This window comes from Armigeres subalbatus, chromosome 3 (assembly GCF_024139115.2).
Source record: "Armigeres subalbatus isolate Guangzhou_Male chromosome 3, GZ_Asu_2, whole genome shotgun sequence".
NCBI classification, from domain to species: domain Eukaryota; kingdom Metazoa; phylum Arthropoda; class Insecta; order Diptera; family Culicidae; genus Armigeres; species Armigeres subalbatus.
Window position 1 is genome coordinate 371662414 of NC_085141.1, and position 144179 is coordinate 371806592.

Here is a 144179-nt window from a genome sequence, read left to right on the forward strand (position 1 = left end):
ATTTTTTGACATCATCCGGTCTTTACTCAAAAATGAGTAAACCATGGTTTACTCAATTTTTGACTTGTTCCACTTTTACTGAAAATGAGTGGTTTTCCACTCAATTTTGAGTGGTTTCAAACGGGCGTGTACGTCTGAGTTTGGAAGATGATATTAGCATTTCCATATCATTGTTTAAGGTGATTATAGAATGAAGCCAGAAATCGGCCATTTTGTAAACCACGTGCTTTTCCAATATTTTTATCAAGCGCACGAGATGAAAGAACCATAACGCGTATGGGGTTGAAATAATTTTAGATCGTTTGCTTAGTTATGCCAACGGAATCTGACCCAACGGAATGTCAAAAAAGGCTTCATAGTAAAATCAACTTCAGTAATGGCATTATGGTTTATTCAAACGTTATGTGTACCTAGTTTACACAAATCAAGTGGTAAAATGTTTTTAATTTTACCCTCGATTTGGCCAATATAATTAATATAGCCTTTATGCGGGTGGGAGAAAAATCGATTTGCGCGACTTCAATTTTTTGTTTTGACCTGCAAGGAAACCATATTTCCGCCACTGTGATCTTGCGTGAACGTACCTATCGCAGTTCTGCCAACCGCATAGAAAATCGCGCACTCCTCTCAGTCCCCAGCTCCCGGTTGCCTTTGTTTTGAGTGATCGCCACCCAAAGTAACTCGCAATAAAAACCAGCCATCAGCAAAAGTGCAGTGCGAAATTTCGAGAGCTCGTTTTTTCCGGACGCGAAATCGCTGCCCAAAGCGGCAAAACCATCAAAAAGTGTCGCGAAATAGTGCGTGAAGTGCGACGGATAGGTTTGCGCGAATTTTCCCCCCGTTTCCACCGCGATTTGAGTAAGAAAAGTGCGTTTGTTTGGTGGGCATTCTCCCTCAGCAGAAAGAGGCTCTCGCGCGGTGAAGGCTTTTTTTTGTGTTGGATCGTCTGCTGCGTGTGGAGCAACTCAGCTCGAAAACACGGAGGGAAATGCATGAGTGATTGACTGTTTATCTGTGCATGAGCGTGAACTTCTGATGCGAAGAACAAAGAAAAGAACGAGACGGACGATGGAATAAAGGGGAAGGGAGTGTAAGAAGAAGCGCCGAAGGGCTGTCAAATTAATTTTGTGTTCGTTTTGTGCAAGAAGTTGGGAAAAATCGACGACGGTCAGGAGAAAACGCAATTATAATTACGGTTCACAGCCGCCCTTTGTAAGGGTTTTCAAGTGCGAGTTTTTGTCGGTGAACGAATGAAGATTGAATAACAATCTCTCTGGGAAAATCAAGGAATCATTGATCCCAGTGGCCAGTTTGTAGTGAAATTATTGCTTGTAAAGGGGTTTGTTTTGAATTATTCCACGATTTGGAATATGTGTTTGTGGTTCCAGGAAGGATGTTAGTGCCTGGTTGCTGAATAAATAAGAATTCGGATCATTTTGGGCGGAAGAAACATCCCAAGTGGGCCACCTTTTGAACAAAGGTGAAAATACCAGATCCTATCGACATCCAAAGGAAATAGCTCCGCAGACATGATTCTCCCGATTTGACATCAAGCTGTGCACCTCGAAGGGCTGCTAATGTATTGGTAAGGCGTCCCATTTTCCAATGTTTAAACTGAGTCGGATTTGTTTACAGTTCTTACGCCCAAGAAAGCGATAAACATTATTTAGGAAATCGATTTTCAACCAAAACCTTGTTATTCTAGACAAGCTTATTTATTGTCCTTATTTCCGTCGAAAAACGGAGTAATTTTCCGTGGATATTTGAAATACTTGCTCTTAGAAATTCAGGTAATTTTCGATTCCAGTAGATTTCATTTTTTTTCAATTTCAGAAGAATTTCCCTTGATGTTGGGTTTAATCGTAACACACCATTTAAACTTTAAATTGTTTCATTTGTCATAATTGTTTACCACACTATTATTCACCATTTTGGGGACGAGCTAATAGTGAAGAAGATTGTTGCTTACCTTACCCAACGAATTCATAATCGGCGCAGTACGAGAATGAGGACAATGAGAACGAAGCATTTCCTAAAATATTTTAGGAAGAAATTTCGAATAGAGTTCCCGTAGAAATATTTATTGGAATTTCAAAAAAAAAATCTTAGGTTTCTCCAGAAATTCCTTCGGAATTCCTTCAGGAACTTCTTCGAAAATTTCTTCAGGAATTTCTTCGAAAATAGCTCCAGGTAATTATTCCTTCAGAAATTTCACCAGTAATTCCTTGTTTATATTCCACTAAAAATTCGTTAGACATTCCTCACAAAAATTCTCGGAGGGATTTATTTAAAACATGTTTCGGAAATGAATCCAGTAATTCCTTCGAACATTGTTCCAGGAATTTCTTTAAAAAAAATCCCTCAAAAATCTGTTCAAACCTTCCATATCGAATTCCTTGAGGTATTTCTTTAGGTGAACCTTGGGACCTCCGTAAATTCCTACCAAAATTCCTTCGGCAAATCGACTTTAAAAATACTTTTAAAAATTCTCCCAGGAATTCCTTCCAAAGTTCTACAACAAAACCTTAGGAAGTTCATAAGGAATTTGTGAACAAATTTCTGAAGAAATTTTCACAGGAACTCCTGAAGGAATTTCTGGCATTCTTAGATTTCTTGAGGCATTACTTCCAGATTTCCTACAAAAATTCTTCCAGGGTTACTTTTAATAAATCCTCCGGAAATTACTTCAAAAATTAATTCTAAAATTCCTTTTTAAACACCTCCGGATGTTTCTTCGAAAATTGATGCTTTTTTAACTACCTAAGAAAGTCCTTTAGAAATTAGCGCTTCCCCCTGATTTTTTTTTCGGAAGACCCTTAAAAAAGATGGCATACCCATTGAAACATTGCTCCGGAAATTCCTTTAGGTATCCTTCGAAAGTTCCACGAGAAATTTCTTGAAATTCCGTTCAGGAGCTCCTCCAAAAGTTCGTTTAGGAATTCCTTCATAAGTTGCTTCCGGATTTCTATTAAAAATTGCTTCAGGAATTCTCTAGCAGTTACTTCGGGAAGCCTTTCAAAATTTCCCCAGAGGCTCGTTCAGGATTTCCTTGAGAAGTTCCTTCAGGAATATCTCCAGAAATTCCTGCGGGAAGGTTTTTGGAATTTTTTTTTAGGGATTCCTTAGGGAGTTCCTTGAGGAATTCCTCCAGAAGTTCTTCCAGGAATTCCTTCGGAAGATCCTCCAGGAATACGGAAGTTCCTCCGGAAGTTCCTTCGGGAATTCCAAAAGAAACTTCCAAAAAACTTCCCGCAGGAATTTGATGAACTTACGGAGGAATTGCAGGAGCATGAGCTTTTTGGCTCATTACGAATTTTAACAGTTACCTGCTAGAACTAAATCAAGTTGCAGGTATAGGGATAGAAGATGGAAACGGTATGGAATGCCATTTCCAGTTCTAGCGATTGCTAAAACATGAGAAATATATGAAAAGAGAAAAAGTAGGAGGAATGGAACGGGCCTGGGATTGAACCCACGACCTCCTACGTATGAGGCAGAAGCGGTAGCCATATAACCACCAAGCCCATTGGAACTTCAGAGGAATTCCTGGAGAACTTCCGAAGGAATTCCTGTAGGAACTTCTGGAGGAAATCCTGGAAGAACTTCCCGATGAATTCCTGGAGGAACTTCCGGATGAATTCTTGGAGGAACTTCTTTAGGAATTTCTGGAGGAACTTTCAAAAGAATTCCTTGAGGAACATCCGGAGGATTTCCTGGAAAGTTTTGGAGGAGGAAATTTTCTGGATGACTTCCTGGAGGAACTTCTGGAGGAATTTCTGAAGGACTCCTTGGAGGAATTTTCGGAGCGGATTTTTTGGAGCGATTCTTCCGGAAGGATTCCTGAAAGAGCATCTGAAGAACTTCCTTAAGGATTCTCCGGAGGAATTTCTGATTGGTCTTCCGGAAGAATTCTTTACGGATCTTTAAGAGGAATTTCTGGAGGAACTTGCGGTGGAATTCCAGAAGGAACTTACGGAGCGATTCCTGGAAGAGCTTCAAAACGGGATTCCTGATCGAACATTTGGAGGAAATCTTAAAGGATCTTACGGAGGAATTTCTGATGGATCTTCCCGACAGATTCCTGAAGAATTCCTGAAGGAAATCCAAAACAATGCTTGGAGGAAATTCCGGAGGAATTTTTAAAGAAGCTTCAGAAAGGAATACCAGAGGGAGTGTCTGGAGGAATTCTTGCAGGAATTTCCAGATAAATTCCAGGAGCAACTTTCCAGAGAATCTGCTCAAAATATTCCTAGAAAAATTACCCTTTTGGTAATCATCACGAAAAAAAAATGTAGGAATTAAGAAAATTATTTTGAGCTTTTTAGTGGAATGTCTTCACTTGTCATAAGACGAGTTTGTTATTTATTATTATTTATTCAGACTAAGGCCGAAGTGGCCTGTGCGGTATATAATAGTCTTCTCCATTCGGCTCGGTCCATGGCTACACGTCGCCAACCACGCAGTCTACGGAGGATCCGCAAGTCATCTTCCACCTGATCGATCCACCTTGCCCGCTGCGCACCTCGCCTTCTTGTACCCGTCGGATCGTTGTCGAGAACCATTTTCACCGGGTTACTGTCCGACATTCTGGCTACGTGCCCGGCCCACCGCAGTCGTCCGATTTTCGCGGTGTGAACGATGGATGGTTCTCCCAACAGCTGATGCAACTCGTGGTTCATTCGCTTCCTCCACGTACCGTCCGCCATCTGCACCCCACCATAGATGGTACGCAGCACTTTCCTTTCGAAAACTCCAAGTGCGCGTTGGTCCTCCACGAGCATCGTCCAGGTCTCGTGTCCGTAGAGGACTACCGGTCTAATGAGCGTTTTGTAGATTGTCAGTTTGGTACGGCGGCGAACTCTATTCGATCGGAGCGTCTTGCGGAGTCCAAAGTACGTACGATTTCCAGCCGCTATGCGTCTCCGAATTTCTCTGCTGGTGTCATTTTCGGCAGTCACCAGTGAGCCCAAGTACACAAATTCTTCTACCACCTCGATTTCGTCACCACCGATGCAAACTCTTCTCTTGAACCTCTTCCTATCATGTACTTCGTCTTCGACGTGTTGATGACTAGTCCGATCCGCTTAGCTTCCCTCTTCAGTCTGATGTAGGCTTCCTCCATCTTCTCAAAGTTACGTGCCATAATATCTATGTCGTCGGCGAAACCAAATAGCTGGACGGACTTATTGAAAATTGTACCACTCGTGTTAATCCCTGCTCTTCGTATTACCCCTTCCAAAGCGATGTTGAATAGCAAACACGAAAGACCATCACCTTGCCGTAACCCTCTGCGGCAGCGGTTCTCAACCTTTTTCTTGAGAGGTACCCCTTCGAACTTTTGCATTAATTGAGGTACCCCCTATGATTTTTTGCTAGAAATGAAAATGATCGTAACTCTTAAGGTGGATAAAAAATGGACCTGAAAACTAACGGAATATATGGTTCTGCATAAACTTTTATGAAATTTTTATATTCTTTGAAACTTCCCAATTCAAATTCATACATCGAACATCTAACAGAACTTTTTTTGACTATTGAAGGCTTCCGAGCATATTGAAAGGAGGATTCTGAGCCTCTTGAAATCAGGATTCCTCGCCTCTTCCGAGTCTTTTGAAAGACGGTTTGCGAGCCACTTAAAAGGAGGCTTCCTAGCATCTTGAAGGACGCCTCTGAGCTGCTTGAAAGTATGGTTCCAAGCGTCTTGGAAATAGAATTCCAAGCCCCTTGATGAGAGGGTTCCGAGCCTCTTAAAAGAAGGCTTCTAAACCCCTTCTAGGGTAGTAGGCTTCAGACCTCTTGAAAGAAGGCCTTCGAGCCTCTTGAAAGGAGGCTTCCGAGCCTCTAGAAAGGAGGCTTCCGAGCTTCTAGAAAGGAGGCCTCCGAGCCTCTTGAAAGACCTTACGAGTCATTTTATAGAAGGCTTCCAAGCCACTTGAAAGGAGGATTCTGAATATCAAAACGAAGCTTCTGAGCCTCTTGAAAAAACGCATCCAAGCCACTTAAAAAAAGAATTCCGAATTTTCGAGCTCTTGAAACAAGGATTCCAAGCTTCTTGAAAAGAGTCCTCCGAGCCTATTGAATGGCGGCTTTTGAGCCCTCTGAAAGGCGGCTTCGGAGTATCTTGAATAAACACTTTTGAGCCTTCTGAGCCTCTTGAATGGCGGCTTTTTAGCCACTTAAAAGCACGCATTGGAGTATCTTGAATAGACGCTTAAAAGCCTCTTGAAGGAAAAAATCCGAGCCTCCTAAAAGGAGGATTTAAACCTTTTAAAAGGAGGATTTCGAGCAACTTGAAAGGAGGCTTCCGAGACATTTGAAAGAGGAGCCTTCCAAGCCTTTTAAAAGAATCTTCCGGGCCTTTTAAAAGAAGGCACCCAGCCCGTTGAAAGAAGGCTGTCGAGCCCCTTGAAAGGAGGCTTTCGAGCCTCTTGAAAGAAGGCTTTCGAGCTTTTTAAAGGAGCTCGAGTAACACATATTACACACGATTTTCTGTAACTCATATACGACCAAATCGAGTCACATGTTGCTGCAACCAAAACAGTAAGATTTGTGCTGCTAGGGAGTCTTCCGAGGTTTTAAAAGAAGGCTTTCAAGCCGTTTGAAATGAGGCTTCGGAATATCTTGAATGGACGCTTCTGAGACTTTCGAGAGTACGGTTCCAAACCTCTTGAAAGAAGAATTCCGAGCCTCTTTAAGGGAGGGCTTGCGAGCATCTTGAAAGGAGCCTTCCAAACCTTTTGAAAAAAACTTTCCGAAAAAAAAAAGAAAGTTTTAAGAAGAAAGCACTTCCGGGCATCTAGAAAAAAGACTTCAGAGTCTTTTAAAAGTCTTTTAAAAGGATTCTTTCGAGCATGTTGAAAAATGCCTTCGTCCCTTGAAAAGATCCTTCCGATGCTTTTAAAGGAAGCAGAAAAAAAGATAGTTTATAAAAAAAAACTTAAAAGAAGGCTTCCGGGCAACTTAAAAGAAAGTTTCCGAGCCTTCCGGGTCTCTAGAAAGGAGGCTTACGAAACTTTGTAAAAAGGCTTCCGAACCTCTTGAAAGGAGTCTTCCGAGCTGCTTGGAAGGATGCTTCCGACAAGCGTAGAAGGATTCTCTTGCAACGAAGCAACTGGGCTTTTCGGGAAACAGTTTTCATGTCTCTCAAATGGAGGGTTTCAAATCTGTAGACTCTAGATTTTAGTCAAGAAACATATTCTCAACATATAATTCAACATTCTGTTTTGATCTGGTAGATTGCATAGAAGATTTTTAAAATTTGTTCGTTCGAGGTTTTTCCCTTTTGATCTTTTGTCATGCAGCCCTTCATTTATTGTACTGGTTGTGGAGGACAGGATTCAATAGGCCATGATGTACTGATCGCCATGCATATTATGTACAGGATAAAGTTGTGAAATAAAAAAAACACAAAATTATCAAAACTTTATCAATAAGTTTTTATTAAAATTGTACTTCATTCGCCATTACGCATTTTTGTCCGAGGTACCCCCTGGGCCCAGCGAAGGTACCCCCAGGGGTACATGTACCCCAGGTTGAGAACCGCTGCTCTGCGGGTTTCGAAGGGACTCGAGAATGCCCCTGAAACTCGAACTACGCACATCACCCGATCCATCATCGCTTTGATCAACCGTGTCAGTTTATCCGGAAAACCGTGTTCGTGCATTAGCTGCCATAGCTGGTCCCGAACGATTGTATCATATGCGGCTTTGAAGTCGATGAATAGATGATGTGTGGGCACGTTGTATTCGCGGCATTTCTGCAGTACTTGGCGAATGGCGAACACCTGGTCCGTGGTGGAGCGTTCGCCCGTAAAACCCGCCTGGTACTGCCCCACGAACTCCCTTGCAGTTGGTGCTAGTCGACGGCATAAAATTTGGGAGAGTACCTTGTAGGCGGCGTTCAGCAATGTGATTGCGTGGTAGTTGCTACAATCTAGCGTATAGCCCTTTTTGTAGATGGGACACACGACACCTTCCATCCACTCCTTGAATGGAATGGAATCCAAGTGGAATTAAATGGGATTGTTCAAACTCGTCTTATGACAAGTATGTAGAAATGCCTGAAAGATTTCACTGGGCAATTCCTATGGAAGATATCGCAGGAATGCATACAAGAATTCCTGGAAGTATTACTTGCTGAATTCCCGAAGAAAATCCTGAAAGAACGCATTAATGGTTTTTAGGAAGAATTCTCGAAATTTTTTTTTTGGAAGAACTCCTCAAATAATCAAGGACCATTTATTTCCGTTCAAATCAAATACTTCTAAGGGGTTACTGGAAGAAATCTGTACGGAATTCATTGAAGATAAATTTCATAAGAAATACTAGATATTATCAATTTGGTATTCCTCACATATACTTTTGGGTAATTCTAATGGGATTTTCTATACGAGTTTTATGGAGAATTCCCAAACTAATTCCATCAACCGACCTAATTTAGGACACAATCTGTGGAAAATATCCTGAATGAATTTCTGTATAATTTTCCAGACAATTATCCAAAGTTATTTTTATACTTATTTAAGACAACAGCACCGGTTTAACTTCATTTAAAACTACATGTAAAGCTCCCGAATAAAACGGATTTCGATGTTTTGAATTAACGAACAGTTTCGATTTTATTTACCCTTCTGCTTGTTTATTTATTCCGCCCCGTTCCAACCTTATGGTTTTGACAGTTGAAGTACAGTTTTATTGGTGAACGTGGTGGGAAACTGTAAAAAAACAACACAGTGCGAACCCGACAGCTCGGGACCAATTTGTGATTTGGGCGTAACTTATTTTGTAAACAAACATTGTTTTATTGATTCCGTAGAATGCAATAATTTTCTCTACAATTAATTCCCCTACCTGAAGAAGGAAAGCCTATTGTGTCGGATCCGAGCCTTGGTTTTCTCAGGAGATGCTTACTTTAGTAGGAATTTGCCTTCCAATGTTTGTTTACAAAACAAGTTACGCCCAAATCGCAAATCAGTCCTGAGCTTTGGGGTTGGAACTAGTGCGAACCTAGTTCCAACCTGGGCGAATAAAAAAACGCTTTGACAGCACTTAAGTTAGAACTTTTCAAAAACGAATTGGAGACGATATACATAAATGTTGCATGGAAAACCACCTCTATCTTCACCACTTCAGCGTCATAAACGACACCATATACGTTCATGTATTGACTGGAAATATTCAATATGTTTACGAAAGCTGATGGTGAGCAGCTGGGGCTGTTTCCGATGCCATCGTAACGAATGATCTTATGTGATGTTCAAATGATGTTTCGCTTGAAAATCCGTATTCCATGTTGATTTGTTGACCTCTGGCTCTACGACAATATCTAAATTTGCCTAAAGCTAATTTTTACGATTAAAATCATATCCGTTGTTCAAATCATCTCTGATTCAGGCAGAAACTATTTTGATAATTTTTGAAATGCATTTAAGGGTAATTTGATAAATACCAGAACAGCTGGAAAGCCTTTCGTAATTGAATGGATTTACTGAAACGGATTGTGCTAAATTAGTTTTGATCCATTATTATTATTTTTATTTATTCAGACTAAGGCCGAAGTGGCCTGTGCGGTATGTAAGAGTCTTCTCCATTCGGCTCGGTCCATGGCAACACGTCGCCAGCCACGCAGTCTACGGAGGGTCCGCAAGTCATCTTCCACCTGATCGATCCACCTTGCCCGCTGCGCACCTCGCCTTCTTGTGCCCGTCGGATCGTTGTCGAGAACCATTTTCACCGGGTTATTGTCCGACATTCTGGCTACGTGCCCGGCCCACCGCAGTCGTCCGATTTTCGCGGTGTGAACGATGGATGGTTCTCCCAACAGCTGATGCAACTCGTGGTTCATTCGCCTCCTCCATGTACCGTCCGCCATCTGCACCCCACCATAGATGGTACGCAGCACTTTCCTCTCGAAAACTCCGAGTGCGCGTTGCGGTGCTACCAATGGCGGATCGAATATCTCTCCAGCCATCTTCAAGAGACGCTGCGCCTAGCTGCTCTTCCGTTGGGAGTGCCACTTCCAGCTGCTGCGCGTATTCTTGGGCTAGTCTACCGTCTTGTAGCCGCCCAATATTAAGCCGCGGCGTCCGACTTCGACGCGTGTTGTACACCGTCGAGAGTTTTGAGCGCAGGCAAACTGCAACGAGGTAGTGGTCGGATTCAATATTCGCACTGCGGTAAGTGCGGACGTTCGTGATGTCGGAGAAGAATTTACCGTCGATTAGAACGTGGTCGATTTGGTTTTCCGTTTCTTGGTTAGGTGATCTCCATGTGGCCTTGTGGATATTTTGCGGGGAAAGAAGGTGCTTCGGACTACCATTCCGCGGGAGGCTGCGAAGTTTATGCATCGTTGGCCGTTGTCATTCGATACGGTGTGCAGACTATCCGGTCCGATGACCGGTCTATACATTTCCTCCCTTCCTACCTGCGCGTTCATGTCACCGATGACGATTTTGACGTCCCGCAGTGGGCATCCATCGTATGTCTGCTCCAGCTGTGCGTAGAACGCTTCTTTCTCGTCGTCGGGTCTCCCTTCGTGTGGGCATTGCACGTTGATGATGCTATAGTTGAAGAAACGGCCTTTAATCCTCAGCTTGCACATCCTTGCGTTGATTGGCTGCCACCCAATCACGCGTTGGCGCATCTTTCCCAGCACTATGAAGCCGGTTCCCAGCTCGTTGGTGGTGCCACAGCTTTGGTAGAAGGTGGCCGCCCGATGCCCGCTTTTCCACACCTTCTGTCCTGTCCAGCAAATCTCCTGCAGCGCCACGACGTCGAAGTTGCGGGGATGTAATTCATCGTAGATCATCCTGTCGCAACCTGCGAAACCTAGCGACTTGCAGTTCCATGTTCCAAGCTTCCAATCGTGATCCTTTATTCGTCGCCTAGGTCTTTGCCGATTATATCGAGTCGCATTATCTCTTATATTGTTCGTAATTATTGGTTTTCCAGGCGGCTTATTGGGCCTGCGCAAACCTCCTGTCTCGCCGGAGGGCCGTCGTGTCAGGGCTGTTTAGCGTCCCACCTAACACCAGGACTTGGGCTTGTGCGCTTTGAGCGGCACACGGTCGCTTTGGCGGAGCCTACTTGCGGATACATGCAGCTTTTTATAGAGGTTTAACAGGGCCCACTGTCAAACCCCACCACATCCTAGGCAGGCGCCACAACTCGCAGATGGCCTGGGGAGGGATCGTCAAGCCCTTGGACAAAGTCCCTGCTGCCCCCAAATGAGCCTAGTTTTGTCCCTAGTCCCTAGTCCCTAGTTTTGATCCAAATGAGCTCAAATTGGAGGACACTCAGAACATGATACATAATTAGATGAGCGCTGTGAAGCAAAATCGATTTTTTGAACCATCCTAGTGCACATATTTTTCCTCAGTTTACTAAAAAACACACTCCATTGTTGGCACAAGTCGAATAGACATGCATCAATGCAATGTTCAATATTCTAGTTGGATCTCTCATGGCATCTTGTGAGCCAGTTTGTTGAATATTTTGGTTCACCTCTTCAAACCAGCTCAGAAATTTGCTTTCCGTTACACACGCAAATCTCTATAATAAAGAATTTCTCGGGACGATTCGGAGGTACGACTTTCATGAATATTCAAAATTAATTTTCCTCAAAACTAAAAGAATCTTTAAAGGAATTTTATTATTTCCCGAGAATTCGGATTTTTCGTGAAAATTCTCACTTGGAAATTCAATTGAATTTGGGTTTAAAGATTGAAGATTCAATCGCGAATGCAAATTAAATCCGTAATGTAACGTACTTACGACAGTGCCACAAAAAAATGGTATTTGAGGAGTATTTTCAGTATTGGTAAAGAAATGCATTGTTGTCATAAAAGGGGATTAATCAAATGGATTTCGATGCAAAAATTAAGCTGAATATCAAACAAACTTGTCCCCTTGGAACAGGCATTGCATTTGCAAAAGTTATTTTCTTCGATACAAACGAAATTTCATAACGCAATCAAGTTCCGAAAATAAACTTTGAAATCCACCTAAAAGCAATCTGTAATAACTTTTGTCAAGTCGTTTCGCTGGTTTTGCTTTTTGTTGTCTTTTTTTGGTGGCAGCTATGCGTTCATTCCGCTACGACGACGTCACGCAAACACTCACGCAACGTTTATTAATGGGTTTGTTATGCTTTTATGCTGCGTTTGTTCTGGCTGTTCGCAGCGGTGGGTATGTGTGTGTGTGCGGTTGTGGATGAATGAATTTTATTGACCTGTCATTCTCGGACTGTTTTTGCGTTGGTAAATGTGATCCTCCGAACTTGCTGATACCAATACAAATGGAACCGTTATGTTGATGTTTGCAGTTCATCGCCAAGGGGTGGGTGGATGACATTGTTTGGACGAGAAAAATTGCAATGCACCTGTTTCGAGCCATTTTGAATTAATTATAGGGGGAATAACGGCTTTGGAAGGTTTTGTTTTATTATTGTCATGGGGTAACCAATTATGCTCAAATTTGGCCTAATTTTTTTTTTTTGTAAAATTTCTCGCGTAACATATGATTACGGCTTATAAACCAAAGCCCTGATTTTTGATTTTCTGGCATGAACGATTGCTTTGTAAATTATTCTTCATGCTAGTTAAAACTCCGTACTTGATATCTCTTAAGAAACACATTGATTGCTATTTTGAGTGAACGTCTCATGAACCATTTGCACCGTTGTGGTTTTTAAGTCCTTTGTTGGCGCCCTTAACTACCATGCGGAATGTTTGCTTTGGTTTTTAGGCCGTTCACTTTATATTGTTTATTTAGAAAAACTAGCTTCAAGTTATTTTAAAATGTATATTCTTACTAGGTTTTCGATATGTCGCATAGCAGAACTGCTCTGGCTAACAAATCTAAACAAATCCGATGGTGTTAGTAGCTTTGAGCAAACGGCTTAAAAACCAGACGTGTTGCCGGTGATGCGAGTAAACGGCGCGATTTTTGTTTTAGCTGAAATTTTGTAGATTTCGAATGGGTTTTCAATTAATCTTGATCTGCTGTTATAATATAACCATTTACGTATAGTATTGACATGGTTTTGGCAATGAAATGAGTTTCTACTTCAATAAATGAATTAAATTAGTCATAGAAAATTTGAACCTAATTTTTCTCGGTTCAGCTTTGTTGGTTTTTCGGCCCTAATCATATGTTGCTCGAGATTTGTTTATTTGTGCATAAGATAAAAATTAATTTACAAAATTATTACTTAAGCGTGTTGAATTTCAAATTCTAGAGATCCTATATCTATAGCATTATTACATTGTGCAATAAAGAAGACATATTGAATAAACATTTTCAAAATTTTTAACTTTTTCCATTTCATTATCCCTAATAGCTTGGGTCGCAGGAGCTCTCTTATCGAAAGTCTTCGCCATCCATTGAGCAATGATGAAATTTTGCCTTGCAGCAAACTCCAAGCTGCTTGGACTCGTACACATTCGCTGAGTTTGTGTTCAAGTGTCTCAAGTGCACCGTTGCAGTGCAGGCAGTTTTCTCCGTCGGCCCTGTTTATTCGGAACATCAGTCTCCGATGATCCAGTTTCGCGTTCACCAGAAGGTAGAGGGTGCTACGCTGGGTTGAAGACAGACCTCGTATTGCAATATTTGTCCAAATTTGTTGCCAATTCTCCATTGGATGCTCACGCGATATTTTCGGTTCTTCTGTTTGCTCAACGTAAAATTTGTGAATATTATCGGCGGATGGATGTTCTTGGATCAGTGGAGGGAGTAAAGGATAGTTGGAAAGGATCAGCTTTAAACATGGACAGTCTGCGTTATCGGCGGATGGATGTTCTTGGATCAGTGGAGGGAGTAAAGGATAGTTGGAAAGGATCAGCTTTAAACATGGACAGTCTGCGGGTGGGTTGGGATTGACTTGGGAGAGGAGGGATTTGTAAAAAGGAAGGGAATCGATATCATTCATATGCCTGTTTAGGAGTAGAGCTTTGCATTTAAAAGCAGGCAAATGTAGTTGCATACCTCCAGATTTTAAATTTCGCGCGAGCTGATGCATTGGCACCCTTGCTGGAATTCCACGCCAGAGGAAAAAACCCATTGTAGCCGTCAGCTTTGCGATGTGTACAGCATTCGGTGAGAGAATCGAAGCGAGATACCAGATCTTCGAAGAGATGAAAGTGTTGAGCAATATTACCTTTTGATGCAAGGTGAGCGTGCGCTGTGAGTGTAGATGCACTAGCCGAGCAAATTTGCCCACTAGCTCATTCCAATTTAGCTTATTCATCAAGCGAACGGAGTTTGCAAAGGTCACTCCCAAGATGCGAACAGTGTTTTCACTCCGCAGCCATGGTACAGTGAGTGGCATATCATACACTGATGATATCGACGAGGATTTCGTCAAACTTAGCTTGGCGCCAGACACGCGTTCGAAGAGATGGCATGTTTCCCTCATACAGTCGAGCCTTGTACTGCATGTGGAAATCACCGACACATCATCGGCATACGCAACCACGAGATCTGGCCCACCCAGCATCTCGAGTCGTTTCATCAGAGGATGCAGGTATAACACGAACAGATGCATGGAGACTGGGTCCCCTTGTCGAACCGATCTCTCGATTGGGAACGGTTCTGATAGATGTTCATTAACAATGAGCCGTGACGATGAGAGTTCTCCTATTTTGGTGAGCAAGCGTACGAAATTTGGATCGAAGCCGAGTGAGCACATGTTCCGAGCAATGAACGAGCGATCCACGAGATCAAAAGCGTGCCGAAGATCGAAAGAAGCCAACAGTCCCCGTTGTTTTGATTTTTTCAGATATGCTATGCGGTCCTTGATAGCAAGAGTAGCTTGAAATATATTGCGACCAAAATTAGAGCATTTTTGGCTATCGCTGATCACATGGTGTGTTCGCATAACGTTTTCGAGACGCTGCTTCAGAACCCGGGAAAAAAAATTATGGTCGCAATTTAAGAGAGATATCGGGCGATATGCATGGGCCGTTTGATCATTTCCTTTTTTCTTCACCAGAACGATCACGCCGTTGGCGAATTCGGGCTGGAAATCTCCGGCAAGCGCTTCATTCATGACCAATGTTAGTTCTCTCCATATAATTTCAAACGTTCTGAGGTAGAACTCACGTGGTATAGAGTCTCCTCCGGGAGATTTGTTCGAGCTGCTCGTTTTGATTGCTTCGAAGATGTCAGCTGGTGTTATTTCCTCCATGCATTGGTTGTTCGTCGGATCGTTCTCGGGGATCACCCTTTCGCACAAAAATGTGTTGTCATCCACTTCTTCTCTCACATCAGCGGAATATAGCGCACGGTAGCATTCAAGCAGGTGCCTTTCGATGGTTTCGGTTCTATCGATAATGTCGTTGTTGTCATCCCGTAGCTGTGTTATGGTCGTTCTTTTTTTTCCGCCTTTCGCCTAGATAAAACGCAGAGATCGGCTCCCCGGATACAGAGGTCTCATTGATGCGCATGAATGACTGGGAGAAATTGCGTTGCAGACTTAACATTTCTCGGGTACTTATTCAAATGGACGTATCTGATTTTGTAAACAAAGATTCAAACGTCGATTTGTCCAATCTGATAGCACTCCTACGCAAACCATAACCACAAACAGGTAGGGGAAGCCTTCGGCTACCTGTTGGTGGTATTGCTTTGCGTGGGAGTGCCATCAGATTGGACAAATCGACGTTTGAATCTTTGTTTACAAAATCACATACGTCCTTTTGAATAAGTACCCGAGATTTGTGCCTTTATCCGATTTATCACTGACAGCAGTGCTGGATTATGGTGATAGTTGTCGTATGCTTGCCGTAACTGAACATATAGTTGTTGATGTGCTCGATGAAAGGCATCGAAAGCTTCCTTCGATTTCCACCGGAAAAACGATTTTATTTTCGGTTTCGCACACGACAACCACCTCTGCATCCAAGACGGAAAATTACGTCGCTGCCGAGTCCAATATTGCCAGCGCACTTGGAACTCTTCTATATTTTCTGCGGTCAGAATATGGGGACGGAGATACCAGTAACCACGACCAGGTTCCCATCCAAGGTGTGGAAGACAAATTCTAGCGGTCAGTGCCTTATGATCCGTGAAGGAACAAACGTGTGTGTACGCTGACTGCAGATGAGATCTTAGGCTCGGGCTGACGTACATTCGATCGAGGCGAGACGACGAATTATGCGTAATGTACGTATAACCAGCTATGTTCGGGCATACTTTTTCCCAAACGTCAAGAAGTTGAAGCTGCTGTACGGTAGCGAGGAGAGCGGGGCTGGGATTGGAGCCCGTGGCATCGCATTGCCGCAAAACACAGTTGAAATCTCCTGCTAGCAATATGTGTTCGGTTGGATGACGAAGGTAATACGCCAACGTATTGTAGTAAAAGCGCTCTCTTTCCGCACGCAGGGCTGTGCCGGACGGTGCATAGACGTTACAAAGTGTTGTACTTTGCACCTTCAGGCTGATTAGTCTCCCATCTAGGCTCTTCTCGACGTTTGAAAATTGTATATGCTCTTTGAGCGCTATTGCTGTTCCCCTTCTAGTGTGATCTACATTGCACACAATGTTATAGCCTGATAGAGCGAGCTGTTCATTTTCTACTTCTTGTAAAAAAGCAATATCGATCTCCAGCATTCGAAGAAAGGTTCGGAGGGCATTTAGTTTGGTCGTGTTTGCTATGGTATTGATGTTTATTGTGGCGATGTTATAGCTGTTGAAAGCCATTACAAAACCGAATCTCCCTCCTCGTTTGCCTCGTCCACATGGTTGTGTCGAAGCTTTTTACCCGGCGGACGACCACCACGACGCTTGCTGCTTGTTGAGCCCGAAGAGATGTCGGTTTCGTTTCCATCGCTAGCTGGACGCATAGAAACTCGGCTTGATGACAGAACGGTCTGTTGGAGCGCCGGCGGGGGCATGAGATTGCTGCTTTGCTCGACAAGACTTTCTTTTGTCGGCTTTTGGACGTTCGTGGTTGTAGTTGTAGAGCTCGAAGCGGGCGGCTTCGCGGCGGCAGGCAAATCGTTCGCGTTTGCTCTCTTTGTAGACAACGGCTGGGATTGTACGTTCGTTTCTCTTGGCTTTGCTGTAAACAGCTTCGCGAACGACGGCTTGGGCTTTGATGGACCGGGCTTTGGTGCAGTAGGCATCGATGTCGTCTCTTTTGTCACATTGGCGTAGGATTTCTGTACAAGTAGTTTCTTATTCTGTACACATGTGATGCCATTGTGTACGAATTTGCTACAGTATTTACAGGTGTGTAGCTGCCCGAAGTAAACTACATTCGTCGTCTGCCCGTCTATTGTTATGTAGCTTTTGATGTTGCGCTTCACCAACATTCTTACAATCCGAGTACCCGTTGGTAGCCCAGCGAAGAGATATTTGCTATCCCATACCTGGTCGCAGATTGAGAGCACCTCTCCGTAGGCGCTGAGAAACACGGATATCTGCTCGTTTGTGATATTCTCCGACAGATCGGTCAGCTTCACCTCCACAGCCCCATCTTCGAGTGCGATACGTAGTTTGTAGACTTTGCCATCAACCTCCGTCTCGTGCTTGTTGTCGTGCTCAGCAACGATGTTTTGGGCTAGCTCCAGGTTGATGACCTTCACAAATGCGCAACCGAGTGCTCTACTTGGCTGCAGTCGGACAACTTGCTCGCGTTGTAGGCCTAATGTGAACCCAACCAAATCGTGAAGCTCTTCGAAAGACGGCTTCTTCGGCACGTTCGCATAATCAATGCGAAACGTGTTTTCGCGTCTAATGCTCATCGCAACACTATTCGCGACGAGAGAAGAACGCGAAACGATAGATGACGGAAAACTAAAGCGATAGAAAATATAATCGTGCGGCTTCCAGCAAAACGCGACTGTACTGCTTGGAAGATGAGCGCAAACTGCCTAATCATTCTTTGCATATCAAAGAATATTGTGGCCGAATTTCATAAAATTTGGTCAACAAAAACCCCCCTGACAATAATAGAGCAAAACCTGCCAAAGCCGTCATTTCCCCTAGCTATTCTGTATTGTTTTGTATTAAATACATTTTTGCCTTCTTCCTTCCCTAGGGTGTATCGAAAGAGTTTATGTTTACTCCAATACCGAACTTTTTAATAAAAGGTACTTTGTGTATACATTGTGTTATATACCAATCAACTCAACTCTACGAACTGAGATGATGTCTGTCAGTGTGTATGTGTTGCAAACTGCAACAGAAAGACAGTTTCCGATTTTTTGAACGTTTATTTGACTTCAACGTTAAAACATTCCTACCGAAAAAATAGATCGAATGATCATATTAGCCATGCTTATGTTTAAATCCAAATTGTAATATTAAGTAGCCTTAAGTTCATCTTTTTATCTTTAGTATCTTATAAACAAAATATTGTCATGGGCTACTTACGTTTAGTATCCTTTCTGTTTCCTTTTGCGCTCAATATGCTGATTGGGAGTAGCAAAGCTGTAGATTTTTTTTTATTATTATTAGAGTTAGTGTTCATACTATAGCAACATCATTGATGGTTTTACCTTTTTAACGTGTTTTATGTTTGTGGTTCACGTTTCTAGCATGAATTCAACGGTAACTACTGTATTTTAATTTCAATTAATAAAGCGCTTCGATTGTAATATAACACAACTAACCTGTATCTACTACACCGTACTAATTTATAGAGAATTCAACGTTTCTTTTAATCAAATTCAGTATTTACCATCACCAAACTCTTAAGTAGTTAAGTAGCTGTAATTATTTGTAATTTTAGGTAAGAGTATGCTAAATATGTATGCTATGCTAAATGAGTATGCTATCTATCTCCATCAAAAACTTTACAAAAATCGACAGTGAATGTTACCGTTGATCCCTTTCAGCAAATCTTACTGACCGATAGCAGGTTTGTTGTCAAATCCGGAACAATAAGAACCTCCTAACTTCGATGGGTCTTTCTTTTAGCTCTAGATTCTCAATTCCTTTTTCTGGAGTCATCATACATTGATTGTTTGCAGTATCGACTGAATGAGAAAATATTTCTTGCCTCGTGAAATTATTTTCGGATCTTGTCATGTGTAAACTAGTAGCTGAATCGAAGTACCAATCTTCTGCGCTTCCTTTACCAATTAACAACCACTTTACCAAGCGCACACAAAGTCTTGAAAAAAGGTTTTGAATAAACATTTTGCTTTCGTTTCTGATTACATTCGGCCGTGAAATGTCCAAGCTTGTTGCGAAGGGAACACGTTGTGTTCTTCTTGCTCGTGCTTTTGTAATGTTTGGACTTGAACTTCATATATAATAAGCCACACCCAGAAACTAGAAATTGGCCATTTAACATCTTGCAGAATCTTCGTTTTTACCGCTTATGTGTCAATGCTAAACCAGACGCTTGAAGTCCCATTACCATGGGATGATAGTATTCTGGAAGCACCTTCATCAATAATAACGCCAGCAACTGGTCATCCCTTTCGAACATAATTTCGCCACATAATCCTCCACGGAACTATAGTTCTCCAGCTTCACCGAAGTCAACCGGTCCAACAATCCGAATCTTCGTTTCAGGCCATCGTCTTGACATGCCTCCGAAGTCTTTTCCATGCATATTGAGTACTGGTTGCGGTTTGATCTAGGCTGTAGTTGTTCTCCTCCAATGTTAAGTTGTTGCCAGTGCACGCTCACTTACTTCTGGATCAATATCATTTTCATTTAGAACGTTCATGATAAAAAGTTTTGATGACCCTTCAATTTTTCAATTACCGGAAAATTCAAAGCGTTCCCGTAGAACCGAACTACACCGCCGATTGGTATGTCGGCTTAAGATCCGGCCGTATTACCACTAAAAACCGCATTCGTCCTACTGCTGCCTGAATTGCTTCCGCTTAAACTCTGTTGGTCACTATCCCTCGGAATCATGGCTTCATAAAAGTGTTGTGGAAAAAACAGGGACAAGCTTTACTTCAAGTTGCACGACCACGCTCTGGGCCCATAACCACTTGTGTTAGGTAGTGGAAGAACGTCTGGTTTTGTGTGAGCTTGAAGTTGGAATGCTGGGAGGTGCTTATATATAGTTACGGCACACAAAAACAAAGCAAAAACAAAGGTTCAGAACGTATGTTACCATTCAGATTTAATATAAACATGTGTTATCTTCGCTCAAGCTGAACTGAGAGCTTGACTGAGACAATGCTCTACGGCTACAGCATACCAACTTGTGTACTCCAACATGTGGCAATAAAATATGCGTCACTCTAGAATTGTCATTTTTCTTACGAGCCTACCACAGACAAACAGAAATAACACATTGAACATTCACTAATTATATTCATCGTTGTACGGACACTAACGACATCTGTTGTTTTCATTAAGTTGGACAAATCACGTGCTATATGGCAGTATTGAGCAAACGTCAAACTCAAGCTTATCTGATGTGCGCGTCACAAGTGATCGATTGGTCAACTAATGATTATTTAAATTGACCGGTCAATCAATGAACGATGAGAATTTCGCGAATATTATGTCTGTTAGTCTGTGAGCCTACGGTGTCAGGCAATTTGGCTGAATGTCGTTTGGCCGAATGCCATATGGCCAAATGACATGTGGCCAAATGCCGTTTGGCCGAACGGGTCGTTTTCCCCAATGCCGTTCGGCCGCATAGTTTAAAAAATTTACCTCAGATTACGACTAGTGAAAAGTGAAAAATAAGAAGACAGTAATGAGGTAAAGTGAAGGGAAAAGTGAAAAGTGAAAAGAGAAAAGTGAACTGAGACCTGAGAACAGAGAACTTCTTCTTTCTTCCTTTTCCCCCTTTTCGTTCTTTTTTCTTTTTTCTTCCTTATCCCTTCTTTTTTCTTTTTTCTTTCTTCATTAATCTTTCTACCATGTCCCTTGTTCTTTCTTCCTTATTACTTGTTCCATGCTCATTCTTCCTTCTTCTTTCTTCTTTTTTCCTTCTTCCATCTTCCTTCTTCTTTCTTTCTTCTTTCTTCCTTTTCCCTCTTTCATATTTCATCTTCCTTCTCCTTCTTGCATCTTTCTTCTTTACTTCTTCCATTATCCTTTTTACTTCTTCCTTTTTCTTATTCTTTCTTCCTCCTATCTTCGTCCTTCTTCCTTTTTCCTGCTTCCTATTTCCTTCTTCTTTATTCCTGCTTCCTTCTGCTCTTTCTATCTTTCTTCTGCGCTTTCTCTCTTCCTTCTGCTCTTTTTCTTCTTCCTTTTTCCTTATTCTTCCTTGATTCTTTCTTCTCCTTCCTTCTTTGTTTATTCTTCAATTAAAGATGATATTGATTCGTAATGCTAGCTACTCGTTTCCTTACTTATCACTTCTCACCTATCACATCTCACTTCTTACCAAAAACTTCACACTACCCATTTCTCATTTGTCACTTCTTGGTTTCCACTACAAACACTTATTTCTTCTCATTACTCACTATTCACTTCTCACTTCACACACTTAATAAGGAAACGTATTTCAATTATGCGATCAAACGCCATTCGATTCCCGGTGCCAGTCTAGGCAATTTTTCGGGTTGGTAATTGTCTCGACTTCCCTGGGCATGAAAGTATCATCGTGTTAGCCTCATGATATATGAACGCAAAAATGGTAACTTGGCTTAGAAACCTCGCGGTTAAAATAACTGTGGAAGTTTTGAATGAACCCTAGCAGCGAGGCGGCAATGTCCCAGTGGGGGATATAATGCCAATAAAAAGAAGAAATTACTTAGTTATTTTAACAAACTCTATATCGATATCAAAGATGCAGGGGACTGAAAAGGAAGTTAATACGCCTGTGTAATCTCGATAAAACTACACGCTAAACACGGCATACCGTTTACCAAAACGTTCCAACCTAAGTGCTGTCAAAGTGTTTTTTTATTCGCTAAGGTTGGAACTAGGTTCGCACTAGTTCCAACCCCATAGCTGTCGGGATCGCACTGTGTTGTTTCACGGTTTCGCACCGGGTTCACCAATACAACTGTACTTCAACTGTCAAAACCACGTGGGTGGGTTGGACTGGGCGGAATAAACAAGCAATAGGGAGAAACGAGACGAGACGAGGGCGAGAACAGCTTCCCTGGGAAGCTTACCAGACTGATCAAAGCAACGGTGGATGGTGTGCAAAACTGTGTGAAGATTTCGGGCGAACACTCCAGTTCGTTCGAATCGCGCCGGGGACTAAGACAAGGTGATGGACTTTCGTGCCTGTTGTTCAACATTGCGCTAGAAGGTGTCATGCGGAGAGCCGGGTGTAACAGCCGGGGTACGATTTTCAACAGATCCAGTCAATTTATTTGCTTCGCGGATGACATGGACATTGTCGGCCGAGCATTTGCAAAGGTGGCAGAACTGTACACCCGCCTGAAACGTGAAGCAACAAAAGTTGGACTGGTGGTGAATGCGTCAAAGACAAAGTACATACTTGTGGGCGGAACCGAGCGCGACAGGGCCCGCCTGGGAAGCAGTGTTACGATAGACGGGGATACCTTCGAGGTGCTCGAGGAATTCGTCTATCTCGGATCCTTGCTAACGGCTGATAACAATGTTAGTCGTGAAATACGAAGGCGCATCATCTGTGGAAGTCGGGCCTACTACGGGCTCCAGAAGAAACTGCGGTCGAAAAAGATTCGCCACCGCACCAAATGTGTCATGTATAAGACGCTTATAAGACCGGTTGTCCTCTACGGACATGAAACATGGACAATGCTCGAGGAGGACTTGCAAGCACTCGGAGTATTCGAGAGACGGGTGCTTAGGACCATCTTTGGCGGTGTGCAAGAAGACGGTGTGTGGCGGCGAAGAATGAACCACGAGCTCGCCCAAATTCTACGACGAACCCAGTATCCAGAAGGTAGCTAAAGCCGGAAGGGTACGATGGGCAGGACATGGTGCAAGAATGCCGGACAGCAACCCTGCAAAGATGGTGTTCGCTTCCGATCCGGCAGGTACGAGACGGCGTGGAGCGCAGCGAGCGAGATGGGCAGACCAGGTGCAAAACGACTTGGCGAGCGTGGGGCGTATCCGAGGATGGAGAGATGCGGCCTCGAATCGTGCATTGTGGCGTCAAATTGTTGATTCAGTGTTATCTGTTTAGATGTTAACTAAATAAATGAAATGAAGGGAGAAACGAAACTGTCTGTTTATTAAAATAAAATGCGCGTTGAAATTTTTTTTTCCGGGAATTTTGTGATATTTGTTATTGTAGTTTTAAATTAAATTAATCCGGTACTGTTGTCTAGATTCAGTTTTGAATATAATTGTTAGGAAAGTTATGTATTCATAAGTTCATTCAGGTTTTCCTCACAGATTGTGTCCTAAATTTGGTCGGTGGATGGAATTATGTAGTTTGGAAATTCCCCTTGAAACCCGTTCACAAGATCCGCTAAGAATTGTCAGAAAAATATATTTGAGGAATACCGAATATAATTATTTCTAATGCAGAATTTCTTTTGAAATTCTTCCAAAAACTCTTTCGTGCGATTCAGAATTTTCTTCGGGAATTCTGCCAGATATTCTTTCTTGAATTTTTGGCGATATCTTTTAGGCATTCCTCCATATTTTTTCCAAGGGATCCTTTCGAGATGAATTCCTTTGGAACTTCTTCTAGGAATATCTTTGAATACTTTCCAGGATGTTCTCTGGAAGTTGCTCCAGGAATTAGTTTGAAAATTCCTACAATAATTCCTTCATGAAATCCTTCTGGAATACAGGAACTTACTCGAAGTTTCCTTCAGGAATTGCTCCGCAAGTTTCGTACATAAATCCCCCGGAAGTACCTTGAGCAATTCCTCCGGGAGATTCTTGAAAATTTAAAATGCACGAGGCCCAAAATCCGGCGGAAAATTTTCCCGAGGTGTGAGGCTACCTTTATCAGGAGAGGTAGCAAGGAAAAAAAATTTGCGAATCCTGGAGAATTTTTATTACATGCTTCTGAATGTTCTCCGAAAAAAATACTTGCAGAAATAGATGAATTTTTGTAGAATAGAAAATCTCTTTTACATGAATTCTATCCAGCTTTTTACGCAACAGTGCCATAATGCTTTGAATCACCCCTTTTGACATATGCTGTGTCCACTATAATTTTTATAAATGGATCTTAGCAATCTGTGACTAGTTAAAATTTTCAATGAAAATATTACAACTGTCATAATCTTGTTCAAAATTCGAACGTGTCCCAGAAAATAGTTTGATCTTTCAATCAATTGTTCCATTAAAACATATTTTCAATTCTTCTACTCATTTTAGGTGTCCATAAAAATAAACTTGGCATGTTTCTGGAGTAAAAATCATAATGTTTTCCCACGTTTTTCAATCATTGGTCATCTCTGCAACAATTTCAATAATATAACACCATCACATTTTATTGCTGCTACATCATTTGTACAACGTAATTTATTTTGTTCTTTCATTGTGTGTTTTCACAGGATGACTGCATATTTTGTAACAATTTTATTTGAATTTGATTTGTTGATAATCGATTGATATATTAATAGCAATAAGTTTGCGAAGATCATTCTATTGCCGGAACATAATTTATTGAACTAGTGCAGATGCACTCATTTTATTGAATTGAATGAGACAGTTAGTACGGGAACAATTACACAAGAAAAATGGGTTATTAGGTATTAATTGATAGCCATATTAAATAAGATTAACCAAGGATAATGTCACATGGGGATACTAATCACGCATGCACAGAAGAGGCATGGCTCATCACATGATTCGTGATTCTAAGAAAACTTCGCATTTCACATCCAGATCAAACAGAGAAAAATCCGAGGTCTCATAATAGTGTATTGGCCAATGCGAAACAATCTGGACCTTTATTTGTCTAGTGCTTGCGACAATTGATTACATAACCCAAAAACAACTTAAACTCATTCCACCATCGAGCCAACCGTGCTGGTTAACGGTTTTCATCTGTTGAAGTGATCATTCAAACGAGCCGGTGGAACAGATACGTACAATGTTCCCTTCTTGCTTTCTCGTATTTCCTCGCAGTTTCCTTTCTCGGATTTCCTAAATGCAGTTTCCAGATTGCAACCTTCGTATTCTATATTCAGTTCTGCAATTTCCCTAGATATAATGAAATTAGTTTCATATTTAAAACCATACGAAATACAAATCTATCCTCGAAAACTTGAACTCGATTTTCATAACATGTTTTGGTGGAAGTAAACATGACAGATCTTCAGACTCTGATTCATGGCTACCAAGATATCATTTTTAAAATTCAGTTCACGGCATACGTCAAATTTGATTCACCCCTTAGTAATTTATGGCTAGCGTAAAAACCTGGATACGGAATTCTTGGTATAAAAATGTGCAGGGGATTATTGAATATAACTAAATAGGGAATGTGTTCCGATCTCCATCTCACTGAACATATATTCATCTCATCGGGAAACAAAGAAATACAGCACCAATTTCGTCGCCTCTTTTTGTCAACATGCGTGATCTTGATCTGATTAGTAAGGCCAACGCACTGCAAGTACACTGGATGTCCTGGATTATATGTTTTGAATCAAAACAAACACGATCCTTAGCCGTACGGTAAGATGCGCGGCTACAAAGCAAGACCATGATGAGGGTGACTGTGTTCGATTCCCGATGCCGGTCTAGACAATTTTCGGATTGGAAATTGTCTCGACTTTATTTTATTGTATTTATTCAGACTAAGGCCGAAGTGGCCTGTGCGGTATATAAGAGTCTTCTCCATTCGGCTCGGTCCATGGCTACACGTCGCCAACCACGCAGTCTACGGAGGGTCCGCAAGTCACCTTCCACCTGATCGATCCACCTTGTCCGCTGCGCACCTCGCCTTCTTGTGCCCGTCGGATCGTTGTCGAGAACCATTTTCACCGGGTTACTGTCCGACATTCTGGCTACGTGCCCGGCCCACCGCAGTCGTCCGATTTTCGCGGTGTGAACGATGGATGATTCTCCCAGCAGCTGATGCAACTCGTGGTTCATTCGCCTCCTCCTCGACTTCCCTGGGCATAAAAGTATCATCGTGTTAGCCTCATGATATACGAATGCAGAAATGGTAACTTGGCTTAGAAACCTCGCAGTTAATAACTGTGGAAGTGCTTAATGAACACTAAGCTGCGAGGCGGCTCTGTCCCAGTGTGGGGATGTAATGCCAACAAAGAAGAAGAAGAAGACGATGCTACGCACACCAACATATCCAATGACAGATGGAACTGAAAATGTTTTTTTATTCAGGATTCGGGTTGGCACTGACCCAGGTTTAAAAACGAATTCGACATTATAAAATTCATCGGCAACTCTTACTCTGGAATTTGATCCGTGCAACGTTACACAAATCAGCTGTTTTTATTTTGTCATTAAATCATGTTCTTGCTTACTTTGCTATAAATCAACGAAATTATTAATGATTCGTACGGTAATATGGAATCAGCAAATAACATAGGACTCTTCATAATAAGCACAGTTCATCCGTTGTTGTTGGTAGGGTTCTTTTCGTAGTCTTCTTAAACATTTTTCAATGAATTAATTTGAGTACTGCAATCAAAAGCTTTCATATTTGTCTGTTGATTGCAATATTCAAATTAATTCATGAATCTATGTTACTTAGGTCCTTTTTGAAAATTTAAGCGAGATTTGCACAATGTTTCATTGCCAGAACACTCGGAATTGTATCCGGAAACAACATATTTCTCATTTTAAAAATTCTTATGGAATTCTGAAATTCTTTTTCAGAACTCGAAATCCAATCAAGATCTAAAAATCCTTTCATTAATCTAAAATTTCTCTTGAATGCCCATACTAAATGGTAAAATTTGTTTGAATATGACTGCACTTGCTCTCAGTCACGTATCCGGTTGTTCTGTTTGCCCAATTTCAGACATTCGAACCCAATTCACAATCCGACCGCCCCCTGTCAGAGCAAATTCATTCAAAACAAACACTCCTACCGAGCGGAATCGACCTGCCGCCCTTCGTTCATCTGTCCCGCGAATCCCTCCGGGCTCGACGAGACATACGGTGGCGCTGGTGTTGGTGAATCCGAATTCACGGAAACGCACCCACACACCGTCGCACGCCCCGGTTCTTTGCTGATGGTCCAGGTTCTTTACCCACCACAATATGCCATAAGAAGAGGAAAAAGAACGAAAAATTATAGGGACGTCGTCGTCGTCACTGCCACAAACGACGACGACGGCGACGAATCGACGGATGTGAAAAGAACAGTGAAATTGCTACAACAGAACCATCATCCTCGGGATTGGGGTTCATCTTTTTTTTTTTTTGATTTGATGGGTTCCGCGATCTGCCAGACTGTGACATCGTCGAGAATGTTGTGCGAATTTCGAGTGAAAATTGGGTGATGTCCCAAATGCGAAGAGATTAGAACGACTGAAGTTCAGTTTAGACGTATTTGGAACTGTGCTGAAATTGGGCAAACCAAGAAAAATTGAGTTGGATAAAATTCTTTTGGGGAAATTAGTGCCAAATATGGCATCGGAGGAAGTGCTTTTGCGGGGATGTGCTTTGGGAAAGCACCGACTGTGAACTGAAATGCGGAAATGTTTGCAATAGTGATGTGTTTTTGTGGAAAAATTATAGAACGACGTCTTATAAGTGTTGAAAACATGAAAAGACTCAACGAGAAATGGCTAGATTTAAGTAAGTTCTTTCTATCAAGTTTGTTCCAAAGTAATCCAAGTTTCAACGAGATTGATTTACTTGAAACTTCAAAAAGTCATTATTTCAGACTCCGCTGGGCATGTACCGAGTTCTATGAGCTGTTGGTCTTGGTTCGGTTCACCCACCAGCAATAGTGTGGCAATGGTGTTGTGCCATTTCAAATAGTTTCACTAACTTATCTCTCACTGTCTGGCATGAGACTGGCTGCTTTTGTGACTGCATTCCTATTCAATACATATTTCAATACATAGAGAACCGTCCGGACCCCAGTCTGCAAGTCGTTACTGCTCCATCTTTGGATTTAGATCAATTCTTTTATGATCCTCTTAGTTCGCTGGTCGCACACACTCCACGGGAGCTGGGTGGTCTTTGACTTCAGATGTTGTTACTGTGGCTATGGGCACGTCAGTGCCATTCCTCTACAATTACTATGGGTGGCATTTTCGCGTGAAAGGTAAAGGACGTAATACAGTGGAGAATGGTGCGATTTGAATGAGCATGACAACATTAGGAGACGTGATATTTAGTCTTTTTGACCATGTCATTTGGTTTGCTGTTTGTACTTGCTGAATTCTTAGTTTTTCAACTTATGAATTTCCAGAATGATATTTTAATATTTGAAATAGGGGAATTGTTCCGTTTTCCATCTCACTGGACATATATTCATCTCATCGCAAAGCAAAGAAATACAGCACCAATCTCTCGCTTCTTTTTGTCGACAAGCGTGCTTTTCATTGCTTTGTTTTTGATTGGATGGAAATAGGAGCTATGGGATGAAGTGCCGAACCGTTCCCATTTTTAGTTGACGATTTATAGTATGATATCAAAAATTTATTTTACCTCATAATTTGTACTATTTTGAATTTCGCACTAACCTGGAAAATCGTTATGGGTCTTGTACACCCCAAGTGGTGCAAAGGGCTGACTTAAAAGATCTCCATCCTGAGCGTTGTTCATCTATCGTCTTAACCTGTTGCCAATTTAGGTTTCGGTCGACTCCTTTCATTTCTTTATGGAGACTACGCCCCCATGAGCCTCTGCCTTTGCTGCGATGTCCAACTGAGTTCCAGTCTAATGCTTGTTTAAATATTTCATTTCCGCCCCTACGTAAAGTGTGGCCGACTAGTCCCACTTCCGTTTCCGAATTTCAGTTGCTAACGGCCTCTGATGACAACGATGATGGAGCTCGTTTTTTGAGATCCAGTTGTGAGTCAAGTACGAGACAATGAAAACGGTTTTACTGGTGAGATCCTTAAAATCTTCCTCCGTATCCTGATCGGTGTAGATTTCTAAGACTGGACACGCTACAACGAAGTGATACAAGCGTTCCACGTATCTGTTACAACCAGGGTTTGCAGAAATCGATTTCAATAGATAACAAACAACGATAAAATATCGGCAAAAACTGTAACAAGTCATAATAACAAATTTATCAAACTTGTATACTGCCGTTATACGCATAACTATCCCATGTATATAGAAAATCCCAGAAAACATGGGACAAATATGCGTATGACGGCAGAATAAAAGTACAAAAAAATAGAATCGGATTGGCTGTCCCCACAGAGACGTGATGATTCTCGCTTTGTTCTCGCTCATTTTGTGTTGGGGACCGCACAGCTGTGTAGAATAAGTTGAAATGCATCATCAGAGCCAGTGCTCCCCGTGAATGGAGCCTTTTAAAAGAAATTTTTCATAAGGTATAGCTTCTCGAATCAGTTATTTATCATGACACTTTGCGAAAAAAGTCTCTCATGGTATGCTACATATCGAGAGTGTATACAGCGATGATAAGTGAAAGACTTTTTCATTCTCTTTTGGATTCAATCCCTGCTTACAACTTAGATTCCACAGAACGTTATTTGGATATCACGAGCCGGTTACAGCGTGCCTCCGAATGTTTACGCAGAGCGTCTAGTAGATTTTCGAACAAGCTATACAATTCAATGTTAATCTAGTATTCTAATTTAATATTCTATCATTTATTAAAACTTTGGGTCAGGAGAAAAAAATTGTGACAAATAAACGAATAATGTTGATGTATACTAGAGTGGGGCGCAGTTGTATGGAAAAACGGAAACTTCGTCCGATCAAGTGAGATCAAGGGTTTTCTGAATCGTTTTGGGACCCCAATCAACTGTGCAAAATATGGGCTCGATTGGTTGCGACCTCGTATGCCGCATCGTGTTTTAAATTTACATGAAGATTAGTATGGGAAAACGTACTTTTTAACATTTTTGCTCTTAGCGGCTTCAATTTATCATTAATCGCGTGACTCAATACGTTAGCATATAGCCTGGAAGATGCCGAAAGACTTTGCCGAAGAAGGTATGCAGCTGTATGGTCTACAAAAAATGTTATTACGTTTCGAAAATTGATTGTTCAAACCATATGCAAAAAATCAATGTTTCTGCCAGCACTACCCGACAACCAATGGTTATCGAAGGGTAAACCCCATCTTCCTTCTTGTCGGATTTTTTTCCTTGTAAAATGATTCCGGATAGCTCCCATTAGCTCTAAAGCCCTATAAGATAAATTATTTTGAAACAACACTCAGTTGAATTATTGGTCTACGTAGTTTGGCAGTGCTGGCAGAATAAACAATTTTTTGCATATGGTTTGAACACTCAATCTTCGAAGCGTTATAACTTTTTTCGTTGACGTTCCAGCAACATACCTTCTTCAGCAAAGTTTTTCAGCATCCTTTGGGTTATACTTTAACGTAATGTGTCACTTGGTTTACGATGAACTGAAACCTCTAGTAGCAGAAATGCAAAAATAAACGTTCTCCCATACTAATTCCTATACAAACTTCAAACGCGATGCGGAAAGCGAAGAAGCAACCAATCGGTCCCAAATTCTGCACAGTTGTTCAGGTCTCTGAATGGCTTTGAAAAAACCATTGATTTGAAAAAATGACCATGACGACCCACTCTAATGTATACATACGTATCTGTTAAAGTTACAATCATTTCATTTATTTAGTTTACATCTAAACAGATAACACTGAATCAACAATTTGACGCCACAATACACGGTTCGAGGCTGCATCTCTCCATCCTCGGATACGCCCCACGCTCGCCAAGTCGGTTTGCACCTGGTCTGCCCATCTCGCTCGCTGCGCTCCACGCCATCTCGTATCTGCCGGATCGGAAGCGAACACCATATTTGCAGGGTTGCTGTCCGGCATTCTTGCAACATGTCCTGTCCATCGTACCCTTCCGGCTTTAGCTACCCTCTGGATACTGGGTTCGCCGTAGAGTTGGGCGAGCTCATGGTTCATTCTTCGCCGCCACACACCGTCTTCTTGCACATCGATGGATGGTCCTAAGATGGTCCTAAGCACCCGTCTCTCGAATACTCCGAGTGCTTGCAAGTCCTCCTCGAGCATTGTCCATGTTTCATGTCCGTAGAGGACAACCGGTCTTATAAGCGTCTTGTACATAACACATTTGGTGCGGTGGCGAATCTTTTTCGACCGCAGTTTCTTCTGGAGCCCGTACCCCGGCTGTTACACCCGGCTCTCCGCATGACACCTTCTAGCGCAATGTTGAACAACAGGCACGAAAGTCCATCACCTTGTCTTAGTCCCCGGCGCGATTCGAACGAACTGGAGTGTTCGCCCGAAATCTTCACTCAGTTTTGCTCACCATCCACCGTTGCTTTGATCAGTCTGGTAAGCTTCCCAGGGAAGCTGTTCTCGTCCATAATTTTCCATAGCTCTACGCGGTCTATACTGTCGTATGCCGCCTTGAAATCAACGAACAGATGGTGCGTTGGGACCTGGACCTTTCGATCACCACACGTTCGTCCGTCAAGATGCTCCCATCCTTATCCCGGCACATTTCGGCTCGCGGCATGAAGCCTTTGCGGGATGCGTTGAGCTTCTGATAGAACTTGCGTGTATCTTGAGAACGGCACAGCTGTTCCATCTCCTCGCACTCCGCTTCTTCCAGGCGGCGTTTCTTCTCCTGAAAAAGGCGGGTCTGCTGTCTCCGCTTCCGTCTGTAACGTTCCACGTTCTGCCGGGTACCTTGCTGCAGCGTGCCCGCCCGCGCTGCGTCCTTCTCCTCCAGAATCTGTCTGCACTCTTCGTCGAACCGGAACGATTCGACTTCGACCCATATACCCGACGTTGTTCTCCGCTGCGTCGTTAATGGCTGCTTTGACTGTATTCCAGCAGTCCTCAAGAGGAGCCCAATCGAGCTCACCCTCTTCCGGCAACGCTGCCTCGAGATGCTGCGCTTATGCAGTGGCGACATCAGGTTGCTTCAGTCGCTCTAGGTCGTACCGCGGCGGTCGTCGGTACCGAACATTGTTGATGACGGATAGTTTTTGGCGCAGTTTAACCATCACCAGATAGTGGTCAGAGTCGATGTTAGCGCCACGATATGTCCTGACGTCGATAATGTCGGAGAAGTGCCGTCCATTTGTAATCGACCAGTGGTGATCTCCAGGTGTACCGATACGGGAGGCTGTGTTGGTTCCGGTCCGTACTCTCTTGTTGATTGTTCGTTGCGTGAGTTTTTTTTGGCTGGCTTGCAGGGCCTGACGCCAAACCATCTAAATTTCCGGAGGACCATTCCTCCTTATTTCCGGTTGACCATGGTGCACAGTTTCACTTAGAGTCCCTCGCTGGCACTCGGACGATGATCAGCCGCCCCTAACATGGAGAACAGACGCTCAATAAGATTTGCACCTCCGGAGAGGAGCAAACCCCCCCTTCCCTGTCAGCATACGACCATAGTTCCCACCGGGGTTGGTTACCCGATCTTCCCTAAGGTTGCTCGTATCCCGGCCAGCACCGCGGGGAGGTAGGGGTAGGAGTTGCTGGGTAAGAGGCTAAGGACCGCGAGATGGGGTCTATTTTATTCCTTCAGGTACGCGAAGTACCAATGGTACGCTTTACCCAGCATTTGCCGTGCCAAAGTTACAATCAAGTGGTGGAATTAAATGGGATAGTACGAACTCGTCCTTTAGCAAGTGACCAATTTTGAGTTATTTATACATAATCAATTATGCTACACTTTATGATAAATTGATAAAAAGTAGAAGTTTGTTGTACAAAACTTCAGAAAAATATGAAGTAGGGTAGAATACGGCATTGGCAGGGTGCGATACTTGTTGGCAACCTCAACAATATTTGCGTTTTCCAGCAAACATACACTATTTATGAACATAATTTTGATTCAATCACACAATTTCAAGTCGAAGCTTTCATTTTAGTAAGTTGTTTGTGTAGAAGTAGCTAGATTTGATGTGTTAATCACCGAAACAAATTTGCACCTACGAAATCCTTGCCATTTTTGCATCGCTAAAGAGAGCAGCGCACGAAAAGCAAACTGTTACTTACTTTTCGGATCCCCTGTTTTCCTATTTATTGCGTATGACACGACAAATTAAGTACGTAAACTACGTTTTACACTTTATCACCACTTGATTATCATCACAAAGAGCAAATTTATGCAATATTTGCTCTATGTTTCACTAAATAAAATCGGGACTGTTCGTTTTCTTCGACAGCAGTACACTTTGGAATAGAGCGAGAGAATGTGTTTGTGAGCATATCAAACACACGCTAAAAAGATACCACGTACAAATCTATGTGATTTTATTTCAGCAAAAATACGAACAAAATATCCGGCGACGGCATTTATTTGAAAAAAAATTGTTGAAATACAAATGCTTCTATTCAGATTTTTACGCAGACCATGAATTATATCAAAAGTGATAGCAACACCGTAGTATTTTCACCCTTTTGTGGCTGACAGGACCGTTTTCCTTTTGCAACTTCAATACTTTCCAAGCTCATCCAAAAAATCATAACCATTCCCGTTCCTATATAGCGCATTTCAACCATAAATAATTGCCTACTTTTAGGGTATTATTATTATTTTTTTTTATTCTTTATTTAGTTGTTCTTAGGTATTATTTATTATTCAACTGTGGAACGTAGTGTAAGAATGGGGTGGCTCCAGCAGCTGAAAAGGACAGTGCTGCTAATTATTCAACATATGAAGACTCACGAGGTGGAATATAGGGGAAAGTGGGGTAAGATGGCCATATGGGGCAAGACAGCCAACGTTAATTATGCCTTAAGTGAGCATTATATTCACATTATTCAGTGGCGTTTCCCTAACCTCAATCTATCTGTGCACTGAGTTTAAATTTAAGGAATTGGTGTGCGAAAATGCCTAGAATAACTAGATTTTGATTAGTATAAACGACTCTGATAATTTTCTTTTCCATTTGGGCTGCCGAAATATCAAAATTTTCACTTTTTGGGTCAGTGCACAGGTAAAAAGTGAGGTTACGCGACGCCACTGACATTATTATTACAAGGGATGGTTCACAATAATGTAAAAGGGCTATACAACTGAAAAATGCACTTTGACAACCTCACTTGTTCTTGTAATATCGATTTGAAGACGGTTTAGTTGAAATTCGAATTTTCTTATAATTTTCTAGTTACATAATTTAACAATTGAAGCCTAAATTACTCATTTTTCAGGACAAATTAATATTTACCGGAGCTTTTATATAACTATAGCCTATATACAATAATAATTTGAGGAGATTAACAGTAATTAGGTTTGATAGGATATAAATCTGTGGATGTACGTCGGCTTGGGGCGGTATTGCCAACTGTATAGGAACAAGGTCATCTCCAGGATTAATAGTCGCCTAACCCTTAAATGCATTTAAAAAATGATCAAAATAGTTTCTGCGTGAATCAGAGATGATTTAAAACAAAGGATATGGTTTAAACATTAGACATTAGTTTCAGGCAAATTCTGATATTGTCGTAGTGCCAGTTGTCAAGAAATCAACATGAAAAACGACATTTTTTAACGAACCATCATTTGAACATAATCCACAGAAGTGCAAGAAATGTGTCCCCTATTCTAAATAAATTTAGCACACTTTTGATATAGTTTTTGGTCTATGCTCGTCTTGCCCCGGGAGGGGGTGGGGGTGTGGGGTTTATACGATACTGAAACGTTATTAATCAGTGTTTATTGATACTTATGTCAAAGACGGGTCATCATAAAGGTGTTTTATGGACAAATCAGCAGAATTTGAAGGAGTGTCACTATTTTACAAGGGTTAACCCTTAGCATGGCCATCTTGCCCCACTTTCCCCTATTGTTAATATACTATACTACCAGAACCGACGAGCTTCGTTTCACCTAAAATTGATTAATTATATATTTTTTACATTTTTTATAAGATGGTTATGTATTCGAAATTTGCAAATTTTGATTCCATTTTTTAGATTAATTTTCGATTAAAGCAGAAATTTGTACTTCATTTGTATGGGAGCCCCCCTTCCAGAAGAGGAGGGATCTAATAGCATCATAAGAATCTTCATCGTTCCCAGAAACCTGTACATACAAATGTTCATGCCGTTTCCTAGTCTATAAGGGCAGACAGACAAAAATTCATTGTTATGTGTATAGATTTGGGTTTACGTAGTTTACGTCGAGCGGTCGTGTCTTGTACACAATTACCATGGTTTTTTTTTTTATGAAACAAACATATCATGTAAGGACCGCAAAAAGCAAGTTGTATATTTGAAACTGGTTGATAGACTTTTGCTTACGACTCTAAGGCATTACAAAAGACAAAAGATGTAAATCTTGGCAGCGGACAAAAAGCATATAAGTTCCCTTCTCCACAATGGCCAACATTATTCAAATAGGTTGAAAATGGTAAATGTTATGAAAATGTCAATATCTGGGTACACGGGTACCCTATCTGCCATTCACGTCTGTTTTTTGTTGGCCGCATAAGGGTTAAATTTATTTTACAATGTGTTTAAATGCTTTTGCCTATCTGTCTACATGACATAAAATTGATGCCAAGGCTAAAAATTCATGTTTTGTTTTAAGCCAGTTTTGATAAACAGTAAAGTTTGTCCCAAAATTGAGTGAAGTGAGATGAGCGTGCGGCCGATTAATATGAATGAATTTTACTACTGGAGGATATAAACAACTAGCATTTGGCACGAATGCTAAAGGGAGCAAACTCATTGCTGATAATAGAAATTGCTATGCCAATAGAAGAAACGTTGACCTGTTACTTTATATTAAATTTACTGAGCTTGTGGTAGAAGCTGTTATATTTAGTGAGCACCAATCATCGAAGAAAGAGCATATGTATACCAGTTAAACTGTACCTGTGTTTTAGTGTAATTATTCATTATTTTTATCATTCAATTTGGCGAATGTCTTAGACTGCCAAGAATAGGTATTTTCTCCTATTTTGGCCCATCTTATTTTTATTCTTTATTACCGAGACTTTCAGCCCGAGGCTGGCTCGTCTCGTAGGTCCATCTCGTCCGTAACCCTATTTGTATTAATGTACAATATGAAACGTTTTTCATCTAGGAAAGCTTTTTATATTTTTTCTAATGTTATAAAAAATGACATGAGTCATAGTAACTTTTGTGCAACATGTGTGCTGCTCGGGATCCTTTCAAGAGGATCGGAAGCTTCCTTTCAATAATCTCAAAAGCCTTCTTTCAAGAGGCTCGGATGCTGCTTTTAAATGAGGCTTGGAGGAAACCTCCTTTCAAGAGACTCGGAAGCTTGATGTATAAACTTAATTTGAATTGGAAAGTTTAACGAAATAACGAAAATGTCAAACAACAGAAATCCTGTGAATAATGGAAAGTCATACATCCCGTTAGTTTGCAGCTTTCATATATCTCATTAGTTACGCCTATAAATGCAAAAGTTCGAAGGAGTACCTACCTCTCAAGAAAAAGGTTGAAAACCGCTGTCTGGTTCAAAAATTGTGGCATAACAGTCTCACGCAATATTTCGCTAAAACTAACAGGAGCTTTTGAAAATCATTGACAGGTCGTTTCTGTTAGTGTGTTATCATAACACTTATGCATGTGGAACATTTACTTCAAATTTATTGCATATGCGAAATATTGATGTACGAAAACAAACAAGATCCCTCCCCTCGGATATGTACGCCATTAGCACTGATATGGCAACCAAAGACATATCCTGTCGTGGTGGTATCACATGTTGACTATTTTTGTTCAATGCCGCATCACAAATTGGCATTGACGCATTGATTTTACGGATGTGCATGTGATCCAACGGACATCGTGTCTTGGAGCTTGGAATAGTAATGCAGTGAGGTGTGCCTCTGTCCTCAGTAAAAATGAAGCGAGATCTCCTACTTTTTTGCAATACTTTTCTGATGAGTTCCCCGATGATGATGAGTCGTAGCTACGCTTAAATCTAGCTAGATAGGTATATATAGAGAAATTGTAATCAACTTTATCGACATTAATAGGAAATTGACATTAATAGGATTCACTGAGTAGAAGTTTTTTCAAAACTAGGAGCGTGGCGCTTCTCTTATTTTGTTATGTCTCAAATTAAAGAGCCATAATACAAAATACCACACATGACAACTATGGTATACAAACAATCTAATAATGGCTTCATTCTCGATAAATTTTATTAACAGATAGGGAATAGGCGCGATGAAGCTTTATTTTGCCACCGAAAAGTGAATCCTATAGCTGACCACGACTTATATAATGATTGTTATTTTACACTTTCTTGTAAGGAGTTAGGACGATTAGAAACGGTAGGGGTGATTTTTCAAACTTTTAAACTAGGTTTTTCATCTAGGCGAAAACGACCCTGGGAGTATTAATGTATTAGACAAATAAAATGAAGGAACAACGCCACATAATCCACAATGAGTATCGACTTAAACTGAATTACGTAGAAGACACACAAAACTAAGAAAGACAATATGATAGGTGAATTAAACAAGATAAAACTAAATGACATCCTACGAATTATTTGACAAAATTGAGCATGATGACCGTGCATTTCGTAGTTGCTACTCCGTGATCGACCAGAACAATCGCAATTGCACAGGGAACCAATGGATGGAAGCATGGGATTTGCTCTCCAACCTCAATGTGCACAGTCCGAGAGCTCTAGTATTTTTGGATGGTCGATAACGGCGCTGGCCACGTCCTCACGGTCATCGGGGATGGGAAGGAATTGATGATGCAGTCACTCGCCCACTGCAAGCCGAGAACACCTCTGCACTCGCCACGAGTTCCTGCGGAATTTTATTGGAATCTGGGGTTAGGTTTTACGGCAGAGGTTCGTCTTGGTTAACGGGTTGCCAATGTGATAGTAATGAAAGGGTGGAGTATATTCTAATTGGATGCCGAAACGAGCTTTTTTTTTGGCTCATTTCGAATTCTAACAGTTACCTGCTAGAACTATTCAAGTTATAGGTATATGGATAGAAGATGGAAACGGTATGAAATCCCATTTCCAGTTCTAGCGATTGCTAGAACATGAGAAATATATGAAAAGATACAAAGTAGGAGGAATGGAACGGGCCTGGGATTGAACCCACGACCTCCTGCATATGAGGCAGAAGCGGTAGCCATATGACCACCAAGCCCGTTCCTACGAATTATTTGACAAAATTAAAAGTAAACTTGACTATTAAAACTTGTAATACCAGACAGCACTGCAATTGTTAGAAGGCATAAAGATAGGTTCCAAAAATGTAGTAATTTGGTTTTGACCGTTTGGTGATTTCTCGGTGACTCGTTTCTGGGGATGGTTTCCCTGCTTAATAGAGTGAAGAAAGAACGATACGGTGATAGTGACCGCAATAGTTTCGGTGATCACGATGACTGTACCAAGATTTATGTAATGATAGTAGGTGAATAGGATTAGTGATTTCATTGCTTATAATGAGTGAAGTGACTGAGGTTATTCGTAGTGGCAGAAAAACTTATATTAATTTTAAAGGTAAAAAAAGAAAAGAGTGATGTTGTTGATGTTAGTGATGGTAGTGACAATACTAAGTGCTTATAATGATTTGGGTGGACTTTTATACAAAGCCTTGTTTTCATCAACACGGCCCACAACAGTGACCACATGAGCAACATCGCTTAGGAACGTATGTGTGATGATGAAAAACGGGAGGCTCATATAAGCCAATATGGGCGGGGTACAGTTTAGATTAATAGCAAGGGACAGCTGCCATTGTAACCACCACAAAAAAAAAACAAACAAGATATTCATATGCATATGGTGCGGTATGCGCTTCCCCCCATAGAGTATTTTTGGCAATCCTACACAGCTCTTCAAAGCAGGATCTCTTACTACATTTGATTTTGAGGTTCAGAGCTCTGCTCGCTGTTTGGAACACCCGGCGTCTTTCTAGCCTGTCCGCTTCAGCTCTAGCACGTCGCAACCTTATTTTAGCTCTAAGACAGGCTCTGCTAAGATCAGCTATCGTGCTCGTTCACCAGTACAGCGGTTTGGGGTAGCCGGTTCCCACCGTAGTGATCCTTCCAGCAGTTAGGTTGAACTGCGAGGTACGCCATCCTAGTTCAGCTTTACTGACCCGCCTTGTGGTTCAGTTGGGGGTATAGCTGATCATACAACGTATTTCTTGATGGTCACTAGCAGTATACCCCTCGTAAACCCTCCATTCAGGCTCCCCCGTCCATCCTGCGCTGCAGAAGGTCACTTCGATGCATGACTCGCCATTCTTTCCTCTGAACGTTGACGCTTTCCTCTCGTTCAGCAGGATTACGTTCAGTATCGCTAGAGACTCTAGCAGTATATGACCTCTAGTGTTAGTGAACCGAGAGGCCTACCCGAGCAGCACAAGTCAGGCAAATCTGGTTGCAGCAACTTGATTGCGACTGAATCTGGTCACATATGAGTTGCAGTAACCTATATGGAATATGTGTGCTGCTAGGGTATCCACTGCCCACGCGTTGAAGTCACCTGCTACAACTAAAGACCAGTTAGTCTCGCCACAAGATTATCTAACACCCTATTATACTGCTCTACCCTCCATCTAAGAGGACAGTAGCTGCTGCAAAAGTGCACTCCGTTTACCTTTGCTATAACAAACCCTCATCATCAGGAGATATCACTATCAGTCTTATTCTTGTGCACCGACTGTCCGTCTGGAGGCCGGACAGGCCTGCCCACCGGATGGGTGTTTGTTGTCTGTGCCAGGACCACAGATCGAACACCTCGGTGCGGCCTGGCAGGTGTGAGCCTTGTGAATTTCAGCTCCACACATCCGTCATAGCCGACTCCTATCAGGACCTTTACTCATATGACCTATGTCCGTAATCGAAACACTTGAAGCAGGCCTGAGGTTGTTAATTTGTGCTCAACGAGCATACCGACCAACCCACCTTCAGCTTGGCGTCAGCCAGAAGTACCTGGAATAAGGCAACCTGAGTTCCAGCATAACCTTTCCCCAACCGAATCGCCGGTATCGTGGATTTCAACGCCACACTGATCTCTCAGTGCAGCTACCAGCTCACCGGCTTCGGTAATTTCGTCCAGGCCTCGGTGTCTTATCGCATTCTTTTTGCTTAGGTGTCTTATCGCATTCATGTGCCTCCTGCCCTTCCCCACCATAACGACGACACAGGTTGCTATGGTCTGGGCCCTTACAGTTGAAGGACTTGTGCCCCGACTCTAAGCGCCTCTAGAACCTGCCACTGAAGGCGGCTGGAGGAGAGCCGATCTTCAACTTCCTTCGCTCCATTACCTTTTTGGCTTCCGCAACCGGTAACCTCAGGTAGGCTACCTGCGTGCCAAAGGGATTGTCTCTTAGGCGTACAGAGGTCTTCTCGACCTCTGTACCGCACTGGTCTCTGACGGCAGAGACTAGTGCGGTGGCGTTCGTGACCAGTTGCTGGCACATTAGATTCACTTCCGCCCCCAACGACCTCACCTCGGCGCCGTCACCCAAGACCTCTTGGGCCAGCTTCATGTAGTCTGTCCCACTAGAGTAATTCTCGCTGAGACCGGGGCACTATTTGTACGAGGTTCTTAAAAGTGCCTAAATTTATATTTTTATAAAAAAGCTCAAGGCTCAAAAATTTTGAGCATAACGGAGCCGTTTTCAAGTTATTGAATTAAAACATTTAAGGATTTTGGTATTGGTAAATCGTACATGACTTTTGATAGAAAAAACATACACCTGAGAGTTTCGGACACAATGCACAATATAAGCTAAGCTTTCCATCGATGTATTAATATTCAAAATCGGTGGTTGTGAACCTGGCGGAAAAATAGTTTTCAAAAAATAATTCAAGATGGCGGCCAAAATCAATATTATTGCTTCCATTTTAATTTTTTGCAAATTTAGGATACACTCTTCCTCTTTCCAACGATATGCTGATCTCTATGATCGGTTGAGAAATGACAGTTTTGGTGAGTCAAGAATTGACAAAAATCGAGGGGTCCATTAAAATGATTTCGTGTATAACTAATGAGGGGTTCATCTTTCTGAAGTATTTAACTCGGATCCTTTATATACTCGCCGAAAGCTTTCGAAAGATTATAAATTTAGGCATTTTTAAGAACCTTGTGCAATTAATGGCCCGATCTCAGCGAGAATTACTCACTAGCTTGCGCTCCGCGTTCCAAAACCAAGATCATTTCACTGGTTACCCAGCGCCGAAAACTTTTTAGCCGCCCGCATCGTTTTAAGGACTTCGGCGTACTTTTCCTTATCAGTTTTTACCAATAAGGACGTTTATCTTTGCTCTGAGCCCCTTCGCCGGATTGCTTCCTGAGCCGTTTCGGATTAGGCGCAGTATTTTCTTCATTGGCCGTCAGTGCGCAATCAGGGGCCATTGTCGCTCCTCCAAGGAAGGAGAAGGCATCGGTTTGCGCACCTTTGTCGGCCTTCTCTCTTTCCACCACCCGCCTGATAAACGCACCCGGTTCTTGTCTTACGACTCGAACAGCCTGGCGGAGCATCCGAAGGTTCTTTTTCAGTTCCTTACTGATGTTCTGCCTTGCGCTGGCGAACTCGATTATATCATCGACCATCCGCATCCCGGGTAGTGGTCCGCCGAGCGTGCTGATAGGGCTATACCACATCACTGCTGGAGAGACTCTGGTGCCGCTGGTTCTTCCATGGGAGGAGACCTCGCCAAACCCACCTTGGCAAAGGGGTTTACCACATCACATCCATGCCTAACGCATCATCAAAAGAATTGTTTTTTTTATTCACTTATTTTAATTGGTTCTCCCTTGTGGTTGCCGTCAAATCCTACTGGAGTAGTCGCCTTTAATGATCCCATGGTTATCTGGCAGGCAGGCAAAGCTTGGTTTTAGGGGACGGAAGACAGCCTAGCCATTAGCCCACTCGTCGTTTCGAGTCAGTGTCACCCGACTCTACTAAGAGAGTAGAATGTCAGACTGTCAGCCCTCGCTTTCACAATGTTACGATATCCAAGACAAGGTCCGTTAACACGCGGCCAGAATGCCATAATCAGGATCTCACTGGTATTGATCCTGATGTGCCAATTAGCACTCCCTGGGCTCCTGTGCGCTTTGAACGGCACACGGTGGCTTTAATGCTTTAATAGGGCCTGCTTGCGGACACATGCAGCTTTTTGTAGAGGTTTAACAGAGCCCACTGTCAAGCCCCACCATGTCCTAGGCAGGCCCCCCAACTCGCAGAGGCCGTGGGGAGGGGTCGTAAAGCCCTTGGACATCGTCCCTGCTGCCACTAATCGTGTTAGGCTAGGCCGATGACATACTCACGCGTGTGCGTGCGCGAACGCGTCCAAGACAAAAGAATTTCTCTTACTGATATTCTTCTTTACAAGTGCGCGGGCATGCGCCGCATCGCTCGACGCGTCAATATGTCATCGCCCTTAGTCTCATGATATACGAATGCAAAAATGGTTGCGGTTGCGGTTGTTCTTAGACACAGTAACTTGTCGCTGCATCTCCGCTACTCGGCTTTCAAAAGCCTTGTCACTTTTTACAAGAAGGGATAGCCATTACTAGACCTTCTTGTGCTTCTTCTCGAATCAGTGCCTTTCAGTTCTACAGTCACTATGATGGAATCACAGAATATCAGACTGTTGTTACTTTGGATAAACTATAGCCCAACATACCATGATTACGTTAGTTTGATGTGACTCGGCATCCCGGATTTCGCAGGATGCTGCATTTTTTTAAACTCATCTTACAAAGTTATGCACATTTATGCAGCGTGACAAAAATTTTCAAATATTCTGAATGCAGTTTTGGCAGTATTTTATTAAACCAATGACGTGATTCCACATTTTGCAATACTTTAATGGGCTTTTGTGTGGGATCAGTACAAAAGGCCGAATCACAAAAGGCCGAAAATGTTCTAGCATACCACAAAAGGCTGAAAACCCAGAAGGCCGAACCACGAAAGGCCGAAGGATACAAAAGGCCGAATAACACAAAAGGCCGAATAATTACAAAAGTTTCAATCTTTCAATTAAGAGAACTTGGAATATTCACAAATTTACGTTTACTTTTATTATGCTGCCCCATTAAGAAAAACTTGTCCACGTGTTTTGCAACTAATAGCAGCGATCTAATCAATCTTATTCAGTTGAGGTATTTAACATCAGTTCAACGTCGAAGCTCAATCTTTCAATTGAAAGAAGTTGTATGACGGTGTTTACAGAATCAATTTGATTCCTTATATATTGCATAATAGATCAATCTTCATTGCAGTAATGAAAGCATGAACATACACACTTAAAATAAATCGCCGACTTCGGTAAAATTTTACCGAAATCTCAACCGCTGAACTGTTCGGTAAATTATTTTACTGATTTTCGGTGATTTTGACAGTTGAGCAATGGAAAAAATTACAAAAAATCTGTAAATTAATTTACCGAAAAGTTCAGTGGTTGAGATTTCGGTAAAATTTACCGAATACTGTAAAATGAGCTAAGTGTGTACGTATAAATATGATCACTTTAAAGTAACGGAGTAATCCAAGAGCTCTCTTTTTTCTTTCTTTGCTGACGTAGTAATCATTATCAGTAGTATTGGGAAAAGTTAAATTCCCAAATCAAATGCAAGAGCCCGAGTTAAATTCCACCACATTCATGGCTCACAGAATCGAATTGCCGATTTGCATCAATGTAGGAGTTGTGCGCTTCACTATGCATGGTTGTGCATTGTGCTAATGATGCGCACTACTCATGATCTAATTGCGACATCAGAAGCTAAACAAAATAGACTTTTTCAATTATTATGCTTTTGACCAAAATGCATGTTCCTTAATGCATATCATTTTCTCCCAATTTAAGAGAAACTTACTTCACAAGACTTCACTGAGAAATCACAAAATAATTCGAATATTCTAAATTATATTAAGTATTTGAATTAAAAAAGTCTGAATAAAATCGGCAGACCAACAAAGTGGACCGGAGCGAGCGCGCGCGCGCTCCGGTCCACTTTGTTGGTCTGCCGATTTTATTCGGCCTTTTGTGATTCGGCCTTTTGTGGTTTCGGCCTTTTGTGATTCGGCCTTATGTGATTTCGGCCTTTTGTGGTTTCGGCCTTTTGTGCATTCGGCCTTTTTTGCTTTCGGCCTTTTGTAATTCGGCCATTCGTGATTCGGCCTTTTGTGATTCGGCCTTTCGTAGTAGACCCGTTTGTGTCATCTTCTCAGCCATACACCTATCGGAAAGGGTCATTTCGCATCTTCAGATTTGGGTCCATCCACAAAGTACGTCACGCCTCTAGGGGGAGGGGGGTTCTGAGCAGACGTGACCATACAAAAAATTTGGAGTTTGTTACAAAAAGCGTGACGTAAGGGCTTGAAAATAGCGAAATTTTTGCGTAATAACCATTTCAGCCGACAATGGCGAAATTTTCTCCGTAATAACCATTTCAAGGTATGTTTTCCCGTTACGGAAAAGGATCTGGGAAATAAACTGGGTACAGTTTGTATATTGCTGACGCCTTTTTCACTCCTATTGCACATTGCATGATGGTTCTCAATGGCGATACTTGGTTAACACTATTCTTTGAATAATGCAAGAAACTATTTTCAACAATTTCATTATTCTGATTTTGCTTCTATTTCGCATTAGCTGCGATAATGCTGATTCGCATAAAACAAGATGCTAATCCTTGTCTCTTTCTCTTATTTTCAGAAAGGTCCACTCGACGATGGAGTGCGACGTGTCGCCCCCGGACAGCAGCAGCGGCGGAGGCGGTACCAGCATTCTCAGCAGTAACCAACGGCGACAGCCGAAGCAGCATCATCATACTAGCGGCAGCAGCAGCAACAGTAGCAGTAGTAGTAAATTAAGCATTAGTGGGAACAGCAGTGGTAGGAATCTCTTAAACGTCAGTACCGGTAGTAGTTTCCGTTCGGATTCTACTCGCATCGGTATGGCAGCTTCATCTTCATCGTCGTCCTCGTCGCATCTACACCATCATCAGCTGCACAGTCACCACAATCATCACATTCATCATGAGGAAATTACGGTAACCTACCCGGAGGTGGTCTCCTGTTCGCCGGAGGAGCCTAGCTTCAACCTGTCGGATGATTACGACTGCAATCCACTGAAAGACGGTTGGTTGACTTTTTATCACTTTTTATCATAATCGCGTTCTAATTTGTATTTTATTTCTCTTGTTTTGCAGTCGATCCACTGAATGTGTCCGGAAGTTCGATGGACTTGCTGGCATCGCCGGTCAAAAGCCAGCAGAAGACTCCCAAACACAATCACCACCTGCGACGGAATGTTCCTAGGATAGTGGTGAAGCAGTTGCCGAAACCGCAGTCGACGCCACCGCCCCGGGAAGAGAAGCGACCAACCGGGCCCGCATCGACAATGCGGGAAGTTTTGGCATCGATACCGGGCTTCAGCGTTAAACCTCGGCGGAGGTCCAACAAGAAAATGTCCACCGCTGCACAGATCGAACAAACCAAGGAGGGTTGCATCGATCTGGAAACGCCGGACTCGATCTTGGTAAATACAAATCTGAGGTCCCTGTTGAACAAACAGACCTTCCAGATGCTGCCCCCTCTGTTTCAGTACAAATTGGTCCAACTGTTGCCCTCGGTGGATCGACCCTCGGTGCCGGATGCATCCGATTGCGAACGAAACGGAATACGGTTGAATCCGTCCAGCTTGAATAATGAGTTCTTCGCACGAGCCTGCTTGGAATGGCGTGATCGGTTATCGGAAGGAGAGTTCACTCCTGAAAACCAAATGAAGCTAAAAACCGAAGCGGAGAAGGAAAAAAGTAAACTGGACCCGTGGAAGCTGAAACATTTCGAACCAATGTGGGGTGATAAAAGTTCGACATCGAATGTTGGAGCTGCTGGCACGCAGCCAAATCCTTCACCCCCTCCAACGCCGAACAAGGACATGGCAGCAAGGACTCCAGAACCTCCAAAAACTAGCACCCCCACTTCGTCGAGACCTGCCTTGAAAACCACCATTAAGCTAAGACCGACAACGGCGATAGCTACGAGTACAATAGTGGCTCCAGAAGCACTTGCCGCTACCAGTTTAGCTCCAGGTACCAGTAGTACTAGCATCAATAGTACATCCCCTATAAGCAGTGGCAGTAGTACAGCTTCGGCAACTAATACCACCCCCAACTCCCGCGTCAGTACCACCCAAAGTTCCCTTTCACCGACAGCATCCACATCGTCCCCGAAACGAGTACGAACTATTGGGGCTGTAACCAGAGCCAGTACCAGCCAAAAGCAGCTTGTTCAGTCGGATACTCCCATTTCTCCAGTTCGCATCACTCGCCAGATCACTCGAGTGGAATCGCCTAAGCCTTCCACATCTTCATCTCTCGTTGTCAACACCACCGCTACACTATCAAGTTCCGTTGATACTCCTAAATCGGTTCCGGTATTAGCAGCAGATGTCGTAGATGCTTGTAGTCCTTCAAGTAGTAGTTCCAGTAGTTTCGTCAGTGGAAGCCTCAAGCGAACGCACAATCGATCCCTCACACCAGAGCTAAGCAATAGTAAGATATCTAAATCGGCTCCGGAGTCGCAACCATCTTCCCTGGAAGGAGATTTGTCAACGAATCCATGTGATATTAGCAAACCGGATCTCACGGTGCCTCCTACAATAGATTTGGTGCCGTCATCGCCTCTGGACGACGTTCAAATCGTTGAAGAACCACAACCGGTTCCGGATGTGATAGAGGATGTGGAAATTGCGCAGGAAACGGTTGTCGAGGAAATTCCCGATGATGATCCGGAAATAACGGAAGTCATTATGGAACGACCCCCGACTCCAGAACTCAGTGGGGGAGCGCCGCCGGCAATCGATGCGAATCTCACCGAGCGCGTTAAGCAAACCATCTACGATCAGCATTCCGGGGAGGTATTCAGTATTGTATGTGTTCCTTCGCCACGATCTGTTCCGCGGATGGCGAGTCCTGTGACGAGCAGTGGCAATAGCAATTCGGTGGCAATGGATCAGGAGCAACCAGAGCCCAGTAGTCACCTGCAGCAGCGGCATCTACAACAGGAGCAGTTCTGTCACGATAGTAACAGTAGCAGTACTTCTACGACAGCTTTGATGTCATCAAGTGATCAGGTTCCGCCGAACGCGTTGAGCAGTTTTGAAAACGTCCTGCAGAACAACGAAGAACTGGTTATTATGCAGAGGGAGCCCCAGGAAGATGAGGAAGAAGAAGAGGAAGAGGAATCCAGTCCAACCAACGGAGTGATGAATAGTGATAGCAATGGTAGTTCGGAGGCTAGCAGTAGCCAGCGGACGGTGAGTGCGGAAGTGAACATGAATCTGACGGCGTACCATCATGATCACGAGCTGCTTCATCAGAGTGCGAGCAGCAGCGGGATGATAATGGTGGGTGGTGGGAGTGGCGGGTGCGGTGCCGATAGGGATGAAGAAGAGGACGACGATGCCGAGAACTGTGATAACAATAATGATTCCACCAACGACGAGGGGGATGAGGAAGAGGACTGCGATGATCAGGGGGCGCTGATGCGGAGGATGCAGGGTGACCTACATGGGTTGCATTTGATCGATTCGGTTCAGCAGCAGCACCAGCAACACGAGCAACAGCTGCAGCTACAAGCGCATCAGGATATGATGGACACGATCGATTCCGCCGACGACGAGGACCAGATGGACGAGAAGTTCATCGATGCGGAGAACTTTGTGCTGGAGAGTGGCGAGATCAGTGCGGAAAGTGAGTAGATTTTCTCTGTGATTTATATGGCCTGAGGTTAGATTAAACTATTTGTATTTTGAAATATGGACGTATTTCCAAATCATAGAATTGTCATCCAAGCGTATTGTTGCTGGATTAAAACATTGTATTAATAATTATTCAATTTAGCTTGCAATTTAGGTTCTGTTTATTTATTATATGTAAAAACATGAACACAATTGCGCTCGTCCTGATTAAATGGTTTGAACTGTGAAAATGATGATCTACTAGTGTAAATTTCAACTGAACCTTGTTATCCTAATAAAGATTTTCTATTCAAAGATGTATTAAAAAGTTATTGTTTCAAATACGAAGAAGTTTTTTTTTTCCATTATGTACATGGTAAGGTGACGGGAGGTAATGTTAGGCCTGGATATAGTGTTGGCTCATCAGGCAAATCAATCAATATTTCAGAGATAATACGTCGATTTGTGGGGAGATATTAACCACTGCTTCTTTAAAAACATATTTCTGCTTCATTACGCTAGATTCATGGACTTATTCAACTATTAAAAGCAATAAACTTGCGTGAAAAATCACTTTGACTTGCAGATAGGCTGCGCAAGAGTTTTTACTTTTGCCCAATGAAAGAGTTTTCTGAATGGACATACCTGGTTTCGCATATCAGATGAATGGATAACAACCACACTATGTCAGCTATCATTTTTATTTCACAACTAGCAGACCCGACGAACTTCGTTTCGCCTAAAATTGATTTATTCTCTTATTAGATCTCGATTTATGCAGACATTTCTGTTTCATTTGTATGGGAGCCCCCTTTCCAGACGAAGGAGGGGTTTAAAACTACCACAGAAACATATCTTGTCTCCCAAAACATCCGCATGCCAAATTTGGTTCCATTTGCTTGATTAATTATCGAGTTATGAAGAAATTTGTGTTTCATTTGTATGGGAGCCCCCCTTTCCAAAAGGGGGAGGGGTCTCGAACCATCTTAAGAACTTTTCCCGGTCCCAAAAACCTCTACATTCAAATTTTCACGGTGATCGGTTCAGAGGTTTCCGAGTCTATAAGGTTCAGACAGACAGAAATTCATTTTTATGTATATAGAGAAGAGATTTCCATTTAGTAAATAGCGTCACGAAGAACCAAAACTTGTTTGGGCAATACTGGAGACACCCGTAGCCAAATAGTGGCATGCGTTTTTGATGTGTAGCACTACGTTAGTATAGGTGAAACTCTAAAATTAAAACATTCCTACCAATAACCCGTACTGGTGGAAATGACTGAAAGCTGCGGATAGAATATCCGATGTTTGCGATTAGGTAAAAATAAATTAAGCCACTCAGCAATTAAGGACATAGTGGGAGGAGTACCACGATGGCAGTCAATATGGCACCGAACCTCCCACGGGTCAACCCCACACCTCCCGCACTCCTCTCCCACCAACATTCGAATGCATCGAACAGCATCGAATAAAAGTTTTTTATTCAAATTACTAACCTGTTCACAGCATATTTATTCACTTCCCGTGATAATGAACATGTTTATCCAAAGAGTCTTATGTATTTCACCTCGAATAATATAATAAATCAGCAGTTTCGTGCCGATTTATTAGCCGTTCGCGATTTGGTGGGTTCATCACTGCACTTCACTTCTTCTCAAAGGGCACTGAAAAATTCAAGTTTTTACTCACTTCTCCGCACATGAGCAGCCCGAAATGTTGATGGAATGCAAATTAAACATCACTTTTCGAAATCAGTCACTTGTTCAAGCCGAAAACTTAATATAAACTGCTATTTTTGCTCGAAAAAAACGATTAAAAACTGATCGCGGAGCGAATGTAAACAACGGCACCGGCAGCAGCAAACTAATAACTAGGGTGGTTCAAAAAATAATTTTCCTCCGCCACGCTCAGTCGATTATGATTTATAATTTGAGTGTCATCCGATGGTTTGGGCTGGTTTGAATAGAGGCTTACTGTGCACAGGTCGTTTCAGGTTTGTATGACAGTTGATATGGTGAGGTTGAATTTTACATTATTCTGATTGTTGCGCTCCGTCATTGGGCGCTGGCGAGAGGGGAGACCATATAAATGGATGAAATATTCAAGAGCTTTAACTCTGTAGACAATGCATATTGAATGGTCGTTCCAATAGTTGGAAGTCGATTTCAATCGAGGTTGCGTGTCTTTAGTAAGATAATTCTAGAGTGCTTTGAGAATAGGTCGTATGTGCAAAAGAGAGTCTCTCTTTGCCTCCATTCTCTTTCGATTATTACAGATCTATAATAAAGTTTACTTCAGATTTCTTGGCAGATATCTAAAGATTATAGCTTTGTCTAGCGTTCTGAAGTGAAAATGTGGCAAAATATGCAAAATTAGCTTATGTACAAGCGAAAGAGAGCGTGAACAAAGAGAGCCTCTCTTTTGCACATACGACCTATTCTCAAAGCAATCTAGAATTAGACTTCTCAGAAGGCATCAGTGTGGCATCAGAAATGTGTGCTTCAACAAAATAGCCAAAATTTGTCTGTGATATCTATTGCACCAGGGGCAGATACTTCATACAAAAAGTGTGACATGGGGGTGAGCGGGGTATAAAATGATATTTTTTTGCGTTACGTAATCAATGGATCTTTCCTACGGTGCGATTTTCGTTCAGTGAAGTCTTTAGAATGTTGCTTTCAGCTATGTGGGTTCTGTTTTCGCCAGCGTTCGGAGGGGAGGCGCTGTAGCCAGTGTAATAAAAGGTTTTGTTTCCCATACTAGTTTTCATACAAACTTGAACCGGCTTGTGCTCAACCAGTTTTTGTTTTTTGGAGGACACTCGGAGCATGGGACGGAATCGAGTGAGCGTGTTGGAGCTGAGTCGTTTTTTGAACCACCCTACTAATATTTTATGTTTTTTTTATAAATACGATACCAATACTACTTAAGTATATGACAGTTTTTATTGTACCAATACTTTCAAAGCTTTGTTTTGGTACTCAACCCACCTTCACCTTAAGGTTAATTCGCAAATTATATAACGCTAAACTTGACCATTGTCAACCAAGCCTCTAGTAACGCTTGATGTATGGTAGGGTTCTGAAACTTATAAAGTCCTTGTCGCTCAACAAGTCCCAAAACCTAAAACGTTATGTAATTTGAGAATTGGCTCTTATGGTGCTTTTCTCGAATCTCGATACAATCGGTTTTCATTTGTCGTACCGTACATACCAAAAATAATTGCCTACCTTACGGCTATGGACCCGATTCCCGGCTCACTGCACAGAAAACTAAGGATTTATACTTTTTGGAAGCCATAGGTTTATGATTGACAATTTTTAAAAAGTCTCCCATTTATTTCGCACAATACTCAATATTTTCCAACCATTTATTTCACTCCTAATTGGTTCAATTATAGAAAATGAAAATGTAGATTCCGAACATTCGCTCTCCGTTGCTACACCACTGAGCCGAAGTGAATCTTTCCACTTTTACAAAACGGTATTTTCATATAAACACCTACCTGAAAATCGCCACAGTTCTAGATACAATCATTGCTTGAAGCTGTTAATCACCACACAATAATTCTAAACTCACGCGCTTTAATCTTTTCTATTTGTTCGTTTCACTAGAACTTATATAAACATATTAGAATACATTTAATAATGTATTCTCGAACCGAACTAAAATTCACCTCGGCTTAAGAACTTCTAGCCGCACCGTGCTGCCAAAAGGCCAGGAGTCATTTTTAGTATGAAAAAAATCCTTCATCGTTCATAGGAAAACTATCTAATACGTTGACGCTATCATGTTATTTATAATTTTCTCGATTTCAAAAAGTGAAAAAATATAGTTTTTAAGCGTTTGGAAGTAATTTGGATGAGTGAATATATCTTTTCAGTCAAAACATTTTTTTTATAAATAATACCATCTGGCATCATGTCGGCGTTGAACGTGCATATTTTTGTTTACGTCGCATTTTCTACCGTCTCGAGAGAGAATGAGAGTAAGATGTTGAGAGATTGAGCGAAATTTTGCTTAGGCCGGGAACTGGTCTGGAAGTGGGCCGGATATGCAATCGCTATGACTGAAATGAGTGCTGCACATCGTTAATTTAAATCAAATGAAAGTTTTTTCAAACGATGTTTACCAAGAAAAGCTATTTTAACCAGAAGTGAACCCCTTTGCAGTATTGCACGGCCCACGAAATTCAGGAAAAGTTGCTTCCAGTCATAAATATCAATTAAATAATGCAGTCGTATGCATGTTAGGCCGGGAATGGGGTAAGAAACCCTATATCATCGCGAAAAATTTAACATTTCGTTGTTTCTTTTTGTCAACATGCGTGTTTACTGCTGACAAAATCACAAAAATGAGAAACAAATCGAATTGCTTTCCATTGATTTGTTTTCGATAGAATAAATTTTGGAGCCATGAGATGAATTCCAGGAGCAGTTCCCCTATTTAGTTTTATCAGCTCATTCATTCATAATCAAAAGATACAAAAGACCGTATGTTTTATTAGATAAATATCATTTCATGTAAATAATTTCAAGTCAAATTATCAATAAAAAATTCAAGAACAAATACCTTCATGATAATTCAGATCTATTATTGCTTGCAAAAAGTATTTTCATCTGTAATATGATTGAAACACATGAGAGTTTTGAGATGATTCACAACAGCTGATGGAGTGGAGTAAAACACACGGGACTCGTAACGAAAGGCGGAAACACGAAAGGCTTCAAAAGGCAGAATTATACAATATCCTGTTTTTAGCTGTTGTTTGCTTAATGGAAAGCAAGGGTGATATTATTTATTCTGTCAAAGCTCGCATCTGCTCGGTCTAAGGCAAAGGAGGATATGATTCCTTCTTTAAAATCTCTCTTGGCTTAAAAAAAATGGCTTAAATAAAGATACTTAAAATAATTAAAATTAAAGCTTATTTTGCAATTTAGTTTTTCATATGTACATAAAACTAGGTAACTCACTTTCTACCTTCAATGAAAACCAATGATTGCTAATAGCAGCATCGTTGGTGCATTGTTGTAATATGTTCCTATCCATTACAGTATCATCGGCGTCTGCAAACGGACCTAGACCTTCCCGATCAGGAATGCATAACAAAATTATAACTCAATTCTATCAATTGTTGTTATTTAAAACAGCGTGTGTTATAATTAGATAATTCGATAAAAATGTGTCTTCGGCCAGTTTTATTTCATATCCAAATTATAACAACTTTAGTTATGAATATTTTTACAAAATAATTGCCTACATTTTTTGAAGATATTGGAAAAAATCGGAGGTAATCACCTTCAGTATAACTTGAACCCGCTCGATATTAATACATAGCTGGACCAAAGTTAATTGCCTACATTATGGATGGAAATCCGGCATGGTAGCGTACCAGATTTCCATACGTGATGTAGGCAATTACCTTGAAAGTAGATTTTTGTACAGCAAAATTATATCAACGTTTGTTACAATGTTGATATGAAGGTATCAACCTCTGTTTTAATTATATTACGGCTAGAGGTATTTTTGTTATAATTTTTGTTATTTTAACAACTAACCAGCAAAATTTATAACACATTTTGTTACAATTTATATGAAATAAATAACTCCTCTTGTTATAATTTTGTTATGCATTCTTGATCGGGATTGAGTATACAAAGTATCTTTCGTTCTATTTTATGCTGTTCTTTTCTCAATTCATCCACTAGTTTGAAAATACCCAAGTGATCGTTACCGTCCATCGTCTATGCCGTCCATTACTGCTTTGTAATTAGACCATAGATTAGGGTGGAACAGTGATCATCTATTTCCATTTTTTCCGAGAACGTAGGTTTGCTCGAAATATTCAAGAAATCTAGCCAACTTTACTGACAAAAATGGTTTTAATGCCACATAGGCGTCAAAAATGTGATCGGGTGGTAGGAACGTGAGTGCCTGGAGTTTTTTTATGGCGATAAAAGTGTTTACGTCAATGGAGTAATTATTTTTAATTCCAAAGCTATTAAGCTTTCGTATGAGACTTTGAACGAAATGAAAATAGCGTTTAAAATATTATGGGTCTAGAAGAACGTCCCTAACAGAATTCACAACTGCCTTTTCAAAGTCCATTAATACGTACCGTGGTTTGAAAAGCATGCCATTATTTGTGCAAATGTTCAAAAGAGCCTCGAGAGCTTCTGTATAAATTTCCTATGTTTTAGAGCTGAGCAAAATGATCACGAGTGGCAGCATCCTTCTTGCTTGATACTTGATACCTGATGGGCTACAGCTCTTCGATGAACCTACGCCGAATGGAGTATCCTTCTCCACTGGACTCAATCCTGGGGCAATCGCTTCCAGTCGCCCTGAACATTGGGCGCCCTCAGGTCCTCTTCAACTGCAAAAAGCCATCGTGTACGCGGCCTTCCACGAAGCCTGCGGTCTCTTCTGGGTTCTCTACTAAATATTATCTTCGCTTGACGTTCTTCCGGCATACGAACAACGTGACCAGCCCACCGTAGTCTGCCGTGTTGTATAAGCTTAATAATATCCAGCCCTTTATACACCTGGTACAATTCGTGATTCATGTGACGCCGCCAGATACCGTTCTCCTGTTAACCGCCGAGTATTGTCCGCAGCACCTTACGCTCAAACACTCCGAGAGCTCTCCGATCAGCCTCTTTGAACGTCCATGTCTCATGGCTGTATAAAGCCACCGGAAGAATCAGAGTAGTATACAGCGCGAGTTTTGTTTTCGTTTGCAAACTACGGGACTTAAGCTGGTTACGAAGTCCGTAATAAGCCCTATTTGCAGTTGCAATACGCCTTTTCACCTCGCGGGTAACATCGTCATTGCACGTCACTAATGTTCCAAGATACACAAATTCTTCTACCACTTCAAATTTTTCACCATCCAGCACCATTTCGCTACCACCACCACTAATGAACCCACGTTGATTGCCAGCGACCATGTACTTCGTTTTGCTGGTATTGATCGTGAGTCCAATCCTCGCTGTCTCCCTCTTAAAAGGCACAAAAGCCTCTTCCACGGCACGGCGATCAATTCCGATAATATCGATATCGTCCGCAAATCCCAGGAGCATATGCGATTTTGTGATAATGGTACCGCTTCTTTGCACACCAGCTCTCCTAATCGCTCCCTCGAGCGCTATATTGAACAGTAGATTCGAGAGTGAATCACCCTGCTTTAATCCATCTAAGGTAACAAATGACGTCGATATTTCATCCGCAACCCTTACACTTGATTTCGATCCGTCCAACGTTATACGAATCAGCCGCATCATTTTCGCCGGAAAACCATGTTCAAGCATAATTTGACATAATTCATTCCGTTTCACGGAATCGTACGCCGCCTTGAAATCAATAAACAGATGATGTGTTTGCAAGTTGTACTCCCGGAATTTATCAAGGATTTGTCTCAGGGTAAACATTTGATCCGTCGTTGATCGGCCCTCACGAAAACCTGCTTGGTATTCGCCGATGAAGGACTCTTCAAGCGGTCTTAATCTGTTGAACAGAATACGGGACATAATTTTGTACGCCGAATAAAGAAGGGTTATTCCTCGGTAATTGGCGCATTCCAGTCTGTGCCCTTTCTTAAAGAGAGGGCAAATGAGGCCGTCCAACCAGCTAGCAGGCATTTCCCCGTCTTCCCATATTTTCGACATAATATGGTGCAGAACTTCATAAAGCTGCTCACTGCCATGTTTGAGAAGTTCAGCCGGGAGCTGGTCCTTCCCCGCAGTCTTATTGTTTTTCAGCTCTTTGACAGCTTTTTTAACCTCATCTAGTGTAGAAGACTCCACAGCTTGTCCATCGTCGCTAATATTTATTCTGTTCACCGATGCACCGTCACTTCCTCCATTCAACAAAGTCTCGAAGTGTTGCTTCCACCTGGCAGTCACTTCGGTTTTATCTGTCAGCAAATTCCCTTGTTGGTCGTCGCACATGACGGGAGATGGCGCTGTCTTTCTCCGCACGCCATTGACAGACTCATAAAACCTCCGCATATCGTTCTGCTTTATTTTTTCCTGCGCCTCACTAATAACTTGTTCTTCGTACTCTTTTTTCTTCCTGCGGTGGGTTCGTTTTTCTGCTGCTCTTGCTTCCTTGTACCGATCTCTATTCGATCGGGTACCCGACACCAACATCCGGCTTCTGGCAACGTTCTTCTCGTCTGTCACTCTCTGACACTCCACATCGAACCAACCCGTCCTGGGTTGCCTCTGTGCAGTGCCTACCACTTCTCGTGCTGTTGTGCTCACCGCTCCATGGATCGACTCCCATAGATCGTTGATGTTGTCGCTAACGTTGATTGCACTTATCCGTTCGTCGAGCTTCTGGCGGTACTCAGCCGATACTCCTTCCGCCGACAATCGCTGTATATAGTAACGCATCGTTCACTGTGATCTTTCGTTCGATACAGTTGACAACCGTGATCGAATTTTACTGAAAACGAGATAGTGATCAAAGTCAATGTTCGGACCTCTGAATGTCCGCACATCGATAACATCCGAGAAATGGCGCCCATCCACCAGAACATGGTATATCTGGTTGCAAGTTTCACCATTTGGGTGTCTCCAGGTGTGCTTTCGGATATTCTTTCGTGCAAAGTAGGTGCTACTGATGGCCATCCCTCTGGCAGCAGCGAAATTTACTAGCCGTAGGCCGTAGTCATTGGTAGCGGAGTGAAGGCTCTCCCTACCGATTATGGGACGGAAAAAGTTTTCTCTACCGACCTGAGCGTTAGCGTCTCCGATAACAATTTTCACGTCATGTTTTGGGCACTCTCCATAGGCTTTATCAAGACATTCATAAAACGTGTCCTTCACGTCGTCGGATTTATCGTTTGTCGGTGCGAAACGTTGATTAGGCTGTAATTGAAGAATTTTTTCGTTCGCTAATGGGTTTCCACCGCATCACTCGCTCCATCTGCTTGCCCATCATTACGAAACCAACTCCTTGCTCTGCTTTTCCACCGCCGCTGTGATAGATGTTATACTTGAATGCAGTGGGGTCCACGGCTCGGAATTCACGTTCTCCGGATCTGGGCCATCGGACTTCTTGAATCGCGGCCACCTTCACTCCAACCTTCTGCAGTTCGCGAGCCAGAAGGCTCACTCGTCCAGGTTCATTTAGGGTCCTGACATTCCATTCCTGATACCGAGTTTCCAATCATAGTCCTTATTTCGTTGCCGGGTCGGTTGCCAAAAATAACGTTCTCTTTTTCTTCTATCTCCATTTTTGTAGTATTTGAGAGGCTTCAGTAAGCTACCTTGCCGGGGTCGCGTTACCTACATCGCGATGATGGGGCTGCCACCTTAGGTATAGCTGACGCGATACAGCATTTCGTTGATCAGCCGCTGGGTACCAGGCAGACGCTGTTTGAGCCGCACCTCCTGGTGAACAGACGCTCGAGGCGTACCTTCTCACTCTAGCTGATGTCAGAAGGACAACAGTGCCCAGGCTGCATTACCAGCTAAGTACACAACCCTTAGCTGGCGGTCTTTTGTCATCGGACGACCCGTGAGAGCGTGAGATAGGGACTTGTGGGGACCAGAGTTCTGTTGGGCGCTCCTTCCTTGATGTCAACCCACCATTTTGCAGCCCGGCAGCATCCTTCTACTTGCCTCAAACTCACAGGAGCATGAATTGAACAAATCTGACTGTTGCGGTGCCCTAGAAAACGTCCCATCGAACAACCAGTACCAGGGTTCGTAATGCTCACTCAATCTCAGGAGCACAGGATGCTCCCTCACCAAAATTTTCGGGGAGAAATCGCTTTTCGGGAAAGAAAAACAGCCTGGAGAGTGATAACCATTTTTCGCTCACTTCGATTGCCGCCAAACGTTGTTTGTTCTTTTTCTTTCATATTCGAGTCTTTTCGTGGGACCATAAATGCAAATGGTAGTAGCTTATGTGGACCAAATAACTTAACGCTTTCATACAGATAACGTGGTGATGTGGCTAGAGTAAGCGCATCCCCACAGCTATTATTGTTACTATTCTGGGTTCGAATCCCGGCGCGGCCATACAATTTTGTAATTGTTCTGCGATAATTCTCGCGAAAAGTGAGTGAGAGAGTAAAAGTGTTGAAATGAAAAAGGATTTTCATCTAATAGGCAAGATTTTCGTTTATCTTCCCAGGCTAATTCTGGAGAAAGATTGATGGGTGAAAGATAATCCTCAACATAAACAAAGAAAAAAGATTCTCCCTTGGCCCGAAAAACGCTTGCTTTGGTTTCATTGAAACGAAAAGTCGAAACCCTGACCAGTACTCTGCCGCTTGAAGCCGTTGTAGATTGTGAAGCGTTGCGAAAATTAAAATCTTCGAATTGGCATTTGCATCGACGGTTTACAAAAAAAGTTGGCCATTCTTGGTTTTTTGAACTCTTTATCATTCTGCGAATTATTGGCAGCCTCTTCCCGTATTACTTACGAAGGAATGTCGCTCGATTGATTTTTTTAAAGTTGGCTTCTGTATTTCCTTTCTTCCGTATCCAGCGGCTTGGGTTCATGAACGAGTTCGTTATTCGACATAACTTGATCAACTTCATCTTTGAGAACCAGAAGCCCCTTGCATTGATCTCTGCTTTCCTTTCTTCTGCGAATATACTATTCTGGTGATACTCTGGGGTTCTTCGTCGGAAAAACTTTGGAAATCCGACTCACTTGATCTAATCGTATCCGGGATTCTCCAAGGTTGACACGTAAAAGTCGAATAAAATGAGTTGGGAAAACTGATTGTTTTATAGGTGAGCAGAAAAAAAAAACAAAATTCGCTGCTAGGCAACATGATTTTATTTACACGATATCAACAAAAAAAAATTACAAGTAGACGAAATTGGCTTGCCAAGCCTAACAACGGCGGTACCTTGCAACAAAGTCGAAATCAACGAAATTAACGAATAATTTTGTAGTGAGTTCCGAACGTTTAAGTCCGCTTCTCGTGAGTCAGTTTTTCGTGATTCTGCCTTTCGTTATTCTGCCTTTAGTGCCATTGGAAGATGGCGTCTTCGCCGATCTCTTATTATAGTATTACCAGTTTTGACAACACTTAGATCGGAACTGGTTCCAACCTAGGTTGGAACATTTTAAAAACGAATAATCCGGCATAAGTCTCAAGAACTGAAAATAGATTGAGAGAAAAAACAAGATTAGGAATAAAGGTCATGAAGCCAAAATATTCACAGATGACAACTTAATATAAAACTGACAGTAAAACAATTGACCAGCTGATTTGAGCAGGAATGTATGTAAACCATCGTAAAGTCATGCAGAGTTTCGCGCATTTGTGCGCCCTCATGAAGCATGGAAAGAGAAAATCGAAGAGCGGGAAATGTTTGACAGCCAAGGAACTGCAAAATAATTTTGCTTATGGGATTGATTTCAAAATATCCCTCTACTCTCTTGAGAGCAGAAAATCGGCTCTATCCGCAGCACCCAGGCTCATACACTTTTACATTTTTTATGGGTCCCTCTTTTGTTTCATCCTGTTTGGTGCCATGATGATCTGACCACACTTTAGTCACAATCGTTTGGGCGGTACGGTAGGGTGTAGTTTATATCGATTCAAAAATCTATCTACCATCGATTGACCAACGACTTTTTTTTTTTTCAAAATATTTCAGTAGGACGGAATATATTTGAGAAAGGGATGTCCTACGACAGGCTGAAACTCATAAGGCTGAATACTCATAAGGTTGAACTCAAAAGACTAAAATTTCAAAAGGCTGAAAGTCTCACAAAGCTGAAAGTATCAGAAGGCTGTAAAGTACCAGAATGCTGGAATATATTGAAAGGCTAAAATTGGGATATAATGAATCCCAACGGTACGTTGGAGTATAAGTTGAGTTGTTGCGTAGTAAATAATGAATAGTAAATAAAAAAAGAACAGAATAAGGAATAAAATATTAGGAAAAAAGAAGAAATAAGAAGGGAGAAGAAACACGGATGAAGGAAAAGGAGGAAGAAAAAAGAAGAAATAAGGAAGCTTTCAAAAGAAAGAAGGGAGAAGAAAAAGGTAAGAACAAAGAAGGAAGAAGAAAGAGGGAAGATAGGAGAAGGAAGAAGAAAAAACGAGGAAGAAAAGAATAAGTAAGAAAAAAGTGAGAAGAAACAGGAAAGAATGGGAAAGATAGATGGAAGACGGAAGAAGGAATAAACAAGTTAAATGAAGAAATAAGCAAAAAAATAAGAACATGGAAGAAGGAAAAAAGAATAAAGAAGAAAGATAGAAGAAAGGAAGAAAAAACCAGAAACAGAGAAAAACAAAAAGGAAGAAGGAAGAAACAACAAAAAAAGGAGAAAACAGGAAAAAATGAAGGAACAAGGAGGGAAAAAGGAAGGAAAAAGAAGAAGAAAGAAGGAAGAACAAAAAAAAATAAGAAAGTAGAAGGAAGCATGAAAAAGGAAGACAAAAGAAGATAGATGAAGGAAAGAAGGAAGAAGAAAAAAAAAAAAGAGAGTAAATAGGGAAGAAGGAATAAAGGAGGAAGAAGAAAGAAGAGAAGAAAGATAGAAGAAATGAAAAGGAACTTGGAAGGAAGAAAGAAAAAGGAAGAAGGAAGCAGAAAGGCGGAAAAGATAGAAGAAAGAGAAACGCAGGAGAAACAATGAAAGAAGGATAAAGGAAGGATAGAAGAAGGAACAATGCAGTAAAAAGATTGAAGAGGGAAGATCAAAGGAGCAAAATGAAAGACAGATGAGGAAAGAATAAAAAAGAAAAGGGAAGAAAGAAAAATGAAGAAGAAAAAAGGAAGAATAAAAACTAAAAAATATGGAAGTAATCTTGGCAAGATGAACCTTATTGACCTTATTGACCTTCAAGATCTAAACTGAGGTATATTTTGTAGTACTGTACCGTACCGTTGATGTTTTGAAAATACTGTGACATGTTTATGGCAGAGAAGTAATATTCTATGGAATCCAATACCATACAGACCCAATACCACGTAGAACATTTCGCTGACCATACAGACCTTTAATATCTGTACCAAATAATAGTTTGTATTTCGATAGATCTGTGTGGGATTACTGTGGCGAAATGATGTCTCATGAGGCTATTCCAACTCAAAAGTCTATTCAATTACCAGTAGATCGTTTTGTTGACGCTTTGTAATACGGCAGTGATGTTCCATAGACTTATTCTAGATCAAAAATATGGCCAATGCTTTGTTGATCATTCAGATGATCAAAATCAGCACTCAAGGATAGTTTGGAGTATTGATTGAAAGTTGGTGTTCTGGGAGTACTAAAATTTGTTTTTAATCATATTATTTTGTACCATGAAACTGTTCCAACTTCAAATGATCGCCGAGAACCCATAAAATGCTCTGTTGGTCATGTACAATATTACGATTAAAATTCAAGGAAGGTTTTAAAGCTCCAGAGCATCAGAACTAATTAATAGTTATATGACATTGAGGCGTAAAAATGGGATTGAATCGGTAAAGTTTTTTTTTTACGTAAACTCTGTCATCTGTTCAAAATACACCCGATTCTGTTTTTACACGGATTTGTTTTACATAAAAAATCCCATACAAATTTTTTGCAAAGTTTCTCCATTTTGCATGATTTGTCGAGGAATCATAAAACTTTTTTTACACGGATTTTCAAATTTTGAACTGAAAACTTGTTTTACACGGAACGCATCCCCCGTGTAAAAAAAGGATCGGGTGTAGAATGAATAGAAAGCGCAAACATACTTTAATTGACATAAACATACTTAAAACCAATGAATCGCCTGCTTTGAGCGTGCTTACAGGAGTTAACTTTCGGAGATCAGTATGGTGAAAAGTTTCTTCTTCGGCCATACAAATTTCGGGCCGTTAACTCTTGTTGGCTATTTTGCGCATATACTATAGCGCCTGGATGTGGCAGCGGCGGGTAGAAAATCAGCCACTGCCAATAATTCATTGAAGTAAAGTAACAGACATTGTTGCAGACAATCTTATATACAGTATTGCGACATAAATATGCTGAATTATCATTCTGGGTTCTACTAACGTCAAATTTGGTCACTTTAATCCTTTCTCAATGCTGCTTACTAACCCCACCAACAAAACAACTACACGAAACCCTCTACAGTTGACACTTTGGGCATGCTTACGGATGCCGCCGAAGATGACGCAGGCGTTGACCTTGGTATAGCCGGGGTTGCGGAAGCTGGGCCGAGTACCCACGAGGACAATCTAATAATCCTGCATGAAATGGATATCAAAGGTCAGGACGAGGACGAAGACGATGACGACGAGGAAGAAGGGGAGGAGGAGGACGAAGAAGAAGACGAGGAAGAGGAAGATGATGAGGAGGAAAATGGCGGTAATGATCGGGAGGTACCGGAAGTTGTCGCCGCTTCGGTGGACGTTCCAACTTCGTCGGTTGAGCAAGAGGCCATCTGCGCCACCAGCAGCGATTTGGATGGCTTCGATGGGATCAATGCCATCAAGATGGAGACTGATAACATTTTCGAAAGTGGCGGTAAGAAGCGATTGTGGGGGAAATGGCAAGGGATTTGTTTTCTATTTGTGAGTTCTGTTTTGTTTCGTCTGTTAGTTGCCGATTCGTAATCTGATCGCTTTTCGTCACTCTCGTTGGGCACCGTTTTAGTTTTTTGTATTATGCAATGGATTCGCAGACACGTGCTGCAACGGGAACGTTGTATGGTATAAATGGGTTTAACTTATGTTGATGTTTCCTCTATGCTTTCAGTTCGTTGGATTTCAATTTTCAATTCTGTTTATGTATTTTAGTTTACTCTATGCACTCAAACACTGTGTTACAAAAAAAGTTGAACTTTTTCTACATTTTGTTCGAGATTTATGGTTTGATCGAGTACATTATAAACGCCTTTCAGATTGTATAACGTCATTCTTATTATTATAAATTTATTAATTTGGATTAACTTCCTATGTTCTCAAATGTGTTCACAATGTACTACGATGCTGCTCATAAAAACATAAATGTCGCTGATGAACAGTTTTGATTTAGGTGCACAATAGGTCGTCATAAAAATTAAAAACCCGTGTAACACAGTGCAATGACAATGAATTCTTAGAAATTGAGTTTAACGAACGATGTTATTTGCGCTTTCAGATTGGCCATTCAAAGTAAAACTGGAGCCGAAGATGATGATCATGGACCAGCTGGACTCGAGCAGTATTATTCTGACCTCGTCGACGGCGAGCACGGTCGCAGTTGCCACCCCCATAACCGTCGTTAGCGGCCATCACCAGCCTCATCAGCAAATAGTGGCAGTTAATAGTAGTACTAGCGGTAATAGTAGTAATAGTAGTAGTAGCAATGTACAGCAGCAGCATCAGTTGCAATTGCAACATCAGCAGCAACAGATCCATTCCATTCAAGCTGCCCAGCAGCAACAGTTCTTAAACCAACAGGTGCTCATCCAACAAGCTCAACAGCAGCAGCAACAGCAACACCAACAGCAATTGAATGTGCTGCAGCTGCAGCAGGCTCAACAATTCCAACAGCAGCAACAGCAATCGCAACAGGTGCTAGTTCCACAGGTGACCGTGACGGCCGTGCCGAGCAGTTTCCTATCATCAGAGGCGAGTCCGGATTTTTATTTGCAATTTCTACCGTGATTTGTAACTTTTGAATGTTGTACTAACGTTCAACATCATTTTGCAGGTGAAGGATGTAAGAGCGGTATTGAAAACCGAAGCTCCGACTATTTCTGGCGTAACGTTCCAAGGTCGCCCCGCTACCGGCCAATTGATCACCAGGATCAAAATCGAAGGTGATGATGGCCAAAAAGTACACGTCGTGTCCTCTTCGGCAAGTGACAATCTGACGCGAGTAATCGAGAGTGTGGCGGGGAACTACAGCTTTCCGGTGACCACTCAGGCTCAACTGTTGCCGCACCATCACCAACAGCAGCAACAACTGATTCAACAGGTTCAAAACCAGATCATTAAGCTCGAACCAGACGGAAGTCAACAGCATCAACAGCCGAAGTACATCATCACTTCAAAGCAAATAGTCAACAAGATTCCCATCTCGGTGACCAGCGCCCCTGCAGGACAAATCCTACAGCAGACGCAGCAAACGAACATTGCAACAAGCATCCAGAAGCCAATTCAACTGCAGAAAATCATTATGTCCACCTCCAACATTCAGTCGCAACAGCAGCGAGCTCGGCTTCCTCTGCAGCGAGCGCAACTCATCCAACAGCAAATCCAACAGCCGCCTACTCAATCCCAGCAACGGTTCCAGCAGAAGTTTGTTACAAACCAGCTAATCCGGGGTCAAAATGCTGCCATCATCAACAGTGTGCAGATACAGCAACAGCAGCAGGCGCAAGCCCAGGCTCAGGCTCAGGCCCAAGCCCACGCTCAGGCTTTGGCCAATCAACAAGCCCAGCAGGCTGCCGCTACGGTCGGCGCAAATGTCGTTATCGGACCAACTCCCCGAAAACGGCTCGAAGTGGGCACCGCCGTCGTCCCGGGTAGACGAGGTGGGCGCACCGGAAGCAGTCGACTGCCGCCCGGTGCGGTGAATCTCGAACGAAGCTATCAAATTTGCCAGGCCGTCATCCAGAACAGTCCCAATAGGCATCAGTTGCGGGCTCAACTGAAACCGCCGCAGGCGTTCCTCACGAGTTCAAATTCGAACTCCAGCAATAGTAGCAATAGCAACAGCAGTAGCAGCAGCACCGGTAGCCTCAAGGATGAACCAACTAGCTTCGGAGGCACCGTTCTAGGAAATAAGGTGAGTCTGGACATTCTGCAATGTACGAACATTCTTCGGAGAACTATATTTTTTCCCATCGAAAGACTTTGCGACCAATGCACAAAATCGCGAAATGGTTCGATTGGAAAAAAAGTTTTGTCGATGCATATTATAAATACAATCATCCAGAAAATTAATTCTAACAGTTCATACAGGTTGGTCCACGATTGGTACATCCAAAGCGGATAGCTACGGCAGCGGTCGGTCGGCAGCCATCGTCCATTGTTGTGCGGCATGTTTACACCACGGCAGGACAATCGAATCCCGGCACGATTAGTATTATATCAACAACACAGCAACAGCAGCAGCAGCAAAGCCAACCCTCACAACAACCCCAGCCACGAATTATCACCGCTGCGGAAGCCGCCGAACTGCAGCATGCTCAGATTATCAGCGTGCCCGGTCCCGGAGGAACGGGAACCAACATCGGCAACGTTGCCGGGTCAGGTGGCGGAGGCTTTGGCGGAAAATACGTACTTGTGCAGCGAGCTCACATCGGTGATATTGTAACGCCGCGGGCGGCCAGTGCACCACCGACACAGAATCAGGTAACTTTTGCAATCTTCTGCAGAAAAAGAAGTTAAAAAAATTCAAATCCTTGCTGAACTACAATTCCTCTCTTTCTCTGTTTCCGTCCTATTTTTGTGTCTCTTTTGGCATCATACTCATTTCCATTCACCAAAACTAATCCATTCAATCACCCCACCACCCGATTAACACCATTGAACTCACTCATACTACAACGAAACTTAAACCCATCGAAAACAATCATTAAAAGCAGCAGGTTAATTCAGTAACCGGTGTTCCAATAACGCTAGCGGGTCGTGGACGGCCAGCTTCGGTAGATATTGATACACCTGTCTTCCCTCCTGATTCTCAACAGCAACAACAACAGCAGCAACAGCTACAGCAAGTGCAAATCATACAGCCTCCGACGCCGCAACATCTCCCGCAGCAACAAATTGTTGGACCCAATCCTGGCATCCAAGCGGTGACCCGGAGGGGTCCGTCCGCGCATGGTAAGTTTGGTTTTTGAACGATGACTTGAGTCAGGATTCCAATGCAAGAATGTTCTGGAAGCGTGCTTTGAAAGTTCATTTAGAAGCTTTGAAAGCTTTTTGCGTAAGCATCGTATGCTTTTTAGGAAAGCTTCGAAAGCTACTTGGGGAAGTTCTGGAAGGTTCTAAAGAATGCTTTAGAAGCTTCTTGTGGAAGCTTTGAACGTTTCTTGTGGAAGCTTTGAAAGCTTCTTGTTGAAATTTTAAAAGCATCTTGTAGAAGCTTTGAAAGTTTCTTATGAAGGCTGTTAAAGCAATTTGTTGAATCTTGGGAAACTTCTCGTGAAAGCTTATAAAACTTTTTGCTGTTGTAAAAAAGCTTTTTACGAAAACTTAGAAAGATTCTTTTAAAAGCTGTGAAAGTTTCTTGCAGAAATTTTGAAAGCTTCTTGCGGAAGTTTTGAAAGTTGCTTGTGGAAGCTATGAAAGCTTATTTTGGAAGGTTCAAAAGCTTTTTATAGGACCTTTGAAAGCTTTATATGGGAGCTTTGAAGCTTGTGAAAGCTTTTTGTGGAAGCTTTGAACGCTTCTCGTGGAAGCTTTGAAAGCTTTTTGCCGAAAATTTTTAGGCAAGTAAGTTAGTGTAAGTTACTTGGGGTAGCTTTGAAAACTTTTTGCTGAAGCATCGTAAGCTTAGAAAGTTTCTTCCATAAGCTTAGAAAGCTTCTTCCGTAAGCTTAGAAATCTTTTTCTGTAAGCTTAGAAATCCTCTTCCGTAAGCTTAGAAAGCTTCTTCCGTAAGCTTAAAAATCTTCTTCCGTAAGCTTAGAAAGCTTATTTCGGTAGCTTTGAAAGCTTATTCCGGAAGCTTAAAAAGCGTTTTCCGGAAGCTTAGAAAGCTTTTCTGGCAGCTTAAAAAGCTTCTTCCGGAAGCCAAAAAAGCTTCTTCCGCAGGCTTAGAAAGCTTCTTCCGGAAGCTTAGAAAGCTTCTTCCGGAAGCTTAGAAAGCTTCTTCCGGAAGCTTAGAAAGCTTCTTCCGGAAGCTTAGAAAGCTTCTTCCGGAAGCTTAGAAAGCTTCTTCCGGAAGCTTAGAAAGCTTCTTCCGGAAGCTTAGAAAACTTCTTCCGGAAGCTTAGAAAACTTCTTTCGGAAGCTTAGAAAACTTCTTCCGGAAGCTTAGAAAGCTTCTTCCGGAAGCTTAGAAAGCTTTCTCTGGAAGCTTAGAAAGCTTTCTCCGGAAGCTTAGAAAGCTTTCTCCGGAAGCCTAGAAAGCTTTCTCCGGAAGCTTAAAAAGCTTCTTCCGGAAGCTTAAAAAGTTTCTTCCGGAAGCTTAGAAAGCTTCTTCCGGAAGCTGAGAAAGCTTCTTCCGGAAGATTAGAAAACTTCTTCCTGAAGCTGAGAAAGCTTCTTCCGGAAGCTTAGAAAACTTCTTTCGGAAGCTTAGAAAACTTCTTTCGGAAGCTTAGAAAACTTCTTCCGGAAGCTTAGAAAGCTTTCTCCGGAAGCTTAGAAAGCTTTCTCCGGAAGCTTAAAAAGCTTCTTCCGGAAGCTTAGAAAGTTTCTTCCGGAAGCTTAGAAAGCTTCTTCCGGAAGCTTAGAAAGCTTCTTCGGGAAGCATAGAAAGCTTCTTCCGGAAGCTTAGAAAGCTTATACCGAAAGCTTAAAAAGCTTCTTCCGGAAGCTTAAAAAGCTTCTTGCAGAAGCTTAGAAAGCTCTTTGCGAAAGCCTAAAAAGCTTTTTACAGAAGCTTTAAAAGTTTCTTGCGGAAGCTTAGAAAGTGTCTTGCGAAAGCTTAAAAAGATTTTTGCCGAAGCTTCTAAAGTTTCTCGTGGAAGCTTAGAAAGTGTCTTTCGAAAGCTTTGATAGCGTCTTTTGGAAGCTTTGAAAGCGTCGTGCAAATGCATCGAAAGCCTTTTGTGGATGCTTGCGGAAACTTCTTATAAAAATAATTTGTAGGCAGCTTCAACAAGAATATTGAAAGTCTCTTCTTCATGGCGAGTAAAATGCTTTTGCATAAAGCTTGAACAGATTTTACGTGTGGCTTATAAAATGCCTAATGAAAGCCAATATGAATTATTTTTTATTTGTTTTTTAGTTTCTGTAAATGTGGAAGGTGTTTCCGTGAATCTTAACAAGTTGCTAAATATCATAAAGCCAGTTCTAAGAGTTGCCTCTGCTTTCAGTAATCTCATACGGTGACATCGGCATCGACACGTTGGGCGCCAACAGCCAACAACACATTACCCAAACGGCAGCTTCCGTCACACTGGATGGCAACGGCAACAGCAGCAACTCCGTCGTGTTAACGTCCGGCAGTGTCGGATCAATGTCTGCTGCCACCGGGCACATCAGTTCCACTTCAGCCACTTCACCCCATCTTGCGGCTAGTAGCAACAATAATAATAACATTAACAACAACAATAACAGTACTATCGGTATTATTCACAATAGCACTAGTAGCAACAACAGCAACAGTAGTAACAGCAGCAGCAACAGCAGTAGTAATAGCAATGGTAATAGTAACAACCACCATCACCATCAGCAGTCGGGGACGGCGGGGCCAGCGGCTTCGTCCTGTTCCTGCTCGCTGAATGCGATGGTCATCTGTCAGCAGTGTGGCGCCTTCTGTCACGACGACTGCATCGGTGCTTCGAAACTGTGCGTGTCCTGTGTCATACGATAGAAGAAACTAATGAAAAATATAGAGATCTGTGAGAACCGTTTTCATTGGAGTGTCCCCAACGGTTGTTTCAAACATGTTATTGAAACTATCTACTGGGTCGCTCTAGTTGAAAACAGGTATTAATGGTATAAAGTTTTTAAACACTATATTAGAAAGCCTGCCACCGAATACCGATAACTACAAACTTAATCACACGAATGCAACACAGAAGACACGATTGAACACATAAACACTCACACGTGGAGAATACAACAAACTTTTGAATGCAAAGAAAAAAATCTAAGCCTGTGCAAAGACTCATACTTAGCCGTTAAGTAAGTGATTGACGATTTTTCTTCGACCTTCAATCTATATTTTGTTTTTAATTTATGAGGATTTATTGTTCGAAGAATGGTAATACTGTAGGTGTAAATCCGACTTTGTGTATAACTAAGGAATAGATGCGTTGTGTGTCGGAGTGCGTTTTGTTTGAATGCGTTGAGGTACAGGATGAGTGTTCGGGGGGCGTAACGTGAGCGCGTTGCAGAGCTTTGTTTGTTTCGTCATTTTCGAATTTTTTCCACCCTGGTGTGAGTGATTATAAGGAAGAAAAATTTAGGAAACGCTGATATAATATTACGCTAAATCTATTTAAGAAAAATCAAGATAAATCATGAACTGGTAAATAAACTAAACTAGGAAAAAGAACCCTCTTGTAATAATTAATTGCTAAGACTACTCTAATAAGCTAAGCAAAGGAAATGCAGTTTCCCACACGGCACACTCACATATCTTCACCGAACGTGAAGAAAGACGCGTGCGTGAGCGCTATGGCAGAACGAATAAAATTATAATCGACAGAGAAAACAACCTACTGGAATGAATGCTATTGGTCAACTGAAAGGACTAGAAAAGAAAGCCGATTGTTTGTAAACTTAAGAGTACAGATTATTATTAAATAAACATAATATCCAGTTTTCCGCGAGCGGTAATGGCCGTCAGCTTGCCTGCGAGCTTAGGGTTGTGGTACCGGTGGCCATATCCCCCATATGGTAAATATAGGCATCATAAAAACACCTTTATTAAAACTAGTTTATAAGATACTGAAACGTCATTAAACAACGTTTATTGGTACTTATGTCAAAAACTGGTCATCATAAAGGTGTTTCATGGACAAACCAGAAGAATGCCAAGGAGTTTCACTATTTCACAAGGGTTACCGCTTAGCGTGGCCAGCTTGCCCCACTATCCCCTACTGAGGAAAACAATGAAATATGTAATTTGATGTTGAATAAAACTTTAAAATGAAGAAAGTAGAAAAAAAAAGTTACAAATATATCATGAAACATCACAATTTTCAAATATGTTTTCACTTATCAAGCCAAAAGACATAATACGCAGCTCTGAATTGAGTCCCATTTCGAACCGAGAGAAAAAGTTATTGTCCAAAAAGTTCTGATTCTCTCAGTCCGAGGGAGACGATGGCAATGCTGTAGCTAAAGCACTTTCTTGCTTTAGCTCACCTTCTCACTTGATCATATACATAATTTTCAGTAACAGATAAGTCATTGTTTTGTAAAAGATCTAATGATGAACAAATCGAAAGTGTATGTTACATACACTACCCATGATCGCATATTTGTAACACTCGCATTTTTATTCATTTTGTAAAAAGCCACTGCATCGTTCAGAAAGCTCAATTTACTGCATCTAATCCCACAACAGTAAAATAGGCTTTACTATCTTGCGTATCTATGGTAATTTGGAAATGATTGAGTTTGTGGGGATGATTGGCAAACGATTCACAAAATCAATCAAAATGCAAATGTTACAAATATGCGATCATGGGCAGTTAAACATTTCATTACAAAAATCTCAAAATTGCATGAATGCCATATTGTAAGTACTAGTAACTTTGCTCAATGCTGGAACGATTATGTACTTACTTAAAGTGATTGGGTGATAGTTTGGTATACTTATTCTTAACTGTTGTCTGAAACTATTTGAAGAATATTAGGTTTTCCGAGAAAACGCCGTAAAAGATCTGATAAATTAGAAATGTGCCAACGATAATATAAACACATTGGTTCCAGCGTCTATATTTTTACGCCACTGATCAAATTGTTAATCAATTAATCAATGATGAATTTCCAATTTATTTTATTGCATTTCTTTTAGAAATATTAATGCATTTTGAATCACCAACTTACATTCAGCACATTAACTCCTGCAGAAAAAATCGAAAAATTATCAAGAGCTGAACGCACATCTACGTCAGGCAGGAGGAAACTTTTTGTTGTGTTCTCGAATCTATACGTTAAACTAAGAGAAAATAAATAAAAAAAACCGGCAACAAAGAAAATACTCCAGTACCGGTATTTTCCCGGTACTACCGGTACTGAGAAGTCCAGTACCGTAGAGGTCAACTACACCCACCGTTCCGAGAATTTTGATCAATGAGGTATATATAAGAAGGGTTGAATTCACTACATCAGCACTTGGTCAGATTGCTCGTAGCGGCGGGTGCAGTTGACCTCCACAACCGTCAAATCAGAGACTATAGTTATAACTTGCAGGCAAACTGGTGGCCCTTACCGCTCGCGGAAAACTGGATAGATTTGGTTGAAGCGGAACGAGGCCAATAATTCCACCAAGTTACTGCACATAGACACGAAAAAGTTTTATTGATCACCCGACGAACTTCGTTTCGCTTAAAATTGATTTATTCTCTGATTAGCTGTCAAATTATGCGGAAATTTCTATTTCATTGGTATTGGAGCCCCCCTTTCCAGAAGGGGGATGGGTTTCAAACCACAAGAGACACATATCTTCTCCAAAACCTCTACATGCCAGATTTGATTCCATTTGCTTGTTTAATTCTTGAGTTTTTCAAAGGAGCAGGGGTCTCAGGTCATCTAATCATCCCGGCCCTAAAAACCTCTGCATACAACCTTTCAGGCCGATCGATTCAGTAGTTTCCGAGTCTATAAGAGTTATATTTTAGTTACCAGATAAAGATTGTCGTTTCGGTTCCCTTTGTTCTGCTGTACGAAAGATGTGTGGTACCTAACTGTCAAATCGTATGTATTTTTCCTTCATTGACATTTAGCTCCCCTATCCTCGCCAGCAAAAGATGTTCCGGACAGCGACGACAGCAACAATCTTTATCTGGTAACTAAAATATCTTTTATTCTGCTCCTCGACTGACTGCACACAATCGCTGTTCTACTAGTCGTCCCTCTGATCCGATCTGACTAGTCGATTTCCGTGCCAAGTGCAGCGGAGCTACCATTGGAGGGTCAAATATCTCTCCAGTTATCTTCAGGAGAACCATGGGCGTAGCCAGGATTTCAAGCAGGGGGTGGGAGGGTCAACTTTTTAAGATCTTCTGAATCGTAATTTCGGCAAAGTCTACAAATAATTTGATTGAACTGCACCTGACTTGCGTGCTCTTGCCTACGCAATGCAGTTGGGTCTGAGCTTGACTACCGACTGGTAAATAGCTCACACAACCTTACTTGTTCAGTACAGTTGCTGATGAAGAATGTGTGTAGCCGCCAGACATTCTAAATACTCACGCTCCTCTTATGTGAACGGGTACCATACACATGTGGAACTATAACTATGCTACCAATTTTGGAATCTTGAGCTCACAGCGAAAGCCGCCTTCAAATCGGTGTGGATAACATCGACTTGAGCCTTGTTCCCCATAGCAGTAATACAAGTGTGAGTGAAGTTGAGCAGGTTCGTAGTGACTGTGACTGATCTACACGGCATAAAACCATGCTGATCGGTAGAGATGTAGTTCTTCGATTGGCTAAGAATAACATCACTGACAATTATTTCGAATAACTTTGACGCTGCAGACAAGTTGGTTATTCCACGATAGTTCTTGACATCCTTTCTATCACCATTTTTGTAGACCGGAAACATATAGGATTGCTTCCAAATGTCCGGAAAAATGCCGTCGTCCAGTGATCGATTAAAAATGGAGGAAAGTGGCTCAGCAAAAACAGCTGCACAACGGCAGAACACAACAGATGGGATGCCATCAGGACCAAAGGAGAAGGAGCTTTTCAACTTTTTGGCAGCAGCGATAATCATTCCAGGAGTAACCATGAATGTTGTCAAATTGAGAAGGTCCAGAGGAACATTTAATAATGCAGACTCAGACTGGCTCGAACACTGAGGATTGTGACCAGAACAGATAGAGGCCTTTCACAAATAACGTAACGCTGAAGGGGGAGGAAGGGGTCAGGCCGAGCGATACGATCCATACAAAAAAAAATTAAACCTTCCATATAAAATGTTTATACATCTGAATCACCTTCTTTCCCCGCAAAAAATATCCACAAGGCCACATGGAGATCACCTAACCAAGAAACGGAAAACCAAATCGACCACGTTCTAATCGACGGTAAATTCTTCTCCGACATCACGAACGTCCGCACTTATCGCAGTGCGAATATTGAATCAGACCACTACCTCGTTGCAGTATGCCTGCGCTCAAAACTCTCGACGGTGTACCTACAACACGTGTTGAAGTCGGACGCCGCGGCTTAACATTGGGCGGCTACAAGACGGTAGACTAGCCCAAGGATACGCGCAGCAGCAGGAAGTGGCACTCCCAACGGAAGAGCAGCTAGGCGCAGGGTCTCTTGAAGATGGCTGGAGAGATATTTGATCCGCCATTGGTAGCACCGAAACCGCTACACTTGGCACGGAGCCCCCGGATCAGAGAAACGACTGGTATGACGGCGAATGTGAGCAGTTAGTGGAAGAGAAGAATTCAGCATGGGCGAGATTGTTGCAACGCCGCACGAAGGCGAACGAGGCACGTTACAAACGGGCGCGGAACAGACAAAACTCGATTTTCCGGAGGAAAAAGCGCCAGCAGGAAGATCAGGACCGTGAAGAGACGGAGCAACTGTACCGCGCTAATAACACACGAAAGTTCTATGAGAAGTTGAACCGTTCACGTAAGGGCCACGTGCCACAGTCTGATATGTTTAAGGACATAAACGGGAACCTTCTTACGAACGAGCGTGAGGTGATCCATAGGTGGCGGCAGCACTAAGAAAAAGACATGAATGGCACACATGTGGCAGACGAAGATGGCGGTATGGTGATGGACCTGGGAGAACGCACGCAGGACATAATCTTACCGGCTCCGGATCTCCAGGAAATCCAGGAGGAGATTGGCCGGAGGAGTTCCTGGGGTTGACCAATTACCAGGAGAGCTATTTAAACACGGTGGAGAGGCACTGGCGCTGTACTGGGTCATTACCAAGATTTGGGATCTACTACAAAAGGGCGATAAGCTGGATTGTAGCAACTACCGCGCAATCACTTTGCTGAACGCCGCCTACAAGGTACTCTCCCAAATTTTATGCCGTCGACTAGCACCAATTCCAAGGGAGTTTGTGGGGCAGTACCATATTTTTTTATAGGCGAACGCTCCACCACGGACCAGGTGTTCAACATTCGCCAAGTACTGCAGAAATGCCGCGAATACAACGTGCCCACACATCATCTTTTTATCGACTTCAAAGCCGCATATGATACAATCGATAGGGACCAGCTATGGCAGCTAATGCACGAACACGGATTTCCAGATAAACTGACACGGTTGATCAAGGCGACGATGGATCGGGTGATGTGCGTAGTTCGAGTTTCAGGGGCATTCTCGAGTTCCTTCGAAACGCGCAGAAGGTTACGGCAAGGTGATTTTCGTGCCTGCTATTCAACATCGCCTTGGAAGGGGTAATACGAAGAGCAGGAATTAACACGAGTTGTACAATTTTCAATAAGTCCGTCCAGCTATTTGGCTTCGCCGATGAAATAGATATTATGGCACGTAACTTTGAGAAGATGGAGGAAGACTACATCAGACTGAAAAGGGAAGCTTAGCGGATCGGACTAGTCATCAACACGCCGAAGACGAAGTACATGATAGGGAAGAGAATGATAGGGTTCAAGGGAAGACAATGTGAGCCACCCACCGCGAGTTTGCATCGGTGGTGACGAAATCGAGGTGGTAGAAGAATTTGTGTACTTGAGCTCACTGGTGACTGCCGAAAATGATACCAGCAGAGAAATTCGGAGACGCATAGTGGCTGGAAATCGTACGTACTTTGGACTCCGCAAGACGCTCCGATCGAATAGAGTTCGCCGCCGTACCAAACTGACAATCTACAAAACGCTCATTAGACCGGTAGTCCTCTACAGACACGAGACCTGGACGATGCTCGTGGAGGACCAACGCGCACTTGGAATTTTCGAAAGGAAAGTGCTGTGTACCATCCATGGTGGGGTGCAGATGGCGAACGGTACGTGGAGGAGGCGAATGAACCACGAGTTGCATGAGCTGCTGGAAGAACCATCCATCGTTCACACCGCGAAAATCGGACGACTGCGGTGGGCCGGGCACGTAGCCAGAATGTCGGACAGTAATCCGGTTAAAATGGTTCTCGACAACAATCCGACAGGCACAAGAAGGCGAGGTGCGCAGCGGGCAAGGTGGATCGATCAGGTGGAAGACGATTTGCGGACCCTCCGTAGACTGCGTGGTTAGCGACGTGTAGCCATGGACCGAGCCGAATGGAGAAGACTCTTATATACCGCACAGGCCACTTCGACCTTAGTCTGAATAAATAATAAATAATAAGAAAAATGCGAAAAATATGAGAAGGATATGTTAAATTAATTGTAAACTGGGTGCTGCGGATAGAGCCGCTTTTCTGCTCTCAAGCGAGTAGCGGGATATTTTGAAATCAATCCCATAATCAGAATTATATTGCAGTTCTCCGGCTGTCAAACATTTCCCGCTTTTCGAATTTCTCTTTCCATGCTGCACGATGGCGTACAAATGCGCGAGACTCTACATGACTTTACGATGGTTAACATACATTCCTGCCCCAATCAGCTGCTGAATCTCGTGAAATCTCGTAACGAGTGCGTTTTAAGTTGCATTCCTACTAATTATCCACTCGAAATATAATGTGAATATATTTGTTACAAAGAATGCAAAACTCAAATTAAGTTTATTTTTATTTTTCCCCAAAAAATAACAATACTTCTCAATATAAGATCCAAAACGAACATAACCACAATCTTCAATGTTTGGCTCCGGCACAATAGAAAATTTTGGCTTCACTTTGACAACCAAATTGATTCTATCCGCACCACCCAGATTGTAAATGCTAAAACGGTACCTTGCTGCTTTCATTTTGAACTGGCCCATTGTGTGTTTCCATATTCCAATAAGATTTCTGCAAACCATGAATGAAAGGTCTTTTCTCGTATGAAAAACACTATACTACGATTACTGTTGTGTCCGTAGTGACAGTTCAAGAAACAAAACACAAACAGCTGATTCTTCATTCGTTCTTGTTCGTTGTTTATTGCCTACATTATTGTAATTTATGACTCACAAATCTCCTAGCTCCGATTCTTTACTAATAAATTACAACTTTTTAGATAGCCATGAGTGCTGCGGAAGTGGAAAACAAACCGACAAACGCTCCGGAGCACTGCCCCGGTACAGAGAGTGAAAACGCTGGAAAAGCCTCTGCCTGTGCTGGCTGTCCGAATCAGCAGATATGTGCTACCGGACCAAAGGGTCCGGATCCTTCCATTGCGTTGGTGAAGGAAAAGTTGAAAGAGGTGCGGAACAAGATTCTGGTGCTGTCTGGCAAGGGTGGCGTAGGTAAGAGCACCGTGACGGCCCTGTTGAGTCGAGCAATGGCACACCTCAACCCTGAACAAAACTATGGCGTGCTGGATGTTGATATATGTGGGCCGTCCCAGCCCCGTGTACTGGGAGTGTTGGGCGAACAGGTGCACCAGTCCGGATCCGGATGGTCTCCGGTGTACGTGGAGGACAATTTGAGTTTGATGTCAATCGGGTTCTTGTTGGGAAGTCCAGATGATGCAATTATTTGGCGTGGACCTAAGAAAAACGGCATGATTCGGCAGTTTTTGACTGAGGTCGATTGGGGACAGCTCGATTATCTGGTGTTAGATACGCCACCTGGGACATCCGATGAGCATTTATCGGCAACAACGTTTTTGAAGGAAACTGATGGAAATTGGGGAGCGGTGCTGGTGACAACGCCGCAGGAAGTGGCCTTGCTAGACGTACGGAAGGAAATCACGTTCTGCAAAAAGATGGGAATTCCGGTAGTGGGAGTGGTGGAAAACATGTCGGTGTTCGTGTGTCCCAAGTGCACCACGGAGTCTGACATATTTCCGGCCAAAACTGGTGGAGCGGAGAAGATGTGCGAGGAAATGGATGTGGCTTATCTGGGGAAGCTTCCGCTTGACCCGAGACTGGCCAAGAGCTGTGACGAAGGGAAAGATTTCATAACGGAACATTCCAAGAGTCCAACGGTGATCGCGCTGAATCAGATCGTTGCCAAAGTTCAGGATTTTTTTGACAAGTGAGTTTTGTGTTTATTTGTATATGTAATGTAATTGTTTAAAATAATGATTATTCTTTCCTATTATACTAAAGCTACCGAAATACGCCCAAAAGATACATAGTTTAAAAAATAAGCTTTGATGTAAGTAGTCTTTAGGTCAATTTCACTAAAAAGGGAAATTTTATTTTTACGGATGAATTTAAAAGGTAGACGAAAAATTGTAGGCTGGTTTTATCATTATGCCGTTTAATAACTTGCACTGCACATGCACTTCACATAAAATTCCGGCCCAAAGCTTAGGCTAGTTCGCCGACTGGCTTACTGAGATCCACTGCTACGTTGTCTCGATCCCTCGGTGGTCGTGCCACAATCACAAACTTCCTCACTCGAATCCTCCTGACTTATTCTGGCGTCAACGGTGGTCCACCAGTTCCGGCGAAGGAAACTTCCGCACTGATGGTGCCCCGACTACCAGCGGCTATCGCAGGGGACGCTTTCGCGCATTGCGCCGACTTCGTCTTCGGGTTGCAGAGGTGGTCCGACAGTTCCGGTGGTGGATGATGTCCGCACTGGCGGTCCCCTACATATTTTAAGCACTTCGTTCTTCTTTCTTCTTTCTTCAGCAGGTTGGCGGTTCGAGTGCCGAGGTCGGTCCGACGATTCCGGTTCGCTGGTGCCCCGACGACCCGAGACCAAACACTGCTCACTGTGCTGGATTTTCCTCCAAATCGACGCTTATTTGCTGGTCCCTTCTCCATCGACGCTGCAGCTCTGACAGTATTTGCGTCACGACTCTGCTTACCGTATTCCACGTACCTTCATCGCGACACATACGCTCTGCGATGTTGTCCGTCCGTAGGGCAGGCATTCCTCTTCGTACTTCCGCAAACCTCGGGCAATCGAATAGCACGTGTTCTGGAGTCTCCTCTATGTTGATACACGCCGGGCAGAATGGCGATGACGCATGGCCACACCAATACAGATAGTGGCGGAAACAGCCATGTCCGGACAGGAACTGTGTGCCACTCGAATGGCCATTAGGCGAAATACGCTATTCAACTTCCTGCGATTATGTTTCGTCTTGAGCGCAGCTCCCCAGGCTTGAACGCCGTACCTCAGTATTGAGGATGATACGGTCGCCAGAAGACGCCTACTGCTGCCTTTCGGTCCGCCGACGTTCGGCAACATCCTTGCAAGCGCAGTGATAATCTGCATTCGCTGTATGATTCGGTAGTTGCTAACCAGCATCACTTCTGTTTTGTGGTGAGCAAGCTGCAGCTTGACTCCATTCATCCTGTTTTCAACTGCGTCGGTCGTTTCCGCCACCAGTATTTCTACTTCTTCCAACGACTCTCCGGTTATCGTAAGGACAACATCGTCCGCGAATCCGAAGATCTTCACGCCTTTGGGCAACTTCAGTTTTAGAACTCCGTTGTACATAATGTTCCACAGCGTCGGACCTAGTATAGAACCTTGCGGAACACCCGCCGTAACCCTAATCGACTTTTGCCCCGAATTAGTTTCGTAAACCAGAATCTGGTTCTGGAAGTAACTCTTAAGGATTTCACACAAGTATTCAGGAACCCGCATTCCGTGCAGCGCTGCGGCGATGGCATCCCAGCTGGCACTGTTAAAAGCGTTTTTGAAGTCAATCGTTACTACCGCGCAGAACCGATGGCCATGCATCTTCTTCTTGGCCGCTCTCTCTGAAACTTCAATAAACGTCCTGATTGCATCCATCGTCGATCTGCCTTTTCGGAATCCGAAATGCTTTTCCGATAAGCCGGTCTCGCCCTCCGTGAACTGCGTCAGTCGATTAAGGATAATCCTTTCCAGAAGCTTCCCCAGCTTCCAACAGGCATATGGGCCTATACGATGCTGGATTCCCCGGCGGTTACCCTGGTTTCGGCAGCAGCACTAGTTTCTGGATCTTCCACCTATTCGGAAAATTACCATCTGCTAGGCATTTCTGCAGCACCATCCTGAACAAATCTGGAAACGCCAGTATCGCAGTTTTTAGAGCCACATTTGGAATGCCATCCAGACCCGGAGCTTTCTTCGACTTCAGACATTTCGCCACTGATTGTTGGAGACTTGCATACCTGCAATGGTTACTCCGTCTTCATCTGCGTACCGTGTAGGCGGCCACATCGTAGAATCATGCTGCGGGCACCATCACGATGATCTTCAGCTTGACCGGACACATTTCTGCTGGCGTTGCTAGTCCCCTGATCCTCGCTGTTACGACGTTGCCCCAAGGATCAGCGTCACCTTCCCGACACAACTCCTTGAAGCAGTTGGATTGGCTGACTTTAATCTCCTGTTTGAAGGCCGATCTAGCTTCACGGAAGATTATCTTACGCTCCTCTCTGACTGTTTCAGACCTTCCTCTCTGAAAGCGTCTTCTGGCTTTGAGACACGCAGCACGAAGACTAGCAAGAGTTTCGTTTCACCAGTAATTTAGCCGCTGGCTTTTCCTTGGCTCCAGTCTCCTTGGCATCGTCGCATCGCATGCCCTCGCAAGAGTTTCTGTCAGCTCATCTGCATCGAGATTTGTAGCGCCATTGTCTGCTCGAAGTGCTTCGATAAAAAAATCTTTGTCGAAGTCCTTCGTATTCCATTTTCGCCCGCTATTCCTAATCTCTCGCCGTACTGTCGGCATTCGTGTTCCAACACTATTTTGGATCGCCTGGTGATCACTATGTGTATATCCTCACTAACTCTCCAGTTCATGCTCCTCAACAGCGATAGACTGCAGAATGTAATGTCGATGATTGACTCCCTGCCATATCTGCGAAATGTACTAACGGTACCTTCGTTGCACAGGCTGACGTCTAGCTTTGCCAACGACTTCAGCAAACTGTAACCTCAACGCTTGGGAAGTGGAGTAGGGAAGCAGACTTCTCCGTGAGTGAGTCCAGCATCCGGTTATACTGCTCCAAAGTCCATCTTGGGGGTGCGTAACAGCTACACACGAAGATCCCGTTGATTTTGGAGATGACGAAACCTTCGCTTGAGCTGTCTACCACTTCTCGAACAGGGAATTTGCCATCACTTGGATAGCCGCAATCCGCCACCCAGTTGCCGTTGTCAGAAGGGTTCGGATTATTACGGTTCCGTAATAATTGCCACGTCACTCGTTGCTTCTGTAGTCGACTGTGCGTTGTCGCAATGATTGAGATTTAACTGGATGATCTCCGTTAATCCCGGCCCGTCATCGCCTTCTTCGTAGGCAGGGCATTGGTCGACCCGTCGTATGGTCGTTTCCGTCCTCCGGCTTGCAGAGCAGGCATCTTGGTTGCTTCGTGCAGTCCCTAGCAACGTGTCCTTCTTCATCACATTTCCTACATAGACCGGAAACGCCATGCTCGATCTGTTTGGTGACTCGTGGGCAAGGATGGAATGCTCCTCAGAGCGAATCAGGAGAAGAAAAAAAATGCTCACTGTTCTCGACACACACGCTTAAAGTCAAGTACACATCGCATGAATAGCTTTCACACATCACGGCGACGCCTTGGCCAACTCTCACTATGAGTGAAAATTTTGTGTGAAACATAAGCAGTCGCTGTGTACTGTCTCACATGTGCATGATATGTGTAGTGGAGTTTGCCTCGAACTGTCAAAGTCCCTTCGGGTCGCTATGATGGCGAACGTGTGCAGAATGTGCTGCAAGAAATCGTACTTTTTCGGAGGTTTTTCATTTTGTTTTGATGGCGAAACAAAAAAAAAAGTGCGAATACAATCATCGCACTTTGTTTTGTTGATCGAAACGATTGGAGAAGCCTCCGAATAAGTATGGAAAAGTTGGCTTACTTTAACATTAACAATTGAGGTTAGGTTCGATTTCCGACTGCTCTCTCGCTGTGTAAAATGAACTCACCGAAAATCATCGGCCATCGGTTACACAAAAATGAGTAACATCGTAGTTACTCATAATATGAGTTGTTCCAGGAGAGGCCCGTTTTGTGTGAACGGAACACAAAAATATGTAAGTCATTTTAAGCGTGCACGAATCTTTGCTCTTCTCTTTTGTACTTTTGCGTTTCTCTCTTTTTCGGGTAGCTTCGAAATATATTCATTTCCCAATGATAACTTAATGGTTTGACTCAATGAGGTGAGGAAAAAGTTGCTCATTGAGTATCTTTGAGCCTCTTTTCTCGAAGGACGGAATTGGTGGTGGCGAATAAGTATATGATAATTTGTTGGCTAATCTAAAGGGTAACCAGTAGGTTATTGTATTTATCGTGTTTATTTAGAAAACAATTCAATCACTGTCATAAAGCGGGTTTAGCACTGTTTCATTTGATTTTTACACGTTGAAGACATTCCCTTAAAAGAGCTTAGTATATTTTAATCGGTCAAAACGGTATACACAGATTTCCTCACCAATCGATTCGGCTTGGGCTCCGCTGTGTTTATATATTCAAAAAGTTTGCAAATCTGGTGGGGGAAGCTGGAAAACTTGTGAAATTAAATGGGATTGTACAAACTCGTCTTATGACAAGTGAAGACATTCCACTAAAAAGCTCAAAATAATTTTCTTAACTGGAAAACTGTCTAAATACAATATTAGGGCCAGTTGGGAGAAAACCCAATGCGATTGCACATAAAATGATCTAGAGTGCGGCGCTGCAATGAACACAACAATTGACAGGAATGCAAAATAATACAACACCGAGCAAGGTCGGGTACGTTCAACTAGTCTCTATATATAAAAATGAGTTTGCATTTCCTTTGAGGCAATATAACTCACGAACGGGTGGACCAATTTACAAGATTCTCTCAGTAATCGATTCGTCTTGGGATCAGCTGTGTTTGTACATACTAATAGTTGATCAATTTGCCGAGGAAAGTTGAGAAGTTGTCTAAATGCAACGGTTTTATGAGTTCTGAAGAAAGCCATCAAGCTCGAACTGAAATCGATCTAGAGTGCGACGCCTCAATCAACTAAATGATTGACAGATCAAAAATAAAACCCGAGCGAGATCGGGCAGGTTCGCCTAGTATAAAATAATTTCGTCAATAATCTCTTTGCAATTCAAATTCTAATTGCTAACCAGATAAATGTAGAATTGCCTACATCAAGCTGCCTGGTGCTTAGAAGCAGTAAATAATTAATGTAAAGCTAGAATGGTGTTCATTTCTACCCGTTGATGGATGCTATACACGGTCCCTATTCTCATGCTGGTCTCATAAAAGTACGAATGTGTGAGGCTGTTGTGCGGGTAACGATGGTATGACAGAAGTGTGCTTTCATTTATCTGTACGTTCAGCTGGAAAGAACAACAAAAATGATACTCATCAAAGAGGTACATTGAGACAAACGGTTTCTCTCAAAGAGAGGCGCCCTTAATTTTTCCCATAACCAAGAGCATCTTTTTTTTATGTGTTGATCATATCCGTGATGTTTTGTTGCTCTCTTTTGATGAACTTTTTTTTGCTCACTGAGCTCATTTTGCGAGTAAATGCCAAGCCTGCTCGTGGGGCGAGTCTCAACGGGCACACTGACCATCCTACTTTCTACTTGCCCGCCTCCGCCATTTTGATGGCAGCCTCTGCTGGTAATCGTATCACTGCTACTTGTGTACCACCGTACGCTCTCATCACTCGAATCGTCATTTGCACTTCTTCAAGCTTGCATTGTGAGGTCAGTGCATCCCTCAGTTCATTTTCCGTCGTGATCTCGTTCAGGGCTCTGCACTCGACCACTGCTTCCTGAGGTAGAGCTCTTACGTTACCATTACTGCCCAATAAATTGGCAATGAGCTCCCAGAAAGCCGAACTCTTGACCGTGTGATCCTTCTTCAGCTCGAACAGCAACTCCCCCTTCTGGGTACGCCTAGTTCTCACCACTTTTTCACCCAAGTCTTTTAGCTCCGCGTCCTCTCTCGCCTCCTTCAGGATCGCTGTGTACGACGTTTTATCACTCGCTTCTACTTCTAGGGCATCACCTTAAACTCTCTCCCGAGGAGAACGACGTTTTTCTTTTTTCTTCTGTTCCTTCCTCTTTTCCACATTCTCCTTCTGCTACTTCCTCTTCTCAGGGCTGGTAGCGACCGCAGCAACTCAAAATAGTGACTTTAGTGACCAAAGCTGACGAAAAAAGGGACCAAAAAGTGATTTTCAGCTGCAGAAAAAGTGACCAAATAGTGACTTCCAATTTCAGTTGCAAGTTCGATGAGACGAAATCAAACGTTTTTTTGGTCGAAGAAGAATATTTTTTCCGTAAATTGTGGCGGAAAACATCTTTCATTCACCACTCTTTCCTATTAAAAGAAACTCAGAAGAGAAACGAAAATCGTACACGCTAACTTTTGTCTAATCAAGTGACTAAGTAAAATAGTATTGCCCTCTCTTTTAACCCCACGGAAATTTTTCTCAATATGAGTCAAAAGCAGGACTACTCAAAACTATGAGTAGTCTTGCAAGCAAATCAAATTTTTAGGCCACTGGAAGTAAGCGAAATATGGTTATCACTCATAACATCTGTGAAAAATTATTTCTCGGCGAAAATCCGCGATCTGCGATCATTGGATTTTACTTTAGAAAGTTGCAGAGAATTCTACGATTTGTCACTGATGCCACAGAAGTTTTTGGAATTTTTAGCGCGACAGGAACAACAGTACGGATCGTTTTGGTAGAAAACGAAACGAAACTAATGAAGTATGTCGAGCCTGGGATTGAACGCTCGACCTCCTGCTTGTAATGAGGACCATGTGCTTTGAACTTTTGAATATTTTTCCTCAAAAATACGCAGATTTTCCGACTTGCAGTGCGTATGCATGAACGATTTTTTGCTATGGAATTCGACAGCGCATGCAAACTTTAAAATTGGGGAGACTTGATCTCTTTTCTATGATGTCTACTTAATATTTTTTAGAGCAAACCCCTCATTACATCTTTCCAATTACAAAGAATTGAGAACAAATTATACTTTCTTGAATTTTTAAGAATTTTTTTTTGTATGGATGACTAATGAGAGATCAATTCTCCTCAAATTGAAGCAACAACTCAAAATCCAAAAATCCTGAAATTGTGGTGGAATGTTGATATTTTTATCAATCAAGATCATTAAGTATATTTATGGATTTGTGCTGTGAAAAAATAATAACATTTGGTCATTATTGGGAGAAGTTGTTCAAATTTTGCGTGGCCACTAAAAAACATCTTTAGGACTCACTCACCACACCACACTACGATCATTTGTCTAGAGGATCTATTATAAAAATACGCTATAACAATATACCAATACTATTTTAGTTCAAACTTTTAGTTCAAACAGGGGAGAATCATGTTGGGGCAGCAGGGACCATGTCGAAGGGCTTGACGACTCCTCCCCAGCTGTCTGCGAGTAAGGGGGTTCTGCCTAGGAGGTGGTGGGGTTAAGAGGGGGCTCTGTTAATTCCCTCCCAAAAACCCCATATCCGCAATCAAACCCTATCAAGCGACCGTGTGCCGCTTAAAGCATACATGCCCCTAACCCCGAATCCCAAGGTGTCAGGCGACCCGTGCCGAAGGGATGAATGACCTGGGGGGTGAAACAATTAGCCAGGTCGTTAACGGAGCCTGTGGAGGTTCCACACAGTGAGGGCTGCTTCGGCGGCAAGCGGGCGGCAGTGGGTGGTACCCACACACCCCCAAGTGGTGCACATGTGGTGCAAGCGATTGGGAGTTGGGGGTATTACTCGTAATACCCCGTTGCAGGAGTGTCGGGGGGCAGATACCTCTGCGGCACCTCAGAAGTAGGGGACACGAAAGTCTCGCTATGACTGGCAGGAGTGTTGGGGGGTTGATGCTTCTGCGGCACCTCAGAAATAGGAGACATGAAAGGGTCTGCCTCGTAGCTGAAGTAGGAGCGGCATAGGAGCCACCAACCTAAGGTCGCCTCCGGCTTGGTAGACAAGTGGTGCCACCCTGTTGCAGGACGGGGTGAACACCATACTGAGTGAGGACTAGCCCGAAAAAAGTGACCAAGTCACTAAAAAGTGACCCGCTACCAGGCCTGTCTTCTCCCGCTGGCTTTTCATGGTCTGCCAGTCACCATCCTTGACGCGTACCTTCAGCACGCTGGCAAAGTCTTGCATGTTCCGCTGCTTTTGTGTGTGTATGTGTGTGTGTGTGTTCGAAAACAGAAAAAAACATTAGCCACTTTTCCATATAGTAATTCTTAACCGATTTTCTCGCAACAAAATGGATTCGACGAGAGACAAATCCTAATTGATGACTGTTGAATATAATCACGATCGGTCAATGCGCTCAAAAGTTATGAAGAAAATGGTGTGTTGAACCATATGTGATTGATTGGTTGATTCTCCTTACAGCATTTGCAAGAGCCGTAATGTAGGCAATTATTTATGATGTCGAGTATCAGTCAAATGCATAGACATTAGTTTTCAAAATGTACAGTTGCCGTTCGATAACTGCAAAATGTTTACTTTTCAGTTAACGAATGCCGTTCGATAACTGCAACGCATTCTAGACGTCAATCGGTTGTCAATCGATGTCAGATGCAATAAAAGTGCATCTAAATGTGCAGCACAATGCAGCTGTCATTGCGTTTGACATCAGTTTGAAGTTTAGCGGTCCGATAACTGGAAAACTGTTGCAACTATCGAATTGCAGACTTCCAGTTATCGAACGTCTACTGTATCAAAAATTCAAACGGTCAGCCCAGAATCACGAATCTTATGCTAAAATAAGCATAAAATAATTGTACATTCTCCCTATTTTTGAACATTGATTTGAAACAACACAAAGCAAAAAGTCTCTGGAATCGATCCTTCGACTAAATCCACAACATTTGTACTAGGTTTCGAAAGTGATTTCGTGAGTGAAAAGAAATTTCCATAACACTGCCGTTTTTTCTGTGCTAATTAATTCTTTTTCGTAAATATTCGCAATGCGTACGCTTTAGAGATTGCAAATATTTGTTCCGCGCAATTGCACAGTCTTCAACTTTTCAACTAACTTATGATTCTAAAATATGCTGAGCTTGGCTTTGGACGAAAGAGAAAATATATATGCAACCTACGTAGGATCACGAATTTCCAAAATTGAATAATATGAACATAATACATACTAGAATGTGAAACTGTACACACATACAGGATTACCACATTTTGGAGGGTGTTGGGATCGCTTAGTACGTTCAGTAAAAAACCTAGATTAATCCACCTAGCGGCGATGATGCCTTTCTCGTGCATCGTAAAATGTACTGAAAAAATCTCATAAGAAAGGTCAAAAAAGCACTTTAGGGAAATAGATTACATATTGTCTATCATTTTGCATTAATTATTATGCATTGCCACCATTCCAGAAATTTTTTTTTTGATTTTGAAAAAAATTTCCAAGGGGGGACCCTTTGGGAAAAAACAATGATTTTTCAATAATTCCGAAATGCAATGTCCGATCGGGCCAATTTTTAATAGCAAACAATGGGACCGCATTCCCCGTCGAATGCAACTTGTTGCGTAAATCGGGTAATGCTAAGTTCCAAAAAGTGTGTACAAAATTTGTACACATACACACATACACGATTCGTCGAACTGAGTCGTTAGGTATATAACACTATGGGTCTCCGGGCCTTCTATCAAAAGTTGTTTTTTGGAGTAGTCCTATAGCCTTTCGGTACAACTTTGTTGTACGAGAAAGGCAAAAAGATCTAAAAGCTATGTTAAAGAAAAGGCATCCTATGGATTTAGTTCTTTGAACTAATTTATGTGAAGCAATGAATATCATCAACAAACGAACATCTGGTAATCTGGTAATATCAACGCACCCTCTGACCATAGCCTATCTGCGTTGTATTTAAATACCGCTGAGCGATACGTCTACTGGGCAACACGTCCGGTGTGCACTGCACTAAGATCTCCTTAGATGCAACCGGACCGAGATCTTACTTAAGGCTCCGAAGGGTCCTGTTTCGCTGTGATATGTTGCCATAAAATAGTAATTTGTGCACTTGCTTTTCTAATCTACGGGAATATTTAAATTTACTAATGATATTGATTATTCACGATGTATCTAAATATGTGGCAAGTCAATTCATTCACCGATCAGATTAGAACGAGCTCAGTGCAATTAAAATATAAACGCAATACTTATCTGCAATTCACAGAGGATGTTGGGATTGTCCTTGAAGTAATCTCGTTGTGAACACAGACTTTCTGTATTGACGGTGGTTGTAGGTAGTATTAGTTATGAATACCACTGCTGATACCGGAACTATGTGATTTTCTTGAAGTCTTGAAGTCTTCTTCATCATTGGTCGTCTGGAAAGAAGTAGATAAAAGAATTGGGCCGCTTTCACTCGCCAGCCCGCAAAACATTAGTAAGTAATTAATCTTACTACAAAGACAAAAATACAGTTCTTATAATTCTGCCTTATTAATGGTTATCACACATGCTTATCTGCTATTTAACCTAACTAAAAACATATCCTCAATATCTAACAAAGTAAAACGATAACTGTATATAGTTTCTATTATTGTCCATATATACCTACTATTCAATCTAGGATTCCAAATCGGATAAATTAATTCAGTTCCCAACCAAAAGATAATCCTCAACGCTTTGGCTGTCAATAGTCCTCACAATATGAACCCTGAAGTTTATAACTTGTTCAATCCTACATCCGTCTACATTAAAACTCAATCCTAACTGCCCCGAAACCGCCCTCAACACACAACCGCCCCGAGCACAGCCACTACATGCGACTCACAGGACCCCAATCAAGGACGGCCCACACTATATATCATTACAACGCAGAGCCTACACCCTCTCCTGGGCTGTGTGACGCTGAAAACATGCTCCTAACATTTGATGCCTAAAAAACAAAAATAATTAAAATAATTACACTAAATCTTACACTCTGAGCGATCCCGGCTGACATCCGCGTTAAACAATGTGTTCCATGAGTGCTGATCACTCATAATAATGCACCGAATAGAAAAAAAATGCAATGTAACGCAGAGTTTAAACCCTCTCTTGCGCTAAGTAATGCTGAAAACCTAACTTTTAGAAATTTGATTCGTAGAAACAAATTACCTATACTGAAATTGTTGCGTGGCAAAATAAGTTATACTATTAGCTAATTTAGTTAAACCCTGACTACCCCACATTATACTGGCCCGTTTGGAGTCATCCAGTGGCACTTGGTCTTAACATTCGTTTTCTTTTTAAATTCTACAACATTTCATCACGCTTACCCCCCATATTAGTCATATGTACAACGAATGCTTGACTATTACTATACTAAGTATAGTAAAAGACCGGAAGTAATCATGGGGCCAGCCACCACCAATATCATCAACAAACGAACATTAGCAGAAATTTTAAACGAACTTCAAGACCGTGAACCAATATCTCCAAACATGCGATTACTTGGAAGAAATAATAACATGCAGTATGATCACGATTTCGAAGAAAGCAGCTTACAAGGATGCGCAAATATTTGCTGACCACGTACGAGCATCCCGAGCATCCCGAGCTATCCTTGTCAGACAGACTTCGAACATAATACTGTTTCCGGCTAGTCATGTTGATTCCCCAGGAGAATGTTAGGGATCAGCACGCTTGAAGATCAGTATGCTAGAGGACGTCTGATGGAAATTTTCATTACTGTTACAACCATTATTAAACCGTATAAAAAGCAGGGCTTTTATTTCAAGTAAATAAGAATTTCCACGAAATGTTAGTTTCCCTATTGAAGCTCAGTGCCATCCATACTGCCGGACCGATTGAAGTAACAAATTGTAATGAAACTATGTAATACGAAACAAATTTTCTGAAGAGATACTGAATTTCCGGGGAATGGTTTTATTCGGGAAAAAGAAATTGCATTGGAGGATTTGTTACATTCAAGAAAATTGTATTGGAGGAATTGGTTCTACGGGAATTGTCGTGCAATTGATTTAATACTCATCAACAGTTATCGACGTGTTATGTTCCTTAGGTACCTTCATAATTTTAAACAAAATTGCACTGAAACAGTAAGTGATTTGGATATTGCTACAGAACATTTTAATTCGAAAAAGTTTATGGTTGATTTCTATAAAGTTGAATAACAAATTCCGCCATGTTTTGGAGTGTGTGGAGTAAGCCTATTTGTATTACGGATAAATTTTGCTCATGTATGGAAGTATATGTATAATCAGGTGAATAAATCAGGATGAGCACCACATATTTCATACTTTTCTTTTGTTCTTGGAAACCAATCTTTCGAAACCTTAATTCTGTTCTATTCTGTGTATACGAACGGCTGGATTTCATAGGCCTAAGACATCCACAGTGTATCCATTTCTATGCAAACCATCGTTTCGTTCCTCTCTGACCCCAACGAAGTTCACGCTATGATAACTCTATTTTCACTCCAATCTAGGATTGGCTCATATCCGTTTCCGGTCCGCACGATTGCATACCGTATATCCGAAATGTATCAAAATTGTTCAACAACATCGTTTGCCCTTCCCAGATTTGGATCTAGTCAGTCGTTCACGAGTCAGTCGAATAGATAAAGGAAGCCAAGGATGGGTGCCGCCGGCCGTAGCTACGGTATCATCGTCCACCCCAACCCAACCGCTTATCTGGCATTTTCCGGAACGAACACGATGGTCGGCGATGTGTTCTCGCTCGCCCACGATTTTCCCTTTTGCTATTTTTGGAATCCATCCAGTTGGGTAGTCGAAAGTTTTGGTCGTTCGAACATTCAAATTGAGGTTGCAGTGGTTCTTGAAGTCATTTCGAGTGCATTTCACACAACATTCAATAATGGTTTGAACTAGTGAAAAGCGTATCATGATTGAACCATTTTATTAACCATTAACCATTTATTCCTGGAATTTTAAACAGAATTTTCTGCGTGTATAATGTATAGCCCAGATGGCTAGCGCGTCAGTCAAGTAGTGCTGGCCGTGGCGAAAAGTCTAGGTTCAATTCCCGTCTCAGGCGATTTTTTTGTAAGCAAGTTAAAGTTGACAAGTATATAATGGTTTACGGTCGTCGGTGAGAGTATAAAAATAGATTCAATGTAGGCATATACAAACACATAACCCGTTTTAATTTTCTCGAGTCTGAGTATTTATTGCAAGGGCTTACATTATTTTTTTATTGCAATCTGTGCATATGTCCAAAATTATGACAAGGATTCCGATGAGAATCGTTTAGTCATTCTGATGAGAATGTTCCAGGGATTCCAACGATAATCTCTAGTGATTTCGACGGGATTCCTCCTAGCATACCGGAAGGAAACTCCAGGAATTCTGAAGGCAACCCACCAGGGATTCCGACAGGAATGTTCCAGGGAGTCAGAAGGAAATGTTCCAGGAATTTAAAATCCTCCTGGGATGTCGACGGAAATCCTCCAGGGATCCCGACGGGAATATTTCAGGAATTCCGACGGGAATGTTCCGGAGGGTCATCCAGGAGTTCCGACGGGAATGTTCCATAGCTTCCGTCGGAAATCTTCCAGAAATTCTAACGTGAATCTTCAAGGCATTTTGTAGGAAATGCTTCAGGGATATAGAAGCAAATCATAGAAGGATTCCAAAGCAATCTGTCGAGGGATTCCGAAGTAAAACGTTGAGGGAGTCCGAACTAAATTTTCGAAGAATTCCGAAGCAATTCGTCGAGGGATTCCGAAGCAAATCGTCGAAGCATTCTGAAACAAATCGTCAAGGAATTCCGAAGTAAATCTCCGAACGATTCCGAAACAAATCTTCGAACGATTTCGGAGGAATTCCGATACAAATCAACGAGAGATTCTGAAGAAAATTATCCATGGATTATGGAGGGTATCCCCCACAGATTTCCAAAGGTATCCATCAACGATACCGATAGGAATACAGTGTAAATTCTTCTGGATTTCGTTTGGAATTCGATGATTCTGAAAGGAACTCTTCAGAGATTCCAATAAAAATTCTTCCCGGATTTTGATAGGAATTGACCTTTCCCGTCAAAAATTATATCTCTTTATATTGTCTCAGTCGATTCTTTGGCTTATTTGAGGTCAATTATCCCAAAGAACCCATATTTTTCTAAGGCTCTAATGAGTTTTTGAAATCGAAAACAAAAACCGAAAAAGTGCTGCACGTCATCCGATGTTTGTTCAAAATCGGACCAATCTTAAAAAAACAGAACTTTCAATTTTAAAAATATTTAGAGGCGTGAAAAATATGGGTTCTCTGAGAAAGTTGACCTTAGATAAGCCAAAGAGTCAATTGAGCGACTAAATTTTTTTGGCGGGAAAGATCAATTCCTCTCGGATGATGGAAATTGTGGAGATTACAATGCTGCTAGACAAGCGGAAGTCTGCTGGAAAACTGACATGTCTTGAAAACCACATGTCTTCGACTGCTGGCGAAGTACCACGATTGCTATGATTGATATTTTGGTGGCTCTCCGTTGCTGTTCATATGATGTTTACTTCGATGCTTTTAAATCAATTAGATATCTTTTCTATTTATTGTCGTTACGTCTTTTCATAATAGACGAATCCATGTAAAAATAGGAAGAAGACACACGACGGTGTTAACTTTGACAGATCCTACAGCACAGCATAGGAAGATAATTAAAATGCTTATAATAAACCGCATCGTACATCAATCAGATTGTAATTATTTATTTTTTTTCAACTTCACTCATCTAGGCATACATTTTTAGTTTTTTTGACAAAACCACTCGCGGTTTTTAGAAGCCTCTCCGTAATAATGTAGAGATTGTAATTGTCACTATTATTATTATTATTATTATTTATTCAGACTAAGGCCGAAGTGGCCTGTGCGGTATATAAGAGTCTTCTCCGTTCGGCTTGGTCCATGGCTACACGTCGCCAACCACGCAGTCTATGGAGGGTCCGCAAGTCATCTTCCACCTGATCGATCCGCCTTGCCCGCTGCGCACCTCGCCTTTTTGTGCCCGTCAGATCGTTGTCGAGAATCATTTTAACCGGGTTACTGTCCGACATTCTGGCTACGTGCCCGGCCCACCGCAGTCGTCCGATTTTCGCGGTGTGAACGATGGATGGTTCTCCCAACAGCTGATGCAACTCGTGGTTCATTCGCCTCATCCACGTACCGTCCGCCATCTGCACCCCACCATAGATGGTACGCAGCACTTTCCTTTCGAAAACTCCAAGTGCGCGTTGGTCCTCCACGAGCATCGTCCAGGTCTCGTGTCCGTAGAGGACTACCGGTCTAATGAGCGTTTTGTAGATTGTCAGTTTGGTACGGCGGCGAACTCTATTCGATCGGAGCGTCTTGTGGAGTCCAAAGTACGTACGATTTGCACCCACTATGCGTCTCCGAATTTCTCTGCTGGTGTCGTTTTCGGCAGTCACCAGTGAGCCCAAGTACACAAATTCTTCTACCACCTCGATTTCGTCACCACCGATGCAAACTCGCGGTGGGTGGCTCACATTGTCTTCTCTTGAACCTCTTCCTATCATGTACGTCGTCTTCGACGTGTTGATGACAAGTCCGATCCGCTTAGCTTCCCTCTTCAGTCTGATGTAGGCTTCCTCCATCTTCTCAAAGTTTTGTGCCATAATATCTATGTCGTCGGCGAAGCCAAAGAGCTGGACGGACTTATTGAAAATTGTACCACTCGTGTTAATCCCTGCTCTTCGTATTACCCCTTCCAAAGCGATGTTGAATAGCAAACACGAAAGACCATCACCTTGCCGTAACCCTCTGCGGGTTTCGAAGGGACTCGAGAATGCCCCTGAAACTCGAACTACGCACATCACCCGATCCATCGTCGCTTTGATCAACCGTGTCAGTTTATCCGGAAAACCGTGTTCGTGCATTAGCTGCCATAGCTGGTCCCGATCGATTGTATCATATGCGGCTTTGAAGTCGATGAATAGATGGTGTGTGGGCACGTTGTATTCGCGGCATTTCTGCAGTACTTGGCGAATGGCGAACACCTGGTCCGTGGTGGAGCGTTCGCCCATAAAACCCGCCTGGTACTGCCCCACGAACTCCCTTGCAATTAGTGCTAGTCGACGGCATCAAATTTGGGAGAGTACCTTGTAGGCGGCGTTCAGCAATGTGATTGCGCGGTAGTTGCTACAATCTAGCTTATCGCCCTTTTTGTAGATGGGACACACGACACCTTCCATCCACTCCTGCCTAAATGTCACTATAAGGGGGGGCTAAAGTGCCACCTAGAGGTAAAAGAGTGGAAAGTATGCGTTTGCCCATATATGTACATAGTCGATTTTTTCCATATGAACTTCATGCTTGTTGGCACCCACTTAGGCTTGACTAATCTTTCTGAAATTTTCACAGGGATTTCTCTGAGAGTACTTTTCATGTGATATACGTCTCGAAAAAAATATTTTGATTTTTTTCATATATAAGTGTATACTGACTGGGTATAGTATCATAGGCGTAACTAGAGCCCCGGTATAGGGGGGGGGGGGGGGCATCTGGTGAGGAATAATATTTTAAGGGGATATAGAACACTGCATGCATTAGGCTGCTATTAGGTTTTTATGCCTTTGCTGATCATTTGTAGTGGGGTTAACATCACTTAATTTTAAACGGGTGTCTAGTAATGGTGTGATTTGGTCAACATGTGTCTAATTTTCATATTCATTGAACTAATTAAAGATAAATGCGTAGTGTATACGAAATATTCTCATCCTTTAATCGTATCTGGTTTGAACGTATTTTATTCTATTTTTTATGAATTACTTTTGCCTGAAATCGATCTAGTTATGTCGAAATTTATGTTTGATTTGTATGGGAGCCCCCCTATCTAGAAGGGGTAGGGCTTTCGAACCATCACAGAAACATATCTTCCCTTTCAAAACCTCCACATGCCAGATTTGGTTCCATTTGCTTGAATAATCCCCAAGTTATGAAGAAATTGGTGTATGAGAGCCTCCCTTTCCAAAGAACCTTCCCCGGCCCCAAAAACCTCTGCATACACATTTTCACGCCGATCGGTTCAGTAGTATCTGAGTCTATAAGGTTCAGACAGAGAGAAATTCATTTTTATGTATATAGGCCCAGCCTAGTATGGAGAGAAAAAAAAGTCGTCGGATTCTACGGGGCACCCTCCAGAATTTTGCCTTTAGGTACGAAAATCATTCTCTGAAAATTTCAGCTTGATCGGCTATTGCATAAGCTGGCGCAATTGATTTGAAGTTAATATGGGGGTTTCAGCCGAAATATATGGGAAAATACACCTCTGTTACTATTTCGTACAGGAAATTGGATGGAAAAGCCCGATTGAGCCCAGATTTGCAGGAAATGAAGTTAACATGCCAATGAACAATTCGACATAAAATTCTACTATGATTAAATAAACTTTAAATTAGTTTTTGGCTGATTCATTTGGAGTTTGGTTGAGCACTTTGAAATTCATTAAATGCCATGAAAACATACGCATGCAATCAAAGGTGCCTGCGATGCGTAACTGTACGCGCGCCACAACACATATCGCAGCTACCTTCGATTACAAGCGCTTGTTTTCAAGGCAATTAATGAATTTCAAAGTGCTCAACAACCAAAACAATTAAGACTGATAATAAATTATCATGCATACAAAGCTGAAATCGAAGTACCAAAATCTAAATCAGACATTTTATATCCTGGGCCAGTCTAATATAGATGCACAAGATTATCTAAATCAGCTTTGCAGTTTTTTTTTGTATATTTTCATTTACGTTTATATAATATGCGGAAAGCTTCGAAAACGTTTAAATAAAGGGGTCGTACATTCTTCCCAATTGTATGATATTTGTATGATACCTCGGTTATTTTCTCACGGGCCTATTTAAATAGAAAACACATTTTTAATGAAAAAAATATTACAATGTACATGGTGAGGCTGTGAGTTGTAAAGCCCAGGAAAATCCCTCACTTGATAAAGGTAAAAGTTAATAATCCTAACAGTACTGATCTGACCTAATAGTACTGAGTTAATAATCCTAATCATACTGAAGAATTGCGGCTCCTCAAAGCGTGATACACGATTGAGTCTAAAAAAAAACCTAATATTTTTCCCCTATTTTTTAAAGTTCTGTTAGATCTTCGTAAATTTTTTCTTTGTTTTATAATTCTGGAAATAATTTAATGATTTTGAAAAAAAAAATGCTGGCTAAATATCCGGAAAGGGGAGATAATACGACTGCCACAAGGGCTCACTTCTGTCTTCTGTTCACAGGAACTACAATATATTTACTGAGGAATTATTGTAAGTTTTCGTCAGAGTTTTAAATTTCTGTAATTACGCATAGGTAGCAGGAATTCGGAAGGACCCTAAAATAAACAAATCTTGGAATCATTCAACTATTTTTTTTAAAAATAAGAGTGATTTTTAATAATTATTATTGTTTAAGTTTGTTACTGTTCAACAGTGTTCATTTAACTAGTCTATATATAAGATATTCTTCCTTATTCCACAACTTTATAACTGTTTAGATCTACGTTACCAGATTTCAAAAGTAAGACTGGAAAAGCATATCTGTTAAGTTACAAGTGGTCGAGTTTTGTTGAACAGTGAAAATTAATCATCTGGGCTTGTAAGGACATTCTTTATAGTTGAATGTCCGAATTTGATCATTTGTTTTGCGGCATACTTGAATAATATCCAATTGATTCTAATCTCTAATATATATTATTCCGGAAAGGTTTGCAAAAGAATTTTCGTTTGAACTCTAATCGGCTGGATTTAGGAGCATACAAGTATGGGGGCGAATATTATGTGTAGACAGGCACGACTAATATTTATTAAATTCTGGTCCAAAAATGTTCCAGCTTGTTTCAGAATGTTATCAAGCTTAGCAAACACAATTAATGGCAATAAAAGTGATTGGCATTAAAAATCTGAAAAATCTATTACACTTGGACTTGACAATTTGCAACGACAAGTTCGATACTTAGTCGAGAAATTGATAAAATTCAAATGATGCAATGAGGAATTAGGAAATATTTTTATATGAAAATAGACTATTTTGGAAATCTATTTTCAAATTTCCTGGGGGGGGGGGGACACTAATTTGAAAAGTAGGCCAAGTTCCAGTTGGAATGCAGAGCCATTGAAGAAAACTAATAGTTCGTGAGTGCTAGTAATGGACCCCTTAAGGACGGAAACTTACTTCAATCGCTTCGCTAGAGTAAGATTCAAAACAAATTTCCATTGTGCAGCACTATATGACAAGTAACAGGTATCAGCATAGCGTTTCGTACATCACACATGGTAAAACATTCATTTTTACTACTAAAATATGCATTTTAAAATTATGTAGCCAGGTTGCCTATTATGGCCACCTCCGGGTCCATAATACGCAACATCGAGTTTGTTTACATACGTATTATGGTCCCCCCATTTGATTTACATGTTCCATTTCCACATGTTCCTGTTGCCTATTATGGACCCCCCCTTCTGTGCTAGTAATGGACCCTTTAGCGCGTTTATATTCATAAATTACCTACATGGCTGAATCACCTTTGCAAGAATAGAAATCTATCAGTTTTAAATTACTAAGACTTCGAATAAGGAAAATAACTAAGATTTGCATTATAAAGTCTAATTTTGCTAAATATCAGATAAGTTTGAGGAATTTTGCAAATCACATTAATTTTGAAGTTCCAGAAATGCAACCAATAATTATTGCATTCCAAGAAACCTCGAAAATGTTGATAAGCCTTTCATAAGTTACAGAATTATGTGACTATAGATAATTCAAAACTGCGCTATTTTCACACGTAAACAATTTAATTTGCATATAAATTATTGCAAATATTATTTATTAACTTACCAGACTGAATTCGATCCAGCCGCTCTGGTTCGAGAAACACTGCACTAAGGAGCATTTTGGTCTCGAGCCGTGTTGTAGTAATGGTTTGTTTTCCGAGGCAGTTTATCGAGTTGAAAAATGAAGACGGCGATTTCCATAATGCTGTTTGAGTAACTGGGATTGATTTTCCAATCGTGTTTACTACGAGAACCGTCAACGTCGCCATCGCCTTCGCTTTCCTTTCTCTTTTATTGGTTCGCAAAAAAATGCCTCACTGTTAGTTGCTAGGCATGGGTTTTCGGACCGGGCGATTTGGAAAGAATCATTTTCCAAAGAAAACGATTGGACCGTTTTCGGTAAATTAGTTGCGGAGGTTGCTATTGAGGTTTAATGGAGGTGAATGCTTTCATTGGGAAACATGCAAGATTAAGAAGATGGTGTTCTGTAGAATTTACTAAATGGATGTAAGGAACCGTTTGCATCAACAAACAAGGTGAGGTAATCCTGGTTTTGATCCTGTTATATTATTGGTTTTTAGGCGGACTTATCCCGACGGTAAGAAGGTGTCGGACTCGTAGCCGGTTTGTGGGAAAGTAAGGAAAGTACGAGAAAGATTTACTTAAGAATAGGAGAAGAATTGTCGGTAACGCTCCCACAAATTTGAATAGAACATCACGACACAAAGCGTAAATACACAAATGATTGTGGCGGCGGTAATCCTCTGCCGCATCATGGGTTGGAATAAAAAACCAATTAAATCTCGAACAAACAAATAATGGCTCATAAATTTATATATTGTTGACGTTCGCCGGTTGGAATATTTTCTCAAAATATATTTTTTTAACAATATCTTAGTATATGAATGTTATGTATTTGGGAATAAGTAAAATCTAAAATTGAGTAAAATAATATTTTAGAGTAGTGTACTTTAGTTGCCGTGAATTTACCAGGAAATTGGGCAATAAACTTTGACTGAAATCTGGAAGAAGCTTTTTGGCCAAAGACCTAATGATAATGAAATGATGAGTCCAATGCCTAGGAATCGACACCCTACTTTGAGAAATATCCCATGTCATTTACAAAACCCAAAATCGAGTCAAAATATGGGCGTAATAGGCATATCGGTTTCACATGACCCCAACAGCGTGACCTCAGATGGTCAGGGAAAAAATCCCAAATCTAGCAAATTTATCTTCAGACAAACTCCTCCAAAACTACTCTCATCTTTTGTTGTAATCCGCTGTCTCTGGAGGGCAAATCCATTTACCATTGAACTGTCTATCATCTTATAACGCCTCTATAAATCGCACCAAACCAACGAAAACTATGAATGACCGTTACACAAAAGGCCCATCTCTAAATATATCAGTGGCTCATAATCGTTTCCCAATTATTCCCATTTACCAACAACAATCCAAATCCAAATTTGCCCATTCGATGTAGGAAAGTAACAAAACAGCACAGCAGCCAGCGGTAACGTACGTATGCGAAAACCTTGACAATGGGGTTTCCCTCTATGGTATCGTTTCGTCTATTCCGGCGACTCGGATGCAGTCTAAGGCTACGGCGGTATTGTTCCCATTTCGTAAATTTGTCCTCGGAGAAAAGGTGCGATAAACCTCCTTTCGGTGAGCCAAACTGCGGCACGTAGTGGCATACAGTGGCTTCCCAGTTTTTACTTCTGAGAAACGAACGAAAATTCTGAGTGAATCTGAAAAGGCTAGAGAAAGCTCCATTATGATACTTGTAATACTATTATACTAATATAAAGTTTGTTAATTTTAAAATAAAATATATCTGATTTACAACAGGCCTTAGGAAACTGTGAAAAAAATGTTTTTTTACCCTTTTGAATACTAGAGAATTGCAAGAATCGGAATGGAACTGTCTTGCCCTTCTGAACAGTTTTCTCCGATTTCCTTGATTGATGACCAGCCGAACCGATTTCAAGCGATCGTTGTTATTTTATTTGAGTTTTGAAAGGAAAAACATACACGAAGTATCTGCAAGGGCAAACTTACTCTAGGTGTTGGACAACTCTTGCCGGAGGAGTGAGGTGGTTTCGGTTGGTCGGTCGGTCGTTCGTCGGAAGGCACGCAGAAAGGGAATCAAATTAAGCTAATCCCATGGCTTCTGGTATTGATCACATTCACGTTCCGGCCGGTAGCCGTCGAATGCGTGTGAGGTTTTTTTTGGCATTGTTTGAGGTTTGTTCTGGTAATGCTCTGCTAAGTTTCGGAACAGCAAAAGCGGAATGGCGAAAAGAAGAGGAGAAGGAGATTTACCGCACTGATTTGCATATCCAATTTGGAAGCTAACAATGTGTTAAGTAAATATTAATTTAGTTGTCAGCTTTTAAGAGGATTTCGTGGGGTTTCTGCGTTGTTTAGTGTACGGAATTGGAGAAAAGTGGTTTTAAGCGGTTTCATATGTCAAAGAGTTATTATTTGGAGCATTTAAAACACTTTCCAGACCCTATGCGGAGGTTATTTTGACTTTCCGTGAACGTCTAAATTACTAATTTCGGTTTAAGAATAGTTCCATCTATTGTTTGTTTTAGAACGATTGCATCTTGGAAACATAAATAAGTACGCTTCAATTGCTGCTAATCAATTGTATCGCTAATAAAAAAATCTACTCCTCCGCTTATTTTTGGTCGCAACGAAAAGCGCCTAAGAAAAGCAGACCTCCAGAAAAAATAAACTTTGATATTTTTGAAAATTTGACCGCCACGTGGTGGATTCTGGCGGTTAATGTTTTGATAGCACGTGCTGCGGATAAATCGGGACCGCTTTGCGATTTGGGCGTAACTTATTTCGTAAACAAACATTGGAAGGCGAATTCCTGCTAAAACAAGCTTTTCATGGGGAAACCACGGTATGCATCCGACAGATTAAGCTTTCCTCTACCAGATAAGGGAATTAGTTTAGGATGAAAACGCTTGCATTCTCCGTAATCCATAAAGCAATGTTTGTTTACAAAATAAGTTACGCCCAAATCGCAAATCAGTCCCGAAATGTCATTTTGATGCAAGGCACAACACATTTATCGATAACTAGTTGACCCATGTCCTGCATAGTAGGTGAAAATGCGCGTTGTCTACTGCCCATGAGAAGTTTCCATATGGATCCTAATTTCAATTTTTCACGATTTACTCAGCTTTATACGTGATTTTTGCATTAAAAATATGAATTTGCGGATAAAGAAATCAGGGTATGAGCAATAAATAAAAATAAAATTTCCTCAAATAATGCAAAATGTCCACAAACAATTAAGATTTTTTCACAAAACAAAAATAAACTAGCACTTTTAAAAGCAAAAATTGCAAATATAAAAGAAGAATTTTCCATAAAGAAATCAAAATGTTCCACGGAAAAAAAATACAAAATTTCCATAAACGAATCCATATATGGCAATAAGCAATTACAAAACTTTCCACATTTTTTTTCCACAAAAAAAAATAAAAACTATCCATGAAAAAATCAAAAAAGAGCAATAAAAAATATGAAATTTAAAAGAAGCAATAAAACTGAGCATTTTTCTATAGATGACCCCTTCTTTACCCTTTGAAGCGTTTAAAGTTCATGGAAATTTTTTTAACCATTTTTATTGCTTTTTGCCTTTCTTGCCAAACTTTTTATAGAAGGCTCGGAGACCCATAGTGTAATACACCAATCAACTCAGCTCGACGAATAGAGGTGATGTCTGTGTGTGCGCGTATGTTTGTGTGTGTATGTGCGCACCAAAAGAGCAAAAAGTCTAGCTCACTTTTTTTGTACTTCCCCTTGACCGATTTCTTCGCAACATTGCATTCGACGCAGAATACTGCCCCATTGTTTTCTCTTGAAAATTGGCTGGATCGGACAATGGGCTTGGAAGTTACGGCCAAAATACTTTTCCTCATAAAAATGGGCGTAAAAAAGTCTCGCCACTTTTTTTTGTACTTACCCTTGACCGATTTCTTCGCAATAGGTTGCATTCGACGCAGAATCTTGTCTCATTATTTCCTATTGAAAATTGGCCGGATCGCATGATGGGCTCAAAAGTAATGCCCAAAATATCGCCCAAAATACTATTTTTTTACCGCACGAGAAAGGAATCATCACCACTAGGTGGATTAATCTGGATTTTTTTTGTATTTTTTTTTTTTTGATTTTTTTTAAATTTTGTTTGCTCTTTATTGATTATTTTGTGGAAAAATTTGAATTTTTTATGAAAAAAAATATATTGTTGAAAATTTTGTAACTGTTTATTGCTAATATTGATTTATTTATGGATTTTTTTCATTTTGATTTCTTTATAAAAAAATCTTCTTTGATGATTTATTTATTTATTATTTGCTAATTTATTTTTGTTTTGTGGAAAATTCGCAAATAATTTCGCAAAACGCAAATAAGAAAAGAGCACTGATTCAGACCCCGCTGGAGGGCCGAAGCCTTATCAGTTGCGATTCCGTCAACGTCATAAATCCGACCACCGAGGGCTTTAACCTCGTTAGGAACGTCCTTAACCCTCAAAGTCTGCACGTACTATCCACGCTTTTATACAATCCTCAAAATAATCGCTCAGATCTTTAGATTCTGGAAATGGGATAATATTTTGGATTGGCCACTTGGTTCCGGAAATATTCTGGGGTGTACTGGGGTGTCAAACTTTATGATTTTGCAAATTTTAAAAGTTTTAAAAGTTTAATTGAGACCATCTTGATAGTTTTTAGACGTGGTGGACGCGTCCGGGAATGTTCCGGAAACCTGATTCACCAATTAATATGGCTTTTTTATCAATGATAAACCCTAGCTTGCGACATCTCAAACTTCATGCTTTTGCAAAACAAGACCAATGGAGTTCATTTGAAGGGTTTCTATACAAGTTTGAAATGTGGAAAAAAATGAAATGGGGAAAATGTTTCAGTTTTGATCATTTATGAAGCCTCGCTTGCGACACCTCAAACGTAATGATTTTGCAAAACAAGATCAATGGAACTAATTTTGAGGATCTCTGGACAAATTAGACATGCTGCGGAATTTTCCGGGATCATCAGCAACCCTGATCCTCCTGAGAAAATTACTTTTTTTGATCAGTTATAAAATCTCCCTAGAGGTGTCAAACTTCATAATTCTGAAAAACCAGATGATTTTTTTTTAACTTATCTTTATTTCAAGGCTCAAGCGCCAGCAGGCATTACGGAGCCGTTATTTTATTGATTTTACAATCATGATTGTCGTCTTAATGTATAATATTAGTCTTGGGGAGCCGAAAGACTCGCGGCTTGGTCGAAGTTAAGGAGTACAAGAAAAAAAATATATGGATGGGATGGGGCCTAGGTGGTGATGTTGTGGCACGTTCATTGCTGATTGACGAGGTGTAGACAGGGATAAACTGTAATGATACAAACAAACGATTTTTCGAGCGAAGCGGGTGGGAACAAGGTGGACATGGCCTTACAAGAGACAGGGGGTTCAGACAAAGACATTGATTCGTTTTAAGAAATTATACACAAGGACCATGTAGTCTAGATCAAGCTTACCCAACACATCTCTGAGGTCTTCCTTTTCTGGTTTCCCTCGGGCCCGGAGGGATGCACATAAATCGGACCTGGCAACATCGTATTTAGGACAGCTCCAGACAATGTGGTTGATGTCTTGGTAACCTGCACCGCAGTCGCATCGATTGCTGTCGGCGAGCCCTATTCGATAGGAGTGTGCGTTTAAAGAGTAGTGATTGGACATTATGCGACACATTCCCTTAAGAAAGTCTCGACTAATTGCCAATCCCTTGAACCAAGGTTTCTTCGATACATGTGGGAGAATAGAATGTAACCATCTACCCAAATCTCCTTCACCCTATTTTCGTTGCCAACTGACCAAAGCGTGATGACGAGCAATTGTGAAAAATTCGTTAAAGGCGATTTTGCGCTCATAAATATCGCCTTCCTTAGCGCCCACCTTGGCAAGTGAGTCCGCTTTCTCTTTACCCGGAATCGAGCAATGTAAAGGGACTCATACTAAGGTGATAGTGTAAAAGCGATTCGAGAGAGCACTCAATATGGTTCGTATTTCACTCAGGAAATACGGTGAGTGCTGCACCAGCCTCATTGAACGAATAGCCTCTAAAGAACTGAGACTATCCGTAAAAATGAAATATTTATCAGAGGGAAGAGAGGCGATTCGCTCTAATGCATAGTGTATAGCCGCTAATTCTGCGATATATACGGAACAAGGGTTTTGTAGTTTATGAGCGGCGCTATGAAGATTGTTAAAGACACCGAAACCAGTGGATTCATTTGTTTTTAACCCGTCGGTGAAAAACCTTTTATCACAACTAATATGACCGTACTTGCTTGCAAAAATTGGTGGTATGCTAGAGTGGCCCAAGCTTATATGGAAAAAATGGAAAGTCTGGAATTTCAAACCTTGCACCCTTAAATGACAGTTTGGGGGTCCCAGAAGCTCCTCTGAAAATTTCAGCTCATTCGGTCCAGTGGTTGGCGTGCGCAAATGGCTCAAAGTTCATATGGGAAAAGTGATCCAAATGTACGGGGAAACGCAACAGTTTCAGTTTTTTGCTTCTATGTGGCGCTGTAGTCGACGGATTCCTGTTGTGGACAAAATGTAGAACCTTTTTTATATAAGGAAGCGACTGCTGAAGACCGGATGTAAATCCCTTTGAAATTGGCCAAGTTATAAGCATCCAAAGTCGAGGGTGTCGAGCGTATCCCCCAGGGGTGTTTAAAATGAGAGCAACGTACCACCGACCATTGCGGCGGCGATGCAGGCGTATTCGATGCCGTGCGAAATTAAATGCATGATTATCACGCAATCTCGCGAATTTTTATCCGATTGATAAATACTTTCCGTGCTCTGTACAGTAGTGTAGCTAGAGAGGGAGGGGGTGACTTACCACTGAAGCCAACGAGCTGAAGTTTTTAAAGGGAGACAAAATTCATGAAATATTTGTAACGAGTTGTTTTCGGACATCGTGATGCCCGTTGCATCAATTTTAGAACGATATGATATAATCATTACAGACAGGGGGACAGAAGAACAGAAAGACAAAGAGACCTGGGATATTATATAAGTTATATATTTTTCAAACAATAGTTTTAATGTTTATAGCATAATTTATTAACTGTATAAAACTACAAAGTTATCAACAAACAACACTTATACCTATATTAATTATTTATTTCAACTGCTAGGCCTTCCTTAATAACAGAGCGAGTGCAACCAATTTTGCCTATGTTGTTGAACAACTTTGAGAAGATATTGAAGCTGTTCTTCATTTTTGTCAGTTTTCCACAAAAATCTTGAACTACAATGAGAAAACCAATCTTGAACTAGTTTAACTCCTCTTTCAGCACAGTCATTCACTACCAAAAATGAATTAATTTTATTTCTACTTTCAACAAATTCTTTCAATTCATCCCATATACTAGATGTTCCAGAAATTTCAAAAAAATTCATCGTATTTTGTGAAACAAAATCCGAAAGCGTACAAGAAGTCAACTTATCGATCGTAGATACTTTCAATTTTATTTTGCTTACTTCATCACCCTTACAAGATTTTAAATTGTGTGTCATTTCTTTTCTCTCATCAGTAGATATTTCTGGGTCGAAAAAAGCCAGAGCGACTAGTTCTTCACTCAAGTACCATACCCTAGTAGCACAGTTCAGTTCGATTTGGTTGCAGCAACTCCAATGTGACTGGATTTGGTTGCATAGGAGTCACAGTGACTAGTATGTGACAAGTGTGCTACTCGGGTAGATGATTTGCAAATCTTGAAGCCGCAGCCATATACACATTTCTTGATTGATCAGGGAAAGAATCTCGTAAAGTTATCCATTTTTTTGCCAGGTTTAGATCATTTCGTGCTGCTGATGAGTTTAAAGGAGCTTTAAACCAAGACCAAATGTAAACTCGTACACACATTACTGGAATTTTTCGCCTTTCATCATCGGTCATGTTAAATTGGCCTCTAAGCAGCCATATTTTAAGACAATATATTGCTTTCGCCATCCATCTGGCATTGCTATGTGCTCCTGGTGGCGAAAATTAAATTCTTTTCATACCAAGAAATGCTAAAGATAAATTTAGCAACTCTTTATAGTCTTGTCGTTGCTGTTGAATATCGAGTTGGTTTTTCAAAAATTCAATCAAATGTTGTGTTTTATCACCAAGGATCTCAATAATGTTTTCGTCCACCATTTTTTCATCAAAGGATTGATCCATAGTAGGCCATGCCGATTTAAATTTTATAAAAATTGATTTACTTGAAGAAGGGCCTTTTGAAGGAAATAGTTTTTCCCAAGCTTCTGTCATAAAAACTTCTGCAATATGATGCCTACACGCCAGCCATAAAAGATCTCTGCCAATCAGCTTCTCGATTAGGGACAAGCGCCTTTTTGGCTCCTGTATTTGCTGCTGTTGTATCAAATCCCATTGCACAGATGCGATCGCTTAGTTCCCATGCATTCATCAATTTGCAAACTTCGTTTGCCTGTCTTTCACCAGTTTCAGAAGACAATTTTGGGGACTCCAAGCAGCTGAACATTTGCTCCAGAAGATACCAAAACTGGCAATCTTTTTACTTTGTCAGTACCTGAAAAGAACAAAAATCAGATAGATTCTTAAAAAAAAGTTAAAAATATGTTACAAATAGCTTCTAAAAAAAAAAACAAATATTACCAAATGTAATCTAAAATTGTAGGAAAGAAATTTCAAATAACAAAAAAACCTATCGATTACTTCAAATCATGCTTAGGTAGAAGATATCCAAAAATCATAACACAGAATAACACATTTCAATGCTATAAAAAATACTCAAATATATTACCTGTGAGATCTTGAAGCAGCTTTTCATCCCAATGTACAACAAGGGGCTGCGAAATGGTGAGTTGACATCCGGGAAGGGGCGCCTAACATAGCTCTGGTCCTCACAAGTTCCAATACTCACGCTTCCACGGGTCTTCCGATGACAATTGACCGCCAGCTAAGGGTTGCGTACTTAGCTGGTAGTGCAGCCTGGGCACTGTTGTCCTTCTGACATCAGCTAGAGTGAGAGGGTGCGTACTATGGGGTCTGCCTAGGATGTGGTGGGGTTCGACAGTGGGCTCTGTTGAACTTCTATAAAAAGCTGCATGTGTCCCCAAGCAGGCCCTATCAAAGCGACCGTGTGCCGCTCAAAGCGCACTAGCCTAGTCCTGGTGTTGGGTGGGACTTTAAACAAATTTGACCTGACTGATCGAGCGTCTGTCCACCAAGGAGGTGCGGCTCCAACAGCGTCTGTTCTGGCATCCAGCGGCTGAGTATGAAATGCTATTCCCCGGAAGCTATACCTAAGATGGCAGCCCCATCCCGGTGGATAGGGAACCTTGGGCCAACAACCTACTGTTCCCGAAACATCAATTTGTTCGAGAATCCGATAATGAAAGAATACGGACTGATTTTACGGCGACGACTCTTAGCGCGAAACAACGGACACGAATAGGAACATGGAACGTTTTAACCCTAGCCCAGCAGGGTAAATTGGCACAACTTGCCAATGAGGCACGCCGCATGAAGCTTGAGATCCTGGGACTGAGTGAAGTCCGTTGGCCAAACTTTGGAGAACACAGAACGCCGTCGGGACAAGTTCTGCTATACTCTGGTTTACGAGGTGAACACGCTCCCCGGCATCGCGGAGTTGGCTTCCTACTAAGCGCTCAGGCACACTCTGCGCTTATGAAGTGGGAACCTATAAGTGAAAGGATAATCGTTGCCAGATTTAGAACACGGGTCCGAAACCTTACTATAATCCAATGTTATGCGCCAACCGATGCTGCCGATCTGCAAGACAAAGAGAACTTCTACAGTCAACTCAATGCCGTCGTAGATAGAATTCCGAAGGGTGATATCAAGATCTGTTTGGGCGACTTCAATGCGAAGATCGGATCCGACAACTCGAACCATGAGCGCATTATGGGACGCCATGGTCTCGGAGAAATGAGCGAAAACGGAGAGCTGTTCGCAGAATTTTGTGGTAATAACGACATGGTGATCGGGGATCGCTTTTCCCTCATCGACCGTTTCACAAGGTCACGTGGGTCTCCGTGACGGCTTTACAGAAAATCAAATCGACCACATCTGCATCAGCCGAAAATGGAAACGGAGCCTTCTTGATGTACGGAATAAACGTAGTGCCGATATCGCGTCTGATCATCACCTCCTCATCGGCGAAATACGCCTGCGCATTGCGCGGATTCGTCGGCAGGAGGAAAGAGTTGGACGACGATTCAACACACGCCGACTGGAAGATGCCACGGTGAAACGGTCCTTCGTTGAAGAACTGGAGACGCGTGCTGCAGATATTCCGGAAGGTGGCAGCGTGGAAGACCAATGGACCGCCATCAAGAATGCCTTCATCGCCACCAGCGAGAACAATCTGGGCGAACTACGCACCCAGAGAAAACAATGGATCACCGATGAGACCTGGAGGAAGATAGAGGAGCGAAGAGAAGCCAAAGCCGCGATAGAGCGATCGAAAACCAGAGGAGCCAAAGTCTTAGCCCGTCAACGATACACGGCTCGCTCATGTCGATGGGACAAGCGAGCGTGGGCAGACTCTCTGGCCGACGAAGGAGAGAGAGCCGCCGCAACCGGGGACATTCGCCTCCTCTACGATATCTCACGACGCTTAAGCGGGGCGAAGATGAATGCAACGATGCCTGTGAAAGACGCGAATGATCAGTTATTGACCGACCCAACTGACCAGCTGAAACGCTGGTTCGAGCACTTCGAACAACTTTTTCAAGTGCCAACCAGGCCATCACCACCTCGGCATGATCTGCCTAGGATCCGACGTATAACACGTGTCAATACCGAAGCTCCATCACTGCTAGAGATTCAAACAGCCATCCAAAGCATGAAATCGAATAAAGCCCCAGGGGTCGACCGCATATCAGCCGAGATGCTCAAAGCTGACCCCATGACATCCGCTCAACTACTGCATCGTTTATTTCGTAATATCTGGGACACCGCAACTTTCCCGGTCGACTGGATGCAAGGTATCTTAGTGAAGGTGCCCAAAAAGGGTGACCTGACTGTATGCGAAAACTGGCGAGGCATTATGTTGCTGTGTACCGTTCTCAAAGTTCTGTGCAAAATTATCCTAGCCCGGATTCAGGAGAAGATCGATGCGACTCTCCGGCGGCAGCAAGCCGGATTCCGTGCCGGAAGATCCTGTGTGGACCATATTGTCACGCTCCGCATCATTTTGGAGCAGGTCAACGAATTCCAAGAGTCCCTTTACTTGGTATTCATTGACTACGAAAAGCTTTCGACCATCTCAATCACGAGAATATGTGAGGCGCCCTGAGTCGCAAGGGGTTCCTGAGAAAATCATCGGCCTCATCGAAGCACAGTACGAGGCCTTTTCGTGTAGAGTGCTGCACAATGGGGTCCTGTCCGACCCTATCCGGGTCGTAGCTGGTGTGAGGCAAGGATGTATTCTATCACCGTTACTGTTCCTCATCGTAATCGATGAGATTCTGGTAGATGCGATTGACCGTGAACCAAACCGCGGGCTGTTATGGCAGCCTATAACCATGGAGCACCTAAACGACTTCGAATTGGCGGATGACGTTGCACTACTCGCGCAACGGCGCTCTGATATGCAGAGTAAGCTCAACGACCTTGCCGATCGCTCCTCCTCGGCAGGTTTAGTCATCAACGTCAACAAAACCAAATCGTTGGATGTAAACACGGTGACTCCTTCCAGTTTCACAGTAGCCGGGCAACCAGTGGAGAATGTTGAAAGCTTCCAATATCTTGGTAGCCAAATGGCGTCAGACGGCGGTACCAAGATGGACATAGGCGCACGGATCAAGAAAGCAAGGGCTGCCTTTGCGAGTTTAAGAAATATCTGGAAAAACAGGCAGATAAGTGAACGCACGAATTTTCAACTCTAACGTGAAATCTGTGCTGTTATACGCTAGCGAAACATGGTGTGTATCAGTGGAGAACACTCAACGGCTGCAGGTGTTCATTAACAGATGCCTGCGGTATATAATTCGGGCCTGGTGGCCTCACAACTGGATCTCAAACAACGAGCTGCATCGTCGTTGTCACCAGAGGCCGATAACAACAGAAATTCGGGATCGGAAGTGGGGCTGGGTCGGCCACACTCTACGTAGGGGCGGAAACGAAATCTGTAAGCAAGCATTAGACTGGAACCCAGCGGGACATCGCAGCAGAGGCAGACCCAGAGGCTCATGGCGGAAAAGCCTCAATAAAGAAATAAAAGAAGTCGACCGGAATCTAACCTGGCAACAGGTTAAAGCGATAGCCGGGCATCGCTCAGGATGGAGATCTTTCAAGTCGGCCCTTTGCACCACCGGAGGTGTACAGGATCCATAAGTAAGTAAGTAAGTACAACAAGTGGTCCATTTAGATCAAAATTGCTTTGGATATTTTGAGCAATCTCTTCGCGATATTCTGCATGGGCCTTTGAGATTATTTGTCTGAAAAAAATAGATAAAGCTGATAAAGATTTTGTTCTAGTTACAAGATACTATCAATATAATAAAATTAAACTCAAGGAGAAAGAACAATACAATAAAAGTACTGTTAAGAAGAACTTACCTAAGTTTAGTGCAGCACTTGTTAAAACCGCAGAAATAACATACATTGCATTTCGGTCGCTTAGTCCAATACGGTCTAGGGTGGCAGCTAGTATAGGAGTCATTATTTTTGATTTACTTCGCCCGGAAAATGCTCTACTAGTGGAGGGTTTCTCATCTGGAAGCAAGACATAAAAATATTGACATATAGTAGAAGTTACCATCTTATTTGATTATATTCTTACCTTCTCCATCTATAGTAAAAACGCTGGTAGCTGATTGAGATTCCAAGGAAGGCTCTGGTTCCGTTGTTGGTTCTTCTTCGATTTTGCCTGCCAAAGGCAGATCCAGGCCTTCCAACTTCCCTTTCCAGAATAAGGAACTGTTTATCCTTATCGTTTTTAATCAAATTTAATGCATTTCGTCGAGCAATGTCAAACAATCGATCCAAATTATTAATGAAACTAGACTCATGCTCTTTCTGTTTATCTCCCGCGTGAGAAGATTTTTTGATAATTGCTCGCATTTTGTTAAATAATTTTAGGAGCTTAACAACAGCATTGTAGTGTTGCATTAGAGGAATTCTATATTTCTCCCAAAAAATTTGAAGTTCAGTTACTACAGTTTTAGCAGCTGGTTTTATACTCAAGTGTTGATTTTTCATTATAAAACGCATCCGACCAAGCACATCACCGTTTGAAGGCAACTTTACACCTTGCAAACTTTCAATTGAGACAACAAGTTCCATACTTAATTTTCCTTAGATTTTAAATCCATTTTATGTAATCCACTTGCACGATCAAATATCACTTCACAAAAGCAAGAAGCACATTTTTCTTGCAGGACCAGTGGTTTTGGAGATACAACGATTTGAAGAGTGAAAAATTAGTTACGTTATATCGAGGTATACTTGTAGAAATAAAGAGCTTTTATTTGATTTGTTAATACAACAAATAGGACTAATGATTTGGGGTTACAATTTTATGAAAAATTAAAATTCCTGAAATGATCGATTTTTCTGGGTACCCTATATTGAAATTGGTCACCATAAAGGGGAAATAATAAAATGGGTCCAATATTGTTCTATAAGGAACAATCTTACCAAATATAAGGTGATTTTGAGGGATCAAATGAGCTCAAATTTTCAGAGGACACTCAGAACATGATGAAGAATCAGATGAGCGCTGTGGGGCAAAATCGAATTTTTGAGCCACCCTAATGATTATCGTCAAAACCATTCCCCAGAATGTAAGATATCCCAGAAAAAAAAAATTGAATCACTTTCATGCTATGCATTCTGATTTTTTTTTAAATAATTGTTCTTTAATTACATGTAGTATAAAAGTATTCGCATCTGTTAATGTTTTGCAATTGATAAAACTCATATAATGACCTTAATTTATTCTGATTTATGTATTTATATTCATATTTTATTCAAACAAGTTTGAATTATTTTTTATAATGCAATAAAAAGTAATATAACTTACTTGATACTTGATGGGCCACAGCTCTTCGATGAACCTACGCCGAATGGAGTATCCTTCTCCACTGGACTCGATCCTGGGCCAATCGCTTCCAGTTGCCCTGAACATTGAGCGCCCTCAGGTCCTCTTCAACTGCAAAAAGCCATCGTGTACGCGGCCTTCCACGGGTTCTCTACTAAATATTATCTTCACTTGACGTTCTTCCGGCATACGTTCAACGTGACCAGCCCACCGTAGTCTGCCGTGTTGTATAAGCTTAATAATATCCAGCCCTTCATACACCTGGTACAATTCGTGATTCATGCGACGTCGCCAGATACCGTTCTCCTGTTTACCGCCGAGTATTGTCCGCAGCACCTTACGCTCAAACACTCCGAGAGCTCTCCGATCAGCCTCCTTTAACGTCCATGTCTCATGGCCGTATAAAGCCACCGGAAGAATCGTTTCTTACTCAGCAAAAATGATCAATAACTTCTTTGTTTTCTTGTTTTCAGTAAGGATAAATATGGGAGCGTCTTGGAAAAATCATACACAAATCTCAATGTGCGAGCAAACTCAATTGCCAACCGACAAACCGTTCACGATTTGTCGAGTTCTGCATTTTTTCCCCAACACTAAGTCCAAGAGAACTACGACAGTTTTATAAGTAATCTATTATATTAAACAAATTTCTACTAGGAGAGGGGTTTTCTCGAATTTCTTCCATGTTACAATGCTAGAAGTCTGTTATTATTGTATTTTATTATTGAAAATCAAGAAGTTCTTTTCGCGAATAAGATAATAACAAAATGCTTTGAATTTTTCCCATTCACTAGAGTGGCTATCACCCTTCGGCCTGAGTCATAATTTATTCCATTTCCCACGCTCAATTTGCTCTCCCATGACCCAGAAGAATCATATCAGATTCCATCAATTACTTCCCCTCTTATTGCGTTTTTTTATATCATGTTTGTTCCATCCACAAAAAATGTCATCACCCCCTCCGGGCCGCCGGTTGATTCGCGTCGTCCAGCGAGTTAATTTTATTGTTTTACACGCCGAACGACTTTCTCTGCGCTCAATTAAGTTCGCCGATGGAAAGAACACACAAACAATATAAATAATAAATATTTGCTGTGAAGCGACGACCAAGATGCTTTTATCGCAATTTGATCGAAAAAAGTGAAGGGGGAATGTGGGCAAATCGAACTAGTTGCCTGAGAAAATTCCTGTCAACTTTTTGAGCGAATGCATACCAAAACTAGATTTATTTAATTCGAAGAGATTCTATATTTTACGCCTCTGGATTAAAATTTTCACATCTTTTCCCACAACTTGATTTTTTACGAGAGAAATATACCTGTCGATTATTATAATAAATTATATATTAAAGTGTAAACATTTGTAATTTGAAGAACAGATTTTTTCGTTGATAATATCTGTAGTCACTCAGCATGTCCATCTTACCACTCTATGCTCAAACCTTCAGTAACTAAAAAAGTCCACCAGCATAGACCAATTTGCCTAATGTAACGGACGCGAGCGCATATCAAACATCAGGGAAGAGTGACTGTGTCCACCCCCTCGTTTACGGTTCAATCGGCATGGACTGCTATGGTAGAAGTGCGACGAGCGGAGCGCGTGCATCAAAGCAAACAACTAATCTGATGACAAAGTGGAAAATGAATAAAAAACCAACAGAAACCAAATGAAAAGGATGCCATGGGATTCCGAACCAGGACTACTCAACCATTCGAGTACGGAGGGGCAACATAAAGGCAGAGGACATTGCGATTGAGTTGTCTTCTCATCCACCCACACCCGCCAATCGTAAACCAAATAATCTTCTCTACCCTCTGAGAAACATAAATATTGAATTATGGGTGTTGTTGTTGTTCTTGTGATAATATAACGACGGTGGTGACATCGATCGACCAATGGTCTCCAGTCCTCTCGAAATTTGACCTTTCGGTGATCCGCGCGGATATCAGCCCCACAAATCTTCGCAGTCACACACAGGGTCGAATGATGGTCATTTGAACAACAATGAATACTGTAGCATCATTGTGATGATGATTAGCCTTTATGCGAATCGTCGCTGGTCTGTCAGTTGTGATAAAAAGGAACATTTTACGCTTCTTGGATGGGAGGAAAGGTTTGGAATCTCGGTAAAAGTTTAACAAATTGCTGAAATTGCGGTAAAAAATAGTGTGTAAACACTTAATTTTTTTACCGGGATCTCAGCAATTTGTTGAACTTTTACCGATATTCGCACAGCCGAGACCCAGCAAAGGTCTGAAAATCAGCAAATGATTTGCCAGACCCAGCTTACAATCGTTATTTTTGGCGGGATATCAGTTTTTATCTAGCTGGGCAAATGGCTGTGCGGATTTTGCCGAGCTGCAGAAATAAAAACTGAGTGTAATGTACCGTTTTGATTCATATGCCGAACACTTAAGTATCTTTTTTCATTTTGGAGGTCTTTATGGTACATAATTGAACTATTTAAGGACAAACGTCACGGAATCCAACTTTAAAAGTATTCGCGATGTCAAGGGCACACCATTCAATACGGAAGCAACCCACAACTGCCATTTTTTTATTATTTCAACTTTGCTGCGTCGCAGCATATATATATATATTTTTTGTGGCAAGTACAGTGGATTCATTATACCCAGGGAGCCGAGAATGATTCCCACATCCTGGACCGGACCGGGAATCGAACTCGCCATCTTTTGATTGGCATTCCTACGCCATTATCGCCTTTATCTGGTGACCCGGTGGGGGAGAAGTGTATCTTCACTATTGATCTTGAGCAATCGTATTCGCAAGTACATAGTTCCATTCTCCATATAAGTATGACAGCAGTTGCCACCATTATTGACTGCTAGTTGGATACATCCAGCTTTTCTTTCCTCTCCTCAATGGGTACCTACTGAACATACGTTATAGATAATATTTATGTATGTACGGCAATTCACTGGACCAGAATTTATGGTCCATCGTTATCGTCGTAGACGTCGTACAGAAAAAAAAACGGATGACGAGAGGACACCCGTACCTACTGGCTGGTTGGTGACGATGCTTTTTATATGACGATTTATCCCATTCTTCGGTGCTATGGTAAGCAAGCAAGAGGAAAATTTATGTTTGCATCCGATTTTCTCTTGACTCAACGATTCTTCGGGTTCGTTTTTTCCCTCCCCGATATGCTTCAATGGACATAACCAGCTGAATGAAGAGAAATCACTTTTTCCGGTCTATTAGGTTTATTCTAATCCAATGATGGAAGGATGTGCTTTTACTGGTGATTCGATTTTTGCGTCCGGCTGCCGAAGGACATTCGGCGTTGCGTCAAAGCCAACCCATCTAATTTTGGTTTTCCCATATCCCACGATCCCCCGCCAACGGAGGAAAAATCGAACGCATTTTAATAAACTTTAAAATTAAATCTTCCATCACGGATACTCATCAATCTTCGATGAATACAACTTTCGGATGTTCTAAATCATTCGAAAGCTATTTACCACCCCATCATACTCCTACTGCGACCAAGTAAAACTGGGAAATAAAGCAATTTAAAATTGGTTTAAGCGTTGGGTTATTGGAGGAAAATCTCGGTTGTTTTTAAAATATTCCACCCCTTGTTGCCTCTTTTCCGATGTGAACCACCTTTGTTCGTTTTAGGGTCGTTTTATGCCCAAGGAAATGGGGAAGGGGTGATGTCTGCACACGTTCAGCGTTCAGGTACTAATAAAATGCTATAAAAATGTAAAAACAGATATAGAAATGTGACCAGAATAATGTATTTTAAAACTCTAGTGCTTCACGATAGTCCGAATGTAGAGACACAAAACCGTCTACTGTCTCTGTTTCATAATGCCGGGTTCAATACAATAGCATAATCACCAATATCATACCGTTTTGACTCAAATTTGTAACCGTTTGGTTACAAATTATAGATTTTTGTTTTGTATATATGTTGTTTTGTTGGAGCCTTCACGTTTCTCGTGTAATACCAGCAGAGCTACCACAGAAGCGTTAGGGTTTGGTACCGCTGTAATTATATGAGAGTGCTATAAAATATCCAACATGGCATCATGCTTGGAGGAATGCCATGTTGGATGAAAGCGAATTGCAAAATTAGCGGGAAAATATGGGAAGAATTTGATATTAAAGGGTAGCCATTGCCCAATTTCGGCCTCTTTAACATCAGGCGTCCGTGTGCTGTAGACGTGTTTTAAGTGCAGTGAGAACAGTGAACAACCCCCCCCCCTCCTCCCTTTGCTAGCAGGAGCTAGATTGCACATTGGGGAAAAGTGTTCAGGACCTCTTTTGTTCTCTTTTGCTCTCTTTTTTCTACGTCGTTTTTGAACTGCTTTCCGTCCAGCACACGGTTCGGCCCGTGAAGCCGTCAGGCTTCCGCGCCTAAATCGTAAAGGATTCTGTCGTCCTTCATCGGACGATTCCTCGGGCCGTAGAGCCCTAATCGTCAAGGAGGAATTCCCCTCTCGGCCGTCCAAGGTGGCTAAGCCACGGCCGGCCGATCGCGCCTACGAGGGAAGACGCCTGCCCACCATCGTCCAGCAACGCCCGCTGGCCCCGTCGGACGAAGACCGTCCGTTCACCGCTCGCCTCGCTATTCCGGCGAGATTTCTGGTCGCACAGCTCGACAGGAGTCGCTGTGTCGGCCATTCTGCTCCCATCACCAACAGCAGCAGCGGTATGTACCGGTACCATCGTTAAAACTAGGTCACACTTAACAAATTAACACAAATTTATTACACAGAACAACACGCACACGCCACAATTAGGAAAAATAAATTATATGAGTAAAGTGAAAGTTCTGTGTTGTTAGTTTTTGTTTACCGCGAAAAACCCTTGATTACCCAGTAGTTAGCCGACCCTGGGATTGCCGGAGAGTCTCTTGTGTCCTGGTCTGGCCTGGCTATTGATTGTTGTCGATTAGAAAAAAGGGGGAGTTTCAAATTCCGAACATGACTCATATTCCGAGTACTCGCTTTTAAATGGCCAATTTAACTTTATTCGTATAATTCATTGGCGGAGGAAAAGGAAAACTCTAGGGGGGGCTGACTTGTTTATTAATGTTTCTAGGGGCCTTCCAGAATCCACGTGGTCATATTTTTTGAAGATTTTCAACCCCCCTCCCCCCATGTGGTTTATCGTGGTCATTTGGCAGACCCCCCTACCCCCCTATGATCACGTGGTTTTCAAGTACAGAACAAAAATTAACAAAAACATTATATAACAAAAACATATGGTTAACCTGATCAATTTTGAAGATGAAGTATTTCAACTGACTCAAAATCAAACTAAACCCAGCATGGAAATTATAAATTTTCATGAATTCGAACATTTTGATGATGCTATCATGTTGTAATGTGTATCAGGTATTAGGATATCTAGAACTCGCACACCTTCGATACATCAGGATACAAAAAAAAATGTGGACTCGCGAATATATTATAAAAATTTCGAGAGAAATTTATAATGGTTTAGAAATTTTCCAAATATCCCTGTATTTTTTTATTTTTTTTTAAATTTCTTTATTAAAGTGATTTTTTAAAACAATTATAAAAATCATCACTGAATATCCCTATTCTAAGAGTATTTGGCACCTTCCATAGCTCTGGAGGTACTGGAAATTCTTAAGATATATTAACCTCAGCGAAGCATCTGATCTGAACTCTTACAACAAAAAGTTTATCAGAGAATCACATAGTTAATATGTAATCTTGGAGATGCAAATAAAACTTCCTACTGTTGTTTCTTTTGAGTAGCATTCCTGTAGAAATTCCAATATTGTTTTCAGAATCATCAAATTAGTTTACCTTCCAATTTTAATAGGTTTTTCTAAGGGTATACATATTTTATTCAGAATCTCAAAACGACTAAAATAAATACTCCCCCTAAACAATTAGAAAATTCCCAAAAAAAAAAATAGAAAATTGCCTATAAAGAAATCAGGGTATGAGCAATAAATAAATATAAAATTTCCACAAATAAAACAAAATTTCCATGAACAATTAAAAAATTTCCACAAAACAAAAAAAAATAAGCACTTTTAAAAGCAAAAATTGCAATTATAAAAGAAGAAATTTCCATAAAAAAAATTAAATGTTCCACAAAAAAAAATACAAAATTTCCATAAATAAATCAATATTAGCAATAAAAAATTACAAAATTTTCCACAAAATAAATATATTTTTTCCATAATAAATAAAAATTTTCCACAAAATGATCAATAAAGAGCAATAAAAAAATAAGAATATATATAAAGAAATATAAAAAAGCAATCAAACTATTTTGTTTTCTCCATAGATGACCCCTTCTTTAAAAACGTTTAAAGTTCATGTAAAATTTCATCAGCTTTATTGCTTTCTTGTATTTTTTTTATGAAAATTTGCTTACATTTTTATTGCTCTTTATTGATTATTTTGTGGAAAATTTTTAAATTTTTATGGAAAAAAAAATATTTATTTTGTGGAAAATTTTGTAATTGTTTATTGCTAATATTGATTTATTTATGGAAATTTTGAATTTTTTTCGTGGAACATTTTCATTCCTTTATTGAAAATTCTTCTTTTATAATTGCTATTTTGCTTTTAAAAGTGCTTATTTATTTTTGTTTTGTGGAAAATTCTTAATTGTTTATGGAAATTTTGTTTTATTTGTGGAAATTTTATAATTATTTATTGCTAATACCCTGATTTCTTTATTGGCAATTTCCTAATTGTTTATGGCAAATTTCTAATTTTAAATGGAAATTTTATTTTGCTGCCTCTCAAAACTCTCTTCATTATGCCGAGATTCTATGATTCTAATCAGAACCGTAACACAATGTCCTTTATAGTCATCATGTACTAATTGGAGCTGTTTACATCCCGCCTGACCGCAGTAACGATGCGGCTTTATTAGACGAACATGTGGCTTCCGTTCGTGAGCTGTGCGAAAACGATTCTTATGATGACCGGATCTTAATCTGCGGTGATTGCAACCAACCCCGGCTTCATTGGACACGTCGTACGGTCGGCAACGTAGTGCTTGCTTGAAACATATCTATTCCTTCATCTAGTGCGGCTCTAATTGATGGAATAACCTTCCTAAACTTGACCCAAGAAAACTGGCATCGTAATCATCATGATCGTATTTTGGATCTAGTCTTCTGCTCGAACAGTCTTAAGCCCAACATCAACACGGCAGCCGTTCCACTATTGCCTATCGACTTGCATCATCCTCCGTTAGAAATGATCTTTCCTATTCAACGTACTTTCCGCTCTGACGACATCCACCCTGTGGATTACGAACCGATTCCCGATTGCAATAAGATCGATTATGACGCGTTATCTGATTATGTCCGTACCTTTGATTGGGGCTACCTGAATGATTTCCAAGATGTTAATGATATGGCGGACAGTTTCTGTAGTATCGTTCAACAATGGCTACAACTAAACGTGCCTCCAAAGTCGTCCACTTTTGCCCGTCCGGAGTACACCTTTTCTTCGGAACCTAAAACGTGTTAAAAATGCCAGTCAACGAAAGCATCGTGCAAAACAGTCTGCTGAGAGCAAAATCAGCTTCCGGCGCGCCAGTAATGCATACCGTCGTTTGAATTCAACTCTGTATAAGGCACATGTTATGAGTTATATTTTTAGAAATTTGTCAATAGCAAAAAGAAAAATTCATCCCTACCAAGTAATGTTTTTTTTAAACTAATTTTATTTGCTAATTATCTAATACATGCATTCATCTCTTAGACTAGGTGTCCCGTGTTTTCTTAACACTATCATCCTTATTTGCTATATCATATTTTTAGTTATTATTAATACATTTCAATTGCCTCTGGCAGAATTTTTTTCCTCTGGTTGAATTGAACCATGTAGGAATTACAAAGTTTTCTACTTAAACTAAACTTAACCTAATTTATACTAAGGGTACAAGGAGCTAATCGTTGCAATAGAAGATTGCAACGATTTTTGTCTAAAATTGGAAATTATTTTGTTGGACATTTGTTGCATTGTCTCAATATTAGAAATTCTATGAAGTTCATTGGTACTATACCACGGAGGCAACTTCAGAATCATTTTCAAAATTTTATCCTCTGGAGTGCCTTCTTTCTGGTATTGCAGCAACTAGTCCATATTGGCACAGCATACAACATGGCAGGTCTAAAAATTTGTTTGTAAATCAAGAGTTTGTTCTTGAGACAAAGTTTGAATTTCTGTTTATAAGTGGATATAGACACTTAATATATTTGTTGCATTTGGCTTGAAGGCCTTCAATGTGATTTTTAAAAGTTAATTTTTGATCTAGCAGAAGTCCTAAATGAATGCTCAACTCCTTCATTGCAGCCTACTTGCCTTTTCAATGCAATGGGCAGCAAAAGAATTTGTTGAAAGCTGATCTTCAAATTCTGACTCGCAACAAATCAAAATTCTTCGTAATTGGTGACTTCAATGCCAAACACCGTTCATGGAATAATGCTCAAAGCAATTCCAATGGTAAAATTTTATTTGAAGATTGTTCTGCGGGATATTATACTATTCAATATCCCAATGGACCAACTTGTTTTTCTTCCAGTCGAAATCCTTCTACAATTGATTTAGTTTTAACGGATTCAAGTCAGCTGTGTGGCCAATTGGTAACTGATGCTGACTTTGACTCTGATCACCTTCCTGTGACATTTGAAATCTCACAAGAAGCCATTTATAATCCAATCAGTTAATTATCATAGAGCTGATTGGGATTTATATAAAACGTATATCGATAGGAATTTTGATGTTGATATTCCTCTCGATACCAAAAGTGATATTGATAATGCTCTCGTATCTTTGACAAATTTAATTGTCGAAGCCAGAGGCATTGCAATTCCGAAATGTGAAGTTAAATTCAACTCCATTATTATTGACGACGATCTTCAGCTACTGATCTGTCTTAAAAATGTGAGAAGAAGGGAATACCAAAGATCTCGCGATCCCGCGTTGAAAGTTATTTGGCGAGATTTGCAAAATGAAATTAAAAACCAGATCAATCCACCTAGCGTTGGTGGTGCCTTTCTCGCGCATTAAAAAAATAAGAAAAACACATTAGAGAGGTCGAAATAGCACTTTAGGGTGATATATTCAACTTTTTCCATCAATTCATATGCATTTGCGGTCGTTTTAATGCATTGCTGCAATACCTGAAAAAAATTTTTTTTTCGTTTTTGAAAAAAAAATCCCAAGGGGGGACCCTTGGCATAAAAACAATGTTTTTTTAATACCTTTGGAACGCAATGACCGATCAAGCCAATTTTCAATAGGAAACAACTAGACCGCGTCAACTGCAACTTGTTGCGAGCAAATCGAACAATGCTAAGTACCAAAAAGTGTGTCTCACATTTTTGTACACACACATACATACATACACACATACAGACATCACCTCAATTCGTCGAGCTGAGTCGATTGATATATAACACTATGGGTCTCCGAGCCTTCTATCAAAAGTTCGGTTTTGGAGTGATCCTATAGCCTTTACGTATACTTTGTATACGAGAAAGGCAAAACGTTTCGCTATTCTGAGAAATACCAACTTTGAGAATAACGTCTCGAAGTTGGATCCCAGTTCGAAACCCTTTTGGAAATTAACAAAAATTCTTAAAAAACCTCAAAAGCCCATTCCAGCGCTTAAAGAGGGAAATAAAATTTTATTAACAAATGGCGAAAAGGCTCAAAAACTTGCTCAGCAGTTCGAGAGTGCCCATAATTTTAGTCTAGGTCTCACTAGTCCAATTGAGGGAGACCGAAGGAGACCTTGACCGGGTTAGATGGATTTGTTTCTCTGCTGTCATATTTTTCTTTAATTTCAGGCCCAATTTTTTCTGGATTTTTGGATTCTTTTGTGTACATCTGATTCTGCGGTCTGATCCTACTTGCCTATAGCTTCCTGAGGCTATGAAACTTATAAGACGTGGTGATTACGTGCTCAAGAACCTTTCAAATTATTCGAATGGAGCTGATTCTTCGTGTTGAAGTCGACGATTCTGAAGATACGATAAAGGATTTTGTTGAGTATATTTTTTCTTGTTTTTTTAAATTAAATTATGTGTTTGCTTCTGTTCCTCGGTTTCCAATAATGTATGGATACTTGTGAGGAAACTTTAAATTGCATCATAGAGTAGTGATTCTCAGTCTCATTGTTTGTCTCGCAGTATATTGGGCTAGAGCTTTGAAATGTCCGATCTGGGGTATTGGGACTTAGAGTCACTGCGTGCGGTTGGATCAGGGCAGAATTTTATTGCAATCTGCCGGCCGACTCTTTTTTTTGCTTTGATCGTGTCGTGAGGAAAGGTTTTGGAATCGGTGTGAATTTTAGTCAGGATGCCAGCCAAGGATGTTATTTTTTCTTAGCTTTCGTACAAGTGCTAGCTAAGGATGGAAGCTTGTTTTTGTTTCGTAGAGAGATCTTTTGGGAGGGAGACGCTTGAGATGCTGGGAATCGCTGTCATAGAAGAAGACGATCTAACGAAACAGCCTACTTCTTCTAAGCTATTTCGCATAAACTTTACAACAGCAAACATTTGTGTATTTTGTAGGTGTCAAACTATTGTATGTAGGGGAAAATACCTATATTCTTGGCAGTCTAAGACATTCGCCAAATTGAAGGATGGGAATAATAGAAAGTTACATTAAAACACAGGGTGGAACTCAACTGGTATACATTTGTATGCTCTTCCTTTGATGATTGGTGCTCACTAAATATAACAACTATTAACAAAAAATCAGTAATTTTGATATTAATGTAACAGGTCAACCCTTCATTTATTGGCATAGCAATTTCTATCATCAGCACGTCGAGATTCTTGCATTGTAGAATTACGACGCATGAAAATTCCAGAAAAAATATTCGCACCACTCGATTATTCAGTCCAATTAAACAAAAACTTTTGTTTTGCTGCTGTTATTCCAAACACCACTAATTTGCTATAATATCAATATTTATCGTTATATTTGAAAAATAAATCAGCGGTGGAAAGGTAAATGAGAATCGTACACGGTTATTCAACCGTTAAAGTTTCTACGGATAGAGGGTTGGATTATTTTTATGCCATCTTAAATCAAATTACCTAACCAAGTTCATCAATTGATAGCCTGGTTTAATCAAAAAGGGAAAACTTCATATTAAATTATTTGTATAAATTTATGTTTCGTAACATTGTGACTCCAATGTTTCTCTATTTCGACGAAGCTCTGGTGTTTTTTCTTTTTTCAAATCGAGCGACAATTGTGATGTCTTGCAGAGCTTCAATGACGATTTCGAGGATACATTCACTGCTTTATATTTCGGATAAATTGTGAGATCGTATCATTTTATTTATCCCAACCTTTTTAACTTATTTACACTCTTTTCGATCATTTTATCGTTAACTTGGTTCATAGTAATTGCAAGTAATTGGACAAGTGGACTGGGTGTAACGAGGAGGATCACCATTAAATAGAAGTAAGAAACATATAAATGGTAAGATACAACAACTATTTAAAAATATATGTAATAATGAATTAAACTAAATGCGCGCTGAATTCAAAATATATTATATACATTTTGAATCCGGAAGTTTGATTATGGTACCCTTATCCATTTGATAAACGGTAGCATAACCAGGCGGGGCTTACTGTTAGTGATAGTGACCTCGGAGTGGACATGAAATACCAGGCACTCTGAAACGGGTCACTGGAGCTGCAGTAGAGCTAGCACTTTCTAACTCCCGAATTAAATCTGACTGTTTTAACAGACAGCTTTCTGCCATAACATCACTGCCAGACAGTGGGGGTTAGTTTGTACACACACACACAGGTCTCACTAGTCCAATTGAGGATCAGGTTACACGGAGCTTCGAAGACATTCTCAATCAAGAGAATGTTTTTGACCCTTCGTTGGGAACTAATTTGGATGAAGTGAGATCTATTACTAGAAAATTTAAAAATATGAAAGCCCCGGGTGATGATGGTATTTTCTACACACTTATCAAAAAACTTCCTGAGAGCTCTTTATCCTTTTTGGTTAATATATTTAACAAATATTTTCAATTGGCATACTTCCCAGATAAATGGAAAAACGCCAAAGTTGTTCCTATTTTGAAGCCGGACAAAAATCTAGCTGAGGCTTCTAGTTATCGCCCAATCAGTTTGCTTTCTTCAATAAGCAAACTGTTTGAAAAGATTATTTTAAATAGAATGATGGTTCATATTAATGACAATTCTATTTTTGCTGATGAGCAATTTGGTTTTTGCCATGGGCATTCAACCACCCATCAGTTATTAAGAGTAACGAATTTAATTCGGCTCAACATATCTGAAGGATATTCGACTGGAGTTGTTATTCTTGATATAGAGAAAGCATTTGACAGTGTTTGGCATGAAGGTTTGATTGTAAGATTGATGAATTTTAATTTTCCTCTGTACATCATTAAACTGATCCAAAATTATTTATCAGATCGCTCACTGCAAGTAAACTATCAGAATTCTAAATCTGATAGATTAAATGTAAGGCAGCATACTGGGGCCCATATTGTATAACATTTTTACTTCTGACTTACCTGTGAAACTAAATATTTCTTAATCGTCAACAATCACAATAGCCAGGCCAGACCAGGACACAAGAGACTCTCCGGCAATCCCAGGGTCGGCTAACTACTGGGTAATCAAGGGTTTTTCGCGGTAAACAAAAACTAACACCGGGAACTTTCACTTTACTTGTATAATTTTTATTTGTTCCTAATTGTGGCGTGTGCGTGTTGTTCTGTGTTATCAAATTGTGTGTTAATTTGTTAAGTGTTACCTATTTTTATGTTGGTACCGGTACATACCGCTGCTGCTTCGGTTGTTGGGGCCGGAATAGCCGGCACAGCGACTCCTGTCCAGCTGTGCGGCCAGAAATCTCGCCGGAATAGCGAGGCGAGCGGCTATGCGGACAATCGTCGTCCGACGGGACCAGCGGGCGTTGCTGGACGATGGTGGGCAGGCGTCTTCCCTCGTAGGTGCGATCGGCCGGCCGTGGCTTAGCCACCTTGGACGGCCGAGAGGGGAATTCCTCCTTGACGTTTAGGGCCTACGGCCCGAGGAATCGTCCGGTGAAGGACGTTACAATCCTTGACGGATTAGGCGCGGAAGCCAAATGACTTCGCGGGCCGAACCGTGTGCTGGACGAATTGGCAGTTCGAAAAAGACGTAGAAAAAGAGGTCCTAATGGACACAAGAATTAACTTCAAGTTCCACAGTACAGGGTTCAGAATTACCTGAACACTTTTTCCCCGGAGTTCACACTAGCTCCTGCTAGAAAAAGGGGGGGGGGTTCACTTGATTTTCTGCACTTCACTTCCACTTCACAGCACACGGACGCCTGATATACTAAGAGGCCGAAATTGGGCAATGGCTACTCTTTTATATCAATTTCTTCCCATATTTTCCCGCTAATTTTGCAATTCGCTTTCATCCAACATTGCATTCTTCCAAGCATGATGCCATGTTGGATATTTTATAGCACCCTCATGCTATTACAGCGGTACCAAACCCTAACGCTTCTGTGGTAGCTCTGTTGTTTTTACACGAGAAACGTGAAGGTTCCGAAACAAACAATAATATACCAAAACAAAAATCAACAATTTGTAACCAAACGGTTACACCTGATTTACCACCAGGGTGTCAAAAATCTTTGTTTGCAGATGACACAGGTCTCTCAGCCAAAGGGCGAAGCCTTCGTGTCATTTGTAGTAGATTGCAAAAAAGTTTGGATATTTTCTCCACTTACTTGCAAAAATGGAAAAGTTCCCCGAATGCTTCCAAAACTCAGCTTATAATTTTCCCACATAAGCCGAGAGCTTCTTATTTGAAACTTTCTAGCAGACATATTGTCACTATGAATGGGGTTCCAATTAATTGGTCTAGCGAAGCTAAATATTTAGGACTTCTGCTAGATCAAAAAATAACTTTTAAAAATCACATTGAAGGCCTTCAATCCAAATGTAACAAATATATTAAGTGTCTATATCCACTTATAAACAGAAAATCAAAACTTTGTCTTAAGAACAAACTTTTGATTTACACACATATTTTTAGACCTGCCATGTTGTATGCTGTGCCAATATGGACTAGTTGCAGCAATACCAGAAAGAAGGCACTCCAGAGGATTCAAAATAAAATTTTGTAAATGATTCTGAAGTTGCCTCCGTGGTATAGTACCAATGAACTTCATAGAATTTCTAATATTGAGACATTGCAACAAATGTCCAACAAAATAATTTCCAATTTTAGATAAAAATCGTTGCAATCTTCTATTGCAGCGGTTCTCAACCTGGGGTACATGTACCCCCAGGGGTACCTTCGCTGATCCCAGGGGGTACCTCGGACGAACATGCGTAATGGCGGACGTATCACGATTCCAATAAAAAATTATTTATTTACGCATAGCAATCAGTAAATCCAAACATATCGAATCATGTCCACCACCAACACAGTGTGTGACAGAAGATCGATAAAACTTCAAAAGCAATCTACTTGATCGAAACAAAATTATGAAATATGTTAAGAATATACTTCTTAACTAAAATATTTAATTTTGTTTTGTGGGATGAAGAAAGCTTCCTTCCAATCCCCTTTTTAAGAGGCTTAGAAACCTTCTTTCGAGAGGCTCGGAATTCTTTTCGAAGCCAGCCCGCTTTCAAGTGGTTAGGATGCCTTTTTTCAAAAAGCACCCTTTCAGGAGAGTTGAAAGCTCGGAAACTTCCTTTCAAGGGGCTCGGAATTCTTTCTTCGAGAAGCTTGGAAGCCTACTTACAAAAGGTTCAGCAACGTCATTTCAAGAGGCTCAAAAGACTCCTTTTAAAAGGCTCGGAAACCTCCTTTCGAAGGGCTTGAAATTATTTCAGCCAACTCCCACAAGTGGTTTCAAAGCCTATATACAAAAGGGTCGGAAGCCCAGTTTCAGGAGCCTCGGAAGCTCCGTTTTCAAGCCCCCTTTCAAATGGCTAGAAAACTTTCTTTCGAGTGGCTCGGAATTTTTTAAATCAGCTTGGAAGCTTACTTTTAAACGGCTCAGCAACGTCATTTCTAGATGATCAATGCCTCTTTCAAGAGGCTCAGAAGAACACTTTTAAGAGGCTCGAACATCTCCTTTCGAGAGGTTTGGAATTCTTCTTCCAGCCAGCCCACTTTGAAATGGTTCGGAAACCTATTTTCAAAAGGTTCGGAAGCCCCCTTTTCAAAAGGGTTTGAAGGCCCCTTTCATGAGATACGGAAGCCCCCTTTAAAAAATATAGAATGCCCTCATTCAAGAGGCTGCGATAACCCTTTTTAAGAGGGTCACAAGCCCCCTTTTCAAGAGGGTTGGAAGCCTTCCTTCAAAAGACCCGGAAGCCATTTTTCAAAAGGCTCGGAAGCATCCTTCTTCATCCTCTTTTAAGTGGCTCAGAAACCCAATCGAGGGGCCTACTTTCAAAAGGCTCAGCAACGTAATTTTAAGATGGTCAAAGCCTTCTTTCAAGAGGCTCGAAGGACCCCTTTCATCAGGCTAGGAAATATCCTTTCGAGGGGCTCGGAATTCTTTTTTCAGCCAACCCCCTTTCAAGTGGTTCTTAAGCCTATTTTCAAAAGGTTTGGAAGCCCCCATTCAAAATGGCTTAGAAGCCCATTTTCAAGAGGCTCGAAAGCCTTTTTTCTAATTTCTCCGGAACTTCCTGTGGAGAGGCTCGGAATTCTTCCTTCGAGAAGCTTAGAAACCTACTATCAAAAGGCTCAGAAACGTCATTTCAAGATTCCTAAAGCCTCTTATCAAGAGGTTCAAAAGACTCCTTCCATAAGGCTCAAATTCCCTCTTTCAGGAAGCTTAGAAACCTCCGTTGGTGGGACTCGGAATGCTTTTAGCCAATCCCTACGAGTGACTCGGAAGTCTCTTATTTTCAAAAGGGTCGGAAGCCCAGTTTCTGGAGGCTCGGAAGGCCCATTTTCAAGAGGGTTGGAAGCCCCCTTTCAAGTGGCTCGGAAACTTCCTTTCGAGTGGCTTGGAATTCTTCTTTGAAGAAACTTGGAAGCCTACTTTCAAAAGGTTCGAAAACGTCATTTCAAGATACTGTCTCGTTTCAATAGGTTCGAAAGCACTCTTTCTAGATAATCTTATGAGTTACACTTATCAACATAGGGGTACCTCAATGAATACAAAAACACAAAGGGGTACCTCTCAAGGAGAAGGTTGAGAACCGCTGTTCTATTGCAACGCTCATTGTACCCTTAGTATAAATTAGGTTAAGTTTAGTTTAAGTTGAGAATATTGTAATTCCTACATGGGTCAATTCAACCAGAGGAAAAATTCTAACTGCCAGAGGCAATTGAAATGTATTAATAATAACTAAAAAGTAACATAGCAAATAAGGATGATAGTGTTAAGAAAACACGGAACACCTAGTCTAAGAGATGAATGCATGTATTAGATAATTAGCAAATAAAATAAGTTAAAAAAAAAGTCGATATTGAAAGGATCATCGCTTTATTGAAATATCGAAATGTGGAACAGAAAATCTTGAGAGGCAATAAAAAAGGAACATCACTCGGTGGCGAGTTTTAATTTTTTTTTGCAAAAATAGTTGCTGACAGCTCGCATTTCCTTAAATACAGTTTCTTGTGATCATTTAAAGCAGAAAAAGGAAAAACGTTTGCTATACTATTTTCTTAAGACTGTATTAGGAACACGATCACAATTCATGTCTACGCGACTTCCGAGAAGACTCATAAATATATTCCTAAATATTGTACCGCTCATAAAAAAATCTACTCCTCCGCTTATTTTGAATCGCAACTACTACTTGTACTACGGATATATTTTACACATCTATGAGAGCATTGGAAAATGGCGAAACTTTGCACATGGCATGGCAACATTTTGCATTTTGTGGCAATGCATAATATATTCTTCAAGGAATTTCAGCCTTACCACATTCTCAACCCTACAAAAATAATGAAAAAGCTTAACTTAGTATACTTACCTACCTATTAATTTAACAAAAAAATCCTACGAGGAAAAAAATCCAGCAAGAAAATTTTCTTTCTTCGTACTTTACCGATCTGTGTTTCCCCCAATGGAGGAGAATACCGCGTGGAACCATCCACCCGAATCATCCAACAAACCCAAATATCCATCAGCGTTTGTTCGAACCGAGCATGAAACAGGAGGATATGGCGCACGGCTCGACAACCGGTGTGGATTACGTTGCTTATAATTCATAGCCCGAGTGGGAGTGGTGCCCTACTGGCAAAATGAAACCCGCATCCCAGGACGGAGGGAGGAATAGCATAATGAAGACCTCGCCGTGACCTCTCCTCCGTCGTCGTTGTCGGTGAGTGAAAACGGCGGCGGCTGGCGATGCTTTAGGGATTTGTTACAGTTTTAATAAGTTGGTATCAGACCGAGCTGCCACGTCGTCGTCGGCTTGAGGAGAAAATCTGATTCGAAAAGGAGGACCGGGGAACGTTAGGGTGTGGTGCGTGCGGATTTGTGGTCTTCGACTAGCTCTGGCAGAGAGGTTGGTTCAACGGTGGTGGTGTCAATTAATTATCAACAAGCAGATCATTTACACGTGTTAATGTGTTAATTAAGTGATAAAGCGACCGACGATAAATCAGTGTTTGCACTAACCCAACAATCGGACATACTGAGCTGCAAACTATGGGAAGAAATATTAGGTTTCTTACGGGAAGTCAGTGGGGATTTGCTCGTGTGATGAAGACTGCAGCAGGGAGCTACTAACGGAGCAACCAACAGGATGATGATTTATATATGCTGCTGGATAATGAAAATTTGTTCATTTCCGGTGCTTGGATCTTAGTGGGTGGTGTTATTAACATGCAGACAATAGTGGAGAGCAATTCATTCTTTGTTGTTTTTTACAATTCACTATATTTTAGAAGTTGATAATGTTGGATTGGAGCATTCGAAATCGTTCTCCATTCTGAATATTGTTCTCGGAAATTGTTCTGAATTTTTCGCATTTATATCTTTAATAATTTCCACATGAAATTTCGATTAACTTCCATGAAAAATTCCGAGTGTCGAGCTTGGCGAAGTACTTCTGGCCTTGCTGCAGCCGCCGCCTCCACTAGGATGGGGTAATGCCTCCGTCACGAGCTGATGGTTCATGTCCTCTTATTCTCGAAGAAGGTCATCAAGGCCGAAGAAGATTAGACCGCAAATAACGCCAGTCCGATCATTATCATTTTAATCAGAAGTAACCGACTCAGCAACACCCTCATAAGTTCCTCGGAGTTTGGTATAGGGGAAGGAATTCGTTGGGTCAGGATTTGCCTGTAACTGACAATATGATCATGGTAGATCTTACCCCGTAATACAGCACGTAAAAGTGTCTACCAAGCGATAAGGGTAATATTTATTGAAATATCGAGGAAAAATGTGTTTACTGGGTATACATATTTACAAGCATAGAAAGTAAAGAAAAAAAGTCACTTTAAGTATAAAAACGATTTATTGAGTGCGTTATCATCTATCTACAAGCTAGTAGGGCCTAATCGATCTATATTTTCGTTATTCACTGAATTATTTTCTTTTGTAAACTCATCAATTGACTTTATTGGCAAATTCGAGCCGTATTCCATCCTGTGAAAAAAAAGAATACTGTAACAATCTTACGACGTTCACTATTGGGCAAGTCCACTTACATTTTATCATGCATCTGCCTGTTCTCCCGTTTTAGTCGTATTACCGTATCGAGTAAACTGTTACGCACCGCCTCAGATAAGCGGTTCTTCTGTTCGATTCTATCGACCATTGCCTTGAGTTCTACCTCAGTTACCTCTGCTTCATTCCCCTGTTTCGGGTTCTCCCGACACCGTGCCTCGAATAGAGTTTTGCTTTTTCTGATGCTCTTCAACAGCTCTACGTTGTCGAACTGTTCCACTTTCCTAAATATATTCTTGCCGATGCGTAACTTATCATTTTCTTTTTGCAGCACACGCATGTTTGTTTGTTGCTCATGAAGTTCCAAAGTTAGGGCAATAATGTTTTCCAGGTCTTCCTTTTGAAGCTGTAGTGTTTGTTGCTAGAAATGTAACATATTAGTTAACATAAACTATAGTTGTACTTATTTTACTTACAGTCAATTCTTCACATCGTTTTTTTAGTCTATCCAGTTCACTCATCCTCTGATCTCTTTCCTCCAAGAGCTCAGATATTCTCCGTTCCTTCTTCAGGACACACACTCTAACATTCGCTAGATTTTGCTCCAAGTTTTCAACTCGTGATCTTAAATCAAGTACCTTGTTGTCGCTTTGACTATGATCATAGTCAAAATCTACTTCCAATTCCGAATGCTTTTCGGCTATCGGCATTTCCTTGTTCGCAGTCATATTTTGTGTCGTCGATATTAACTCAGAAGTATTCTCACTGTTTTGAAACTATTGGAAAGAATTTATCATTACTATTATGTCTATGTAACCACATTAAGTATGAACTTACCCTCTCGATTATTTCACACTTTGCATTCAATTCAGTTTCCAGTTCCGTGATACGATCCTGTTTCGCTCTACAGTCCGCTTCGTGCTGGTCACACTTCTTCTGGAGCTGTCTCAGCTTCTCACAACAGTCGTCTTGTGAAGCTGCTTGTTCCGAGTTCATCACAGATGGACCAGGTACTCCGATAACGTCCTGCCGTACGGACTTCTCCTTGTTCAACTTTGATTTCGTCGTAGCATTCTGCCTTCGTTGTTCGCCTAATTTGCGTGGAGATTTACGAGGCAATGCCATGCTTACCTTAGTCTGCTTGTCTGTTGCCTTTTGCTGCTGTTTCTTCATCGGTGACTTATTGAGCCTTACCTTACCGGTTGCCATTGTCTTTCTTTTGCTACGAAGGTAGAATGGAAGCTTGCCTAACTGGTGAATTGTCTGCTGCGCTTCATCCTTGGTTGGAGTGTCCAGTATGCAACAGTGAGAAACACGCCGTCTGGTCCCCGTCTTTGGAGTGTTGGTAGTCGAGATAGTATTACTATCAATCGCGCTGGAACAGCTGCGTCTGTTCGAGTTACGCAGTACGGTATTAGATTGCTGAAGCTTAAGTAGTGGTGTACGGATTACTGGCACATAGATTTCAGCTTCCGGTTGGGTCTGCATCTTCAACACTATAAACGAAACATATGTTAACAAGATACTCTAGATGCAAATTAAAACATCTTACCTTCTGATTTCACGTTTTTTACGCTCATAATTTTGAATTTTGTAAAACACAACTAGAAACTATTTGGATGGATCAAACTGGGTTCTTCTAAATAATGAAAATAGTCTACAACTTTATATAACATTAATATAGCACTAGGTACCAACCATCGTTGAATAGGTATGTTTCTTTAGTGCGATTGTTTTGAACTGGGTATGTATGTACCAGGTCGTCATTTGATATCACTAAAGATGAACGGGTAGCATTAGAGTAGAGTCTATTCTACTCTACCATACAGGGAGTTGACCGTCAATATCAACTTATTTTCATGAGCATCAAGGTAATTTGGGGTTAAATACGAGTTTTCACGCTTAGGATCATAATTGCATTGATTGATTCATCGATGTTTTCTTTTTATCAATCTGGGGAATTTAGTCAACTTGCAATATAGTTGATAAAGGATGGTTGTATCTTGCATTAGAATCAACAATCACAGTTGTATCTTTTAATCCAGTTATCCACGAAAGGAAAAATCGACTATTCGTAATCGATCGATAAGTGATATATAGAATTATGTTATTTAGTTAACAGTATTTTGGTACTTAGACGTATCCTTATGTTTCACAGTATACACCCGATTCTGTTTTTACAATTTTGAACTGAAAACTTTTTTTACACGGAACGCATCCCCCGTGTAAAAAAAGAATCGGGTGTACTCTAATTGATCTTTTGGGTTATTCATTCGAAACCGGTTTGATTTCAACACTGCGGAACATAGATAACACTGATTTCATTTTCAATAATCAAGCAGCCAACTATCAAATACCCTGTTGGTCAAGCATTGTGCCATTTTTTTCAGCGAAAAATCATATTTCAGACACCTAAATAAGAAATCACTGCACTGATGTATAGTCAGTCGACGACCTTGAAATTTTAATCAAACTGACCATTTAAACATTTCAAACATATTACATATAAACATATTGCACCCGTTCCTAAAATTGTTAAACAAGAATACCCCGGCGGGATAATTGGACAACTGTTGAGCCAATTTTCAACGTACCATCCCGCCGCGCTTGTTATCGGACGTTGGATAGAAACATGCTCACCAGAGTTACGACCCGCCAGACACTTGAGACATTCGGTTTCGTCCCGATCAGCAATGCATATCAAAATTATAACTCAATTCTATCAATGGTTGTTATTATAACAGCGTATGTTATAATTAGATAAATCTATAAACATGTGTCTTCGGCCAGTTTGATTTCGTATCAAAATTATAACAACATTAGTTATGTTATATTGGAAAACAAGCGGAGGTAATCACCTCCAGTATAACTTGAATCTATGTTAAAATTTTTATTTATCATTATTTTTTTTAAATTTTAATTGCCTACTTTATGGATGGAAAACTGTCGTTGCCAGTACCAGATTTTTATACGTGATGTTACAATATTTTTCGGAAATAAAAACTCAAAGGTGCAGCCCAATCGGGTTGTACGCAAAGGTGACGTAGGACTACGTAGCTATACGAAAGAGATGGTATTTGCCATAATAATTTGTGTCTCTTTATTAAGTTCACTCCTGACGGAATCCAATTTTCAAAGTACTCGCGTTTTCAAGGGCACACCATTCGATACGGAAGCAACGCACAACTATCATTTTTATTTTTTCACGCATGCTGCGACGCAGCAAAACTGAAAAAATAAAAACGACAGTTGTGCGTTGCTTCCGTATCGAATGGTGTGCCCTTGAAAACGCGAGTACTTTGTAAATTGGATTCCGTCAGGAGTGACCTTAACATTGAGCAAACTGTTCGGGGGTCAACTGAATCAAGAAGGCGAATAATTGCTCCCAGTTGGATGGACTTTGAGTCTCTAACCATGGAATTAACATGACTCATCAGTCGCATCGCCGCTGAAGAAACTCGACTGGCTTTCAGTATAGGATATCACTATCCTAGAAGACACCAGAAGTGACATGAAACCAAACGCAACTATATTTATTTGCAACGTTTGGTTTTCGCCCACGATGGGAACGTACGTGACAAAGTGAGGAGAACTTCAAGAATTAATTTCACATAGTTTTTTCAGGACTTAAGTTATTTATCCAAGAAGAGGTATTGGCGTGTTCATCGATTGGCTATCATGGCGGAAAGTGAAATTTTCTGGCAAGATTATTTGGTTTTGTTTCTGTTAGTCATTGGAATTGAAAACAGTTTTTTCAGAGCCACCATTTTATACAAAAGAAGGTAAACTTTCTTCAAAGTGCAAAACCTAATCGTTTTGCGACGGCAGAAAGCTACTCTTCGGTAGCAGAATCATAAGCGCTCGATGGCAGGGATAATGCAATAAATTTGTTTGAAATGGATGAAATTACTCACAGCAACCAAGCTACCACGCCAAACGCCGATGCCACCGGAACAGTCCATGTTTGCAATCAACCCTGAGAAGAATCAATTTCCTTTTTCTCATGCGCCTTTCCAATAACTAACTGTATCCAAATGCTTTTCGGAATCTTGCGTTGAAATTATCCGACAGCCACTCGATAATTTTTTGCTAAGCCTCCACCATTTGAAATATATTTTCAGCATTGCTACTGGTGCTACCTACGCCTTCGTGCTGCTGTGTCCGCTCCGCTGCATAAAATCTTGTTAAACCGCTCTTTGCCAGAAAGCAGCTTTCTTGTATTCAATAAATTAGGCCCGTTAGCCCCTTTGTGATCTGATATAGGTGTAAATATAATGTGCATATCTACAACAGTATTTTATTTGAAGGGCTCAAAAGTTTTGAGCATAACGGAGCCGTATTCAAGTTATTGAGTTCTGTGCGTGATCTCTCATGTTTCGGACAGCAGAACGATCGCGCGGTCGGCCGAATTATTGTGTTCTGCATTGCGCGGCCGGTAATAAAATTAATCAGTTCTGTGCGTGATCTCTCTTGTTTCGGACAGCAGAACGATCGCGCGGTCGGCCGAATTATTGTGTTCTGCATTGCGCGGCCGGTAATAAAATTAATCAGTTCTGTGCGTGATCTCTCATGTTTCGGACAGCAGAACGATCGCGCGGTCGGCCGAATTATTGCGTTGCGCGGCCGGCAATAAAATTAATCAGTTCAGTGCGTGATCTCTCTTGTTTAGAGGCGGGCTTGGTAGTCATATGGCTACTGCTTCTGCCTCATACGCAGGAGGTCATGGGTTCAATCCCAGGTCCGTTTCATTCTCCTACTTTTTATCTTTCTCTTTATTTTTTATGTTCTAGCAAGCGCTAGAATTGGAAATGGACTTCCATACTGTTTCCATTACTATTCCTATACCTTCAACTTGAGTATTCTAACAGTAATCTGCTGGAATTGGAAATGAACTATAGAGCTCGTTTCCTACATCCAATTAGAAATTCCATCAGTTACCTTCTCCTATCTATCACATTGGCAGCTCGTTAACCAAGACGGACCCCTGCCTCTCCAACCTAACCCAGAAATTCCAACAAATTCCGCATGAACTCGTGGCAAGTGCAGAGGTATATTCGGCTTGCAGTGGGCGAGTGATTGCATCATCATTTCCTCCCCCTTCCCTACATTGACTTGCATTCTGACGTGGCAGGCGCCAGTATGACCTAACAAATGAGATCACCAGTACTTGTACATTGAATATGTGTGCTAGTCCCAAGCAAACATCTGTTGGTTCCCTGTGCAAGAACAGCTGATCTGGTCATAATGGAGTAGCAACTACGAGCAGTCAATCAAGCTCAAGCTCAAGCTCAAGCTAACGGAGCCGTATTCAAGTTATTGTATTAAATAATTCAATAATTTTTGTATTGGTAAATCGTACATAACTTTTGATAGGAAAATCATACACCTGAGATTTTTGGACACAATGCACAATATAAGCTAAGATTTCTATCGATGTAATAATGTTCCAAATCGGTGGTAGCGAACCTAGCGGAAAAAAAGTTTTTAAAAAGAAATCCAAGAAAAAACTCAATATGGCTGCTTCTATTTTTATTATTGCAAATTGAGGATACACTCTTCCTCTTTCCAACAATATTCTGGTCTCTACACGGAAGAAAAAAAGTACCCAAAATTTAGTATTTTTAAACTTACTTTTGAGTTATTTTTTCTCTTCTCTTTCATCCACTCTTTCTTTTGTTGTCAAAAACAAACGAGCCAAACAATCCAACGACGCCAGTTCAATACGGGAAGAAAATTTTGACTTTTATTACCTGAGGTCGAAATTGAGTGAATTAAACTTACATTTGGGTAAACAAATTTTCCGTTGGGTACTTTTTTAACATGGGAGTAAAGGCAAACTACTTCGACCCCTCAATTTTGGCTTCCCGTACGGATGTTCGAGGTTGGGTGAATTAAACTCACTATTGGGTAGTTTATTTCTTCCGTGTAAGATCGATTGAGAAATGTTGGAGTTATGACTGTTTTGGTGAGTCAAAAATTGACAAAAATCGAGGGGTTCATTAATATGATTTCTTGTATAACAAACGAGGGGTTCATCTTTCTGAGAAAATTTAACTCAAATCCTTAATATACTCGCCGAAAGCTTTCGAATGAATATCAATTAAGACATTTTTAAGAACCTCGTGCAAATAGTGGCCCTGTTGGGCTGTTCGGCCACATTGAGAGTTGACGTAAAGTCAAGGTCAACTTCTCTCCACGAACAGCCTAGATAGCCGTGTGGTGTCGGCAGCTGTTTGTCTGGCTAAGAATAACGCTACGGATTGCCTGTTCCAGTGGTAAAAGTCCACTATACAGGTGACCCCTAATTCTTGGTGTGATGCGGCTTTATGCTTACCGTGCCTATGAATGAATGGTTAGGGGGGTCTAAAAAGAACCTAACCGCTAACGGAGCCTGTGAAGCACCAGGGCACCCTTCACAGTATTGAGCCCTTATTGCGCTAACCGGAGCTATGGCGTAGTTGACTTTTTACTTCTCCGGAATAATCGGCTACTCTTATTCAATCTCAACTTGAGGTTAAATAAGGGTGGGATTATGAGTATGTTTTTATTTAGCTTTTCATCTAATTGTCACCTATATGGATTCGCTTTATGCGTTTTTCACAGTGTACTCTGTGTTTCGTCTTTGACGTTCTTGATACGATACCGACTTGGTTTCATTGTTGCTGTTCACATAAATGTTGAAGTTGTGGAGTGTATTATCGTAATTAGGATAGAAAGTTAGGATAGCTCAAATCAATCTTCAGCATAAAAGAACAGCAACGATTAATCTTTGTAGACTTATGCAAAATGGCAAATCCCAAGTGGCTTTGGTGCAGGAACCCTATTTTTGCAAGGGTAGCTTATACTTAGGTAACCTAGTGAACCCAGTTTTTGCTGCTTTCAGTAAAGAAATGGCAAACTCTCGATCAATGCCGCGTGCATGTGTGCTTGTTAACAATGCTATTGTTGCTACACTTATATCTGAACTAACAGCCAGAGATGTATGTGCTGTCACAATTGATGCAACTGGCGGAACCCCCTTCAGGAAATACGTCTATTGTTCGGTTTATTTACCACATGATGAACCATCCCCTACGGATGCTTTCAAACGAGTTGTCATATATTGCACTTCAAAAGGCCTCCCGCTAATTGTCGGCAGTGATGCTAATGCTCATCACATCATCTGGGGTAGCTCGGATATTAATCTGAGAGGCTCCAGCTTGATGGAATACTTAAGTAATACCCAACGTAGTTTACTTAACATAGGCAATCGCCCAACCTTTATGGTATCTAATAGAGCAGAAGTGTTAGACATAACCCTTTGCTCCAATAGAATCAGTCACGAGTTGACGAATTGGCATGTGTCAGATGAGGAATCGATATCAGACCATCGCTACATCTACTTTGATCATTTGAATGTTACTTCGCAGACCTTGCGTTTTAGAAATCCTCGTTCAACAAACTGGGATCTTTACACAGAGTTGCTCTCTACCAAATTTCATGGATATCTACCTTCTATAGAAACTCCTACCGACTTGGATGATGCAGTTGATACTACAACGTTGCACATCGTGGAAGCTTTCGAAGAAGCTTGCCCTTTACGTTCTGTAAAAACCTCAAGAGGAACCCCTTGGTGGAATTCCGATTTGGCTAAGCTAAGGAAGCAGTGCAGAAGGAGTTGGAACAGACGCCATTCAGTAGGGACGGATTCTTTCAAGTTGGCTCGCAAAGCTTACAAGAAGGCTCTACGATCCGGCTGGAAAAACCTTTGTGCAAATGTTTCCAATAAATTATTGGCAGTGGCTGATTTTCTACTCGCCGCTTCCACATTCAGGCGCTATCGTATATGCGCAAATAGCCAGCATGAGTTAACCGCCAGAAATTTGTATGGCGAAAGACATCTAACGCGGGTTTTCTCAAAATTAGGAACTTTTCATGAAAAACTATTTGGTACCGGTTATGTAGGAAGGTGTCCGCTACTACGCCTAACAAATATTTTTTCGATGAAGGGGCTTAATTTTGAGAAATCGAACCTTAGATGCCTTTCGCCATACTGATTTCAGAAAGTAAACTCCTAGTGTGCCGCTGTTATTACGCTCAAAGCAGGCGATTCATTTGAGTGAAGCCAGTCTATTGAATAAAATTCTTGCGAGATCCAATGATTTCCAAGTTGGCGAAATTCGCAAGCCAAATGGCGACTACACTTCTTCTGATGAAGAATCGTTAGAGCACTTATTTGTTACGCACTTCCCTGGATGTGTCGATATAACATCTTCCGATGTTCCTGATGTCTTTTCATGTAGCTATGGGTCTTGGGCTCAAGCACGTAGAATCATAACTACTGAATCAATTTAATGGGCACTTAACAGTTTTGCTCCCTACAAATCTCCAGGGGAGGATGGGATTTATCCCGTTCTACTTCAGAGAGGTTTTGATCATATCAAACATGTTTTGAAAAAGCTTTTAGTATGCAGTTTTGCTACTGGGTATATTCCCATATCCTGGCGGGATGTCACTGTAAAGTTTATCCCAAAAGGAGGACGTGCTTCGTATGAAGAAGCAAAGAGTTTTAGACCCATCAGTCTGACCTCATTTCTTCTGAAATGCTTAGAACGTATTATCGATCATCACATTCGTGATGACTGTTTGGCAAACATGTCTCTTCATGTTAATCAACATGTTTACCAATCTGGAAAGTCTACCGTGACTCTTCTACACAAGGTTGTGTACGATATCGAGAAAGCATTCGCTCAAAAGCAATCGTGCTTGGGTGCTTTCTTAGATATTGAAGGTGCTTTCGACAACATGTCTTTCGATGCAATATTGGAAGCCGCACGTTGTCATGGGCTACCTAATATTATTACCAAATGGATTCACCAGATGCTTAAAAACCGACATCTATAATCGACATTACGTCAAGCAGCGATTAGGAAATTAAGTGTCTGCGGATGCCCTCAAGGGGGAGTATTATCTCCACTTTTGTGGAATCTCGTTGCAGATACGCTATTGAGGTTACTCAATAATGGCGGTTTTCCTACCTATGGATTTGCCGACGACTATCTTACATTGATAGTGGCTTTGTGCATTACTACCTTATTCGACCTGATGCAAAATGCTCTTCAGGTAGTTGAAAATTGGTGTCGCCAATATGGCCTTTCGGTCAATCCGAATAAAACATCTATTGTTCTTCTCACGGAAAAACGTAATCGTAATGGTATTCGTCCATTACATCTTTTTGGTTCTGAAATCAATGTAACTGATCAAGTAAAGTATGTGGGTCTTATTTTGGATTCAAAGCTTTCCTGGACTCCTAACATTGAGTTCAGAATCAAAAAGGCGTGTATGGCTTTCGGCCAATGCCGACGAACCTTTGGTAAAACTTGGGGTTTTAAACTCAAATATATCAAATGGTATGGAAATGCTAATATCATCTTCCAAACTTGGACGTACATGTTCATGATAGCATTAGAGGCGAAAGTATAGAATTGATAGTTCCGTTAGGATACGGCAGGCATGAAGGATGTTTTTATAGAAGTCGATTTCCATCGTGCCATCACAAATATTGCCCTCCGCTCGCTTTCAAATCGACTTCTATAAAAACATCCTTCATGCCTGCCGTATCCTAACGGAACTATCAATTCTATACTTTCGCCTCTAATGCTATCATGAACATGTACGTCCAAGTTTGGAAGATGATATTAGCATTTCCATATCATTGTAAATCGTTTAACTTCACGTAGAAGTAACACACACGAAATCATTAATTTAGTTAATATCAAATGGATTTACTTAACAATTGTACGATCAATTTTGGCTTATGGATGTCTTGTGTGGTGGCAAAAGGGGGAAGTGAGGACAATTCAGTCTAAATTAGGCCATCTTCAAAGGATGTGCCTAATGGCAATGACTGGTGCGTTCTCTTCAACTCCCACGGCTGCTCTCGAAGTTCTTTTCGACGTGGCCCCACTACACATACATCTCAAACAAGAAGCATTTTCTTGTACTTACCGACTATCGGTACTCGGTTTTATGGAAGAGAATCCTGTAAACCGCAGTTCTACACACTTCGTTGTTACCGCTTATGGTTAATTGGGACAAAATTTTCCTTGCTCCAAGTGATCTCACACACGTTAGTAGTTTTCCTTATAGGACATTTTCAACACAATTCCCCTCGCGGGATGAGTGGACATCTGGCTATTTTGAGAGAAGTATGTCAGACAGCATGGGCAGCAGGGACTATGTCCAAGGGCTTGACGATACCTCCCCAGGCCATCTGCGAGTTGTGGCGCCTGCCTAGGATGTGGTGGGGTTTGACAGTGGGCCCTGTTAAACCTCTATAAAAAAGCTGCATGTATCCGCAAGTAGGCTCCGCCAAAGCGACCGTGTGCCGCTCAAAGCGCACAAGCCCAAGTCCTGGTGTTAGGTGGGACGCTAAACTGCCCTGACACGACGGCCCTCCGACGAGACAGGAGGTTTGCGCAGGCCCAATAAGCCGCCTTTAAAAACAACTATTACGAACGACATAGAAGATAATACGACTCGATACAATCGGCAACGACCTAGGCGACGAATAAAGGATCACGATTGGAAGCTTGGAACATGGAACTGCAAGTCCCGCGGAATGGTAGTCCGAAGCACTTTCTTCCCCCGCAAGAATATCCACAAGGCCACATGGAAATCACCTAATCAAGTAACGGAAAACCAATTCGACCACGTTCTAATCGACGGTAAATTCTTCTCCGACATCATGAACGTCCGCACTTACCTCAGTGCGAATATTGAATCCGACCACTACCTCGTCGCAGTATGTCTGCGCTCAAAACTCTCGACGGTGATCAACACGCGTCGGAGTCGTCCGCCGCGGCTTAACATTGGGCGGTTACAAGACGGTAGACTAGCCCAAGACTACGCGCAGCAACTGGAAGCAGCATCTCTTGAAGATGGCTGGAGAGATATTCGATCCGCCATTGGAAGCACCGCAACTACTGTACTAGGCACGGTGGCTCCGGATCAGAGAAACGACTGGTATGACGGCGAATGTGAGCAGTTAGTTGAGGAGAAGAATGCAGCATGGGCGAGATTGCGGGAACCTTCTTACGAACGAGCGTTAGGTGATCCAAAGGTGGCGGCAGCACTACGAAGAGCACCTGAATGGCGATATGGCGCACGCTCGCAGGACATGCGACTTCCGGCTCCGAATCCAGGAGGAGATTGGCCGGCTGAAAAACAACAAAGCCCCTGGAGTTGACCAACTACCAGGAGAGCTATCTAAACACTGTGGTGAGGCACTGGCTAGAGCGCTGCACTGGGTGATTACCAAGGTTTGGGAGGATGAGGTTCTGCCGCAGGAATGGATGGAAGGTGTCGTGTGTCCCATCTACAAAAAGGGCGATAAGCTGGATTGTAGCAACTACCGCGCAATCACATTGCTGAACGCCGCCTACAAGGTACTATCCCAAATTTTATGCCGTCGACTAGCATCAAATGCAAGGGAGTTCGTGGGGCAGTACCAGGCGGGTTTTATGGGCGAACGCTCCTCCACAGACCAGGTGTTCGCTATTCGCCAAGTACTGCAAAAATGTCGCGAATACAACGTGCCCACACATTATCTATTCATCGACTTCAAAGCCGCATATGATACAATCAATCGAGACCAGCTATGGCAGCTAATGCACGAACACGGATTTCCGGATAAACTGACACGGTTGATCAAAGCGACGATGGATCGGGTGATGTGCGTAGTCCGAGTTTCAGGGGCATTCTCGAGTCCCTTCGTGATGGTCTTTCGTGTCTGCTATTCAACATCGCTTTGGAAGGGGTAATACGAAGAGCAAGGATTAACACGAGTGGTACAATTTTCAATAAGTCCGTCCAGCTATTTGGCTTCGCCGACGACATAGATATTATGGCACGTAACTTTGAGAAATTGGAGGAAGCCTACATCAGACTGAAGAGGGAAGCCAAGCGGATCGGACTAGTCATCAACACGTCGAAGACGAAGTACATGATAGTACATGTTCAAGAGAAGACAATGTGAGCCACCCACCGCGAGTTTGCATCGGTGATGACGAAATCGAGGTGGTACAAGAATTTGTGTACTTGGGCTCACTGGTGACTGCCGAAAATGATACCAGCAGAGAAATTCGGAGACGCATACTGCCGTGTCAAGCATATCTGTCCCATGTCGAAAAATATGCAACTGAGAAAAATGCGATTGAAGTTGGAAACATATTTTTCATTTTGTAGCCAAATTGCTCCATGAAATTTTGATTAATAAACGTATATAGATAAAAATAGTGTATTTCTAATGGCTTGATATGTTTCAAAGGATAAACACTGTTTTTTTAGTGAAATTTATTCAGTGGGACATTTATGCTGCGAAATTGAAGACAAAATTGATAATTCCAAGCATATTTGTCCCAGTGCTAGAGTATCATCAGATTACTTTGCGCTTAGCAAAAGTTCAGTTGGGTCTGGATAATAACCTGATTTAAATTAGATGCATTAGGTATTTTCAAAGCGTATTGTAGTAAGGGGCCATACACTAATAACGTAAGCTTTTGGGGGAGGGGGCTCTCACGGTCCATAGAAAAAAAAATGTGTATTAAAAAGCTGACATGGGGACGAGTGTGTCTGATATTATACCTTACATAAGGGTAAGGACAGTGAGAATTGATTCCTATACATAATTTGATCCTGAAATAAATTCAGGATAATTATGTTTCAGCGCAGAAGCATCAAAATCAGGTTCCGTGGTAACTCAATACCGCAATACTGCGAAGGTGTTTGATGATTCCTATGAAATTTATTTCAGATTAGCATCTGATGTGTCGAGTGGAAAATTCCACTTGCGTGTATGAACATTTGAAAACACATGTTTAGGATCATTTTTTCGTAAAAAGTTGCACTCGACGGGAAGTTCGGCCCCATTGTTATTGAAAATCGATTAATCACTTCGTTCCGAAGCTATTGCAAAAATCTTGTACATGCGATTAGAAGCACGACTACAAAGCGATGATGCTTAGGTGGCTTGGTTGGACTCACGGTCAAAGGAATTTTCGGGTGCTATTAGGCATAAAAGTATTTTCGTGTTAGCACAGACAAACAGAACTCGTCAAATTTCCATCGTTCACTGATTTACTGGTCAAATAAAAAAATCATTAGTTGGTCAATCGAACACTCGTGGCACGCGCGTCGGATTTGCTCTAGTTTGACGTTTGATCATTACTGCCATCTGGTTCGTGATTTGCCCAAATAACTGAAATGATTGAATGATCAATGTGTTATGTCTGTTTGTCTGTGGTGTTAGCCTCATCATATATACGAATGCAAAAATGGTAATGCCAATAAAGGAAAGAAGAAAAAGTGTAAATAAATACATAGAATGCGAATAAAAATGAGAGACTATTCTCACTTAAGTTTTTATATAAATATGCTAAATATGCTTCAATTATTACTTTTCAATTTTCATGATGTACAAGAAAGGCATCAACGATGTTAGGTGGATCAACCTTTTTACCCATTGTGGTATAACCCATATTCTATCTCTGAATGATTTGATAATGAAAATTGGCCTCTTCGAAGTAATTTAATAAGGTACCCCGGGGCAAGTGGGACCTAAAAAAACGCTAGTTCAGCAAAATTGTTAACGCATACTTAGACAACTGGTTATTTCAGAACATTAACGAATGATACACCATTATATATTTTAGTATTTTTAATTTGTAACAGATCAAAATAGCCAATTTATGTGTTAAGCACTTTATTTATCTGAAAATCTTATGCGAAGTTTGATAATAACAAAACGCAAGACACATTATGTTGACCTATTGTAGAATAAATAGATTATTTGCACTGTGAACAGAAGAATATCGCATAGTTATAGCCATTGCCCTTCTTCATGCTGGAGATAATTTTCAGAATGTAAAATACGCATTTGGTAAATAACTGTACAATACTTTTTAAAAACGAAATCAAACTGTATCTGATTCAGATCCATATGATATATGAATGACGAAGTTATTTTCACTAGACAGTCATCTAAAAACAATTAAAATAGCTTTATCGAAAATGTTGTTCAAATATGTCCCACTTGCCCCATGTATGTTAAAATTCAAGGGCAAATAAAATTGGCAGATCTTGGCTTTAATTAAAAAATTTAAATCGTTTTCGATGTCACACAATTATATAGTTGCTCGAAATATTCACTTTCCACATCAATGATAAATTTAGAAACGACTATTTAGTTGGAAATCCATTGAACTAAAATAAAAGTAATAGATTTTCCCGTTAGTTTAAAGTCATGATCAAGCAATAGCATTAGTATGGTGCCTCAAAAGGTTTCGATTCCAAATATTTTTGTGTGGGGTGAATTCGTTTATAGTTCTGCTTCATCTTCCTAGAACATTGTTGCCATTAAAAACGTTAATCGATTCATCTGCAGTCATAGTACCCACTTACCCCGTATTTTCACTTGCCCCGGGGTACCTTACATGTTGTATGAAATTTGTTTCAATGGGACAGTTATGCTTGGAAATTCTACAATGGGACAAAATGACCCGATATTTTTTCGCCAAGTTTTCGAACAAACTATATGTATTTATTTGTTCACAATAAAATATACATTATTTTAGAACTTTTGGTGCAAAAAACTCAAAAATGATAAAAATTGACATGGGACAGATATGCTTGGAACGGCAGCATAGTGGCTGGAAATCGTACATACTTTGGACTCCGCAAGACGGTCCGATCGAATAGAGTTCGCCGCCGTACCAAACTGACAATCTACAAAACGCTCATTAGACCGGTAGTCCTCTACGAACACGAGACCTGGACGATGCTCGTGGAGGACCAACGCGCGCTCGGAGTTTTCGAAAGGAAAGTGCTGCGTACCATCTATGGTGGAGCGCAGATGGCGGACGGTACGTGGAGGAGGCGAATGAACCACGAGTTGCATCAGCTGTTGGGAGAACCATCCATCGTTCACACCGCGAAAATCGGACGACTGCGGTGGGCCGGGCACGTAGCCAGAATGTCAGACAATAACCCGGTGAAAATGGTTCTTGACAACGATCCGACGGGTTCAAGAAGGCGAGGTGCGCAGCGGGCAAGGTGGATCGATCTGGTGGAAGATGACTTGCGGACCCTCTGTAGACTGCGTGGTTGGCGACGTGTAGCCATGGACCGAGCCGAATGGAGGAGACTCTTATATACCGCACAGGCCACTT

The 144179-nt window shown here is 41.4% G+C and overlaps 3 protein-coding genes across 14 annotated transcripts; 2 read left to right on the forward strand and 1 right to left on the reverse strand.

Annotated features, from left to right (window-relative positions):
- Positions 1–672: 672 nt before the first annotated feature.
- LOC134226462 (polycomb protein Asx) lies at positions 673–68943 on the forward strand. Of its 11 annotated transcripts, none has more exons than XM_062707249.1 (10): positions 673–867; positions 1149–1585; positions 44623–45047; positions 45119–47665; positions 61740–62132; positions 62748–63220; positions 63303–64382; positions 64550–64951; positions 65182–65422; positions 67585–68943. In XM_062707249.1, the coding sequence occupies exons 3-10, from the start codon at positions 44639–44641 to the stop codon at positions 68082–68084; spliced, it is 6045 nt and encodes a 2014-aa protein (XP_062563233.1). In that variant the 5' UTR covers positions 673–867; positions 1149–1585; positions 44623–44638; the 3' UTR covers positions 68085–68943. The 11 variants fall into 11 exon arrangements, with proteins under 11 accessions (XP_062563233.1, XP_062563235.1, XP_062563234.1 ...); XM_062707251.1 differs by having other exon boundaries at positions 1389–1585; XM_062707250.1 differs by having other exon boundaries at positions 673–858.
- A 6417-nt stretch (positions 68944–75360) lies between these two features.
- On the forward strand, positions 75361–76551 carry LOC134223609 (cytosolic Fe-S cluster assembly factor Nubp1 homolog). Of its 2 annotated transcripts, none has more exons than XM_062702801.1 (2): positions 75361–75480; positions 75543–76551. In XM_062702801.1, exon 2 carries the CDS (start codon positions 75549–75551, stop codon positions 76506–76508), a length of 960 nt encoding a protein of 319 aa, XP_062558785.1. In that variant the 5' UTR covers positions 75361–75480; positions 75543–75548; the 3' UTR covers positions 76509–76551. The 2 variants fall into 2 exon arrangements, with proteins under 2 accessions (XP_062558785.1, XP_062558784.1); XM_062702800.1 differs by having other exon boundaries at positions 75410–75480; positions 75547–76551.
- Positions 76552–128802: 52251 nt separating this feature from the next.
- Positions 128803–130617, reverse strand: LOC134223611 (myosin-J heavy chain-like). The gene is made up of 5 exons (XM_062702802.1): positions 130526–130617; positions 129811–130469; positions 129450–129749; positions 129015–129394; positions 128803–128952 (listed from the first exon to the last, which is right to left on the reverse strand). The coding sequence occupies exons 1-5, from the start codon at positions 130551–130553 to the stop codon at positions 128844–128846; spliced, it is 1476 nt and encodes a 491-aa protein (XP_062558786.1). The 5' UTR covers positions 130554–130617; the 3' UTR covers positions 128803–128843.
- Between the last annotated feature and the right edge of the window lie 13562 nt (positions 130618–144179).

What these genes read in the sequence shown, in the direction of transcription:
- LOC134226462 (XM_062707245.1), top strand. An exon ending in GCACCGTTCTAGGAAATAAG is followed by an intron (nt 64,383 to 64,549) that starts GTGAGTCTGGAC and finishes TAATTCTAACAG; the next exon opens with TTCATACAGGTTGGTCCACG. An exon ending in GAGGGGTCCGTCCGCGCATG is followed by an intron (nt 65,423 to 67,584) that starts GTAAGTTTGGTT and finishes CTCTGCTTTCAG; the next exon opens with TAATCTCATACGGTGACATC.
- LOC134223609 (XM_062702801.1), top strand. Translation starts at nt 75,549, where the DNA reads ATGAGTGCTGCGGAAGTGGAAAACAAACCGACAAACGCTCCGGAGCAC.
- LOC134223611 (XM_062702802.1), bottom strand. Translation starts at nt 130,553, where the DNA reads ATGAGCGTAAAAAACGTGAAATCAGAAG. An exon ending in AACGATGTGAAGAATTGACT is followed by an intron (nt 129,395 to 129,449) that starts GTAAGTAAAATA and finishes TTACATTTCTAG; the next exon opens with CAACAAACACTACAGCTTCA. An exon ending in AGGCAGATGCATGATAAAAT is followed by an intron (nt 128,953 to 129,014) that starts GTAAGTGGACTT and finishes TTTTTTTCACAG; the next exon opens with GATGGAATACGGCTCGAATT.